The sequence below is a fragment of the Myiozetetes cayanensis genome, unplaced genomic scaffold, assembly GCF_022539395.1.
Source record: "Myiozetetes cayanensis isolate MyiCay16 unplaced genomic scaffold, myiCay2020 scf9, whole genome shotgun sequence".
Classification (NCBI taxonomy): domain Eukaryota; kingdom Metazoa; phylum Chordata; class Aves; order Passeriformes; family Tyrannidae; genus Myiozetetes; species Myiozetetes cayanensis.
In genome coordinates this window covers 27162845-27300254 of record NW_026088185.1, presented here as the reverse complement: position 1 = coordinate 27300254, position 137410 = coordinate 27162845, and the positions used below count along the sequence as shown (strand labels likewise).

The window sequence follows — 137410 nt, the reverse complement described above, 5'->3', positions numbered from 1 at the left end:
ACACTTCCCAGGCACCTCCACTTTCTACACATACAAGAATCACTTTGCCGTTCAAGTGCAGCTTGCAGTGAAGTAAGGAGCAAGACAGGCACAAAGAGATGTGTTCCTAGGACAAAATAACCTTGAGTTCTTTAACTGCCTGAGAAATAAAAGAAGTTTTCACTGTCTTCAGCCTTGCCTTCATAATCTACTGTAAAACTGAAACGTGCTGCTCCTGAGAGTTGGCACAGTGCAGAAGGACAGAGCTTGGCACAGGTGGCTGGCTGGCCATCCACCCAAGCACTCCATGCCCCCATCCCCACAGCACCCAAACACCCCAAAGGCACCAGCAGCTTCCCCCAAGTTCAGGCACAGGGCTCTAGAGAGTGCAATTATTTCAGTCCACATGCTCAGGCTGGCAAACCACCTGCAGCACGTTAGTTGTGAAATAAGAATGATTGATGAGCAGCATACTAATCATTTTAGAGAAGTTAACCAGACCTTCAAGATGCTTGTGACAGAGTAATTCAGAGGTCATGATAAAATGCCATCGCATCCCTTGAGATTAAGAAACCTGATGCTCCTGTCCCCTAGGCTCTGCATTTCCTGTGGAGCCAAACCTGCAGTAAAATGGTTTGATAGGAAGAATCTCCTCTTTGGGTGTTTGCAGGACTGCACCTGGAGTGAGGACACCTGGCTGCCCAGGGAACCCAGCTCATTCCCACAGCGAGGACCCTGTGAATCCTTGGGGTCTGGGGGCTTCCAGGCTCCCTGGCATAGAGGCAGGAGCCTGAAAATCCCAAACCAAGCTTGTCATTTCAATTGCTGCTTCTGGCAGGGAATCACAGAATTCTGGAATCTTCTATTCACTTGGACAGGCCCAAGTCTGCTCCTGCCCTTCAAACTGCAGTAAAGCCACATATGCTGGGTCATGGATATGGAACCCTCCTCAGAGAGAGCAGAGAGAGACAATGAGGGACGTAAAGGCAGCAATTCAGGCACTGATGGCTGCAAGCTCATCAAGGAGAGGAAGGAAGAGAAGAGATACAAGATGAAGGGAGCTCAATCTGCCATAAAAACCACAGACAGTGATATAAAAAGCTTCGTAAAATATTCCTTCTGCCTCAGAGTTCATGCACAGGAAGAAATCTGTCAAGGCAAACAGGCCCCAAGGAAACGCCACCTGGGAAATGTTGAGGCAGTTCTGCCCAGTCCCCTCAGAACATTATAAACCACAGTATTGTCCAGCCCTGTTTTCACTGACCTGATGTATTAAAGAGGTCAAGGCTGTTTTCAACCAGCAGCACTCGGTATGTGGAGCTGCTCCAGCTCATCACATCTGTCTGCCTCTACTGCTCCATCCCTATGGGATTTCAGAATAGCTGCTCAGTAAAAGCAAATAAATCTGTGTTTTGAAAAAGAGCTGTGTAGGAAACTTGCCGTGTGTAACTCCAGAATAAACAGGAGACCACAGGAAAATTGTGCCTGGTGGTTGCCACACTGAAATAAACCCTGGGAATGAAATGGGGCAAGGAAGGAAGGAAGAAATTATCATAACTGAGACTGAAGACAGGAGACCTTGCTGAGACACTGCAGTAGGAATGAGAGTGAGAAGGATCTAGCTATAAGCTTGAGTAGTGCATGTGAGGCCAAGGACACTGCCTCTTGACTTGTTTGGAGGTAGAATCACTACCAGCTCTCATGTCTTTCTGTTGTACCCCAGTGCTACCTGCAGCCAGTGAGACAAGCAAGAACCAGGTCCCCGAGCCTGTCCCCACGTCAGCGAAGAAACAGAGATTGACATCAAGGCACAAACACCTTCCTCAAGCCCCTCACATCGTCAGGGTGGAAGATGGATCATTACTAATAAAAACAGAATGTTTTGCTTTCAAAATGATCTCAGGGAGTCAATGTCTGCTGGAGTAAAAAGCCTATTTCATGAGAATTTAGCAGGGGAATAATTTAATGGAGCTCAGATAAAAGGCAGTCACCTGGAACTCAGATTTAGAAGAAATTGCGCTTTTTTTCTGAATTACTGGTTTGGAGGTTAAATATGGAATATTTATCCAATTCCACTTCTGTCGCACATTTTCCCTGATGGGTGCACTAATGAACTCCAAACTGTATGGAGAAACGCTTTCAGTCCATCCCCCCACTGCCCAAGTTGCAAATTCTTTATTAAAAACTAATTATTCTCTTTTTGAAAATTAGTATCTGCAAATCTGGGGGCAACTTCAACCCTGGAATAAAAAGGAACAATTCCCTTTACACTGCTTAGGAGTTCCTCCTTCTCACAAAAATCCCAAGGGCCTCTTACATTGGCTGTCCTGATTAAAGATGGGTTTAGCTTTAATTGAGTAATTGCTGTGGTTTCTTGTCATTGGTTATGGCAGAGGTTTCCTCTGCTATATCTTGGTCAGGCAGGGTTGCTTCCTTTGCACCTCAGTTCAATCTGAACTGTTTGAACAATTACAGGCATCATTTATCATCAAAATACATATGAATATGTATACATCCAGACAGTTTAATATGCCAGCACAGGAGGAGGCAGGTCACACACCAGGATGACACTGTGGCACAGCATACATAAGAAGAAGCCTGTAGGACCAGATCCACAGGTGTAAGAGTGTAACTCCACTAATTTCAGTGGGTTGTCACCACCAAGACAGTTTTGTGTGTAAGGACACAAAGCTGGAGCAAAGTCTAGTTAAAAAAACTACACATGCTCCAAGGAGTGGAGAGATTTACTGTGGTGCTAAGCTGCTAGGTAGCTCCCACCTTGTGCCTCATGTTAGCAGTCAAGTAGGTAGAAGACCTAGTAGGAGGGGAGACTTAGCTGAGGGTAAAGCCATTTAGAGGAATTTGGAATCAGCTGCCACTGAATCAGAAGTTAATGTCTCTGCTTGCAGTTAGGACTGTAAAACATGGGTATGTGTGTCTCTGCTGTCTCATGATCAAATAATTTCTAGGTGCTTTGTGAGGCCTCTTACTGTGATCTCCTGACTCAAACCAAAGACAGAATTACCAGCATCATTTAAAACTGAGCTAGAAGCTAGGAAAAACTAGTTCTAGGGTTAATTTTATATCAAGTGGTGACCTCTTTGCCATCATTTATCACACAAGAGATAAATTCCTGACTTTGCAGCTCCTCAAAAGCTCTTTCTAATTGAATCAAGTAGATTCACATTATACCAGCTGATTTTTTTTAAAGCAGAAAGTAGGGATTCACCTAAACCAGTGAAAAGCGTAGGCTTGCAGTAAAAAGGAATTGAGAAGATTGTTTTCTCTCTGATTGCTTATACAAAGTTTCACCATTATTCAAACACGTTATTTCAAGAATTTTAGTTGCTGAAGATAAAAAAGATTTGCAAACGCATCATAGAAGCTTACAATTGAAATAAAACATATCAAAAACATTTTGACTGACTCAAACCATGTTTTTCACGTTTTCACTCTTTTTAAAATACAGGCAGCGTTTTCTGTGGAGATCTTTTAAGTCTCAGACATTATGGTGAGGGGGGAAATGTGCCTCCCTGAGTCACATTCCTAGATCTTCTAGAGACAGAGCCAGCTGCAATGCCAGCACACTCTCCTTCTACTTCTCCACCTTGCTAATGGTGCACTGGCCCTGACAAAGCACATGCAGGGAGGCAAGTTACTGCCAGTGAGTGGCAATACGGGTTTGCACTGCCTTGGCTGCCTGCTCAGTGAACATGGCACGTCTACCAGTCAGCCAAGGACAACCTCTGGGTGGTATTGCTGTTAAGAAAGAGCGGTGTGGAAAGCATGGCCACTTGTCACCTGCATAGGCCAAATCTGTCCTACCTATCCACCCCAGCCAGCCCTCCCTTGCTGGGGCAGACTCTCAGATACCTCAGCTCTGTGCTGCCTGCCAAACCCACTAAATCTGAAACCGTGTGCTCCCAAAAAACATCTATGTGACAGAAATGTCTGCTGGACACTGTGGATTCAGGTGATTTTAAATGGGGAAGAAGGCTGACTCATTCTAGCTCAAAGGTAACCACGTCAGGGCAGAGCCATTGCTTACAGTGACTCAGTTCAGTTCTACAATCATGTTACTGGAGCACTCGGTCCCTTGCTCTTTACAAGAGATCCTGGTGGTGCAGAGATTTGCCAGATGCTAGTCAGGCCCATTCATCCAGAACAGATGACTCTGGCCATGCCAATGAAAGCTGTGGCTGCTTTGCAGAGCTGTGGCAGAGGCACTGGGTGGTTGCCTGAGGCATTTGGCTTGGATGTGCAAGCCAGTGAAGGGCAGCAGGTCTGCCCAAATGGCAGGATGCCCAAATGTAGCTTAGACAACACAGCAAGCAGCTCCTCTTCTCCACCAGAGGCTGGACGGATGGCCTGTAGAGAGGCAAGTGTGCATCACTCAATATCTTGCTGTAGGACAAGTCATAAAGGGCTTTTTAGGCAAGAGTCACTGAAAGCAAAAGGCTCCCTCTCTGCTTACAGGCTAAGGAAAGAGCTTTGGGACCACTGGCTTGGACTGGCCAGTGACAGCAGGCTATGCATGTAGTACCTTTTGCTCTACTGTATTTTTGGCCCCTGCCCCATTCTGGTAGGCAGCGACGATGGAAGTAACTTGACATGTGATGAACCAAGGCGAGCCAGAAATGAGAAGGCAAAGAAAGCCAAAACCAAGACAAAAGATGGGCTTACACGGAACACCAGAGTCAAGCACCTGCCCCAAAGGATATGACAGGAAAGGTCACAAGCCAGCACTGGACTGTTCCTGAAATAAATATTATTTGGCTTCAGGACACACAGTAGAACCTCCTGTCAATGAACATGCTTCCAGCATGCAGCTGCAGAGTGCTTGTCATCTGTGAAACCTCAAATCTCAGAACTATGAGCTCACCAAGGGTGTTTTACCTTAAAAACATACAAGGCTCAAACAATATCCACCCTTGGATTATTAGAAGAGCCTTTGGTTCTTCTAACACCTTAAGAAAGAACACAGAGGAGAAAAGTTGCACACACTTTCTCAGAGGGTACCTTTACTGATAAACTCCAGGAAACAAGAGATATTGGCAAAAGTTTAAAGGGTAACATACACCCAAAACAAAGCATTCCACAAAGCACTGACTTAGCACATGCTAACACATACAATGTAGCAAAATCCAACCCATCTGGCTTCAAGTCACCCAAAACGTTAAGAAAGGAGATTAAGAGAAGGAGCAAGGACAGAGAAAAATAAAATGACACAGCTACCACCAGAGAGTCCTGTGAAGTCCCCCTGTCCACGTGGTGGGGCAGAACCAAACATGGCACTCACCTGTGGCTGCTTTTATACCTCTGGGCCCGGTGAGGGGGCGGAGCTCTGCTGTGCCAGCCAATCAGGGGCTGCGTTGGGCTCCAGGGGCCCTTGACTGACAGCTGCTCCGGGGCTGCCCCAGGAGACTGGCAGGGGCTGCCCTGAGGGACAGGACGTCACCTCCCTGGGGTTCACACTGTCCTTCCCCACCCCACACACCCCTGAGCTGGTCCGACACAATAATTAATGTAATAATCCAGTGCCACATCCTCCCAGTCACTCCAGAACCATGGTGAGGGCTATCAGTGTCACCTGACAGATGGATTTGCCTCTGTGTTCAATATCGATCCACAGACTCTTGATCCCTGGTCTTTTTCCCTTTCCATCAGCTGTGCGAGTCTCAGTGCTCATTCTGGCCCTGATGGGTAAGGTAATCAGCCCTGCGTTTCCCTACTGGTAACAAAATACAATTCCACTGCCTCTCAGCAGCAATCCAGCAGCCCACCTAAAATGAGCTACTGATTCCATTTCTGTTCCCGAGGAAAACGCGAGCACACATCAAAGCCATGCCCATCTGTCGGTGACTGCAGAATATACGAGGTAGCAGTCCCTGGAGTCCCAGCTCTCCAGGACAAAGCAAACCAGGCTGCCACAGCCATCCTGCCATTGCTGGAAGAACCGTTTGACTGAGCGACTCACGAAGGTGCAGCCCCTGCCCAGGGAAATGGGTGATTCTGTACACTCGATGAGGCCGCAGAAACCAGGTCATGGCTGAGTCCATCCCTGTTGGTTGCAAAGGAGGCTGTTTCTACCATAGGATCTGAACTTGCACTATTAAGAACTGATTTATGAGGAATTTTCTGGACTGGCAAACATACAAGGCTTAACATTTAAAATGTCTGGGACCCCATCATATAGCCATCTCTTGAAACACTCTCACAGCCCTTCAGGCAAGGAGCAGTCAACCTAAGCTGACTTATTGTCATCTTGCTAGTCATAAAAAAAAGAGAAGACCAGAGATAAAAAGGCCAGCAATAATGTAATGCATGTCACCACCTTCAGTCATATTGCACTGAATCTGGCACCACCATTTCTTTCCTTTTGCTTGAAAATTCGAATGGTAGCACTCTGCAACCAAATTTCACGAGAGTTTACAAAACAGCAGGCAGATAGGAGGGTGGTTTGAAAGGCTGCAGAAGGGAAAACATGGGGCAGTGACTCCTATCTGAGATGGGTCATCCTCAGGACCTCAGCATTTTCCACTGTGCAGCAACGCACATGGAACAGCTGTCCCTAGTCAGGTGGGACCAACACATTGTGTGTAGTATACACACTGTGTATGATTTTAGAGTGGTATTGTTTTAGAAGAGGACAGCAAGGGACAATCCAGACATTAAAGGAGCAGAAAGGATCATAATTAACGTGTCTGTCTAGTTATTCAGCTGAACAGATTCTCTCAGAGCCAACAGGAATTGCACTCCTGATATAAGGAAAGTAGTGGTCCTGAGATCAACCACAAGCATAAATCCATCTAGAGTTTCCAGAGAGAAGCATAATGGGCATCCTGTGACTGACCCAGGTCCTTTGGCTGAACCTAGAAAAGAGGAAAAATGAAAGCTCCACCTTGGAAGCAATACAAGTGTGAGCAGCCACCATGTTGCTTGTCTAAGCTTGGAAACAGAGTCACGTGGAGCAACAAGCATTTCCATGCCATGAGCACTCATGAAATTTTAGTCCAGAAATATCTCAGTGATTTATTTCAACTTTTTTTAAGCAACGTTGTCAAGAAAATGGAAAAATAAAACTGACTGCCCCTACATTTTTGTTACTGCTGGAGAGCATCAAACCCAGAGCTTTCTAGAGTTGCTATTCTGTGCACAGTGTTTGTAACAAAGGTACAAAGCCATTTCCCTGATCTCTCTCACTTCTCCTATACCTGGTCATGACTGAAGGACAAGGCACAGCTGAGGGAGCCTGAGTGTGACACAGGAACAAGTCCTCAACCTCACGCAAGATGAGTCCTTTTCAGACACCATTCAACAACTCGTACAGCAGAAATTATTCCCCAGCATTCTCCCTCCCAAATTCCCTAACACATCCATACAGAAAACACCCTGCCACACTGTGAATACCCCCCAGTCAAGGTTTTCTTTTTCAGCTGCCTGTCAGCCCCAGCAGAGCAGAGTTGCCCATTTGCAGAACTCATCACTCTAATCCACTGACACATTGTACAGGATTGTCTATTTCTTATCCCCATAACCTATTTTAAGTAATCTTCTGGATGTTCAGTTCATTCGTCTGCTTGCCTAAGGAAATATAAAAATTTACACCTATTGTAAAAGCATGAATAAAAGCTGATTGGGGAAAGTAACGACAATAATGTGCCCATAATACTAACAAGCCCGCTTGCACTGCATTTCTCTTTAAAGGACGATTTGTGTGATTATCAACAGGGTGTTGATTTAGATTGCTGCTAAATTTACCACTGTAAAAGTAAACCCACTTTTATTGCATTAGTACAAAGAACAGTTATGTACTGTTTAAACTTTTATGTCTATTGCTGAAGATGATCAATCTCTTAATTATCAAAAGGGTTCTGTGGCAAGAGATAACATATTTAGTGCACTTGGGATATTTTTTGACAATGATGACATTTACAAAATAAAAATCAACAAAACCTTTTTAAAATAGAAATCAGCAAAATTGGTAGCAAAATCAGGTAGAGAATTTGTGCCATTCTTAGATCAGGCTTTTTGAGAAAGCAAAGTGGGGGCAATGCTGTAGGACTAAAAGATTCACATTAACTTTCCAGTTCTGAACAGACTTATGGTGTGACTGCTGCCATCTTTTGGGTTTGGGGATTGGTTTTTTTGCAGTGATGTCGTGCATTTTTTTCTAAATATAACAGTGAAAGGAAGAACTACTTCCCCTACTAAGAGCCTGTCACCACCTTCAGTGGTAGGCATATGCATTTTGGTTACTCTTCACAGTTCTCCTGTGACCTGATACTTAAGATGCAGAACATAAGTTTTCTTTGGCAGCAATGTCACCCTCCTCACACTCCTGCATGTCTGATCTCAATTCTGTAATGGATAATCACTAACAGCAAAGAAGTAGCTCACACGTGGATGTACAGGAGGAAGAAGTTTGTGTGCATTCTGCATGGGGTTTGCTGTGTACGCAATATCCCAAGAAATAGAACTGGAAGAAGACATTTTATATGAGCAAGCAGATAGTTGTTTGGATCTCCCAGTGTCCAGATACCATCATTCTGCTAAATGGAGAACATTAAAACTGTAAATTCATCTAGAGATATTCTCTCTTTGAGTTCAGCACACCCAGTATTGGTTCACTCCTTGCTCAGTGTTCAAACTGCTCCACAAGGAGAGCAAGATCCATCCACTCTGGCCATTGTCAACATGACTGGGGAACTATTTCTCTCTCATTCAGCTAAGATGAGGGTGGCTGGACTCCGGGCTTTTCAGCCCCACACAGCTCACAGTCAGCTCAGCTGCAGCTCCTCTCCAGGGCTATATGCTGTGGTCAGCAAGGGATGGGTGTTGGCAGCAGGGCTACAGCGCAACATGAAAAATACCAGTTGCACTCACTTTTGTGAATCATTAACAGAAAACACATTTACAGATGAAAAGTGCATTTAGCTGAACGAGCATTTAATCAGTCAGAAAGTCACTTGAATGCATGGATGGGGAGGGCTTTCAAGAACACTCAGGATCCAGTTCTTTTCAGTATAGCTTTGTTATGAGATTTGCATAGATTTGCTTTCCATCTGGGTGATGCTGCCATGTGGCAGCATTGGTTTGACTGACTGATGGCCCTGCTGGTGCAGGCTGGGTGGGAAGTCTGCGTGCTTGGAATGGGCAGCCCCTCAGACTGCCATTACAGACCAATTAGATTGTCTCTGAGAGAAACTCATTGGCTAAAACATTTCCAAAAATGTGAGATCATACAGATTGAGTGACCGATCAAAGAGACTTCTAAGATAGCTCCTTCACCAAAGTAACAGAACAGACTATAGAAAAGAGAGAAAATCCTCTAATTCAGCCTACTTCAGTGCATGAGAGATGGAACACAAGAGGAAAATCGTGTTGTTAAGGTATCAAAGCAGCACCTTGGTTTCAGTTCTCAGCTGTGTCTTATCTTCCTGTCATGATCTTGGGCAAGTGACTTGACCTCCCATAACTTTAGTGCCTTAGTTTTGGAATGGGGAAGGTTCTGCTGCCTTGATTACTTGGCTTTTAAACAACTTGAGTGAGCATCTCTTTGTGAGGGTTTGTACAGTACCTAACACATGCTCTCTATGGCTGTTTTGAGGGGGGAAGTTCCATCCTTTGTGTACCATTGTAAACACAACTAACTAATAATCACTGGAAGTTTTTTATTGCTTCTTTATAGTTCAAGAGGGGTTTTCTCATTCCCAGGCCACAGAAATGAGCAGAACAGACTGGATTCCTCATGCCTTCATCAAAAGGCTTCAGATGGGACATTGGCTGGCTGGGGGTTAAAGGTTTTCAGCAATCCTTCGAAGGCACTGGCATTGCCTGTGGAGACTTCAGCCCAAACAAAAGAGCAAAGACCCTCCAGGTCTTTTGGGACTTAGAGTAAAAGAAATCTTCCTTTGAATTGAGGAAATCTTTAAAGACAGGACTTCAGACCTACAGTGATAAAGGAAATAAAAAGCATCTACACTGACAGCTCCAGTTAGGAGCAAACAGGCACAAAGGACTTTGAAAAACAACCAGCCTTTCATCTTCAATAGCAGCTCAACATCTCTGCACCAGCTGCTCTGTAAACAGTATAGCAAGGGAAAGAAAATCATTGGCACCAAATGCATTAAACATGGCAGTGTCTTCAGATGACATATTTTGTAAACTTCCTCCATACAAGTTATACCATTTCTTAAATCTAAAGGATTACCTGCTGTATAGCAGCACAGTCATTTTTCCAGGCAGCTGGGCAGCTTCATTACCCTTGTTTCTTGCTGAGTTTCCCACAAGACAGGTAGGCAGTTTGGCTAGGGTGGGATGTCAAGTGACTTGGGTTCATCTCCTGTCTCTGCTTTACATTTTCTGAGGGACCTTCAGGAAAACACTTCATCTATGTGACAAGTTTTCACCTGGAAAAGGAAAGGAGTTCTTTTGTCTTAAAGCAGTCAGCCCTTTATAACAGTCATTTGCAACCTTTTATTGACTGTGGATCCATAAGAACTTTTTCAGAAGACAGGTAGACATGAATTTGACAACAGAGTGACTTTTCTCAGCTCTGGACCACATAGGAGTAGTCCAGGGGCACCCAGAAACACGCATATCACAGGCTGACCTTATTTTGAAGTCTAAGATCCTAAACATCAAATAAGCAAAGTTTGGTGTGATTTAATTTAATTCAGTCATCTCATGTGAAAAATAAACCATTATAAGCAAGGGGTTAAAAGAAAGAATCACCATATTTAGAATCACCATACAGTATTCTGCTGAAAGAGTTAAATACATTCAGCATCCATGTAGATGTATTGGAGGGATTGCATCCTCTGAATGACTTGATTCTTGTGATATATTAATACTGAAGTGACATTTTCTCTAATTTCCAATTTTGTTTATATTAGAAAAACGATATTAGAAATATAGAAGAAGCACTGTTAAAGAACATCTAATCATCACTTCTAATGCCTCTTGTAAGGCATGACAACACACTCCCCTTTCCCCTTTCTCTTCATGCAGAAATCTATTGGAATTCTCGTCACTTAAACTTCCTGAACCTCATTTTGCTAACAGAAGAATAAGAATGCCAGACATTTCCAGAGTGCACCAAGGCTTAACAGTAACATAATAAACTTAACACATACGTACTGCTCAAAAACCACTACAGGCTCTTTAAGCAGCTGCCTGGATTTGCAGGGAAGTAGCTGAAGATTGTTCCTGCAGGTTCTCGAGGTTCACTCTCTGATGGTAACCCAGAGTCACAATCAACAGTGAACAAATCCCACTAAACACCTGACACCCACAGCCACCGAGCCCTAAAAAGCCCCATTGTGTAGGTCACAGCCCCCTCTCACCTGGCACATGACAGTCCCATGAAAGGCACCTAACACTGCTCAGTAGGGAGTGTTTGGGGCTCACATTTGTCCCTCGATCTTTGCCAAGGTGTCATCCAAAGATTTCCTCAACAGGAAGCCTTAGCCAGCTCCTCTACTTCTGGCTAACTGGCTGTTGCTGGGCCAGATGCTTTCTTCTCCATCAAGCACGGATAGGTGGCTTCTCAGGACTCGCTTGAGAAGAGCACATCTGTGACAGTGTGCTGAAATGGGCACTTTAATTTGTTCTCCCCGCTTTGACCAGTGAAATAACATATGGGCTTCTGCTCTCTTCTTTAATTTGTTGCAAAGCAGCCCCAGCGTTTCAGGAGATAGCATTTGGTGATTACACTTGTAAGAATCCTAAACACTCATCCAGCTGGTATTTCCACTCTCACTAACCATTCCAGTGTGAAGAACAGCAACACTATATCCCACATGTTCTCAGGTCTGCACCTCATGTCTTGCAGCAGGTAGCACTGGTGGCTCAATCCTACATACTGCACTGACAGATTTTGCTGGCAAAATCCTTTAGCATCTTAGTTGCTATTCAATACTTGGGAGGCAGGGGCAGGGTTTGCTGCCACTCAGTTTAGCATTAAAAATCTTATCTTCTTTCCTCAGAGGTGACTCACAAAGCAAGTACAGCCCTCAGAAAGCCAGTATTTTACAAACCTTGCTGTGGTGAGTCCTTACAACTTGAAGAGCTTCCTTTAGCCAGAGGCATGACATCCTAAAATGGGGACCACAGACTGGCTGGTACAGAGGAGCTAAGCTTAAAAAGCCCTTGGTGCTGTTTGGTACCTGGTGGGATCTGCTGTCCTGTTTTAAGGGAACAGCATTAAGAGGTGTCATCATGTGGCCAGAGACAGCCACTAGTTTAATGGCAAAGACAAATATCGTTCTGCCTTAGTCTCAAAACCAACCTCCTTTCACTCTCTGGGAGCAGCAGCCCCTCAGGCAGCGACAGCCAAAATGACACAAACATCCTTCCTCACCTCCTCTCTCCCTTGGTATTCTTATCCCAGTATAAAAAAGGGGAAACTGAGGCACAGAGTAAGGTGGCAACTTGTCCCAGGCTGCTCAGGGCATTGCAGACAGTCAGAAGGCTACATGAACTGCTGGTCTGGGCAGCATCTGTTTGCTGCAGCAGCCTCAGGAAGCCAAGCTCTGTGGCTCAGAGGATGCTTTTTTGGGTATCTACATGAGATCTGAAGACAACCAGGGTGACCAGACCCTGATCTGCAGCAGGATTAAGGATCCCTGTCCGAGCCTGGCTTTCCCAGAGACAGTCAGCAGGAGCAGGTTTGCTCCCCATTGCCTTGAAGGCCCCTTCCCCCAGCCAGGCAGAAGAGGGGGAGGTCTCTTCCCTGCTCCCCCAGCCCAGCCTGCTTCTCACCACGGCACAACTGACCCCAATTCGAGCTGCTGACACTTATGTTCAGGGTGTTTCAGAGCTTCATTATTTGTGAATGCCTTTTTGTGCAGCGCCATTGGCACTAGCACAGCCTGTTCCCAGCCTGTTCCAGCAGCTCCCCAATGACTGAGGTGACAGGCTCAAAACAAGACATGGGCTCTGAACAGGTCCTCAATGGGGTCAGGCAGAGACAGCAAACATCCTGGTGGATCTTGCTCCATTTCCCCCTCCTTGTACACCTCCATGCACACAGCCTTCAGCTGCCGCTCTCCAAGAGCTCAGTGAAGAGCTGCTTGGTTAAAAATACACATAAACATTTTTTAAATCCCCAGCAGCAGGCTGGGGATCGACAAACTGCATGGCCCTGGGAGAAGGGCAGCAGAAATGTCTGGGAGGCTTCTGGGATTGATTTGTGAGGATCAGATTAAAACATACTGAACATCTATATCCTGCCTAAATAGTGGGCCTGCCAGGCTCAGGGCAGGAAACGGGCTGCATTATCAGGGAGCTAAATGCTGTGAGGGACAATGCAGAATATCTGCAGTTACTGTGAGAATCCTATATTTAAGAAAGGGAGGCTTCTCCTGAGGGGTTGCTGCATTAACTCACAGCCAGGGACTGGTACCTGAAACGCTCATTGCCTTCTCCACATCCAGCCCACAGATGCTGCCAGGCTCAAGTTAGGAAAGAGGCCAGGGCATATCCTCAATCAACTTCTCAGCACAGAGATCAGGTGGTAAAATGGTGAGATAGAAGATAAAAACAAAAATAACTCAAAATGAACAGCATTACCAGGATAGATGTGTGTCCACGCCTCCAACTGCAGCCAGAGATGCTCAGAGAAAAATGCAGCAACAGAGCAAGTGGCACAATCCCAAATGCTCCTCCAGCTCTTCCAGCATCTGAGTTTGTAGTTCAGGTGTTGCTGTTCCAGAGGAAATTAATGACAAAGAGAACCTCAGGTGGGAGATCAGAGCAAAGCAAAGTCTCCTGAGAGCTGAAAACCAACAAAAGCATGCCAGGTGAGTGGCAATGCTTTGGAAGAACACTGATCTCCGTAGAAGCAGTGTCATCTGTTCAAAGGAAAACAACTGTGACCTGTGTGACAAGCCTTAGTGAGCATCTCAGCCTCTACAACATGGACAATATACGGTATTTTTCTTAAAGATATTTCACATTTGAAATGATACCAAAGCTATTAGGCATGCTTTTCCCCTCCCATATAATTTGGAGAATTCCCCCTTAATAAGCATGGCTGGGAGTTATGATATATGAGCCATTTTGCACAGTATCTGCTTTCTGCAGGGTCTCATCCAGGGCAGCAGCTCCAACAAGCAGAGTCTGCATTTTGACAGGGCTGTTCTGCTCCTGCACAATGACATGCCCGTAATCCAGCTCTGCTGCCTTTCTGTCAAACCCTGGTTGTATCTGCAGGCACAGCACTGCTCCCAGACCTCTATTTACAAATCACACCTTCTTCACTGCCAGAAGGGGAATTACTTTTTTCCAACAACAATAAACACCATTTATTGAATACTGAATACAGTTATCAATGTTGGCTAGCCTTCGCTGCTCAGGAATAAAGACAAGGAGCTTTCATCTAACCAAGTAGGAGGTTCAGTCCTGACTGGGCTGTTGAGAGGGGACAAAGCTAGAAAGCATCCTCAGAAATATCCACAATCAGCTGAGCTTGTTCTTGTCAATGTCTGAATTTCCCTATTTGTGATGTTCAACATGAATGTCTTATTTTTCTATAGAGTGTGACATTTGAATTTCTCTATTACAATTTTACAGGTAACCTGTGTCAGTCAGTGGAAAGCTATTAAAAAATAACTGCTTCAAAATGAGGCAAAAATAATACCGACCAAAGCCCCAAAAAACAGCCTATATCATTGTTACAATAAAAATCAGACTTGCTTTCCAAATATCCCAGGTTTTTAATTTCCCTCTGAAAGTGTTAACAAATCTATGCAGTTGTCCTGCTGGCAAGGATCTGGAGGGAATTGCAGCTAAGCAATCACTTACCAGTTCTGCTGTCATGGGACGTGGGTGATGAGACACAGAAGTGCCCGAAAGCAGCCCACAGCTTAACATTCTAAAACATCATAAATCCAAAGAAGAAACTGCTGCCTTCATTATCCTCAAATAATTGAAGGAGAAGAGCGTTCAAACAGTACCAGAGAGGCTGCAAAGTTTAGCCTTGAATATCAGCAACAAAGCCTGTCTCATCCTCTCCCGAACGCTAACAGCCCCTCTAACAGATGCTCTCTCCAGTAAGAACTGAAATGACAGACTGGTGTGAAGAGACACATAGGATCAGACACAAACCTGGGGACAACTGGGGTCCCAGGACAGTCCCCCTTTCTTGCCACCACAAGTTCTGGCACAGAGAAACCACATCACCAATACAATGATGGTGAAAAGCAACCTGATGAGTGCCACCCCAGAAAAAACGTGGGAATGAGGGATGTTTCTTCCTGATCCCAAACGGGTCCTGAGTGACCTTCAAAATCAAACCAGATCAGGGTAAAGGAACTGAGCCCCATGACTGGTGCAGGATGGACAAATGGATTCCTGTTGCCAGTGCTGATGCCACACCTCATGCAGTTCACACAATGTCATGAGAAACCCCTTGTTTTTCTTTCCTCATTTTCTGTTGCTTCCCTTTTCTCTCCTCTGCCTGTGGCTATTATGTAGGGTCTAACTACTTCCCAGTTTAGATGCTTTCAACCCACTTCCTTTTCCACTCTAATATCCCCAGCTGTACAATCAGAAGTGAGAAAGGGAAGACCACAAGGAACTGGATTAGTCGTGGCCACATTATTGCTGTGCTGTGACTCTCCATAGGATGACTTTTCAGTGCATTCAAGGCAATTTTGAATTAAAGCTAGAGTTTTAAGACCAAAGACTTCTACATACTCCATTTTATTGATGAAAAAACACAGCCCATAATGCCAAGGGAATGAAATCTGGTCTTTTTTTGTCCATGCTGGCATTTCCTTGTTACTTCTGTTGCTTTTTTTTGTTTGTTTTTCACTTTCTTTACCACTAAACTTGTTCACCCTACACGTGCACTGGACTGAGCAGACCCATCCTGCAGTCAATCACAGTGAGTCACTCAACTCAAAAGGTAAAGGGTTAGGCCCACATTAGATTTGAGGAATGAGTAAATACTACTCTGAAGGAGTTTGTATTTGGGCACAGGTAAGTGTTTGTCTTACCAGAAAGCTGCTATAAGTCATTGTTTTCAGCTGAATAAACTAAAGGGCACAGCAAGGTACGGACATGCTGAAGTGCAGGAAATCTCCAGCACAGAATGAGTAGCCAGCACACAAAATCACAGCAAGTCATTCAAGTGCTTAGACATTGTCATCTGAAAATAACTATATCATTATACTTTATTGTTTAGAGATCTTGAGTGCTCTGTCTGCAAAGAAAACCTGTTTAATCTGATCACTTCTCATGGATAAAGCTCAATGCCCAAGTTCTGGACCAAGATATTCTTCATGAAAAGCAAGGGAAGTGTTTTATACCCTCCTCCACAACACACCACATAGGGCACAGACACAAATGCCTTTCTCTGACACACAAGGTACATGCTGGTGTTGATCAGCCCCATGAAACAAGATGAACAAATTACGCTCAGGCAAATCAGATCTCCTGAATCCAGAAGGCAGATGGCAGAGCCCAATCAAGAGGGAACTAGAGACACCAGAGCTTACCCTGCATTGGAAACTCCTTCCTGCCTTTCTCTCTGAGGCTAAACATCTCAGTTTCTAGGATAAGCATCAGGTGTGGTGTCAGTATCCTGCACCAGTCACCTCTGCCAAGGCATGGTGAGAAATCAGCCATTCAGAAATCACACCCACTCAACAGGGTGTGCAGGGAATACTGAACACAGACAGCCCTCCAAGGGGCAGTGGGCACTGTCTCATGTCTGACAACAGAGCACTGATCAGCCGGAGATCAGTGCTGATCAGGGCTGGCCCCACTAAGGCCAGCAGATTTTATAGTCCTTAATGCATGTGATGGGCTGGACTGAGAAGTAGGGAACAGCCAGCCATGGGTGTTTGACTCTGTCTCTTTTCCCAGCAATGCCAGACACCACCTGCTACACCTCAAAGCTCTGGGTCTTTGTCCTGTCCCTGATGGAGCAATGGGATTGGGTAAGCACTGAGGACCAGGCATCGAAGGACTCTGCTGAGCCTCAACAGTTGTTTCTACACGTGGACCCATCACAAGCTTCTGCACCTCAAATCTCCCTTGTTGGTCACTCCAAACCTCCAGGGAGGTGAAGCACACAGGCTGTGAATCGCTGTCCAGCTTTCCCTCTTCCCATGGGTGCCTGCACGCCTGCAGGAATGAGAGATGGACACACTTAACCTCCCCAAAACTAGGCAGCAAAATTCTGATCTTTCCAATGTGGATGAGTCACTTCCAACTGGGTTATTAAGTTATTACATTGTATTATTATATTAACGTCATTGCCATTTTCAGGAGAAGATAAACCTAATTTTAATCTGCTCTTAATTGAAAGCTTATCAAGAGACTGGCTCCATCCCTACACAGTCAGATGGCTTTTTTTTCTTCTCCTTCCCTTCCTCCTCTTCATACGCTGCACTCTACACTGATGAAAAGAAACATTTCTGTTCATTAGAGAAAAATCAGCTTGGAGTCGATCAGGCCTGTTAACCTACAGCCTGGGCTGTTATAGCAGAGCAGACCTTTCCTAAACCAAAAAGCTGCTGGGGGCTGCGGTTTGGCAGCCTGTTGCAGGGGTTTTGCTAGCTGCTCTTTTTTATGCTTGGGTACTTGACAGCTTCCATTAGAGGACGTGAGAATATTAAAGATATTTAAGCAGCTCTGGAAGAAAGTAAGTATATAATGCAAGTTGACTGTGCAGATTTTAATTACAGATTCCCCAAAAAATCCATAGAAACTCTGATTAAACTCCTAATTACTTTTAAAGAAGTGAATAAGCGGTCAATAAGATGAACAGCAGTCTCTCTCCTTCTCTTCTTCTTTCTTTTTCTTGCAAGCAAGCTCTACATTGATAGCATGCTGCAGATGTATTATCACAGGCAAGTTAACAGAAGGCCAAGGGGGGAGCATTTCTCTAAAGATTCCTTTGAAAGAACTTTTTGCGACATCTTCAATACCAAGGCTGGCCCTGAAATCAATCAGGTCACAGTGATTTACACCACCAAAGGATGTGCCCGTTACCTCCAGCTGTGACTCCAATTTGCAGGATTACACTGGCCTTTCCAGCAGAGCTCTGTCTCCACACACAAGCAGTGCTGGCCTTCAGGGAGCTGTGTAGCGCAGGGAGGTGATTCTCACAGAGATGTAAGTCTTGTCCCAGGGGGCTGGAGCCAGACCTCCTGGTTGTGTTTTACTAACAGCCTTCCCAAACATGTCACATAACCATGCTGAGCAACTTCATTTATGCCCTCTCTGTCAGGTCCTGGAGCTGGCAGCACACCTTCCCTGAGAGCTGTGGTCCAAGGCCATGACTCAGCCACAACTAATATCTCCACAGCTGAAGATGTGGGTGCCTTTTTGCTAAGCAGAGCACCAGCCCCTGGCATAGAGAAACACTCTTATTCCAAGGGGAGCCTTTACTGGATGGGAAGAAACTTCTCAGTCCCAGACCTATGGGCCACGTTTCAGCCCCTCCACCCAGGCTCAGCCCTGCAGTGTGGATGCATCTGATATCCTTGCTTGTCCTGAAAAAGAAAAATGGTTTCCCAGTGAGAAACTTTAGTGCCTCCTCAGAACTTGATCAAACATGCTGAATTTGCAAAGAAACTTCTTTCTTCTGAGCTTAGCTGAGACCCACAGTAAACTACAACCCGTGTTCCTCACTCCCATGAGCATCACCTCTCTCTTCCATGGCAGTCTCCGGCTCTCACTTAGCCAGAGCTTTGCTACAGCTGTGCCAGAGCAGGACAAGCCCCTCTGGCTCTCTCTGAGCACAACAGCGCTAATAACAGTAAAAAGAAATACCTCCCCCAAAGTAATTCAAAGTCTGAAGGTGGAACTCACTCTGAGCTGGTGTACAGCAGCAAGACATGCTGTGCAAGCAGTGACTGTTCCCAAGGCACAGACATGCTTCATCTTCCTGTCTTCTCTCCAAGACATTACTGTTTATTTTGCTGTCTCCAATGCCTGTAACTTTAACCCTAAAAATAGCTTTCATTTCCCCATCTCAGGAAGGAGAATAGGAGTGCTTGGGGCAGGGGGGCATCTGTGCCTGTGTTTGAAGCCTCTCATTCTCCATCTGTAAGTATCACCATGCTCTGCCTCTCACATGATTTTTTTACATTTTCCCCCTAGAGAAAACTCACAGTTACCAAACCTCCTTCCTATATCACTGCCAGCCATGTTCTAGCTAACACAGAGATCTGTGAAGCAGCTCCACAGCTGCTGAGAGACACTAATCACCCATCTCCCCATCCCTGCCCATAGTGACAATGCATTTTATATTCCATGATGTGGCTAGAACTGTCCTCACTGTATCTGACTGCTCAAGTCCCAAGACATTATCTTTCACAAACCTTTCAGACTAATCCCCAGATATGGAGAGACCATAAGCAGAGGATGCAGATTCCCTCTGGTAGAATTTTTGGTTCAAGGTGACTAAAGCCATCCTGTGCACTGGGAACAGGACCTGAGAGTGCAGGGCTCAGTGCTGGCTGGTAGCTCTCAAGGCTTTTGCCATAGAAATAATTTTGGCAGAGGAAACACGGCTAAAATAGTAAGGCCATAGGGCATGGACATTCAAAGTCTGATTTGTTTTGGTTTTTTTAAAAGCTGCAGTGGGGTCTTCAAAGGGAGAACAAAATTGCAATAGCATACATGTATCAGAAAAAGAAGGAGATTTTGGGGTGGATTGGAGAGTTCAGTTAATGTCTAAGCCTTGAGCCAAGTGGATGGGAAGAGAAAGAAAGAAGCTTGGAAAAGGAAGGAGGGAAGGAGTTTGCTCTGCAACCAAATCTGGGTAATAAGGCCTATGTGGCTTCTAGTGACAGTGTGAGAATTTACAGTATAATAAAGATATATATGGCCATTTGGAACAAGCTATTTCTAACATAAAACGACTCTGTATATTGATTGCCCAAGGAATTTGTACAGAACACTATTTCCAGACATATAACTGAGCATATTATTTACTCACCATAAAAGCCAGATAAATGGCCAGGCTCCAGGAGGGTGTGAGGCAGCGGTAGTTGTTCATTGACAGATGAATGGAAGGAGGTTTGACCGTGACAGAACATCAGGATCCCAGGAACTATACCCACAACTTTCACAAGTCACTGCAATGATGAGGTGTATCTGCTTGTTCTTCAAAAAAGGGAGTCTGCTTCAAGGCCCTCTTGAGAAGGCATGAGCCCAACACAGAGGAGAAACATGACTTCTCCTCTGGAGCAGCACTGAGAAATGAGGAGACTGAGGCCAGCAAGTCCAGAAAGCAGAAGGGTCTGAAGCAGAGCAGGCTCCTATACAGCAGCATACAAACGATCGCGTGAGGCCCCCAGCCATGGATCTCCAGCTTAATCCCATATCAGTCACTCAAGGTGGGGGAGAGATAACAGCCGTAGTTCAGCTTCTGTCTTGCTTCTCACAAGCCCACAGACAGCCTGGCCTGAGGCATGTGCCCCTCAGTACTGAGAGTTCCTGGCTCATTTCCAGCTGGATGCAAGTCCCTGAATGGCATTCTATGGAGTTCAGAGAGCCAGATCCCTGTTCCTCATGCCGAGACCCCTAGGTATACTGGTGTTCAAAGCAAAATGGTGTTGAAGGCTTCCTTGTCTCACAAGCAGACTATAAACTTCAAAGCATTTCCCAGGGAAGGTGGTGGGAATTTCCTTCCAAAGCAAACAAGACATGAAGGAAGAGAGTCTGAAAATGGGGGGAGGAATAGAGAAATATCTTTTAGCCTCCCAGAAGCTAAGCAAGAAGTAGGGCCATTCCAGAGATGGGGAATTCTGCAAAGTTTAGCAGCTCTAATGCAACTGTATTTAGCCTACTGATAGTTTTGCCTCAGCTCCTAAAACAGGTGAAGAACAACACAGTCTTGAGCATTCTCCTCCCCATCTCCTTGCCTTTCACACTCCATCACAATGTTATGTGTAGGCAACACTGAGTCCAAACAGATCTCCCAGGCAGGGTCTGCATCCTTTCCGTGTCATTATGTCGTAGCAGTTACACACAGAGAGCCAAATGATGGGCCAGACAGGTGATGGGTCTTGACTCGGGACTTCAGCTCGTCAGCAAGTTGCTCTAATAATGAAAGTAAACCCTCGTGTGTTAGGCTATGAAAGGGTTGTAAAACTGGGTTTACATTCTTCAGCACGAAGCCATGCCATGCAGCAGCCCAGAGGACCATGAAGGCTGAATATTCTTGTACTCCTGCTGCCACCTAAAGGAAATGTTTGAAAAATGTTCTAAAATACTCTGGAATAAACATGTTCTGATATATTCTGACATAATCCAGGCTAGAGTAGGCTTTTAGCTGAAGAAGGATACTTTTGGAAAGTATCCTGCTACAAGCAAGATATTTCTGTCTCCAGGATTCAGATCCAGTGTCCTGGCAGATTTTCAGTACAACCATGATGGCACCTGGATGGGATCAGGGGACTTGTGTCAGTTTGTGAGGACTCCACCTGTGACCACCCTGAAGGCCATGGTCTAAGGCTCCAGATGAGAGAAGGCTTGTATAAGGGAGCGATCTCTCTCATTATGTGAGCCAACCTAAATAGAAAACCAAAACAGCTTTAGGATCATAAAAATATCATCCTCAACTCATTTAGGGCTAAACAAAAATACCACCAGTTCTTGTTCAATGGATCCCTCTGAAAGAGTTTTCTTAAAGGCACCTGATTCCTCTGTTTGAATCCTTCCCATTATTCAAGGGAGACATCAGGTCCTTTGGTGCTTTTGAAGAGATGGTGACCAGGGCAGGCTGGCTTTAGAAATCTGGCACCATTGTCCTCTTTGGGCCAGGTGTTCCTGATGTTGGCTGCTTATGCAACTCACTTGGATTAATCGATTCCTTTTGGATTTGTTTGCTAGAATTGGGTGTGCTCCAATGGTGCTGGTGGTAGCTGGGCAAATGGTAGATTTCTAAAAGGAAATGTTCCCATATTGTGCATAAAATAGCAATAACTTTGTTCAAGCTTCTATGCTGAATAAATGCCCAACACCAGAAGTTCTGTACAGTCAGCACTAGTGAGCCCAGGGAAATATAAAATTGCCTCGTAAACTGGAAGCCAAGTGGAAGTATTACTTAAATGCTCAAAAAGTATAATTTGCTGCTGCAGATCAACAAATTGCCGTATTAAATAGAGAGAACATTGCCACATGACTTATGAAACTGGCTTTACAACTTTAACTGTGGAGTTCACATTTTAATAACCTTCTTTTTAAGGGGTATGAGAATGTAGCCTCTTCCATTTTCCCCATGTATGCACGTGAGGGCATGCATGGAAAAATGTGCATATGGCATTCAGAGTGTTTGAGTGCAGAAATGTCATTGTCATCTGTCAGGGGGCAGGAGCACTCCTCACGAACGGGACAGCACCTCCCACCTCAGGACACTGGCGGAACCTCTCCAATCCAGGATGATTAAGTAGATGCTTCAAGGTATCTCCCTATGAAAGGGTATGTTTGTCAAGAACAGGCAGCAGTGCATAAGCTTCAGTGCACAGCACACTCTGATGTATCATTCCACAACATGAATATCTAGCAAACTTAATACCTTCCCTACGTATTTACTTTTTGGGATGAGCGAGCACTGTGTTGTCCTTATTTCACAGTGAGTTAAGCTGAAATGCATATGCATTAAGCAATTTGCCCCAAACTCTCATATTGTGATGTGTCATTTTATGATAGCTGTTGTTTCCTGGTGTTATTCAGGAAGCCATTTGACTCCCAGCCTGTGACTAATGTCTTGCCTGAGTAGTCTTGTCAGGAGATGTGATTTCTACATATGCTTTCCTTCTCCCTGTGTTCCACAGAAACTGTATCTACCCAATTTGGTCCAATACTTTCTCCATATATCCTCACTAGGGAATTTTAGCTTCTCTTGAAAGTGGAAGAAGAGGCTATCTAGGTCACCAGGCATAGATAGATATGACCTTTTAATTAAGTACTGCTGAGGAATTTGGAAGAATGGAAGACAATATGGATTATTTTTAAAATGAGAATTTAAAAAAATAATCTTTTCAAAAGGATCATCTCCTTGTGATGTCCGTCTTGCTTTCTCTCCCAGACTGCATCTCAGGTTCAGGATTCCTATGAATCCTCAAAACAGAGACAGCACAGGAATGCTGGTGTGCTCTCTGCAGCACTGACTCCACAGCCAGCAGTTCTCATGATTGATGTCAGAATGTGCTTGATAACAGAAGATGGAAACCAACAGGGAAATCTGAATGATGGGATTTTATCTTACCATTTAATTCCTCAAATAGGAAAGCACTTTATTTTTCCTGCAATACTCAGGAGCATGTACTTTCAGCTACTTACAATGGATGACATTGACACCAATCCTCAACTGCCCTCAAGGTGTTTTCTCCAGACTACAAGAATTCCCAGAGTCTTTAGCACAGAGGCAGTCAGGTAACTCTGGCTAAATATCTCTGCAAGTGTGACCACAGGTGTGAGACACCTCTCACTTACCTTCAACTACACAAGGGACACCTGTAGTCTAACCTCCTCATTGAGAAGTTTCCTCTCCTCACTGGAGGGAGATCAGGCAGGCATTTTATCTGTTCATCTCCAACCCTTTTCTTGGAAGGAGAGGAAGTCTTCTTAGCCTTCTTTTAGATGATCTGCAGGGAGGGGAGAGGACCTCTGTCTCAGAAGATTCAGGAGGCTGTGTGCCGAAGTCCTGCTGAAATACAGGCTTGGGAAACTACTTAGAACATTCCTCATTTGTGGTTTTGTCTCTTCCAACAAGACAAAGTAAATATGCACATTACTAATCAAGAATAGAAAATCACACAAATAGCCCCCTCTCTGAGACAGAAGCACACATTTCATATTCTAACCATCCCTGAAGCCTTGGGGTTTACTTCCCACACAACTGAAATTAATTCTACTTGCAACTTCTCATGAAACAGTGTCTCTAATACTTTATTTGACACCCTGTGTTCTTACCTATATCTATTAATTTCTGTAATGCTATCCAGGGAAAAAGACAAGCAGATTTGCATGGCACACATTGGTTCTGAAAACAAAAGAAGCCAGGAGTTGTCAGCACCATTCTCCTCCCCAAAGCCAAAGTTCTCACTGCCTCTTGCTGATATGCCAGAATCATAAATGCTTCACTGCAATGGCTTTAGGTATTACTTGGTCTTGGTCTTCTCAACCTTAATGCAAGATTTTGTGTCTCAAAGTTCCAGCAACAAGGCAGAGCAATACTAGGTACAAGACATGCTATGCACATGCCAAGGCTTGTAAGGCTTTAAGAGCCCATCTGTAGCTTTTGCACAGCAGGAAGATGAAGTCATACTGGTACAGGGGTTTTTGCCATTAAAAAAAAAAAAAAAAAAAAAAAAAAGATGTAGCTGTTCCTTGAGATCTCTGCTTATCTGAATAACCTCACAATATTGCAGCTATCTGGCCTTTCTTGTGTCTTCAATGGAAAGTTGTCGCAGACAATAGGCAAAATGGGAACTTGGGTAACAGATCAGGGACATAGAGAGCACTTCATTTTATCTTGGCAGTTTGAAGGAAGAAGGATTTTTATTTTCACTTTGTTAGCATGTTGCCTGTAGAGATGTTCCCTTTCTGTTAACAGTCCTGAGTCCCTCTGAAGAATTGCACATATAATCAATGACACCAAATACAAAAGATATCTGTGAAGCAGAACAAACTATCATGAGGATTCACAATTGCTTTGAGAGACCCTGATCTACAGAACACCCCAGTATCCATTTCTATCAGTCTTGAGTTTCCTGAGTTCTTCTCAGCTTTAGTGCAATATTGGAATACCCTCAGATTTTTTTCTAACTTTTACACATTTAAGGTTTGAAATGTGTCCTTGTATAGAGATCAATGTTAGTTTTCACATGCTTCAGAGCACGAAGTTAAATCCACCCCTCTGCTTCCACTGAGCTGGCATTGGACTTTCTGCAGATATAAGCCTAAAAATGAGAGAGAACAGCCCTCCTAGTGCTACCAGGGGAGCATCTTTCTTATCTGCCAGCAGGAGACACCTGCCTGGCAAGCTCCACTCTGGTAAATGCCAAACAAGCCTAACAAGAGTCAAAGTCAGTACTTGAAATAACAGCAGAGCACAGAAAAGGAAAGAAACAGCAGGGTCTAAGAGGGGCCTTTGGAACATGAAGGGCGGAGAGTCTGGGGAGCAGAGAAACCCAGGCTCTGCCCCTGGATACTCTCCCACACACAGGTCTATGAGCGGGTCTGTAAAATTACTGTTTCATCTTCTGTGAGCTCAGTGATAATTACAGGATTCTACACTGGGAGCAAAACCCAAGGCATTAGGGGCCAGTGTGTTTAGGCCAGAAGGTAAATAGGAGTACAAGCAATAAAGAGAATTGCATTAAAGATATGAACTACCTGCAAGGGGACTGGAAGACCTATAAAAACAAGGTGAAGTGAGTGAGGAGGATTATTATGGAACTAGAAAGGGATACTGAGTATCAGACTTACAGAGAAGTTCCCAGGAAGCATAATACACTATGGACAAGTCTGTACCAGACAGACGGTAAGCAAGACAATTATTCCAGTAAAAATGCTACAGGTGAACTAGAGTCAGAAGGTGATGAAATGGAGGAATTTATTAAGGGATTGTTTTCTTTCTGTCTCTTTTCAGGGAGGGGAGGATCCAATGCCATGACAGGGACGGTCTCTGGGAGGGAGAGGAATAAATAATGTGCAGATAGCAACAGAAGTGGGTTTGGAAAATATAGGGCATTCAACATTGCCAGGTACATGAAACACATGGTTGAAAGAGAAGATGCACCTAACAGCTGTGTGGGAAATGGAGGTAATCAGGAGAGCATCAGATCTAAGGAAGCTAGCACACTAGCAAGGGAACACAATGGAAGGTGTAGTTTGATTAGTACTGGAATATTGCACGTATTAGGACAGTGCTGAGATATCCAAGCAGGATCAGAGGAACTGGAAGACAAGCAGAAGCCCTGACATTCCCAGAACTGTGAGTCTGCTACAGTTGCCCTGTAAAGCCCCATTTCATCAGTCCCTGCTGAGCTTCTAGATATGGTTGATCCATGTACACACAGGAAGAATGGCAGATCCAGAGCACAGAGGAATTTGGCAATCTGCTTGTAATTTTACTTTGATATAGCCCCAAACAAATAGGTAAAGTTTTCTCATATTTCCAAGCAGGAGTAATATTCAAGTATAAGTGGCAGCCTTATAGCAGGACAGCCAGAAGGCTCATGTCATAGCCTTTAGTTGGGACTCTGAGAACCTGTCATTAGCTCTGCCCATGAGCCAGAGCACACACTGGGGACTCACTGTACTCAGGGCTTTCCAATCACAGCAAGGAACTAGACTGTGAAGGTGGGAGAGGAGAAACTGAGGCATAAAGTATTACAGAGGCTTGGCTTCTTCCTTCACATAAGAAGTCCATGGCCCCAATGGCAATTTCTTCTTGTAGATCAGTAATGACTCCAGTCAAGCCAGTACATTTACTAGAATTAAAAGGGAATCCAATCCATTTAACTAGATCTATTGACTTCCACATTAGCCCTCAAAAATTTGTATTTCAGATGGAAAGGAGATTTGCAAGGAAACAGACAAAGTACACAAAATAGCTATATTTCACCTCTTCCTTAAACTCATGGTGTGGGTGGTAAGCACAAGCATGGGAGAATGATGGTAATAAAATACCAGACTATTTGCAAAAAGAAAGAACAGTCCCTTGCCACACCTGCTCTTACAAATGCTTCTGCATGGGGTGAGTTCTGTGGAACAACACTGCCCTCATTAAAGTGTCCAGAAAGGAAGAAGTGCAAAAATTCTAAGGCCTGATCCTCATACACACACACACTTTGTACCTTATCTTGCATAATGGTTGTGTTCCCACAGGCACACACATAAGATTTTTCTTTAGAAACAAATCAGAATTGTTTTCCAGATAAATTCTAAAGTGTGAGGAGTCCCATGCTTACTAAAAGCAAAGAGTACACTTTCAGGTTTATATGATCAGTTAGGGAATAAATGCCCAATGCTGTCATGCCTATTTGCTAGCTGGTTCACTTCTCATGACCCACAGTTAGCCCTTAATTGGTCCTTAACTAGTTACCAGTGGCAGTGATTAATAAGGTGAATTGCCACTCAGGAGACCTAATTTTCGTCCTGTTTCTTCTGTTGTGTCTATATGGACAGCAAATTCTTTACAGGAAGGATGATGTGGAGTGTGTCCATCTATTTTCAGGTTTTGTACCTATTTCTATGGCAGTGCTGTTCAGGCTCAGTTCTCCAGAACAAATGAATGTTTTAAATTACATTTCCCATAAGCATTAGCTCAAGGGACTGTATATGGCAAATTTACAACTCTTTCCATTTGTCTACAGGAAGATGAGGAACATGACCACTTGTAAATAACAGGTTTGAGGATATAAATCATCCCTCTGCTTCCATCCCTCTGTCCCAGAGACTCTGAAGGTAAAACCATTTAGTTGTTATTTGGCCAGGTTTCAAATAGCATAAATGTGCATATTCATGTGACAGACGAGGCCAATCAGTTCAGCCCTGTGTTGTGCATGGCAGAAGAGGTCATGCTGGCTGCGTGGAGAGCCTTCACAGGTCCTGCATGTGCTCAGGACAACTCAGGAGATCGGCACAGGAGGGGAAGAGACAGTCAGCCTAAACTAAACCCCGTACGGGACTGAGAATGGAGTTATTGTCCTGACTTTTCTTCTGAGCCCTGCAGAGCCAGGACCTTGCCCAAGCGGTAAGATGAAGTCCTTGGACAGAGACCAGTGGCATCACAAGTCTGAGGGATCAAAACCAACCAAATCCACATCCAGCTGTACCACAGGTTTCCATCCAATCCCAAACGCGACCTTCCCCCTCCATTCCTCCCTTTGTGGTGACAGCTGTGCAACTTTTCCCTCCTTCCCAAATGCGTTGAGGCTTAGTGTATTGATTTGTGTTGGGAAGAGGGCAGAGCAGACACCATTCAAAGTGCAAGGCAGCGTCTGGCAGGCACAGGTAACCAGCTGAGTGATGGGCACTACAGGAATGCTTGCAAGTAAATAATAAATCTGTCTAGGTTGTGATATATCTTGCACAGCAACTAATGCCTTGCCCTCTGCAGAGATGCTGCTGAAGTACAGTGCCTGGCTACGTGCTCAGCAACACCTGGGATAGCTACGCAGGGCCTCGCCACACTGTCCTGACTTTGAGGAATATTATAGTAGCTTTAAAGCTCTCAGACATTAAGAGATCATTACTCACTGTCTCCTCGAGCTGATGGAGTCCTTGCCCTACGTGTTCTCCATTTAACAAATGTCACTGTTTTACAACACACTCTGCCGAGGAACAGAGGAATCCTTCAATTCAAACAGAGCTGCGATAGATTTAAACAGCCAGGAGCGCTTCGTGCTTGCTGGGGAGCAAAGAGGTTCCACAGGCTGAGGTCAGGGCAACAAGCCCCGAGAGAAACTGCCCTGAGCAGAAGGGCTTTCTGCTGGCAGACCCTGTCCATCCCTTGCAGCCAGTTACAGGTGACTGCACAGCAGGCCCAGCGGTGAGGCTGAGGTGTGTCTGACATCATGCAGGAAGTCTGTAGCAGATATAGGGCCTGAGCAGCACCATATGGGATGAGCTTTGGATAGATACTGCAGTCGGACCTCCAAGGTGGGAGCAGAGGCCAGCATGGAGCTGAGAAGGATCTTCCCATGAAGGCAGCACTGGCTCAACCATGACATTGTTTCAACCTCCACGCAGTAAGTGACCACCATTTCTAGCAAATATGAATGTTTCCCCTATGCTAACCCAGGAGATAATTTGAAAGTCTACAAATTTAGTCAATGGTAAAGCCTATATCCAAATAACATTGCAAAGGACAACTAATAATTGTACTCCTCATAATACAGAAAAAATGTTTTATCATAGCTAAGTTGGTTTTTTTTAAATATGAACTCAACAAGGATAAAATGGCACAACAAATCTACAGTTTCATAAAAACTTCCATCCTAGTGCACAATGGATTTAATAACATTAACTAAAGATAGTATGTGTCCCTATTCTTCTGAAATCATCCATTTCTCATCTATGGTTAATTACTTTATATGAGACATGCTTGAAAATTATTTCCCCCATGTGGAAAACTTGGATGAAAATGAGAACATTCTGATTTAGAATCAAAATCCTCAGTAGAAAACTTAGGGGTTTTTTTCTTTTTCCTCAGCTGCTCAAAGCACTGTATTGAAAGTTTTGGGGTTTGGTTTTTTTATGGAAAATAGTAGCTCTCCCAGGTGGTTTTTTTTTTTCAAAGAAAGTAAATGCCCTCCATGGTTTGCTATTTGCTATGTCAGAACTAGAATTTTCTAGGCATTAGGTCCAACCACGCACTGCACTGGTCTCAGTGCTACCATAGCTGGCTAATATCCAAAAGAACTCAGAAACACTGACAAACACTTTCGTTTACGTGCTCTGACACCAATAGCCTGGGTTGTGCTCACTGGAACAAACTCTGTGGAGAGGAGATGAATTTGCAGAATCAGACCCAGGGACAAGGGTACACAGTATTTTTGAACACACCTCCTTGTTCCTTCAGGACTGTGCCAGAGGCAGTTTGGCAGGTCTCAGCACTGGTTTCTGGAGGCAGAGTGACTCTGCAACCGCAGCTGGAACAGACTTTTTCGCCTTTTACCCTAGGACTAAACAACCTTCCCCTGGGCCTTGTCAGAGCCATCCATTTGTGAAATGGTTGTGCAAAAGGGCCCCAAAAGGCAGGAGGAACTTGGATGCTGTTCCAGCTCTAATGTAATAACAGAGGTGCTGCTCAGGAGTGATGTACTCTGTGTCCCTCAGTCCCTCCAAGATCCCAATTAATACGATTCCATTAACTTCAAAAGGTGTGCTAAGTAGTAATGCTCTGGGCCATTAATTCCAACAACGTCAGCATGCTCTTGCTGTGACATTTTCCTTAATTAGTATTATAACCCACTACCTGACTGCAAGCTTTGCAGGTAATAATTCATACCCAAGTCCCCCATAAACAGAACTTTGGGTGCTCTCTGCTAGAAACTGCACAAATTGGTACATGGTAAAAAATGGCACAGGGGCAGAGGATTTAAGATGTAAGAGAAAATAAAAGGGTTTTAAAATGTGTTGCCAGAGTTACTGTAACTCTTTGAACCTCAGTTATCTCCTAGGGGTCTGTTAGGCTCCAAAACTGACAGTTTATGATGTTCTTTAGACATCCACCGAAAGCAATAGACTCAAGAAAGTGTCCCTGAACATCTGTGGCAAACTCTAGGCATCTTGTAAAATCTTTGCATGGGTTAGACTGAGCTCACTGGGATTTGGACCCTTGAAAATGAGAAGCAAGGTCTTCATCCACCCTGAAAACAGATCCTGAACTACTCAGGCTGCTGCCAGAAATCCTTATGACATGAGTGACTTTTGTTCTGCCTCAGTGGTAACAAGGTGGTCTCTGGGGAGACAACCCTTAGGGGGTATTTGCAGTTTAGAACAGGGCAAGTACATATGCCATGGGAGGACACATACTTGAGAGCAGAAAAAGAGAAACAATGCTAACTTTCCCATAACTTCTTAGTTTCTGCTGTAATTTAAAACAAATTCTTATAGAAGGGAATTGGGGATAAATGGGACCCAAGAACATCACAGCAATAAGAGATCGGTGAGAACCACTGGTGCACAGGGAAACAAGCAGCAAAGCCTGTCCAGCCACCCACATACACGGCCTTTGCACTCATCTCCTGCAGCAGCAGCACCCAGAATTCCCATCTTACTACCAAAACAAGAACAATTTCCATAGGCCAAAGGATCAGAGTACCTAACTTCATGTTAGGATTCCTTTCAGGTATGACCTTAGTTCACTTTCCCCCACAACTTGTAAAACTTGAGAAGTACTAAGTACTGAAAACAGTCAGCAAAGCAAACGCCAGTCTAGGCAGCATTTTCTGAATGAGCCACCTGCAAGTAACTCAGAAAAGAAAGAGCTGATGTTGCCCTGTAACATCCAAGCTCTTAAAACAGGTATAGTTTGGCCAGAAGTCTGCAAAGGTCAAATCTCCCAGAACATGCAGTGCTGCTAAATGGCTTGATCTTCATCAAGGCAGGCTGGCAAGGTATCAGCACAAGAGGGCAATGGTGACAGCAGATATGGGCCAGACAGTCATGCAGAAAGATGTAGGCTGATGGAAGGACACTGGATACTGAGTAAAGACAGGAAATGTCAACAAAAATGTCATCTCCTTCAAAGACGGTCTGTTTGGGATTGGCTCTAGAAAGTGACAGAGTTTGGGATGTATAGTGTGTCTTCTAATTGTTATCTCATTCTCCACCTAGACACCACAGATGTTCCTGGTAACAATCCCTCTTGTAGCTAAATGAGATAACATGGATGGCTGAGAGATGCCAAAATGTTGTTCCCAGATCACTAATTCCTTGTTTTTCCAGCTGAGACTGCCAAGAAGAGAGGCACTGACTGCCAGTTAGAGTTTCAGAAGGCAACACTACTTCAGAAAGAATTCAGATGAGACCAAACCATTCATTTCCTCCAGAACTTCATTTTCATCACCAGGGAGGAAAACATAATCCAGCTCTGGAGGCCTTTGACACTGAAGTCTGAGAATCTCAGTCTGATCTCTATAATGCTTATGTAAATCAAGGCCTGCTTGTGCCACAGAGTCAGTGACATTTCACTGGTGCAGTATTAATAAGGCCCCAGATATCACCTTTCCTGACATGTATTCTGAAAGGAGATAGAAAATGCCTTGATTATAATTCACTGCCTTTTCCCTTATATGTGTGAATTGGCCAATTGCTAAAAGAAAGGAAGAAAAAGTCTCGATGTCAAAGGGGAGGTCTGTGCTGGTGCAGTAGCTGGAGTATGCCTTCCCCATGCTAGACCCATGAAAATTTACTGGATGAGAGGTTAACAGAGACGAGAAAGGACCTCAGTCCCCATCTCCCACCTCCTTGCCACAGCACTTGGATTTCATGTTACCAGTGCAGCGTCCTTCCTTCCCTCCAGCTTCTTAACATATGAAGGACACAAAGGGAACGTAGCAATGCCTGGAATATGGGTAGCAGCATTCCTGCACTTACCCTTCCACAGCACACAACCCCAACGCACAAGCTCATTGCTCACAGGGTGTTTGGACTGGGGCAGCATCCACCCCACCAAACCAACACCCTCCCCACCCCAGTACCCTTCCTCTTTCCCACCAAGACTCTGAGAGCCTCAGTGATTTTGGTCATTCTCCAGCTTTCTGCCAGAAGCAGACTGAGGAATAGACCACAAAAAAAAAAAAAATACTAGCTTGAACCATACTGTTATGTTTTGATGAAGCATAATGGGTTTTGCAACCACCAAGGGATCAGTCATAAACATCCATTCCCACTAATGCAGTCACAAGCAGTTCCTCTCAGTAGATCTGAAAAGCAATACAAGACAGCAGCCATCAGCAGGTTAAATGAAAAATAAGCAAAAGACATGGGCATAATCCAAATTATTGCTCCAGTCTCAGTGTGTTCATTGCTAGAAATAGCTCTAACTGAAGTTCAAACCACGGGGTTTCCAAACAGCTCCCTGACCTTTCACACTTTAGGAAGGCTAAGACTGGCTTCTGTGGCTTGACTTTTAGTGCCAAAACATTTTTTTCTCAGGGGCTGGTCCCGTGTGGACTAAGCAGCCTGCAGGATCCAAAAATCCACTACAAACCACTCTAAGTCTCCTTCCAAGTGTGAGGCCCATTTTCCCAGTGAGGCAGACTATTTAATGCCACCTATGCTTAAAGTGAAAAAGTTGTACAGTTTTTTTAAAGTTCTCCTTCTACCATCTTCTGCTGGGGAGAGGAGATTTTGGAAGCGTGTGAGGGGCTGTTGGCTTTCCTCATTTAATGTGGGACTAAAAGGCAGACAGGTACCTCAGCACCACCAATGGGTCCGATGTCTCATGGCTGATTAGAAGAACCTGCAGCAAAAATCCATCCAAGCTCAATAACAGCTCCTGTTCAAAACCACCCATAACCATCAGGAGCCTCAGCCTGGATTCTGATGAGGATGGCAATGGCCCAACTATACAATTTTCCACATCACTCTGGAAACACCCTATCTGCTGAGAAGAGAGTCACTAAACAGAAGTGCCACTTGTTTCAGACACACATAGCCAGCTCCGGAAGATGTCAGCTCTCATATAAATTAGTAACTATAAAATGGAGAACCTAGCACTAGGAAAAAAAAAAAAAAAAGGAGGAACTAATATGAGAGGTTTTTCTTGGTTCATGACTGGAACAGCTACTGTCATTTAAATTTTATTATCAAAGATTAAAAGAAGCCTTGGAGTGAAGCTGCTGTGATGAAGTGGTCCCAGGGTCTCTATAACCGTGATTGGCACCATACTGATGTGTCAGCCTGACAAAGTTATGATAGTTATTACACTGGCCCTAAAACATACCCTTCTGCCTGAGGCAAAATAATAAAAAATGGAGAAAAAACCCTTCAGAATACAGGAAAACTCAATCCACCTGGGCACAGAGATAGATATTTAACTCAGCTTTATGAGTTTTTTGGAGGTGACATGAAGTTGACAGTCAGTACTGCCAAATCTGTACATGGATGACTCTTCTCATAGGTATTGTTGTATTCTGGTCTGTAAGCAAGGCTTGGTGTATGGCCTATGAAAGCGAGGCCCCCAGGACACAGAGGGGAGCAGGATGAGGAGCCTCTCATCAGCTCTTGACAGCGCCTGCCTTGCTCCTGCTGGCTGTCTCTGTCCCCACAAAACAGCACTGCAACAGGCTCTGTGAGGCAGGCCTAGCACTCGCTAAGCAGGGCCTCTGGTTTTACACCATCTTCACCCTCAGCCACAGGTAAGGAACAACAGCAAAGGGTCCTTGCACTGGTGCCACCACTCTGAACCACTCTGGAGAGAGCAGTCACCTAGGAATCACAAATGCCTCTCTCCCCGTTGCCAGCCCTCACAGTGGAGCTGTAAATATCTCCATTTCTGCCTTTGAAATCTCTGCCTGCCCTCGAGATGCCTTTTGACGCATGCAACCGAGTCACTGACCGTGTTACACCGCACACTGAGCGTTATCTCTGGTCCCAAGAGACACTGCCTGCACAAGCAGAGCCAACAAACAGAAGCATAATGAGCCCTTCTCACCACCCTGAAGCTGGAGGTGAGATCCCTTTTTAATAATAGGGTATTTGGAAGGATTTATAGGCTCTGGTTGTCTCAATACACAAATGACAGCATCAATCAGATACAGACAGCAGAGGAGGAAAGCAATATACCTGTTAGGTGAGGGGAATGCTGATGTAAGGCACATGCAGCATGGGCTGTGACTGTCAGGAGCTGAAGTTTGTGCCTGCACCTTCCTGCCTGGCAAGAAGCATGGAGCTAGCAGTGAAAGCAAAACTGCATTCTGCATCCCAAGCAGGTTTGGCTTGTATTTTAGAACAGACTAAGCCCCTTTGGTTCCACCCCTTCCTATCTCAGGGGCTCTCTACCTGCTGCTTACATAAAGCCACAGGACCTCACAGGCCAAAGAAGATGCTTCTACCAGGTCTGTTTGCATCCCACAGTGTCTCACTGCTGCACAGGTGGAAAATGCAGAGTGCAGACTTCCAGCTGAAACCCGTATGACTCCTCCATCAATTTAAAGGCCAAACACAACAGGCAAAATCAGTTTCTTGTTCTGGGGTTGGAAAAACAGAGGAAGTCAACTTGCAATAACTGCATTCCTTAAAGACACCTTGAGGAAAGAACAGTACTTTGAGGCAACCAAAGATATGAGCAGATGGTAATCCTGTGTTGCAGTAAGAACGTCCTGAACAGCATTGCATATGAACTCAGATGCTCTGGGGCAGTGGATGATCTGGCAATGAAATCAGCTGGCACTGCACTGCACCACTCTTTCTGTCCCTACACAGGGAGGCGGGTCGCTGTAGCACCAGCGTGGGAGATACCATTAATAACAAGGCAGATGATGCTCTGAAACAGGGCACAAGGTTGGAGAGATTGTTTTCACAGTGTCTGATCTGCAAAACCAAATCAGAAAGGCAGCCTGTACATCCAGTGAGATTATTTTAATTCAGATTCACTCAGAGAGACCTTTTAATTTGAGCAGGTCAGGGGTTCAGTTTGCTCTGTGCTTGCCTAGTTATTTCACAGACAATACCTAATTCAGTTTGAAAGGAAACTTATGCTCATGTATTTTCAAAGATTTCCACTAAGTCTTCTGGGCAATGTTCTCAATGTAGAATTTATCTGTAAACTTGACAAACTTATTGACTTGCAGTTTAATTGTCCTATTCCATTAGGTACTGCATGGATGTGAGCACACTGCACAGTAAATCCTGCATTTCACTCCTGTTGCTTCCCTACTGAAACAAGTACTTTGTAGTAAATGGGTTACCAACCCAACAGAGATTTTTGCAACTTTGAAAAATCCCATTTTAAAATAAAACCAAGGCCTCTCAAACCCTTTCTGAAAGAAACACATGTGTACCTCAGTGGCGAGGAGCTATCAGCTAGGACAGGGTGAGACTCTTCAACTCCAGGCTGACTTCTCAGCAAGTCCCCTGCAAGCGTGCCCCCATCTCTGCTGCTGGAGCTTCTTCTCGTTCCGTAAACATCACTGCTTCAACCAAACAGTGACTTGAACCCACTTTTCTCAGGGTTCAAGTGAATATTTTCCTTCTACAAAGTTGAACAGTTTCAATAGGACGAACTGATAAAAACCTGCCCCAAAATACCCAGCGTGGTACGTGAAGTTGGGATACATTCATCCAAGTTCACATTCAGCATTGTCTCACAGCTCCTGCTGCCCTGATGAGTGCTGTTAACTCCCATGCTATGGACTGTAATAGAGCATGCAATCATTTCTCCGTGTGTCCTCGATCCAAGCAGAGTGTAATCAAAACCACCTCCCTTTTGAGAAGTATATTCTGAACAAAGCTATTTCATCAAAATATTTTCAGCCATTTCAAGTATAACAGCTCAAACCCATTTGTTGCATTGTGCATACTATGCAATTTAGCAGATCAATAGGCAATTTTTGCCTTTGTTACTAGCTACAGTGAGAACCTTTGCCATGCAGACACTCCCTTCTCTTCATGTGCTTTTAACAACACTTCTGCCTCCAGCTTCTCTTTGCTCCCATACACTCTGAGCCAAGTCGGTATCATTCACAGGACAGACAAGGCAGAGTAAAAAGAGGGCTGAAAATACATCTCTCTTGCAGAAGGGAAAGCTGAAGTCTCTGTCATTCTGCAGGGCAAAACAAACAAGCAACAAAGAACCTCACCTTCCTCTGGTAAAACCCCTGTGATATCCAGCCCCAGAAAATCAGCTGGGAGTGCAGAAGCATATTGTGAGCAATTGTGCTAATAGAGCAAACTCCCAAATGGCAGAGGATGGAGAATGTTCCCTGTACTCTGCAAACTGCAGCTTGTATTCCTTTCATATCCCTCCTCCATTCTCACAGCACCTTCCTTGTAGCCAGCACACACCTTGCTAGAGCTGACATGTGGGATTTAGCTTTGCTTTCAGTGCCACTGCATGGCCAGCCCAGGGACTGGCATGTGCTCCACATACCTCCCATCTGCCCACTAAAGCAGTGGTGTTGCAGATGTGCTCTCCAACTTGTAGAGCTTATCCTGAGTCCCTGCTGTATCAGGGACACACAGGACCACAATCCAGCTTGTAGGAGAGACTCGTTCATTGACATCCACATTTGAAGGATAAGCCAGGCTTTGAAAATGATGTTATACATGTTTTCCAGGTATTTTATCATTCCTGACCCTTACTATTCAAGTCCTTGCAGAAGGACACCTCAATTTCCCCATCAGCACGTTCATAACAAACATAAACAACTATAGTCACTATGCCCTGTCCCTCAGTTTCAAGGGAAAAAAAAAAAAAAAGCAGCTTTTCCCAACATAAAGACCTCACAGTCACCAATGGATCTTGGAGAATAGCTGCAGTAGTTTCTCCCTCTTCCTCCAGGGCTTTAGGGCTCATTACCAAACTAACAGAGAGGCAGGGTTTGCCTGTTAGGAGCTTTTTCCCATAAGACAATTTATCTGCAATTCGAACGGTTTAGAACACAGCAGGAACACAAAGCAATTTATCTTAGCTGAAAACAGCTTCAGTCTGGCACTGTTCATCTTAGAAATCAGGGCTCCCTCCCAGCGTCACCGAGCTACACAAAGTTCCATGTCAGAGATATGAAGAGGGTGATGATGAGCACTTCCTACTCGGAAAGGGGGAAAGGGAGGGAGGCAGCTCTTCTGGGGGATCACTCCACATCTGAAAAGCCCATCCGTAGGATACAGTCACCAGTTTCAAGTGGTTCTTTGGAAATGGCTACCCCTCCATTGTGTTCCTCACTGAGGTGTGAGCCAAATTCTTCCTGCGAGAGCAGCAGCAAACTGTAACTCTGAGACAAGAAAAGCATCAGGGAATCTTCTCATCAACCCAGGTATATCATGATGAGGACCTGCAGCTTTGAATGATGGCTGAGAAATTATCATAACCCATACATTAGGCTGACCTCACACAGTTTGAGGCTTTTTCAGACCTTTTCAGTCAACTCTGAGGCCTTCCCTCCTCCAGGTAACAGTAAATGTCTCATTTTCCTGAGTAGAAATTGTAGTGATTTAAATAAACATCAGTTTCAACAAAATGTGTCACATTTTATTCTGAGGCTGTCAGAATAAACCTTCCTTGGAAAAGTTCTCCCTCTTCATTTTTGGCCAAACCACTTCACTAAAGTCAACCCAGATTCACAAACAATTTTATTCCACAAAACTATTTTTCAGTGAATTAAGTATTCCTCAAAAGGCATTTTCCCCTGTGATGATGACCTCTACCATTTTCTTCTTTGATGTGGTGAGTAATAAGAGATAGAGCAAGAACAAAGCACTCTTTTACTTTACCACTACACAAGTGATTTCACACCCAACCACTTTTTCATGTCAGAAACAGCCTTTCAGAGACATGAAGTTCCTGCAGAGAGAGGAAATGACTTGCCTACAGCCACACCAGAGCCAATGGCAAGGCAAAAATGATCCCTTGCATTGCAGCTCTCTGCTTGAACCACAAAACACCCTTGGAAGAGAGTGAGATTTATTTCTACAGTTTCCTGATTTGCAACAGAAGCACCACCACGGGGGTTACTGCGAGGAATAATCATTAGCAGAAACGGTCTCTGGTGCTGAAAAGTACCAGATACAACAATTGCATTATGCAAGATGTCATCCCCACACCCAGTGAGAGACAGACCTTGGAGCAGAGGGCTTGCAGTCTGTGAAGACAGCTGAAGGATGCGCTGGGAAGTGCAAGTCCCTTTCAAATGCAGAGAGAGGAATAGAATGCAGTCTTCCTTTTTTAGTAGCAGGGCAGGTTACTCTTTATCAGCTGTTAGACCTTGCAGATGTTTTTCCTTGTAGCCATGTATAAAATGGCTGATACGGCATGAATCTCCATATGACAAATAACCTTCAAATGCCAGAATCCTATTTTAGGTTCCACTTCAACTCCTAATCTGATACACATCTTCCTGTGATGTGACAATTCAGGGTTACAGAAAAGACTAATTAAAAAAATATTTTAGTCAGGAAAAGGTACAGCATTTTAATAAGGAATGCATTAAAAGTAAGATTGATAGGATAAGAACTGTTGCATTGTAATGCACAAAAAGGGAAAAAGCTGTATAAGGAACTATAAAGGAAGACTTTTTTGGATCTTCATGGTGATACTAGCACCATCAGTATTTGAAAACATAAAATGCAAATTAAACTGATACCATGTGCCAGTGCTACCTGTGCTCCACATTAACAAGAATGGAGTACTTACATTCTTGAAGATGGGTGTGTGCCACCTTCCTTGTTGTCTCAGCTTTGTGACTGTTGCTAAATTCCAAAGCTAGCAGATATTTGATGACACAGGAAAATTATGGGATGTGTGCTTTTTGTTCTAAACTGCATGGACTAGTTGCCTTTAAGAATCTGGTTCTGCTTAAGAGGTCTTTCTGTAACAGCAGTAAGCAAAATTATTTTATATAAATATTGCTGGTTTATAAGTCCAGTATCTTGTCTTTACAACAATGAATTTTCTTTTCTGGTTCCTATAAAGTTATTTTTCCTCTAGGTTCTGTATCCTCATTAGCAGCATAGGTTTCATAGAAGAGTTCCTGGCTTCCTTACGTTCATTAAAGTTGAGCAGATGTGAATCAGAAGAATGAAACAAGGATTAGACTGTTGGGCCCAATAGGATCCAAAGTCAGATTCTCTTCAGTATTCCATTGTCACACTGACTTTCAGAGTTAAAATCAAAAAGAAGCACAGCTCCATCTTAGGCCCAGTGCTCTTCAACATCTTCATAAATGACTGGATGCAGGACTGGAAGGGATACTAAACAAGTTTGCAGATGGCACAAAACTGGGAGGAGCAGTGGACTCCCTCAAAGGCAGTGAGGCCCTGCAGTGAGACCTCGACAAATTAGATGCACTGGGCAATCACCAACCATATAAAGTTCAACAAGGAAAGTGCTGGATTCTGCACCTGGGATGGGGCGACCCCGGATGTACAGACAGACTGGGGAATGAGATGCTGGAGAGCAGTGCCGTGGAAAGGGACCTGGGGAGTTCTGGTCAATGGCAGGTTGAATGTGAGTCAGCAGTGCCCTGGCAGCCAGGAGGCCCAACCCTGTCCTGGGGGGCATCAGGCAAAGCATCACCAGCCGGTCCAGGGAGAGGATTGTCCCGCTCTGCTCCACACTGGGGCGGCCTCACCTGGAGTATTGTGTGTGGTTTTGGTCACTGCAATATAAGGAAGATATTAAGCCATTGGAGGGTGTCCAAAGGAGGGCAACAGAGATGGTGAAGGGCCTTGAGGGGAAGTCTGAATGAGGAGCAGCCGATGTCACTTGGTCTGTTCAGCCTGGAAGAGACCGAGAGGAGACTTCACTGTAGTTACAGCTTCCTCGGAAGGGGAAGAGGAGGGGCAGGCACTGATCTCTTCCCTGTGGTGACCAGTGACAGGACCCAAGAGAATGGCCTGAAGTTGTGTCAGGGGATGTTTGGGTTGGATCTTAGGAAAAGGTTCTTCACCCAGAGGGTGGTTGGGCACTGGAACAGGTTCCCCAGGGTCACAGCACCAAGCCTGACAGAATTCAAGAGGCATTTGGATGATACTCTCAGGCACACGTTGTGACTCTTGGGGATGGTCCTGTGCAGGGCTAAGAGCTGGACTTGATGATCCTTGTGAGTCCCCTCCAGCTCAGCATATCTGTGATTCTGTGATTCTGTGACTCTGTGGAATTCATTCTGCATTCCCACAGCAGCAGACCCACAGCTTAACTAGGCCAGATTTTCTTCGTTGCTGTATATTAGCCAAGAAATGCAATTAATTGGTGCAAATCTCCCATTTCTCACTGGTTACTTTATTGCCTCACTCAATACCTCACTCAATGCCAACTGTCTCCTTCCATGCAGGGTAGCAGCAATCAGGGCAAGGATGTACAAATGTGATTCCTTTTTGATCCATCAGATAAAAACCATGAAAAACTATTGAGGCTGACCCTGCATGAACTGAGGGAACAAGAATGCACTTTGCCTCTTTCTAACTTGTACAGTTCTGTGAAATCTCAGCATGATTGCTAAATCCTGTTCCCCAGAATTCTACCTTCACTCAATGCTTAGCAATGACTGAGCGTTATGCTTGGGAAGCACTGAATTTGGGAGGCTCTTAAGTGCAAATAAGAAGATCTCTATTGAACACCTCCCCAGATTCTGGGCATGCCTGCATAGGCAGGCTCAGGTCCACCAGACCCAAGCTCTGACCTGCTTGAATGCAAGTCAAATCGTGCCTGGAAATAGGTAGCAGAGTTAGAGTAGGTAGCAATGCCTGCTCTCACTCACACTCGGAGAAGTGTCCAGGTACCTGCCCAGCCCTCAGAACGTGTGTCTAACAGGGCACCAGCACAGGTTGGGTCCCACCACCTTTGCCCGGGAAAAACACCCTTGTTGTGGCTTTCTGACACAAATGAGATTGGTCCGTGTCCTTCCCTGTTTCCTCATGAGTAGCACTCTGCTGGACAAGCCCAAAGAGTCCCAAGGCCACAGGCACCACGTGGCACACACTGCCCCGTGCGGGGCCTCGCCTCGCAGCGCCGGCAGCAGCCTGCAGTGCCGGCAAACCATCTGGAAGGGATAAAAGCCCGCATTACCAACTGAGGAAAGGCAGGGCAGCACATATCCAAAACACGGCACACTGAGGGCTTTCCTGAGCGCCCGCCTCTCCTGTGCCAGAACCGGAGGGGTTCCCACACTGAGGGAACCTGGCTGTACCCTTGGCTGCTCCTGAGCCCCGTTTTCCCCGGGGTTCTGCCCGCGACACCGACTCGTGCCCTCGAACGTTCCCTGCCAGCCGCGGAGCGGGTGTTCCCCCGCCCGCCTCTGCCCCTCAGCCGTGCCCAGGAGGTGGCGCCGGCCCCTCGGCCATGGCCGCCCTGCTGCCGGCGGGGCCGGGGCTGAGGGCGCCGCGCTTGAGGGGCACCGAGACACAGTGGAGCAAACAGCCCTGTGCCCGGGGCGGGAACGGCCAACCCGGGGCTCCCCTGCCACGGGCACACAGGGTTCGGGGATGGGAGTGAATGGCGTCACCCCGTGAGGGAACGCCAGGTTTTGTCACGGCAGCCTGCAGCGGGCAGGGTTAAGCAGAGACCTCCGGGGACCTGGATATTTGCTGCCTCAGAACAAGCTTTCCAGCGCCAGCCGGAGCGGCCCGGGGCCCCAGCAGGTGGCCGGACCTGCGGCCAGGAGGACTTTATCTCTGAGCAGTATCGCGCTCTCCCGCCGCTCTCCTCAGCCGTCGCTACGCTCAGATCCTTAAATGGCCGCTGGGCGACCGCCGAACAGCTTCGGTACCAGCCCGGTGCTCTCGGCAGGAATTCTGCCCGGGAAGGTGGGACTGGGTACTTGCGAGAGACCCGAGGGATCGCAGGAGAAATTTGCCACTGACAAGCAACCAAAATGCAGCGTAAAATCACAGCATCAGAATCTAAGTTGGACTCTCAAGATCATTAAGTCCAACTGTTAACCAGGCACCGCTGTGTTCACCACTAAATCATGTCCCAAAGTGCCACATCCACATGCCTTTTAAACACTTCTAGGGATGGTGATTCCACCACTTTCCTGGGCAGCCTTTTCCAGTGCCTGATCACTCTTTCAGTGAAGAAATTTTTCCCAGTCTAAACCTCCCTTAGCACAGCTTAAGGCCATTTCCTCTCGTCCTGTCACTTCTTGCCTCAGGAACAGACCAAAATCTCACCTTACTACAACCTCCCTTCAGGTAGTTTGTAGACAGTGATAAGGTCCCTCCCAAGCCTCCTATTCTCCAGACTAAAGTTGGGGGTTTTGACATGATTGTTGTTTTGGAAATGTTTTTCTTTCAGGGCTGCTGTTGGGAAGGTGATTCTTAGACACATGGCAGTGTTTGGTGGAACTGAGGGAGGAAGTAGTTCCCTTCAGGAGTTACTCTCATCTCACCCATATGTAGACGTACACAAATAAATCAATAGCGAAACCAGATTTCTCAGCAGTGGCAAAGAACATCACAAGGTGATTGAAGCATCAAGAGTCAGAGATCCCAAACACCACATTCTTCAAATACAACGAAAGTTTGGGCAACTCCTGAGTCTGGCACCTGGCCCTGGGTGCCAAGGCACATTATACCCACTGGACGAGCAAAGCAGAGGAAGGTCCTTGAGTAGGGGCTGGGGAGAAGCAGGGTAGCAAAGCTTATGGTCATGGCTTGTGTGGGACCTGGCAGGGAACTCAGCCCACAGGTTATAGGCCACGTGCAGCTGCCACCTGAGTGTTTGTACAACTGTTGTCAGAGTTCCCTTGAGGAAAACATGTTTCAAAAAGCTCCACTCAATTTGTCTTTCTTTTTTCTGTCCCAGCTAGCAATCCTCTTCTAGGTGCCCAATTCTCAGTGTCTTGGTTAGAGGATCTAGTGGAACCCAGGAAATCATTAAGAAATCCATTAGTAAAAGGTCCTAATCTGGACTCTTGCATGGAATAACCGTGAGAAGGCCTCTGAACTCTGTGAGTCTTAATCAATACCAACACCAACTCTCCTGGTGCTGGTTCCTGACTAAAGTCTCAGAGACTCTCTTCAGTCGCAGTCTGAGGTTGTGAAAAAATGGTCTGCCTTCCTTGGCAAACTGTAGTTGCATAAGAAGAAAAGCATTAAGCATGTAAAAATAACCAATTTCAGGATATTGTGGGAAGAGGCCCCAAACCAAATTGCTTCCGTTTTTTTTGCAAACCAGGAGTCCAGGGAATGAAACTATTCCCAAACACAGTACCATCTCCTGTCCCGCATACAAATTCCCCAGTGCTGTGTGCTGAAACACCAGTTCTGAGGAAATTTGTATATACACTTCACCAGTATCCAAATATAGCTCCCTGGGGAAAGACAAGCTCCTGGAAAACAGTGTTTATCTGGAGGAACTGAAACTTAAACAAAGGTTTGCTCAGAGAGGGCACAAACTGGAGTTGGGGTCAGTCTGGTCAAATAGGTTGAACTATTTGGGATGCCAAGTTTAGACTTTTGGAAACCTGCAAGCACATGAAATACAAGCACTTTTACCAGCTGGGTTGTTTAATGGCAGTTAAAACAAAAATCTGACTTAAATTTAAACTTCCTCTTTGCTGGGGAGCAGCTCTAGCCCAGCCCATGTCTATGCACCAAAACCTCTGGAAGAGAGGATGCTCCTGGAGCCTTTACTCTCTTCTCACTGACAGCCTGGTTGTGCTAGTGCACAGGGGTGAATGGTCCTGCTGCTAAGCATTAGAGAGTGAAGTGCAGAAAGACCAATCATTCGAAATAAGCTGAGAACAGGGACTGTGGATGTCATTGTGCATTTATATATTCCTCCTGGAAATTATTTTTCCATGCCCTGAAGAATACCGCTTGGATATTTGTAAATTCAAGCTGTCATTTTAGTCACATGGAAGTCCGTTAGAATTTTACAATTAATTTAAATAATGGTCAGAATTTAAAATCCCTCTTACTATTTGAAGGCATTTAAAGCCATTATAAATGAAAAATGAAATTTATCAACCATTTCTCCCTTGCACTGAACAAGTGCCCTTCACTGAACAATTCCTGCGTAACAGTTGTCTTTATCTTGCTGAAGCTGAGACCAGAATCTACAGCACCAAATGCTCTTTCTTCAGAGCTGGCTGTATCTCAGCACACACACACACACACACACAAAGGAGAGCGAACAGCAGGCCTTGCAAACACAGGGTTTTATCTTAACACAGCTAAAGCATTACCAGCTAATTCCTGGAAATTCAAAGCAGCTGGGTCTCAGACCCTGCTCACACATGTTGCTTGTGATAAGAAGCCACACTTTGGTATTTCTGCATCTGCTTGTCAGCGTGACTGAACAGGTAAGCTGCTTTACTGCTAAAGGCACCCTGACCATCTCGTTTCTGCCCAGCCCAGCATCAGCCAGTTGTAAGCCTGCCTCTCCAAAGAGTTATTTTGGCACTGCTGGTCGCTAGCAAACAGCCATCACACTCTAGTCTGAGGGAGGCTGCACCGTGTCTGGGGATGCATAAATTTTACGCTGTCCATACAGGGCCTCACAATTAAATACTTAATTGTATCATACCCTGGAAGCCCAGATAAAGTCATTTGAGAAAGCAGTGCTCTAATTTCCAGTTGTTTTGTTGTTCAAGAACTAGAAATGTTAAAAGCAGGGACAAGATTCCAGTCAGACAAATGTCTCTCTGCAAATTGCCAGAGATACACAATTAATACTAAACTGTCATTAACCCTGTGTACAGCTTTACAAAGCAGACTGTAAAGTAGTCTGAAATTGTGTCCTTGCCAAATTCATCAGGACGAGCTTTTTCAATACAAAGACACCAATTGTTTGAAACAGCTCCTAATGAGTCATTTTGGGCCACACATAAATTGTTTCTGCCTCAAGGGATTTGACACTCCTTTGTCAGATGCAACAGCAGCAATGATATATTCCTGGTTTGCTTTTTATCATCGATTTTGTGATGTCTCTGTGTAAATCCAGCCAAACCCAGACCTGGAATGCCATTTTGGCAGGGTGGCCCAGGATTAGAGTTAAGATATTTCTGCACCAGCAGTACCTTCCAGCACCAGCTTGAGCTTCAGCATAGCCAGATGCGATTCCTTCAGGACAAATTGGGAGCAATACTTGCCTGTTGCTGGGGTGGGTTAGTCAGCACAGCCTCACCTAATCCTACTCACCCACCCTTTGTTTGTGACTCAAACATTCGCACTTTATGATTTTTCTTTCCTCATGGACTCCAGTGCTGGAGGCTGGGAGACCATGCAGCTGGGGGGGTTATGTCCTGACAGGACTGTGAGCTGGGATGGTGACTAATTCAGACCCAGAGGGAAAAGGGCTACCTGGTGTGGTTCCCAGGGCTTGCCTCCCTTCTGAGATATTCTTTATGCTTTGAAACTGGCACCTTTTTAGGAAGACTGGGCCTCGTTCCTTTGTCAGAAGAGACAACCATGATGTAAAATACTCTTGCATCAACTGGAACAATATAGTGTAGCTGTATGAAGTGTAGAGTGAGAGAGTCATGGCATAAATGCCTTTCTTGCCTAAGAAGAGAGGAGGGAAGCTCATGCTAGCATGGAGGAAAAGAAATTTGTGAGGCCAAGTGACCTGATTTCACTGGAACTGTGTTTGTGGCAGTCTGGGAGCGTTGTAGTAGCACAGCAAGCTGGTTGGGTGTTAATTGTGTGGCTTTGTCACCTGAGCAGAGTCCAGCAGTGAGGGGACCTGCTGCTGAGCCACTGTGCTACCTGGAACAGTCACCTCACCTTATTGTGGGATGACCAAAATATTTTCCTCCCTGATGAGCACCTTGCCAGAAAGGAGTGAGAAGTGCCAAGGCAAGCAAGGTTGAAATTACAGGTTTCCTTTAGCTTAGAAAAAAAGTTACCATTTGTACAGCCCCTCCTCCTTGTCAAAGAAGCAGGAGGTGAAGGAAACACAGCTGTGAGGCAGCCTCTCGCAGCTGAGCGTCTCTATCAGGCAGGAGGTCTCTGTGTGGTGTGAGCTGCTGATAAGACTCAGGAGACTCACAGCTACCACGCAGCAGGGAGCAGTTTGCAGCCTCTGCACTTCCAGCAACAAATGCACCTGCCTGGGTGTTGCTGTTAAGGTCCCAGAAAGCATCAGATCAATCCACCAGCACCTTTGCCACATCCCACGGATGCTGGCTGTTTGCCAATCTCCCATCACAGAGCTGCTCCCAATTAACAGCAGCTGAAGTTACCTGTCAGGAGTCATTCTCCAGTACAGCACAGGCGATCTCACACGTATTTTCGTTAGGTTTAGGGGGATTTGTGCAGCATAAGCACTTACTGTTTCCACAGTGGAGGTCATTTGGATCAAAGGCTCTGATGTAACACGGCAGATTCTTTGGCTTGCTCAGCTCAACTCATCTCTACAGAATTATAAATATAGCCGAGACATTATTAAAATTTTAACAAGTTTCTCTCTTGGGGCCCTCAGTTATTCACCTGTGAGTAGCTGTTGTTTCATCACCAGGAGGGAGTCAAATGGAAAGTACAAAGGCAGGGATGGGTTCTAAGCTTCTAGTAGTCATTTGGTTTTACAAATTAATGGGGATAAAAAGTCCCCACTAAGCTCAGTACGCTCCTTCCAGGTGGTACTTTCTAAAATGTAGTCATTGTGACAAAAACTTCTTAAATAGCTTAACGGTCTTGCATCCTCAGTTAAACACAGCCACAGCCACTGATCATCAGTATCCTTGACAAACACCATGTCCTGGTGAAGGTTACCAGGCAAAGTCCGGTTTGTAAGGGGAGAAGGAGCTCAAATAAAGGGACAAGACAAGCGTAGCTGCTGATCTGCGTGGAGTTTTCCCCATGTACCTTCAGGTCACGTTTGGCAAATATTTTTAATGACCAGCATTTATTAAAAAAAGCATTTATGAAATGTTAGCTAAATGTTTCTACTGGTAACTCTCACAGGTCTTTGTGCAGATGGGAGTGGAAGTTATTCCACACTGTGGTGGGAGAGGATTGTAAAGCACATAAACATTTCCCGCAGAGTTGCTGAAGGACAAGTAATTCCAAAATAGTTTGTCTGATCCTGATGCTCAGATGAACCTTTTACCTTGTGCTGCCTCTGTTGTGCTGTTTTTATTCCAGAAAAATCAGAAACTGGCACAAACATGTTTTTATTTGAAGGGGGAATTTCAATCAGACACTGGCCTTTAAAACAGCCTTAGCTTTTAGGAACACTTAGTAGTGGGAGATTTTTAATACTGCTGTAAAGACTTGGACCAAAACTTTGGTGAAAGAATAGATCTTTTCATAAATTGTCAATGCGTAAGAAGGAAATTGATTAAGGGATGAGTTGGTATTTCAGGTTGCAACAAGCTCCCCTGTCTCTGGGAGCTGCATATGAGGATGTCCCTGAGTATTTATTGCAAAAGTCGTGGCAATGAAAAGGCACAGGAGAAAGTGGGGAGAGCTTATTGGAAACCCAGTACATTGAGGATCTTAGAAAAGGTATATCCAATTAGGTGAGCTCAAGTTTAATTCTGCTGGTTTCTAAAAGGAAGTCATTGTGCAACTGTTTTGCAAGAGCATTGAAACTGGTAGAACAAGACACACAGCATGTGGAAGTGAAACTAAAGATATTAAAGAAGAGTTTGGGTTGCTGTTGGGTCTTCTTTAATTACCTTTTTAAGACACTCCACTTTTCTTTAAACTTTAAATAACAGCATGAAGAAGGCCTCATCTCTTAGATGGAGCAAATAATCCTCTGTCATGCGTAAGCAGTTACGAGAACAAGCCAAGCTGCACAGCACATGGGAGATGAGAGATGGAGAACAGGTTCTGTAACAAGGGCCCCTGTTCAAAGCGAGTCAAGAGAGGTCTCAGCAGCTAACTCACCAGGTATGTGTTGTACATCAACAAAGCCTTCTCTGTTGAATGAAAGGCTCCTTCATCTTTGCCTCTAACCTCCATTCCTTCCTCACCACAGCAGAGGGATTTGCTTTTCAGAGAAGGAAAACCTGAGAACACACTCATTTCTTCTATGGGTTCAGAAAACCGCAAACAACTAGAGCCCGAGCCCTCGCTGTTCCCAGCAGATGTGGCCTTGCCTTTACAAACACCCTGTATGAAGCTGGTATCTCTGCTTAAGAGCTGAGTAGTTCTCCCTGCTGACACAAACCTTAAGCTCCGAGTCTGCCCTTCAGGAGCATTTCTCCGACATGAGAGCCTGCAAGTGGGGAAAGAAACCCCACAGTAACAGATTCTTTAGAGATTTCCAGTACTTCAGCCCACTCCTGTGCATGTAGCTGGTGAGCAGGGAGCTGCTGCCTTGGGATACTGCTGCTAACTGGTTAACAACCAGGAGAAGCTGTTGCCGCAGTTTCATTGAACCAGGCAGAGTAATAGCTGAGACACTTAGGTCTTTCTATCCTCCCTCAGATGTGGATGACTACTTCTATCCTGTTTGAGGTGTAAACCGTGAAAGAAATTATCATTTCACACTTTTTTTTCCACCTCATTTCGGTATATATTCACCTTCTTATTGCATTTCCCCTACCTTCCTCAAAGCAGCAGGAATATATATTTTAACTATATTCAAAACTCTTTATCTTAATTCTTCTTTTTACATGTCCTCAAAAAGCTGGTCTGGACTCCCTATCTACTTAAGACTGTCCTCAGCACTTTATGAGGTTAGCTGAATGACCTCAGAAAGAGGTGAGAGGAGGAATACACCTGTACTGCAGGCATTCAGCCTAGGAACCGCCATGAGCCAAGTTATCTTCTCTTTCTCCTTCTTAGGTTCTTCATTTCTGTCCATCTTAGCCATTCTCATCTCTTCTGTTTAAGGATCATTCAACAATCTGCTTGGCTGTGCTCAGAAACCTTCCTGTAGAAATTCTAAGGAAAACAAAAAGTGTTGGCCAGAAATTATACAATTTTTGTGGACTAAAATCTCGAGTACCAAATCAAACAATTATCTGAGATTATCTGTTCATATTTGGTTCCCCAGAAATCAGTCAAGGAAGACCCAGCAAATAATTCTTCTTAGAAATACCATGACTCTCTTCTCAAGGTGATTCACCGTCTGTTAGCACGGAAGTGACTTACTAAAGTCCTTTAATTTGAAAAAGTTATCTCCTGCCTTCCTCCAAAATGAGGAACAAGGTCCATGCAATAAAGCTGATCATGGTCAGGTGCCTTGACAACGAACTCACAATGAGCTGTGCTCCAGCTGATACCAATATCATGATTTTGATGAGCATCTGTTTTCAGTAATCCAGGCCTAGGCATCAAAATAATTTTGAATGATTACTTGGGAATTAAGATTTTTATTTATTTGGACATTATATCAGGTTTGGTGCTTATAAACTAGACCTTCCTAAACACACATAACAGCATGAGGGGCAAGGATCTCAAGAGGGAATGAGAGATAGAAAGAAAACCCCAAGTAAATGGCAATCCCAGTGTTAATCATGGAATACAGTGGTGCCAGGGCTGCCCTGAAGAGATCACCTCAGCCTCTCCACATGCCCCAGGGCAAGGTTAATGAAAAATAAGAGTAGGGCAGAGTTCTTACAAAAATTGGAAGCTGCCAGGCAAGGTGGGTCCAATCGGTAAGCACAGATACTCATCATTTCAGGATTTAACAGGGGCTAACTACTGCAACTGTGGAGAAAGAGTTACCAAAAAAACTGTCCATATACCAGGTGCCATGCAGAGAGAAGGGCTCTGGTGAGCTGTGGCTGCAATGGTCCTCAGCACCTGCAGTAGTCAGAAGACTAAAAAATTCTGAAGCTTTCAGCTGCATTCGAAAAGTATTTTTGATTTATCAATATAAGTGATAAGCAGCTGTTCCACAAATCCAAAGCATACACAATAGCCTAATTACAATGTCACAGTAAAACTTATAATGTCACAATAAAAAATATTCTTCAAATATATCTGCTGCTTAGAGATACACACACAGATGTTTTAAATCTCTGGATGTAAAGACAAAATAACTGAAAGCAACAAGATAGAGCCAGATAAACTTCAAATTATTTTGGAAGAGGTTGTAGGAACAGTGGCCATGGAACTTATAGCAGTTGCTGATTTTTTTACTTTATAGTTAAATTGATATCACATGAATAAAACTGGTTTTGAGGGAGATTAGAATTTTCAAATCAGGGTCCAAAAAAAGAAAATTCCTTTTAAATCTCAGTGCAACTGCCTTCTCACTCCTGCCATTTGGGAACAACCTGCAGTAGGAGATACGAGGGTTTGGCACTGCTCAGGGCACACAGCTCAAACCTTGGGGGAGGTTTGAGCTGCCCCCAGAAGGTCACAAATGAGACCCTGGCCAACCCCTCTGACAACTGGCCAAGCAAGCTCTTTAGATCACCTGCCAATATTCCACAGGTACATGGATAGGGTGGGCCAGATCACATACACTGGGGCTGGAAATGGCATGCAGAGCTTTTTTCCTTCATGTATTTGTATGTTATCTTTTTCCTCTTATCTCCCCAAGAACCCTGCTACAGAATCTTATCTTCTGTCGTGATATTTAAAGGGAACCTTTCCTGAATTACCACAACAGTGCATTTGACAAAATATATCCACCTAGATCACACAATTATTTATGTTGAGTAGGGCCTGACTGGCCACTAACCACTCGTACTACATACTATACAAAAGCTTAGACAATGCTCTTCCCATCCTAGAAAGCTTTCAACCCAAAGAACAATTCCTAAAGATAGCACAGGCTTAGTTACAGTCCTGAGACCCAGGAACTTGGCAATCTGATTTAGTCCCAGAGCTATATTTAAGCACCTGTATCCATGTGAGTCCAGCTACTCACAGACACAGGTAGATTGCACTCAGCGGTTATATTGCTAAAAGAGTGATTGTAATCCATGTGTACACACACTCTGCATGATTTAGACCCTGGCCTGGCCCTCACTCCACACATCTGCTCACTCCCATACACCCTGAACACAATTATTCAAAAAAAATCAGCATTCTGGCTGGAATTGGAATTTAGCATTTACCTAAGGCAAGGCTTTCATGCAAATGAACCACTGGGGTCAAGGCTAAGGCAAAAAGAGGGCATTTCAGCTCAGGACACTGCATTATCATGCTTCCCTTTATTTAGCACACAGGGCTGCTCCTTAGTGCTAAGGATACCTGCAATATCTGGGCCCCTCACATCACCCTGGCAGACCTTAACAGCAGCACGTGCCAAGAACCAGGTGCTCTGTGGGTGTTCCCACACCAACAGTATGACCCATCAAAAAACTCAAGACACTTTCTCTTACAGGGGTTATTCCACAGCAGCCTTCCTCAAGATTGAGCATTAGGCCTTCTCTCCTCAAAGACCTGTTCACCCATGGCTATTAACTCGAGCTTTTCCTTTGAGCATAAACACAAGGATGTTTTGCTCCTAATGATGCCAACTTCAGGAAGCCAGAAGACCAGCAGGCTGTGACCCGCTGCAGAGCATGGACCAGCACCATAGTCTGGGGTACAGAGCATGAGGTATGAAAGCACTGGAAAGCAGCATTTCCTGTATTTCATTTAATTTCTATATTTCATTGGGCTGATACTCAGAGCACAGTTCAGAGAATATGCTGCTCTAGTACCATCTATTGTATACATTTCCTGAGTGGGCATTTTTTTCATGTCTGCGCATTCAGGCTTACATATGGGATTCAGTCCTCTCAGTTTAGACACAGAGCTGTGACCCAATCACTGCCAGCCAGCAAAGGAGACTTCTGTGCAAGACTGAACAGATTTATCTCTTCAGAACTCACCCTACAGACATTTCCTACTGTTAGTTACAAAACTCTTCAGTAGTAAATTACAGGACGAAACTTGGACTCTGACACACAGTTCTTCAGATCTTGAAGTGTAATTTCAAATCAGGGAAAAATAAGACCTTTTCTTGTCTAATGCAGTATCACTTCCCAGTGGCACTTGGATGTCATCTGTAACAAACATTCATCAGTACACTTACACCACCATAAACTTTTGGTGAGCTCTTACTAAGCTCATCTCACTGCAGCAAAAGCAACAAACACTTGGGTCTCGCAGACAGGGTGGGGAGTCCATATTAGCTACCATTTCACTGCTTTATTTCTTTGCCTGACCTCTTCACTGGCATGACTACTTTAGGTAGAAAGTGGAGTTCTTAACCAGTAAAAACATTCTGACACATGAAAATGATAAATATTTGCTTTATTAAATTACTTTTATACTTTTACAAAGAAATTTTCTGATTTCCGTTACAGAATCAAATGAAGGAAATTCTTTGCTGTCTCTGCAGTTACCTAAATTTAGATACAAAAAGGTTGTAAAAAGACCAGCCTATTCAAGTTACGTAAAAAAGGCAGAGAATAGACAAGTTCCTTTAGGAATCTTGAGGCTCAGAAATATAAAGTCCCATAATACAATGAAATTAAGAATTCAGCAATGTGTTGAACAATTGTAAACTGTAACTGCACCAGTGGACCACATTATTCAGCAGTTTCCTTAAAGGTATGAACTGTGAACTGAACAAAAAGTGTAGCTGACACAGCAGACCTCATTTAGTTGTTCTCCCTTTCACTCCGTCCAAATCAAAGTTGTCAGATCAGCATTTAAATGATAGGAAGGAAACTTCCCTCCATAAATATCAGAAATTTCTCCATTCCATAGCTATTTATATAAAGTAACTAGCTGTTACAAATCAGTTTCAAGTAAAACAGGTGGCTGAGGCAAAAATAATCAAAATCAGATCATACACAATTTTACTGTAAATACAGTAATTTGAAAGATAAACACATAACCATAGCACTGACAGGATATCAATGCTGCTCTATCATAGACATGATGTATCAGTAGAAAATTAGGATGTCTATTATCAAAATTGAGGACATTCATTCCAGTCTCTGGTAATCTAATCTTAGTGCAAAACAGATGCTAAGACATATTTAGCAAAAAAAGGTGATACATTTAAGGCCAGAAAGTTGTTCAGTCATCACTATCGCTTCCAGATTCACTCAGCTGCAAGTCATTTCCTAGAAGAGAGAGTCATCGAATTAGTCATTTTCAAGGAAATAATTTTCTTCTTTCAAGATATTCCCTTTCCCAATTAAAAAAGCTTACAAAAGCTAATACTAAACAAGTCAGGGAGACTGGACCAGACAATCTTTAAAGGTTCCTTCTAACCCAAACTATTCCATGATGAGATAATAAATAGACGTAGAACCAAATTCCCCAGTGACAGAACTTCAGAGAGATCCCTTTTCTACAATTTTAAAATCTTGACAAGGAAGCCATTAGCTTATTTGCACAAGTGCATTTATTTAATATCACCAGATCACAAAAGACAACACCTAGCTATCTCTGCCACCCACATTTTCATGCTTCATAAGTGGGAAAACTGCTGGTGAATGCAGTTTTGTGAAAAACAAGTTGTTGGGTTTTTTTGAAACACATCTGAATGCTACTCGGCTGTGCTTGAAAACAGAGTGGTGTCTCAATCAAGAAGCTCTTTGACATACCATTTAAAGATGTATCAGTGACCTACTATTTCAAACTGGTTTTGGAACAAGTGAAGAAACAAAACATCAAAAGAATTTTACACAGCACTTTAATTTGGTGACTATATATATGTACTTTTCAAAATGAGGAAGTAAGAAGAAAGACTATGTTGTGCTTGCCATGGATGTCCATAAGCTCGGGGGTGGAAAAGAGGGAATCTTCCCAGGATGACAGATAACTCACAAAAAATACAGCAGCATGCTATACACAATCTACATCGTATCTAGCAACTTCCCACACGTTTTTAAGAGTCTGTGCCAACAAGTATGCTTTTACTCACACCTCCCTTGCCAAACAACCATTACAAAAGAAGAAAAGAGAGAGAAAAAAAAAAAAAAAGGAATTCATCTCAGGTTGTGCAGAAATGGCCTAAAAAACAAAGCAAAAATCACTGAAAGTGAGAAGACTGAGTTGGCACACTCTTTGCACTTGCCCTTTCCTCAGCTGCAGCACCCTCCACAGATCCCTTTTGCAGATGGGTGAAAAAGTAACCTCAAGGGGGTAAACCCCACAAGACACTCAGATTGGATCTTTTGTTCTCAGGCATATAATTTCTGCCAGAACACTGGAGTCTTTAACATGGCTGCATTCAGCCTTCCTTTGTTTTCCACTATGTCATCACTAAAGCTTAGAAAGTGGTACATGTTTCTCTGCAACAAAACAAAAACACTTTATATAAGAAAAGAATAGTGAAGATGGCTCTTTCCAGCAATCTTTAAAGTACTACTGCAGACAATTATTTTGTTTCCATCTCTCTATAGAGACAAAATTTACAGCTGTATAATTTTAAGATAAATTTAAAAAATCAATTTAGAAAGAACAAAATCAAGTTATTTGTCAATAACTATTCAGAACAATATAATATCCTAGAAAATAGTACTTCAAGATAGAGAATGGTACTGGTAAATTAAACTCATGCATATATCACTCAGAGGAGAATTACAGTGTATTCTTAGAAATCCCAGCCCTGTTATGCACTACCTACTTTAGGAGAGGACAGGGAGTGTGAACAAGAAGATAACTTTCCAAATAGTGTTTCTGCAGCCTTCAAAAGTTATTTCAACATAGTTAATAGAAATTACATAAACCTTGTAACACCAGCCAAAAATATCAGTGCTTGTGAAAACCAGCAGATGGGAAAGCAAGAACTCCAAGTTCCAGAGGCAGAAATAATATGTTAGGATTTACTTCAGGGTAAACTTTCTGCCCCATTTTTATAACCCTACCTCGAAAAAACACCTTCAGAGAGATGGCAAAATAAAAGAGTCTAGAGCTGACAAATTTCAGATGGATTTGGTGCAAAGGTAGAAAGCTCATTTAATGAGGACTCCGAAGAAACTCTGTTGTGCTTATGGCAGTGAAAAGGGGAAAAACAGTTGAATTCAGTTTGCATAGTGCCAGTTGCTTATTAGCAATATTAATTGGGGAAATAGATTGCACTGAAAATTACAATATTTCCTATGCTTTTAAATTGGAATATAATATATTCAAGTGAATTCTTACTAGTTGTAGGGGACAGGGAAACTCATAGGAGTGATCCGTGTGTCACTGATCTTAGTGGTCACACCAATACCAAACTAACACAAGGGAAAATTATTTATTGTACCAGCACCAAGGATAAAAAGAGGTGAAGTTGTGCTGAATACTTCTGTACATAACTCAAGGCCCCAAAATAGGCCATCTATGCTGGGTTTTCTTTGGAAAGTTACTTTGTTTAACATAACCCTTGTTTAAACAAAAAGTAGACATAAAGCAACATATGATCAAATATTCATGAAGAACAGATTCATTAGTGCCACCATTTACAAACTTTGTTATGAGGCAAGTCCTGAGCCTCCACAACCAGCTTCTGAAGGTAGACAGGGGAAGGAGCAGTATTTTGGGGGTGAGGGGCAGTCTCGATCCCCAGATTCCTGAAGAGGTAGATTTGTGTATCAGACAGAAGTATTCGGTTACCATGCTCTAGACACCACCTCCTCCGTTTTCCAAGTTCCACAAAGCCTCAGCTGTATAATTTCTACATGCCAGATGAAACTCTGCTCTCTAAGCCTTCCCCCAGCCTTCTGCCTGTGCACAGCAAGTCAGAGGAAAACTTCACTAATTACCCAGTATGGCCCTGACTCTACAGAGGTGCACAAAGACTAGTCACAGACATAAGCAGGCAAACCTTAAAACAAGATTAGACAGGCAAACAGCTTATGCTGACATTTGTTGATTCAATATTTTACTTCTGCAGAACATTATTTGAGATGGAAGAAATGACTGTACAGAACCCCAGCTGAGAACTCTTGCCACTCAAACCAGAACAATGTGATATCCATTTAGTTTCTCCAGGTTTCGCTCTCCTGCCAAATTCCCTCAGCAAGGGAGCTAGAGAAAAGCATTCTCCTTGGAAGTATCTATTTTGATCTTTACCTAGTTGAAGTGTCTTGTAAGTGTTAACTGCACTGGAAGCTGGGGGTGGAATTGTGTTAAGCCCTACCAGATCTGTAGCCATAACAAAGGAAATGGCATTAAGCTCAAGAGCTGGGTGAGCTCAGAGGCTTGAGGTGACAGCCAGAGAGGTTCTACCTCTCAACGTGGTTCTCAAGCACCACCAAGCCACCAACTTCCCCTGTAACAGTTTTGATGTTGTCATGTTTCAAGCAGCATTTTCTCACTTATGACTGCTGGAACTGGTGGACTTGGCCACCTGTACTTGTAAATGTATTTCTCACTGGAAGCTTTGCCAGCTGGGATTCTATCACTGGGGACAGAGTTTTCATAACAGTTTTATTTAAAGCATGGAGAATGGGAAATGGCATTTGTGAATAAGGGTTGAAATAAATGGCACCCTAAAGTTGTGCAAATTGTAAACATGAAGATATTGTTCTCTGCAGTGACAGCAAAATGAAAGCAGCATTTAGTCCTTTGCACATGAAGTCACAGGACTTTTCAGTCTGATCTTATCTGGTAATGCAGTACATAATTAAATATCTATGCAGGTTATTTAAGTATTTAAATACTAACCAAAAAAAAAAAGGAAAAAAAACCAAAACAAAACACACACACAAAACCCAACAAACAAACAAAACCAAACAACCCTGTTCATGTTATCCATTCAGGGCTGAAATAAAAGTAGATCTGCCAGAGTCTAAAATTTCAATATAACAAGTTTACATATAAATGATAAACCTTAAAGGTCTTAGGCTGCAAACCAGGGTTGATGGGAATCTCTTCAAACCAAGAGCCAGCAGCTAAGCACCTAATTAAAAGTGTAATCATTTCAGAAGAGTCACCATAGGTGAATACTCCCTTCTGTGTCTGAATATTTCTGCCATTTAGGTAGTGAACTTAAGATTCTCTACCTAGTAGGATTTTTTTATGTGAGAGTTTTCCAAACTCTCCTTTTTGGAATATGCTGACCACTCAATTCCAGGCTGTGCAGCAACCACTCTGGAACATCAGAGCTACTCTTCAAATTAAATCTGTAGTTGCCTGAATGGGTGGAATAAGATAATATCTCCTGAAAGAAAACTGCCTCTGTCCTTCCATGCAAAGGACAGTTTTACCGTGCTGTCCAGTGGAACACAGCCGTGAATAATAGTAACTGACATATGTAAGAATACACCATCTCTTCTGTAATTCACAGTATTGTGGCCATAGTATCTTTCTGATAGTTCTACCCAAGAAATTATAAGCATATGTTTTGGGAGTGCCTTGTTAGTTCAAGTATTTTCAACACAAAATTACTGTTCTCCAGTCATAACGTATACAACTGGAGGGGAGCCAGAAGAGTTTAGGAAATATTTTCAACTGCATCAGCTTTAATTTAATATCTCTGGGGACCACGAACCTTCCAGCCCACTGTCTAATTCAGCCTGCTGCTGAACAATCAAACCCTAGCATCACTTCCCACAGTTTTAATTATAACAGAGACATACTTAAAAACAATATGGTTTCCTTTCAGAATCTTGATGTCTGGAATTGTGCACTAAGAAAAGAACAGCCTTTGTACTTACGTAGTGTATTCATCATATGACCACTGCTCTCTTGGGATCTGTTATGACTGGCATCTTTGTCAGGAACAGCCTGTTGTGGTATGGCAGACACAGTAGGCTGGGGCTGCAAATACGGCATTGACATAGGAAGAGAGGGCTTCATTTCCTCATCTTCAGAATCACTAGAACTATTTTCACTACTTGATGAAGAGGATGAAGAACTTTTAGAGTCAGATGAACTGTCAGAGCTACTCAGCTGGTCCATGATACTGGCTTCTGCTTTTAGCTCTGCAAACAATATGATTTGTTTCTCAGTTAACAGTCATCAAAATTGAAATATAAGGAGGAAAGAAAAAAATAAAGGAAAAAAAAAAAATCAACAGACATCAGGTAAACACACTGCAGTGACTTGAGCAAAACCCAAACCAAACCCACCAAAACTCTCCAGAACAAAGAAAAGGGCACAGGCAACATCCAGCCTCTCATGTGGTTTTCTTCTCTCATAGCTCGGGCATTTTCTCCCTTTCAATCTAAGCACTAGAACAAGGGTGACTGTGAACCCAAATGCTTAACCCCACATTCCACGGGGTACTGCATTCCCACATAGCCTTTAATTTCCGCAACTAGCAAGTCTTCCACATTTTCTTTAGCAACCCCAAAGATGCCTTTCACCAACTAAAAACTGCAGTTACAATCACGCAGATAGTTAGCTGCAAGATGTCAGCAGCTGCACCCAAAATGCCTCCCAGCAGTTGAGCATTACAGTCAATACATTTGTTTGGACCATGTGACATTTTGCTCAGAATCAAGTTAAGCATGAAGAACGTCCAAAAGAACCATCCATGGTTTATGTTAGGAAGATTGAGGCAAATCCTTGTTCTCCTTATAGATGTGGAGGTGTGGATCATGCTGCACAGTATGCATTTTTGATATATAGTAGCTAAGTCCAGCATACAGAGGGCATTAATCTTTGCAGAAGGGTATATGTAATAATTGAGCAAAATATGAGTGCTGAGAGAAGCCTGAAACAGAGCACTGAATCCTGGTAGATGGAGGACTTGAGGAGTTATGCAGTGTACAGAAGTTCATCACTATACAAGATTTGTAACTATCCAGGCAATTGTTCAGATGGTCTTACAAGCACTTGGAATACTCCAGGAACAGCTTTGATAGAGTAGATACAAAAAGCAAGTAGGAGTGGCTCATCTCACTTCAAATTTACCCAGTCCAGGACAGGTTGAAGACAAAAGTCACCAAGACATAAGACAGCGAAGAGCTTAATCAAGAGAAGAAGGGAGAGGAAAACAAAAAAGTTTCATCTTCAACACGAACTTCCATGAAGCCTTCCAACTCTGAGTTATCAATCGCTGGTCAAAAAGAAAGATACTTAGGCCAGTCTTATCAAAGGCCAGTCTAAAGAAAATGGAGTTCTGGAAAAATGGCACCTGAAATAGTGTAGCTATGGCTACGGGGATAAACTAACCCAATGCCAAGGAAGAACAGAAACAACAGAAGACCACACTGGCTGCCTCAAACACAAGGAGGGGAACAGAAAGAAAACAAATATGGAAGCACCTAAACCCCCTTCTGTTACTAAGAATATGTATAAGAGAACATGATCTACCACCCATCTGGAGCTGTAACCTAACTGAAAGAGACCACCCAAGTCCTAAGTGTTTAATTCCACTTTCTCCTCAGCACTGTCTAATATGTAAAAAAGTTTCAAGTGAATGGCTAATACCAAAGGCTGAGGAATAAGACCTCTGCCTTGAATTTTGATGTAATTTAAGCAGACAGAATTTAAAGTAAGTATTTTTAACCAGTGAAGGAAGGACTGTACTTGTACTAGAGGATAACAGAGGATAAAGGCAGAGTGATCTTTCCCCCACCCCAGAAAACAAAGTTAGTAACAAGTTCCAGGTAGCATACTTAAGCAGGAACAGTCAGTTACACAACCATGGGATGAAGAATGATTAAGTAGACAGCACTTTTGAAGAGTCTGTGAGTTACAGTGATCTCTACGCACTGCTCTACCAGGCTGTGCTGTTGCGGAAAGGACTTGATACTATTTGGTCTTGTGACACTTTGGACATGATACTATTTGGTCTTTGTGTATAAAGATGAACAGTGCCTGTAAAACAGCCTCCTTGCTCAACTCAGCACTGCTAGAACCTCAGCTGAAATAGAAAATGTGTTAGGCACTACACCTCAGCAGGCTTTTTGAATCCTTATTAAAAAGCTAAAGGAAAGTGACAACAAATCAGAGATCTAGAAAACACAACTTCTAAGGAAAGATTGAAACATCATTTTGGATAAAGAATGGGAAAGACAGAGCAGCTTCTGAGCTCCTGAGTTCCATGGAGGACTGCTCAAAAGCAGATGTTCTGTACCTGCATGATAAATATGGAAGTAGTAATGGGCTTGCTGTCACACTATTTATGGGGAAAAACCTGAGCAGTAACAAGAGCAAAGCCCTGGAATGGCTTGCCAGAGACTACACAGGATCTATCAGTAGAAGGCTTTAAGAACAGGTTGAAAATTACATCAGAAATCTGATTTTAGGACAGAAGGATGGACTAGATGACTTGAAAAGGTCCCTATCACCCCAAGTTGTCTATTTTTCTGCATTTTTAGTAGTACTCAAAATTGGACTGGCACTACACAAGAGTTTGATACATGTTGGCAGCCACTTTGCTGACCTGCATGGCTTTGCCACCACCACTCCCCCCAAAGCAACAGACCACCAAGAAAAAGCATAATTTCATTCCATGAGCTTAAATACTCCTTCCCCTTTGCAGCCACAGATGTATTCTGGTACTGTTCTGCAATATAGATTTCTGGTCAGAGCTTAAGACCAAAATGGAAACAAAAACCATCTTCATAATGATATATCTAAAAAAAAATCTGTTTAAAGGAATTCAAAACAACTTGGGAGGCAGATGTCAGTTCCAGTCAATGAAACTGCCACCTGTCAGCATTTCTGTAGCAAGTAATTACCACCTGCCATCATCCTTGTCCTCCAAAAGGAAATAAGGCCTCCTATTAAGTGAAATATGAGTGTCACACCAAACCAGAGTCTCTCAAGAAAACAGCACATAGAACTGCTCAAGGGTTGATTTATGCAGGGTTTTAGCTGTCTTTTTCATTGGAGCCTCATCTTTCACAAGGTTCTATCTGGTAATTTAAAGTGTATTTTGAGTTGTAAAGCACTGTAACCTGTGTTTGCTGAGTGCACAGAAAGAAAAAGGAGCAGCAGCAAACTGGAAGTGACTCAGTTGGTTCCAGTGCCACGATACAACCACATACTTGATTAAAGTGGCAGTGGAAGATAGAGACAAGGAGGGAGCAGTGGGACCCTTGGCATTATTAACCCTAATGGTTCACTGGTTTTTTGCCTTAGCAAGTTACAAATGCTGCTTTGTTATGCACTTGAAACAGAGTGGTCATTTCCATATCAGAGTAAAGCGCTTACATGATCAATTTCTAATGTATTTAACCTCAAATTAAAAAACAAATGAACAAAACCCAAACCAAACCAAAACCAAACAAACAAGCAAAACCCCAGGCTCTTAAATACTAATTGCTCATGAAGAGCAAAGTTTCTGAAACTCATGTGCCAGTGGAGCTTACCTCGTTCAATATCATCCATAGGAGAAGATGGAAACATTTTTTCTTTTGATGGAGAGTTTTTAACGTTGTTTGGAACCTTGGTTGCATTTCGCATTTGCTGCTGTTGCTGCTCAATGCGAGACTGGACTTTACTGCTTCCTTCAGCTCTGTGTGTAAAAGGAAAAGATTTCTAATTGCTAGAAGACAAGATGCAAGGAAAAAGGCAGAATACAGGGGATATGGTACAAGGGAAATATTTCTCATTCCTTTCTAAATACTATAATTGGATTCTTAGGTAAGTTATTATACTGGCATAATATTGTTTATAAATGTGTTAAAATTTGGTTTACCCCAACATTTTTTGATACAGTGCTAATAACTTTATAACACTTTATCAGTTGATTTGTTTTTATACCTGGCTGCCCAGGATCACTTAATAATATTCTGCTGGAAGTTATTTATATGGACTCAGCAGCAGGAAAAAAAAAAAAAAAAATCTTGGTATGAGAAAAACAAGCCATTGAAATTACTGAAGCCTGTCACAGAATTTATCTTTTTTTATTATTTCCTAATTTACAAGTCAGAAGACAGCAGGCAAACTACTGATTTTATTTCTCCCTCCAAACTCATCAGAAAACAGTTACTATTTCTCTCAATAATGTAACAGGTTTTGGTTAACAAAAAAACAAATTCCCATTTCTTTTGCAGTCAAGATTCGAAAGCTGTGAAGTCAGTGTGCTGAGAGAGCAGGCTTTTCACTCCTTTGAACAAGGCCAGGTACTTTCTAAAATTATGTTTTGCTAAAAATAGTAATGGGTAGTTCTCTCAATTTAGGCCCATTAACAAATCGATTTTCACAGTGATTAAAGCACAATTGTTTCTCTTGTAAATCACCCACCTGGTTTTTTTCACAGTGATGTTGCTACTAAGTTTCTCTAGGCGACATTCTCCAGTGTCATGGTTGATAATTAAGATACATTCTTTTAGGTAAGGCTTCTTTGAGCCCTTGAATACAGTCACTGGTGGAGTTGAGCCCTATTAAATCAGAAGTCCAGTAAGTCTTTCTTCTTAGAAACAGCAATCCATCAGTCATGGTAAGTTCACTACAAGAGATCATTTCTAGCCTATAAAACTGTTACTGGTTCATTTAAATTAGATTCACAGTAGCCACGTCCAAAAGCAGGCGGTATTTGACTGGAATGGGATTTCACTCGGCTTAGTTTGAAACTGATTAAATGCTTATTTCCCAAGGAGAGCAGGCTCCCTGTAGGACTCCTTTCACCAAAAGGGGTTTCAGTTCCCATATCAGCAGAGCAGTAAAGCATGGCAGGTAGTAAATTTTCCCTTTCCAGTCTTTCCTGCTTTAGAACTGCACTAGAGCAATAAATACCAAGGGGAAACTTGCACTGCCAACACACACACGAAGCTTTTCTGAGTACGCAACGCTTTGGGTCATCCGACAGCATATTTCCAATGTGGCCAATACACTTAAAGTTACAGTGCAGCTGCTTAACCTTTGGGTCTTCTGTAGTCTTACATTCCCAGAGCAATTGTTTTTCTACTCTGAAAATCACACAGGCAGCTCTGAAACGGCACTGAAACTTTATACCCTTCCATTTTCAGGATATATACTTATGACAACAAAATAAATCACTCCCTTAGGCCCACCATTCCTCAGCCACCCCACTCACCTCAATATTTGGCAGCGTTATTGTCACCTGTTCACCTTTGCCAACTTCAAGGTCTCCTTCACAGGACATATCGATAGATGCAGGCTTAAAGTCATCTAAATATAAAAACAAGATGGGATTATTTACAGGCTTCTCAGGCATCTTATAAATGTAGACACCATTTAATTGCAGTTGGAGTTAAAGCCTTTTAAGTTAAAGCCTTTTTTTGCTGGTGTATCACCTACTATTCCCCTGAGCCTCCTCCCCTGAGCAGATTGTTCCATAAGTCAGTACAATTCAAAGTCAAGCTGCTTTTCTCAAGATTCAGTATAAGTGTTAAAACCTTTTGGTTAAAATTAGGCAAATGATATTATGTTTTAATGGATAAAGAAGCTGAACAAGCTGTGACATATTTCAAAGGATAAATCCTCACATAATTATTTTCAGAAGAATCAATAAATAGTTCTTGAAAATGTTGATCCCAAACATGGGAGATGTAGAAAAGTGACTGACAATGCAAAGAACAATATCAATCCTCAATATCCATTTCTGACTTTATTACAACATGTATGTCAGAAGCTGGCCAAAACTTGGAGTTTCAGTATAGTTATTTTTGTCACAAGTGAAATTACTTCCTAATTTAACATTAGCTTCCCTTTGTCTTTTTCAACATCTAAAGTATTGGTTAAAGTAAGTTTTAAAGAGAAGAAGGTATCCATTTCCGATCCTTTTCAAAAACGTGAGACATGGAAAACAAGCAGCTCTGCCTCAGCACGGCAGCTCTGTTACATACCATTATCTACAAAGTATTATTTCCACCACAAATGAATTGGGAAGGGCTACAGTCAAAAGGCTGCCTGCGCTGATCTAGGGAGACGGGGTGGCAACAAGAAGCTCTACGAGGCGTGTGGTAACATCTGTGGGGTTGAACCCGCGGCTCCAGGCACCGCAGGGCCGGTGTCGCACCCCGGGATGCCGGTGCCCTGCCCCGCACACGGACCGAGGCGAGGAGGGCCCCCGCCAGCCGGCTCCCCGCTCCCCGCCCGTGGCTCGGCACACGCTCCTCGCCTCGCAACCTGCCCCGTCTGGCGCTGCTGGTCACCGGCGGCGGCACTCCCGCGGCTGGGGAGCTTCCCAGTTCCACAGCTCGGCCTGCAGCCACGGGCCAGGCGGCACAGACCGCAGCTGGGAAGCGCGGCTCCAGCCTGCACACCAGCCGGGCAGGAAAACCAGGCTGCAGGAGCTGGCGGGCAGGACCCTGCGCGCAGCAGGAGGCTCGGAGCTGGCACGCAGGTAACAGCCCCTGCTAACCTTCTGCAGGGCAAACCCCCACGTGTCGCCTCACAGGGACAATCGCTAAGCAGTTGCAAAGTTTCTCATCAAATCAGAGGATGTTTGCTTTATTTAGTACACGGCCACTGGACTGTTAATACCTGAGAAAATTAAGGTACTGATACTTCCGATCTTAACTTCTAACCAGCTGTTGTCCTCCCTTTTTTTTTGTTAACATAAAAGTCAGGTGTCCAAGGATATTTCTGCATGTGCTTTTGATAGAACTGGTGAACGTGCCAGTTTCTATGTCTCATTTGTTGGAAAGGAAGAGAGATTTCAAAACAGATTTCAGAACAAATCATCAAATTACAAGAGTCAGCAAGAAACTGTAGGGGTAGGAGGTACCAGATGTGGTGGTTAGTCCTCTTTAAAATTAGGGCAAATTTCAAGCTGCAGCATTTGTTTAAATCCATTTATAGCTTTCCCCCCCCTCACCTCCACTTCCACAGTCACAGACAATCCTCCCTAAATGCCGTTCCCTTTGCTCACAAGGAGCACATTGCCCCTCTCTCACACAGGACACTCTCCAGAGAACACACGCGGGACTGAATCTTGGGGATCAGTCTATAAATAACCAGACAACAAAACCAGAAGCAGCAGTCCTAAATTACCAGGACTATAATCCTGAGAGCATTTGTTTCCTAGCTACCCTCAGAATCTTTGAGCACACACCTCTCTAGATAGTAATTATGTACTCAGGGAGGGTGCACTGGCTCCGTGATTAACGCTGCCTGCCTGTAACCTTTGATTGCTGAATTGTACGGAACTTCTGAAAACTCGGCGCAAGGGAAGAGGGCTGAGCCAGAGCTTCAGCTCAGCTCGGCTTCCAGCAGAACCGCAGGGAGACACTATGGACAAGGCATGGAAAGCGAAGTCAGTGCCCAGAGGGTGGCGAGGGGCAGCTCAGCCATACAATGGCCGTTCGTGCTCCAGCACCGACTAAAAACTGCACCGCACCGATCCCGAAACCTCGGAGCAGCACCGCATGGCGCTCAGCTCCCGGCTGCACCCCAGAACCAAGGGATGAGGGCAGCCACCGGGCCGGCAAGGCCAGGCCAGGCCGCGGCCACCCCTGCCCCTCAGGGCACTGCGGGGACAAACAGCCGGGCCCCCTCCCCGGTCCCCTGAGGGGCTGCCCCAGCACTCACAGCGAACGGTGTGGAAGGCGCAGCGCGGCTGCTTCTCGAAGCTCTCTCCCAGGTTCAGCACCCGCGCCTTGGGGTCGTAGAGCGACGGGACCGCTCCGTTCATCGCGGCAGCGCCTCACACCATGGCGGGCCCCGGGGCCGCCGCCGCCGCCCGCACCGAGCATCCCTCACACCGCCGGGCCCGCAGGCCCCGCCCACCCCGCCTCCCATAGGCCGCCGCCGCCACAGCCCCGCCCTACCCGAGCTCGGATTGGACAGCGGGCGCGCCCCTCTGTAGATCTCCACCAATGGCGCTGCCGGCCGCACCGGCCCGCACGCGGATATGCAAATGACCCCCTCCTCCCTCAGCGGGGAGCGCTGGTTGGCGGAGAGTGGCCGCGACCACGCAGCTGTGCGCGGAGGGGGGCGCGGGGGAGCGGTTGCGTTGGAAACGGCGGCTCCGGCGTTCCGACTCCCCCCTTTCTCCCCCGCAGTGAGGGAGCCCCCGCGCGGCGGTGAGAGGGGCCGGGGGCGCGCGGGGGTCCCCTCAGAGCGCCCGAGGGGGCCCCGCGGTGCGGGCGCTTCGCGGCACCGGCGCCGCCGCTCCCGGGGGCCGGGGGGGCTCCCGGGGGGCGCCGGTGGGAGAGGGCATCTGTCCCTCGCTCTCTCGCCCCCTCCCTCTGCCGAGGCTGAGGTGCGGCCGCGCTCGGGGCCGCCCGGCCGGAGCCCCGGGCTGCCGGCAGAGCCGGTCCGGCCGCCCGCGGCCTGGGGAAGCAGCGCGGTCGGGTCTCCCTCCATGTTTGTTTCCTTCCCCAGGGGCAGACGGGCGGCCCGAGGCTTCCAGCCGGTGGTGCAGGAGCTGGAGGTGGGATGGAGGTAGTGGCGTGAGGACCCCGCGCCAGCACCGACACAATTAGGGAGAAAAGAGGCTGGAATCGCGGGTGGTGCGCGCCTGTGGTCGCTCCCCATGGCAGCTGCGGACCCCCAGGTCCTGGCCTTGGCTGCTCAGGTCACTGAGAGCGGGGAACAGGACATCCCCCTGCTGCTGCTGAAGTTAAAGGGTAATTAATGCCTTTCCTAAAATAAAAGGATGGTCTGCTGAGCTATGGACAGTCCTTCTCTCTTCTGCCTCCTTGAATACTGAAGGTTTTTCTGAACACTTCTGGCGTGGCTGGAGACTCTGTAAGGTTGACAATGCAGCTTTTCCTGAGAGTGGCATTGAGTGGCGTTTGACTTGGCAACAATAAAGAGGAGGAGCTGGGGAGAAAATGGACAGGAGTTTTTCCTGCCTCTCAGCTGTCACCTCGATGATGTGGGCCCTTGTCCTGCTGATACGGGCAGGGGTCAAATCATTTCTCCCAGTGCTTTTGGGCAGAGAGCCAGAGCGGTCCTCAGCATTCAGTGTTTAAGTCTTAAGACAGAAGCATAATCATGAGCTCCTGTGTGACTCCCCTGCCTTCTCTCCTGCCACACAGCCACTGCTCTTAGGAATGGCTGGAACAAGTCAGGTCCTGTTCTAAATTGGGATGTAATTATAAGGAAGCTATATGTTTCCCAGCGGTTGTGGTTTTATGTGGCCCAGGAAATTCATACAAATGGGCCATATCCCAGGTAATGTATGTTTTGCTACTAAATGTGTAGAGAGAAAATGGAAACCTAAGTTTAGCTATCCTTCCCAATTGTCATATAATCTTACAAATGGATTGTAGCTGTAGGAGCAAAAAATGCTGACAAAATACTTTATGAAGTTGCACTCTTACAATTACTTTAATCTGTGTGCATATACTCTCCATATGTTTTAGTAAAAGAAAAAAAAAAATCTTGTGCATCAGAATCTTATGCTTCTCTTTGTCTCTCTCCTGCTTTCTTCCCACAGGAATTTTAAGTAGCCCTTCCTTGGGATGTGAAGAATCAAAAAAAATTAAGCAAGATATATATGATTATGGTCTCACTCAGTACTGCTTGCTGGTCCTTAGGCAAGACCACTCTCGACTGCGGGGAGGCTGGGCCACTGCTGCCCAGCTAGCAGAGATACTAAGGTAAAAAAAAAAAAAAAAAAAGAGCTAAGAAGTTTTCCTCTAGTTTTCTTTCGGTCCTTTCATCTTGCTCTTTTTCTTTTCAAGCTGCAGTCATTGGCTCTCATCCAGAACAAGGCTCGTTGTTCAGAAAAGGCCAGGGTTAAAGTGCAGGGAGCAGTCAAGAGCGGAGGGGTCAGGCATAGCCTAATTAGTCCTGTTTAATTCATTTGCACTGTGTGTCATTGAGCTGGGTAAACTGTGTGGTGGGAACAGGGTTTGTGTTGGCTTTACCTTTTTTTTTTTTTTCTGTGGACAGTACTCATCAGTGCAACAGTTCTTATGCAGTAATTGCTGATTTTGAATTGTACTTATTTAAAAAGGTTTCTTTGCTTTGATTTCATCTTGAAAAAATCTTCAACCTGATTGACTCACAGCTTAGCTTGACTATATTGAAATGTCTATTTAATATAGCTATTTTAAGTACCTATTTACATTTTTAAATATAATGGATGACAGGGTTCATGTAAACTAGATAACCCCGTGTAGTGATGTTGTGAGGATGGTGCTCTTAAATTTAATTCATAGTTAGTAAATAAGAAAACTTTAAACTCAAATCCGCAGTGATCCAATCTCAATTTTAAATACCAGGAAAAATAATACATTTTCAATTTTTCCCAAGTTGTATGTGGTTCTGGCTTAACTAGGGAGCAAAATTCTAAGGCATGAAGTAATTAAGCAACCATCTCTTATTTATGCATATCTGCAGTATGAATTTTTAACGCGAGGAATTTCAGTAAGAGAATGCAAGATTTATCACCAGAGTAGTGTGATACTTAAATCATCCCCTGTAAACTATTTCAGTTTGCAGACAATACCAAAATTTATTCTAGCTGTAAAAATGTCCTTTTGTAACTGGATGAATCTTAGCTTCATGACTAGAATTTGCTTTCCAAGGGCCTTGGTAAACCAAGCTTTATATGTGTGCTTTCCTAAAAAACTGAGAAAACCTAGATAAAATGTCAGAAAGCAAAATTCATAAAAAATAAGGGAGACTCTTTTGTTGCACTGGTATCTGTGCCAAGTGCAGAATTGAAAACCTTCCCAGTTGTAAAACATGCAGTTTCTTGTAAAAAGTCTTCCAGAAACAACCAACGTGTTTGCGGTGAGTAAAATAAGAGCTGAGATCTGAGGAACTGATTTCTAGCCCACATGTCTTCCTCAGCTAGAAAAAAAGTTGTAGTCAGGCTTGCTGAAGGTTTTGTGATAAGTAATAGGGGGTTTTATATATATTTTCATTGCCTGATGTGTACCCCCTTCAGATCAGTCTTCCTTTATCAATTTTTTGTTTGTCTATCTGCTTTGCCTTTTTTTTTTTTTCTTTTTCTTCTTCATGACCATCAGAGCCCTTCCCTAGCATACAGAACAAGCCTGAACAGATCCTTTGAAGCCAAAGGAGAAAGTGCCTTGGTTATGTTTTAAACTGAGAAACACCATAATAAGTAGTAGGATGGTCTCCAGCCTGCCAGTGATTCCTCTTCCTTTGGAGGCAGCCACCTTGGAGCCAGTCACAGCAGTGAGCTGTTGTTCCGTGGTGAATTGTCCCATGCCAGTGAAGCATTTCTTCTCTGATGACGTGACATTCATTCAAAGCTGTTCAAACAGGCCTTTGACTATGCAGGTTGATGGTTTTTCTTTTTTTTTTTTTTTCCATTTCAGTCATTGTTGTGTAGGGCTAGAGATGAAAGAAGATCCTGAAGAATTTTACAAGAATTTTCTTCCTTCAGCTGTAGACAACCTGCTGGTCTTGGGAAAACGCTTGCAAGTGCGATTTGTCCGAGCAATCAAGGTATTTAAATTTCACAGTTAAAAGAGCAGAGAACCTCTGTAAACTTTCCAAGGTCACATATTGGATAAGCAGGATATTATTCTAGGGACACTGTATTATAAAAATATATTTTCCAGAAATCACAGTAGTTATTCTTATGTTTTGGACCTTTGAAACTGAAATCTGTCATGGGGTAGCATTTGGTCCGTGACTTGTGCAAAGCCTATGGTAACAAAGCCAAACTTTGTTACCATAGGACTGTTTAGAAAGTTCGGCTACTACTTTTCAGAAGTTTTAAAGGTAGAGGGAAGGATTGCAATTATAAACAGGATCGAAGAATGAGAGCAGTAGAAGAGGGGGAAAAAAAGCCTTACAAAGGCAGCATCCCAGTCACGGTAGTGTCTTAACTTTGCATATCGTTAGGTCAGCCTTTGTAACAACTCAGTTCCCACTGCTTTTATTCAGCTTTACAAAAAATGGTATAGGAAGTCTTAAGATTTTAAATCAGATTTGTTGAAGTTTGTTTTACGATACAATTTCTGCTGTAAAATTGGCAGAAAAATTCCAAGTATGCCCACTGCTTCTGATCTTACACATTGGGGATCCTAAAGGCAGACTTTGTGAATTTATAAATTTAAACACTCTCACATTTCTCTCCCCTCTTTGAAGAGAAGAAGGGTTTTGTCCAGTTAGGTTCCCTCATGCTTCTGAAGCATTCTGAGTTCTAGAATTAGAAGGAAAAAGCTCAACAAATGAAACCCATGAGTAATTTAAATAACCAACCTCATGGATTCTGACAGTTTCTTTTAATATCCCTGTTTCCCCATATTATCTCATTTTTTAGCCCATGGGCTCTTCTTGGACTTAGTCAAAGTTTTCCTACAAAGTATTCTGATAGACACCACAAACAATCAATTCTCAGAAAGCATCAGTAACATCTTTTCTGTTAGCCCAATACTTGAGAAGTGCATTTAGTGCTTAAGAAGGAAGCTTCCTGAAAGACATCCCAGGAGACTCAAGTCTTATCCGCAATATGTAATTTCCCCCACACTTTCTTATTATGTCTCAGCCTACATGCTACTTGAGTCATGCTTGTGGGCAAAGATTTCTTTTGAATGCAAATGCAGTCTTCATTATAATTAGTACTTTGTCTTTTAAACTTTGTGGTCTCAGAGGTGACTGGGCACCCAGACTTGGTGCTTGCTCAGTGGAATTTTGGAAATCCCACTGTACCAGTGGGGATTCGTAGTTTGTTCTGCCCTCATTTGCTTTTTGTACAAGTCTTTGAAGTCAAGGGAAGTACTGACATAGCTTTCAGAAACTGTCATGTTGCCAAAACACAGAACAGATAATATTACAGCTTAACTTATCACTGTTATTTTGTAGCTCTCGTTGTCAGTAACAAAGTTAAACCTTGACTGACGGCTGGGATTTACAGCACAGATCTAGGGACTAGGCTTTCCATGGTTTGATTTGTGGAGGCTCAAGTAACGTGGGAGATATCAGGCCATCTATTTCATAACAATATTTGTCAGCAATGTAGTACTATCAAAAGCTCCTTTGCTGTCCCCCCTGCCCCAAGATTCTAGATTTCCAGTGGCCTGTGGCTCACACCTGGAATACAGACTCTGGACTGTGCATCTGTATGTGCATTCACATGTTAAAACCTGAATTCCTTCTGGTCATGGCAGAGTGCTGGAGCACCTCTTCTGTGAAGAGAGGCTGAGAGAGATGGGAGGTTGTTCAGCGTGAAAAAGTCCCCGAGGAGACCTTATATCACCTCCCAGTACCTACAGGGGCTACAGGAAAGCTCGAGAGGGACTTTTTACAGGGGCATGTAGTGACAGGACAAGGGGTGATGGCTGTGACACAGGATGAGGGAGATTTGCATTAGATATTGGGAAGAAATTACGTACTGTCAGGGTGGTAAAACACTGGAACAAGTTGCCCAGAGAATCTGTGGATGCCAATCCCTGGGAGTGTTCAGGGCTGGGTTGGATGGGGCTCTGAGCAATCTGGTTTAGTGGAAGGTGTCCCAGCCCATGGCAAGGGAGTTGGAACTAGATGATCTTTAAGGTCCCTTCCATCCCAACCACTCTGTGATCGATTCTGTGTTTTTTTCCAGTCCAGTCCAGGCAGGCACATAATGTCTCTCTCTGTTTGGCAAAGGGATCAGATTTCAATTTAATAATGGTTTGGTGTTTGCTCCCAGATCTCCAACTATGAGGTGCTTCTGAAGCTTCACCAAACCAGTTTTTTGGGAACCTTTTCCATTTTAACTGAGTCCTTGGCCACTCTGTACCTTTTTTTCCCCTCTTCTTTAATCTTAAATGATGTATTTCCCATTTTGTGCGTTAAATCTGTGATGTAATTTTACTGAGCTATTGTTTGTCTTCTTATCCCTCCTATGCTATCAAATATTTTTGAAGAAGTAAACAAGACTTCTCTCTCTGTGTTATGAATTTTTCACAAATGGATGCTTTTACTTTTTTAGTAGTTAAGGTCTTATTGATTGATCTCTGACCTCAAAGAACTCACAACTTGGGTTTTTTTATGACTCATTCCTACAATTTCACTGTCCTCATTTGGGAATTTGGTGGAGTTTTGGTCTCCAGATTCCTGAGGCATACAAAGCTTCCCACTACATCAAACTGAAGTCCTTAGTGAAGATACATACACATGTTTTTACCTACTTCTCTTTTGTTTAGGATAAAGAAAAACAAGATTTTTTACACTGGTTCCAGACAGTAACCGATGCCATCTGCTGGCTGTTTGGTGGGCACATTCAACTAGCAGCGTGTGGTAAGGGAAATGTCAACCTATAAAACACCTGAACATTTATTTATGGCAACTACAGGTATCCAGAATCACTCTTAAGCTAATCTCCACCTAGTCTTCTAAATTGGAGCAGATGGTAGATTGATCCCTTAAAGTATTCAGCTCAACAGCAATATCTAAAATGGAAAAGATCCAGTAAAGGGAAATATTGAAGAGTTCCTCTTCTAGTCTTCCAGAGACAAACATGAGAAGTGTCTTCCTGTAATTTCCTATTGTAATTCTATACCCTTAAAATTATTTTTTTTCCCAATAAGAGACAGTTGATCTTTTACTGTGTGTGATGAAAATATGCAGAAATTTGACCAGAATACATTGCTAGCCCTGAGGAGTGGTTAGAGTTGGAAACAGATTTCAGAAGTTGTTGCCATGCCAGGAAACTTTACAAATACCTAGCAAACTATACATGTCTGACGAAAATAAGCTTTCAATTAAACCAGTGTTAATCATGCTGATGTTAAAAAGCAGAATTTGGTTTTATTTCTACTGTAGAACAAAAACATAAGGATCATAAGATGTATAACTAACAACACACAAGGTCAGAAAAATTACTGAATATGTAGATAGTGATACACTGGGATAAAAAAGATGGTGCTTTAATGACATCAGTGAACTTGGATTAAATAACCTGTTGTAACAAACTGTCAAGGTTGAAGTCCTTATCTTTTTTGGATATTGTTGCTCCAGTGATAATTCTGCTGTTGTAATAAGAAACTGGTACTAGTGTAACATAAAAGGCTTTGAAGCTTTTATTCCATTGCAACATCAGGGCCTGAGGGATATCCAAAGGCAGAAAAAACAGGGTTCACCATGTTTTTTGATTCTTGAAGTAGTTTACTTGTTTCAGTAAGTTTCAGTGTAAAAATTATAAACGAGGGAGTTTGTTCCAGAAACAGTATCTGGTTTTACTTGCTATGGCTTGTGTTCCATAATGAAGTTTATTTGTTTAATGGTATTTCCATGTCTGGTTCTGATTGCTTAATTTCTTGTTTGCTTGGTTTTGGTTTTTTGCAGTACTGCAAAATGATCGCTTCCTGCAGCTGTTAATAACAGATGATGTTGAAACAGCAGTTATAATGATGGCTGTTTTACACAATATTTTGAGGATCAATAGGTCAGTTGTTTTTCATATAATTATTTTTCCGAATTATGAATTTTAAACTCAGTTCATTACCACTGGGTAAAATAAAACTTCTTAATGTACAAGAATTGTTGTGTTTTGTTGTTTTGGATTTTTCCCCCTAGCCTTTGTTGTAGAAATAAAAAAAATAAAATAAAATAAAAAATCTGGCTTTTTTAACTGGTTAAATTGAGGGAATGGGAATTAGTTGATTGAAACAGTAGCACTGCCTGGATCAAGTTGCTGGCCCAGCTAGCTGGGCATATTGGCTTGCTATGTGGCCTGACATATCTAAAAATAATCACTGTTAAAAAGCTCATGCTTTTTAATTAACACTTCTGTCCCCCTCCCCCTTTTTTTCTCCTTTCTTCTTTTTCAAGTTCTGTCTTCCTTCAAGTTGATAAAGTGACCCTTCACTCTATTTTGGATGAGCTTGTTTATAAGCTTTCAGCTACCACCAATCCTGCTGTTGGAAGTGCTGCCACAAAACTGCTGTTGGTGGTGGCAAAATTGAGCAAACAGCTTGTGCAGTTACTCACAGCTCGCTACAAAGGTTTGTAAACATACATGGGACCCATTGCTCAGCCTCCTGCAAGGAGTTAAGTCACTGTAAGAATACAAAGATGGAGGTTTCCCATCTTGGTTCAATAACTATCTAGTACAGGTGGAAACTGCAGTGCTGTGTTGCTTTGGGGGCTTTTTTCCCCTTCTCTTCTGTTCATTTTTGTTGTAGTTTAAGACACTGTGCCTCTTTCTGTTTCCGAGATTTATTTTATTCTGTGGACTCTGCGTGTGGTAACTTGTCTTTTAAAGCTGTTGTTTGTCACTTCCAACTTGATGGGCTTTACTTCTTCCCATTTCCCTGTGCAGGTTGGTTGCTGAGGGATCCCAGTAGCAGGGTGTCTGTACTGCCACAGTCGGAGCCTTGGGTCAGACATCTGCCACTGTGCTTAAGTTTTACTCAAAGGGAATTCTGACCCTGGGTGTTACAGGTCTGCTCATCTGATAGAGGCTGTTCTGTTATTGAGGAACTGACTGCCTTTTGATATCCAAGTAATTGGAATGAATTCTTTCCAAGAATTCACGAAATGAGTTTATCATTTTGTTTAGATGAGGAGGCTGCATATGTGTATAATCTACTCTGTTATTCATTCTTTAATAAGGTGTCCCATTCAGTATTTCTGTCTCTAGCCTGGCAGGGACTTCCAGGAAGCCCTTTTGTCCTCTGTCATGCCTATGGTGACTAAGGAAGAGGCTTTGATGTTTTCCAGGTCTTTTATGTTATTGATCAAAACTACTCACAAGCAACCTCAGTCCTTTGGGGACAAGGACAATAACAAATGGGAATAATAGACAAAAATGTTCAATTCCAGTTTTTTACACTTGTGCTGACTACTTATTAGGCAGTACCAGCCAGGTAGAGTTCTGGACCAGATGGGCAGCTTTGCCACCCTTTTGCTTGAAAGGGGAGGGCTTCCTTTTGGTTTGAAATTAGGTATAGTGAGCCTAAGGCTGGTATCATGTTGTGGGTCCTCGTGAGGCTGTTGTGATGGTCTGGTCATCCCAGCTCTAGAATGCTGGCTTGTCTGAAGAGGTGCAAGCCTTCATCAAAAGATTATGCTTTGTTTTGCTCTAGAATCACAATGTGTCACAGTCATTTAGAAACTCTTCATGTCTCTTCTGTACGTTTCCTCTTTTCACTAAGAAAAAAAAATTGCTTTTTTCCTCTACTTTTTTTAGAAGTTAAAATCCTTATGTTAGTTTTCACTCAAGTTTGGAATCCTTTAGATAGCTTGAGGAATAACAGCAACAAGGAAAGCATCACAGCATTTCCACCATCTGGCCGTCTCGCTGAAGTCACTTGGCTTCACAGTGGCTTGGAGCCATTGCCAATGTGAGGTGCTTCAGTGTAAGCTTTGCCAGTGGAAGCAGCCTGCCCAAGGTGAGGGCATCACCTGAACCCAAGACTAGCACAGTCTTTACATCAGGTTTCCAGGAGGGCCTGGTCTGTTTGTCTGCACAGGTTGACATGTCCGAGAGGCAAACCCCGGGTACTCCCTGTCAGTGGCTGAAAGGTGCATTGACTGTGCAGTCTGTACAGAGACTGGCAAATGGTTGTGTCAGATCCACAGCACTTCTGTGAGGGAGCTGCCTTGTGAAGCCACACTACCTGCTTTTGTAGGGCTCTGACAGCCTTAGGGCACCCACTGACTCCATGTAGAATCTCCCCTGTGTCTCTCCTGAAGTGTTTAACTGTCATCATCTTTCGAAAATCATGCATGGGGTGCCACAGAGGTGCCATTTCTGTTTGCATGGAGGACTTGGTGCTCCATATCCAGATCCTGTAAGTATATATGAGCACTGGAGTTGCCTAGTGTATGAATATGCTTACACTGATTTGAAGATAGAAAAGTTACTTGAATCTGCAGTTCTTCAGGAGGCTATCCAAACATGTGCCTACTTCCTACCCTCCTTCCTCTTCCCTGCAACTCCCCGCAGAGCTCTTAGGCTCTGAGATTTGTCTGATACAAAGCTTTTAGCATGTGTTACTGTCTACTTGCACAGGGAGTGTGTGTGTGTATGTTGTGTGGGGAGCATAAGTGTGATTTTTAGCTACTGCAAACCGAAAAAGCTACTCTGTCTCATAGACTGGATGCACATGTGCTCACAGTTAGACTGTGTTATGCAGATAAGACATCAAACAATTCCAGTTATAAATAAATAAATTTTATCATGAAAAATATGAAAATAGTGCTAATAACACCCTGCACTTTTGTGGTGCTTTACATTCTTTTAGTACCTTACAATGACTTACTGTTAAGACACTAAAAGTACACTGATAATTTAACTGCCTGTTATGTAGACACAATACTTATTCAGACATACAAAATCACTGGATAATACTTCTCTGTGATGGTTGGAGCACCAGATATTCTTTGATGTTATTCTGTGTTGAAACTCAAAGGTGGCTGATGGTGTTCAGCTCTAGTGTTCCTTTGCACATAGAATCAGATTTTGTTTGTTGACTCCAGTTCATTCCTCTGAAATCCTGAAAAGAAAAATTCACCTGCTGGTATCACATGCTGTTTCACTTTCCCTTAGGATTAAAAGGGCTTTTAAATAAACAGTGGACTGGCAAAGGATTTGACAGGGAGCTCAATCAGCTCTTGGACGTGCTGTATTTGGAACAATCCAATGGAAAAGGAGAAATGCAGGTGACAAAGTTTGATTAGATTTTTGTATGTGAAATCCTAGTTTTAAGGGATTTGTATATGTTTAGAATGGATTTGCTTTATCATGTCCACGACACTTTGCAAAGCCTATGTTATTTTTTCACTATGGATTTTTAAATTTCATATTTATTTTTTCTTCCTTTTTTTGAAAATATCAAGAAATTGCTCATTAATAAGATATGGGACTGTAACTCTAGAGACTGACTTTCTGTGTGGATTCACCATAGATTTCAATACAACCGTATGGGAAAAAGAATTAATTCTTTTGCTAATCATAAAATAAAAATAACCGTGTCTGCTTTTCTCACATCAGTGTTACAAATTTAGGTCTCTGAATTCTAGGCAGCATTCACAGAGAATTAAGTCATATAGAGAAAATATGCAGTAAGAGCACCACCTGGGCTGTGTTCCCAATAAAAGGGACGACGCGTGTTTTATGAGCTTCTTAAAAAAACTTTACATGCGGGTTTCTCAGAGACAATACTTTAAAGAAATCAGAGTTGTGTTTGTAGAGATCTGCTTTCATCTTCAACAGAGCAAGGTGTTTTGTGTTTGGGTTAGTTTGTGCGGTTTTTTTTAAAATCCATTTAAGAATAGAATTGATTATTTTTTTTATGTTTGCATTTCAGTGGCTTCTGATTATACTGCAAATGTAACATTTTTCCTGCTGCTAATTCTCTAGACTTGTCTTTCTGTCCTCTCTAGAGCAGGTGTTTTGATTGAATCACCATTTGAAATACCAAGTGCTTCAGGTGTTTTAAAGACAAATTTCTGACATTGATTATATATGTATTTGTGCTGTAGATCCATTTGTTCACCACAGAAAGCGTCGATACAGGTGATCAGATGAGCTGCCTTTGGGGCAAATATGGAGTTCATGATAATAACTGTCTTACAAGACCTTGAATTCCCCAAGCTGTACAAATACTGAATTTGATGCATTTGAAAACTGATGGGGTTTAGCCAAATGTTGAGATTGTCCAATTATGCAAGCAGTAATTAAGTGGTTTTATATGCATAGAAAATATTCTACCAACTGTTTTATTTCAGAAGCAGCATCAAGCAGCTTGTATAATCCAGGCTACGTGGAGGGGATTTCAGACAAGGAAAAGGCTGAAAAAGCTACCCCAAGCAGTGACCACGTTACAGAGAAGCTTCAGGTAAACGCTATGGCTTTGTGAAAAACAGTAAGGAGTAGAGTCTAGTGAAGGTTTGGGTTGGGTTTTCTCAGGTCACAGAGTGACAGGAAAAATTTGGGTCATCTAATCCAATGTCCTGTTTGAAATAGGCCCAGCCTCAAAATCGAATCTCTCTGCTCAGGGCCATATCCAGTTCTGGAGGTCTCCAAGGATGGAGATCCCACCATCTCACTTGGCTGCTCTCCTGGTGCTGGATAATTTGCCTTGTGAAGAATTCTTCCCAGTACAGCCGGTGGGAATTTTCTTGTTGCACTCCTTACCGCTGCCTCTTGCCCTGTTTCTGACCACCTCCATGATCTGGCTGTGTCTGTTCTATAACACTTAGATAGTGGAAGACAGAAATTAGATTTGCCTTCCTTTTGGCTAAATAAACCTCACCTGTCCTTGTATATCCTACCTTCCGTAGCCCTGACTGTCTCTGTCTGGACAGTCTCTATCCCTCCCTTCTGTCAGTATCGTGTCTTCCACTGGGGGTCCCAGTAGAGTGTGACCAGTATTGCAGATATGCCCTCAAGGGTGTTGAGTAAAGCCAAATCATCATCTTTGACCTGCTGCTCTGCTTGTGCTACTGCAGCCCACTATGCCCTGCAAGGGTCTGCTCCTGGCTCGTGTTCAGTCTGTAATCCCACCAGGAACCCCAGGTGCTTTTCATTGGAGCTGCTGCCCAGGTAGTCAGTGCCCAGCCTGTACTGATTCAAGAGGTTACTTTGTACCAGGTGTAGAACTTTCCATTTGAACTTCACGTGGTTTCTGTTGACCCATTTTATGTGTCTGTGGAGGTTTCTCTGAGTGCCAGCCCTGCCCTGCATGGGAGATTGTGATGGCAGCTTTGATAAAGTCAAGGACAATGACATCCAGTGCTCTCCCCTCATCCACAGAGCCAGTCATCTCATCACAGAATGCGATCTAGCTGGTCAAACATGATCTGCCTGTGATAAATCTGTGCTGGCTGTTCTCATTTACCTTCCCCTCCTTTCTGGAAATAGCTTCCTTGAGAGTTTGTTTCCATATCCCAGGCCCTCAGTTTGGGCTGACCAAGTATTCCCTCATCTTGAAGGTGCCTTTTTCCAGTCAGCTGTTATTTCTAAAACATAAATGTAATGTAATGCCAATATGAGCTGTTTCACTACAGATTCTTTTAGCAGAAACATCCAAACAATGTGCTTCTCCAGCAGTACCGAACTCCCACTTCTGGTGCCAAAATCTCCAACTGTCCCTTTCCCAGCTGCCAGACTTCTCCATGAAAAACTTGGTTCTGTGATGCTTTTATGTTTTCTATGTAAAAATTTGTGGCATATGGAAAACTGAAAGTGTGGCACACTGTAGCATGGGATTGCACTAAATAGCACTAGAAATGATGTACTGGTGTAGAACAGTTAACTGATTCACGGTTAACTTGACACAAAATTGCACTGTAAATTATATGTGAAGCTGTCCTGGAATTTCCACATGCCAGAGTGCTACAGAAACAAAAGCCCATAGTGCTTGCTCAGTATGGTGATTGCAAGACCTTGTTCTTCATTAATTTTTGAAATCTTTGACTCTCGGAAGTGGAGTAGCTTCAGTGACCTAGATAGTATCCCCTGCCTTGGAGCAGCACAGAAGAATGAAGCTATGTAAATACTGCTTGTCTCACTTGAAGTAAGATTTCAGCAGTAATGTTAGCACATGTTAGGCTAACTCTTTTGAGAAATTTAGCGTGAATTTAATATAGGTAATGGATCTAAATCAACTTCAGACTCCACAGCAGGGGTTTTTTCAAACTATTTTTGCACTCATTGAGCATTACCATGTCAAAACTATACCTAGAGATGAATGTCAAATTACATTGCATTGTGACCAAGGTGATAGAAAGCAAACATGATTTGTTGTTGTCTAGACTGGCATTAAGAAGATATTGTATTATCTAAGGTGTACTCTTTAACTTCTGGAGGATTTGCAGGGGCACATAGTGTGTTTGTTGAGGGCCACTAGTCACTGCAGCTTTCATACTAAAGAATGACACCTTGTCACTCCCTTTTGCTTCACCATACGCTTCAAGCCAACATTCCTGCTCTCATCAGACACCTTGCAAGCCTGCAAGCCAAACTTGTAGGCCAGGAAATTTGGATGTTGGGCCAAGACATAACATGCTAAAGCAGAAGGGAGAGTGTGACGAGGCTATCAAGCAATCAACAAGTTGCTTGACTCCCTTGTGTCGTATTTTCAATATTGCAAGCGTTAGTGTGTGCCTCTGAAGTAGTTCTTGAATCATTTAAATGGACTTTTGGAAGTGTTTGTTTAATATTGAGAGGAATGGAAACTTATTAATATCCTTAAAGTTGTGTGTTCGTGGCTCAGTCAGTCCCAGTGTACTGAGCAAATACAGTAACTGTGCAGCTCCAGTGTTGGTTTTCTTCTGTCTGGGTCCAAACTGCTGCTAGCATTATGCTGAAAAATAGTGTTTGGAATACTGTAAGCATGACTTGGGAAGAACCTTCAAGAGGACTTTTTAACAGTCAAGGTCTGGTTATATTCACAGATTTATTTTAGAACAAGTGTGGTTAAATACTGCAGAGGCTGAAACTCCAAACTTGGCTCACCTGCAGCTGCAGTGGAAGATCTTAAACTCTGCAAGTTATAAACTTCTGAAACTGTGGTTTCAGAAATGTCTCCCCAGTGAATATTAAAGACTGTAATCTGCCCTTGAAGTTAGTTCATTGTTATATAGCTAATTGGAAGACTCTTAAAATGGCAAGAACTTGTGTTAATTATGCAGGAAAAATTAAACCATTTTATATATAGAGAGAGATGATCTGAGTGAGGCTGATCTGTGCCATGAACTGCTGAAAGAAGCTTGGATCTTATTCTATGTATGTTTTACTTCTGTTCAGAGGCATTTCTCTGTCACAGTGTGGTCTTGTGCAACCAAATGCATCTTTTCAGTAGGAGGAACAGAGAATAAAGAAGCACATGTGTTTTGCAGACTACATGGGGAAGAATCAGTATCAAAGAAACATTTAAATACCTGTCAGACACTATTGGTAGTTTCACAAATGTGCATCTGAAAAGTTCATTAAATATTCGTGTAGTTTTCAACCTACTGAAGCTGGCAAAAATCTATGGGGAAAATAATAATAGTTTTATCAAGAAAATGCCATCAAAAGTTCTATTTGATGCTGTGACTTTATTCACCTTAGAAATGTAATATTTGGATTAAATTGTCACAGTTTTGTGTCTGGGAAAGGAATGGACCAGCTAGGGGTTCATGACTAGTCTGCAGGTGTAGGTTAAAGGCAGCTGTCACCAGCTAAGTCAAAGCCCACTCGCCCTGAGCCCCAAAGGAATGAGACACAGAGACAGTGTGAACTCAGAAACAGCCAAGGCTGATCTAACTTCATTAACAAAATGGAGGGTTTTCATAGGGTAGGTGAAGGAAGGATCTGGAAGATGGGTGGAGTATGAGAGGAGCGTGCAAATCCTGTACATACTATTGGTTAGGTGTAGGGATGAGGTAGACTAGGGGTGTGAACAAGCCATGAGGCAACTGTAGAGGAACTTGATTGGTGGGTACCTCATGGTACAGCAGCCAGTGGGATACTGTTGTTATGCATATCAGGCAATGTCCATAAGAAACTCAAAGGAACATAAGATGGGGCTTTAACCTAATATTAGGTTTACACCTCATGTGATATAACAAAAAGTCTCTTAGGTCGTTGGCTGAGATGTGGCAGACACCTCTCCCTCGCTGACAAAACGATCCCTCCACTCAGTAAACGTTGTTTCTTCTTCAAGCTCATCTCCAACATTAAATCATTCATTTCCTGGATTAAAATGCAAAGATTTACAGCTCTAATTTGCAGAAACGTGTGGGCTGAAAACCTCTAGTTTCCTTGAAACCATTCTGATATAATCACATGTATCATGATCTGTCTCTGTAGGTTGGTGTGTGGGCACTCTTCAAGTCTGTGTTACTGTTGTAGAGAGATTATGGTGTGTCAGGTTGTGGTGGAGGCTTTTCAGTTAGGGTCAGATCTTTAAATCCAGAGCATCCCTTTTACACAACAGCTTCCATCCCATCTTTCCCCACCCAGTTACAGAGACTGAGAGAAGGTATGGTTGGAGAGAAAAATTGCAACTCAGTTTACACTAGTAGTGGGAAACACACAAATACCTCAACAGTAGTGTGAGTCTAAAGACATGACATACAGCAATACCCAAATTGCTGGACATTAATTCTAGTCTACTCACTTTTTTTCTCCTTTCAGGTATCCCTTGTTCCTGGGCTCTATGCATTGGTTTTCTTTCCTAACACTTAAAACGATTCTTTCAATGTCCCTGGAAAAGTGCTCAAGGAGAGCAGAACTCGGGGCTATGGGCCCAGTTGGGGTACTCAGGTCCTGAGTGGGGAAGTGATTTTGCTGCAGCAGGAACAGAGAAGTCACATTATTACCTCGTTCTGGGGTAAACTCTTAAAGTCTTAGGCATTAAGCTGCTGATGAGGTCGGATCCATTGGGATGAGAAGGGGCAGGGAAGGGAGGGGAGTCCTAGCTCACACCTCCTCTTTAATACTTCACTGAGATCCTGTTGAAGTGGTCTCAGTAATTGTTAGTATTGATACATGAATATATCCAGTATTTATATATTAGTCTCTGTTTTGATATGTTAGTATATATATAATTGATGTACATGCTATTTTTAGCTTGAACACTCCAGGGTGAGTTGCAGAGTTTTCAGTTGTCTCATCTGTGAAACATCTGCTGAGGCTTTTGCAGTGCCAGGCACAGCAGGGCAACATCCTAACATCAAATCTAGTACAGATCAGGAAGAATTTGCAAGAAAATTCTTTCCTAGTGTTCTGTTAACAAAGTTGATGGAGAAAATGTCAGTCTGTATTCAGATTTAAGAAGTGAGGCTTGGCAGCCAACATTCTGATCTACTCTTGCAGTCAGTAGAAAAATAATAGTATATATTATGGGAAGCAGGTGCCTTGCATGGTGATGGATGGACTGGAAAAGGTGCATACTGGAGCAGATTGCTAATGTTGCTTTACTTCTTCCCCAGATGAGGGAAACAAAATTGTGTTTCCAGTTTGTGCTGGCTGTGAATGTCCCACATGGAGCATTCTTCCCTTCAGGATCCTTAGAACTTTATCCTAAGTAAAAATTTATCCTTTGATTTCATAGACTGGCTCAGAGTTTTTTGTGGGTGTAAGAGAGTGTGATAATTTGCAGGTGACTTTTTGCTGCTTTATGTGGTTCTGCAGCCAACAGCTGGGGTAGCAGATTATTTTGTGGATTTCCTTTCTCTCTGCTGGACCATTTAACGCAAAGAGAAAGAGAGGTACTTTAAAGAAATGTACAACTTAAGGTAATTGTTAATGTACTTATGTATTGCAGAGCTAAACGGGAACAGGAGCTGCAACACTTAGCAAAACAGAAGGAAGATGAGGCTCTAAAACTGCAAATGCAACTTCAGAGACAGAGGGCCATGAGACTCTTCCATGAACGACAGCTGGCCTTGCTGGAAAGAGTCCATGCCAGTATGATTTATATTAAACTATAGCAGAAGATTAAACTGTCTGGTACTCCTTGGGAACAGTTTCCCCAAATATGTGTCCTAATCTTGCACGTCTGTTTGCGCTGTAGTCTTACTGTCTCTTCTCCTGACCCAATTATCTGAAAGAGAACATGCTAATTCCCCCAGGGCTCAGTAACCACTGATCAAGATCTGCTGCCTTCAGAATGGTGCAGGAGAAAGGGGAGCCTGTTTTCTTGTGTTACAAATCACCATTGCAGTTAGAAGCCTGTGAGACACAGCCCTCACCTAACGGACCTTGGGGAAGAGGGGTTTTTAACTGGGAGCACCCAAGCTGCTTTGGTACTATCTAGCTTGAGGATTAACAATGTAAATTGTTAAGAGATCCTAACCCACAGTCTTGTAACTGGGTTTTTGTTACATTTGTAGGTCAGGTAAATAAATACATGGAGGAAATGGAGGATAAATCAGCATTAACTATCCAGAGATTCTGGCGAGGGTATAGAGCAAGAAGAATTTTTCATCAACAGAAACAATCTCTTAAGGAGTATAAAGCAGCTGTCATCATTCAGAGAACAGTAAGTACATATACTTTGTTCTAGCATTAGATAGGACTGAGTGGATTATTGTGATGCCTCAAAAAACTGTTTATTGTCTTACTGCCAATGTAGCCATAATTTATCAAAAAACTACTCAGGGGATGATGGTCTAGAGCCACAAGTTGCTTAGAAGGGTTAAACCTTGCATAGGTTACAAAGCCTAATACAGTTTGGTAACTTAAAAATAAGAGCTGCTACTTCGAAACCAAAGATTGGAATGTCACCAGGCTACAGATGAGTCAGTGACTTATTATGAGTGTTGTTACTTACTATTTAGTGCTCATGCTGACCTTGTATGTTGTCTTTCCAGCATCATAGCTGCATTTAGGTTGTAACAATGCAGTATGGAAATATTTTTCTTTCACTGATTGATTACCAACAAAGCGAGAAGACAAACTTCTTGTCTGTGATTGTCATATTCTCATATGTTCTTTACAAAGGCTTGTAAATTCTTGGAAAAACGAAGAAGGAGGAGACCCCTCTCTCCTTGGAAAGAACCCAAGGGACTGACTGATGAGCAGAGACTAGCTTTGCAGCAGAAGGTGGATGACTACATCAAATTGCATCCGGTCTGTTTCTTAGTCATTTCATAATTTGGATTAATGATGCAACATAAAATACTCTAGGGATGAAATAAATTCAGCATCATAAATTCTGATCAAGATAATCCATGTGAGGTATGTGTGTGTTAACCCTGCTTGTTTGACTGCAAGGCAGCAGGATATTGGGGATTTTAACCATTAATCTAATAAAAAGTGCCAAAGCGAACTGTAATTGGAAAATTTATACACTTGATGATGGATAACTTTGGAGATAGTTGCAGAGGAAGCAAAATTATTAAGTTAACAATTAAGAACAGCATTTGCATTCCTTGTTTAGGCATTATTCTACCCTCGGAAGACTTAAAATAACCCGCTCCTAATGGTAACAAACTGTTATTTTCCTCCAGGCTTCCCAAATGTCAGAAGAAATGAGTAAAGAATTACACATGCAGGCTCAGGAAAAGCTGGCACAGTTCCTGTTGAGGAGCAGGCTGGATCAGAGAGCAGCGCAGAGGAGAGAGACATTACTGGCTCAGGTCAACACCGATGTGGAGCTGCTAATGAGTACGTGACTGCCTGGGATCATAGTTTTGATTACCATTTGGATTAAACCAATTTAGATAGAAAATTAGAGTGAGCAGTGGTAAAGCCTCATTTCAAAACTGAAATGTCTTTCTTCCTTTGCCATATACCTTATCTTGAGATTCAGGCTTTGTTAAAGATTATCCAAGTGTTGCTGTAGGTTAAGTACACCTGCTTTTCAAGGATCATCTCATTCTTCTACAAGCAGTGGGCCTGTAAAAGGCATTACAATTTCTAAAAAGGGGATCTCACACAACCTATTTCTCCACATGTGTTTTGCTTTGTTCTGTTTTCTTGTGTTGTAAGTAAGCTGCTGGTTGAAGCCCTCTAACCCTTTCCAGATAAAGAGGGAAATCTTTGAGCTATGAATTCTAAATCATGTTTTCATTTTCTCTGGCCTGGCTTTATGTGAAACAGAATTCACTGTCATGATATCTTAATTCCAGATGAGTGGCCCAGAGTGAAGGAGCAAGAGTAGCAAACTGCAGCCACCAGAGAGCACCCAAGCCGGGCAGAATTCAGCAAGTTACTGAATTCCATTATTTAGTCTGTCACATGCTGTGTCACTGCAGCTCATTGCTCTCTGAGCAGGCAAATCAGCAACACACTCTTACACTGTGCTGGTCCCCCAGGCAGGGGATTCTCAGTGCTGCTGTGCCAGAGCAGTGGAAACACTCTGTTGATGTCACCCTGTGCCAGGAGCACTGATCCAGCGGATCCTCTTAGGTCATACTTACGCAAGAAGTCATTTTGGTGGATGCCACCACCGCATCTGAAAGAAGTAGTCCTGCTTTCCCCCTTCTTTCTATCCCATTGTGTATTTATTTTTTCAGATTAGCCTTTATTTGGATTGCCTCTCCAATTACATTTATCACACAGTCATAAAATTGCAATGCCAGCATGGGGAAAGGGACAACCTAGGACAGTGGGAAGTGGGAGGGTAGTGCTCCTTTTTTTGTTTGAAATACTCATAAAGCCACAAACAAAATACAGAAAACTCTTCTTCTTGTTTTTACAGATGCTCCGGGATTAGCAGAGACCACAGAAAAAGATATTGGTGTCTTTGTGAGTCGGTCAGTCCCTGTAGCTACCAAGGCAAGACAATCCCACAACACTATGCTGAAATACACTCACTGGCCATGGTGGAAGAAGCTTGGAGATGAGTTTATGGAGGATGATACACTTCCTGATGAGGCCCTAAATACAGAACTGGAAACTCTCTTTATTGGTGGAAGAAAATCCTTAAAGTAAAAAGCAGAAGAATTCCATATTCAGCCAGACTCATACCTTGCACTATGCACTTACTTTTTTGTATTTTTAAGGAAGGAAAACATTTGAAAAAGACTAAAAAATACCAAAGCCTCATTTTAGTATATTTTACTTGGATTCTTGGAAAGAATCCCTTCCTGTACATCAACAGTTGGATCCTATTGATCTGGTTGCAAATAGGATTTAAATACTGTAGTTGTAAATGAGGATATTTTGTGATTTGTATCACTTTAAAGGTAAGTTCATAACCTTTGTCTTTTCAATTCTTATTCACACTGGGATGCATAAAAAATCAAACCTGGGCTTTTATAGCAAAATATTTTTATCAGGTGATGTGCTTTGAAATAAAGATGGGTTCAGAACAAAACAAGAAAGCAATACAAAATCAAACAAACAATAAACAGTCTGGGTGCTTTCTCTGTATTCCTCCCAGGCTACCTCTCCTTGCTTCCACCTTCTTGTAAGCTCCCTCTTGTTTGAGTTTGTGCAGAAGTTTCATTTTCATCCATGAAGGCCTCATGGTGTTTTTATCTGACTTGCTTTTTGTTGGGATGTATTGCCCCTGAGCTTGGAGAAGAAGGTGATCCTTTAATATTAACCAGCTTTCTTGGGCCCATCTTCCCTCCAGGGCTTTATTCCATGGTACTCTACCAAGCAGGTCCCTCCAGAGGTCAGTCTGCTCTCCTGAAGTCCAGGGTAGTGAGCTTGCTGTGCACCCCATTGCCAGCCTTAGGGTCTTGAACTCCACCATTTCATGGTCACTGCAGCCAAGGCAGCCCTTGAGCTTCACATTCCTCACCAGCTCCTCCCTGGTGGTGAGAACAAGCTACAGAACTGCACCTCTCCTTGTTGTCTCCTCTGTCTCTTGGAGAAGGAAGTTATCATCAGTGCATTTGGGAACCTCCTGGATTGCTTGTTCCTTGCTGTGTTGTCCCTCTAACAGGTATCGGGGTGGTTTAAGTACCCCATGAGGACCAGGGCTTGTGAATGTGAGACTGTTCCTTTCTGTCTGTAGAGGGCTTCACCAGCTTGGTTTTCCTGTTGGGGCAGCCTATAGCAGACCACCACTATAATGTCACCACTCCCTGCACTCCCTTTAATCCTGACCCGTAAACTCTGTCAGCTCCTCATCCATCTCCAGAGCAAGCTCCATGTACTCCAGTTGGTCACTGACATAGAAGGCAACAACCTCACCTCATCTCCCCTGCCTGTCCTTCCTAGAGAGCCTTTGTCCTTCCATTCCAAGAGCCCAGTCAGAGAAGCCATCCCTCTCTTCTCTGTGATGTCAATAAGGTCACAGCCCTACAGGTGTGTATATCTCTCTAACTCCTCTTGTTTATTCCCCATGCTGTGTGCATTTGCACAGGGACATTGAAGTTGGGTCCCTGGTGAGACTTGACTCACTGGCTGGAGTGGCTGCAATTCCTTTGTGCTGCTCTTCAGGTGCTCTTCTGCACACTTGTGCTCCCTATCCAGACTCTAGGCTTCTCTTGCTGGCTCTGGCATCAAACTGGAACAAGTGGGATGGATGGAGGTTCCTCTCCCCTGGCAACTGTAGTTTAAAGCCCTCTTCACCAGCTGGGCAAGCCTGTGACTGAAGATGCTCTGCCCGATGGACCCATGAGCCCCCAGCAGCCCAGGTTCCTTGAGACTAATAGGTCATCAGTGCTCCCTTGGGCTGCTTTTCTCCTTTAAAAGCCTGCAGTTCTTCCCACAGCCAGTGCAGTGCACGGGAGCATGGGCACAGTCCAAACTCCTACGTGGGATTGTAGCCTCAGTGTGACCATCTGGACCATCAGCTCTGTCTTCTTAAACCATGCAGAAGTTGTTTAATCCAGAAAGGTCTCCAGCCCAGGGCCTCTGCAGTCACTGTGGCCCAGAAGACAGTAAACACCTCCAGTCAGGGGCTGAAGGATCCTGCCCAGAACAAGAACTTGAGACTGCACTAGTGCCACAGGTACCTGTGCTATTTTTTAGGTGAAAGGCCCAGAGAGCCTTAAAAATTAGATCTTACCTCACTGCAGAGGAGGAAAAAGTGCAGTGATTTCTGCTGGTTGTATGTGGGCAGCAATATTGTTTCAGCATGTTTGTTTTCCATTCTCTCCAGAAGGCTTTGAGTTTTAGTTTTAGTGGAGATGAATGGAAAACAAATAAATAGAAATAGTGGGAGGAAGCCCAAGCCCATTCAGTTGCAGCTGATACGTTGAAATTAATAACTGGATAGCTGCCAGGAGGAAGAGCTGGGCTCTGTTAATTATTTTAAAAGAACTGTGATTTGGAATGCATTTGAATTGGCTCACAATTCCTTTTTTGGAGAGTTAACTGGTGGAACAATCCATTAGGTATTTGCTAGGGCACTTGCATGTGTCTGTTGAGTTATATTTTGTTCTGCACAGCTCTGCTGTTAGTTTTAAGCTGTGCCTATGACAGGTCAGGTGCCCCATAACCACCAGAGCAGAGGGTCTGCAGGCAGTCACCGAGCGCTCCAGGGGATGGAAACTGTCCCCCAGCAGCTGCCAAGCTCTGGCACTGGAAAAGGCCCAGCATCTCTGGATGGATGCACTGCAGCAGGCCAGCTGTTCCATCCTAAATACCTCAGTCCTCTGTATACATCATCATGCCCTCTGCCCCAAACTATTTTGACAGCAGCCTCTGCTGTTATCTTTATTCCTAATCACCTCATTCTAACAGCTCCTTAGAGCAGGGAGATGGTCACAAAGGGGCATCGCTGAATGTATCTTACAAAAAGAGCTGACCCCCCCTCCTCCATGGCCAGTGTTAGATACCAAGTGAATTAGAGAGCCATCTTACCAAAAAGCCATTTATTGTAATGGCCTCTGCCACTCACTGCCACTGGAGAGGATAATGAAGTCCCCCTTTGGAATATGGAGTTTGCTAGAAAATTGAGGGTTTTAAGCAAACAGAGAGCCTAGTAGAAGGTGCTGTCTTGCTGGAGGAAATAAAGTTGCTGGTCCAGTAACATGAATTCCTCTGCCCTACCACTGCCCTGACAAAAATGCCTTATTTTACTTTGTGCTTGTCACCAGGATATTGCAGTCACCTCCACTTTACAGACCAGGGAAACTGAGGCACGAGAGCCATGAGGGAACGTTCCTATGGCCGTATGTAACTGTATAACCTGTCACTTGTTCCTGTTACTGTTCCAGGCAGAGCAAGCCAGAAAGGAGCCACTAAATGCCGAGGCAGAGCTGGGAGATGTTCTCAAATGCCAGTTGCTGTGGCCAGCTTGGAGCCTGGGCCCAGAAAAAGAGACCTCCAGGCTCCCTTGCGGGGAGGGATTTGGCATAGCTTAACTCATCGTCTTTTCGAGTCCTGCACTGTGTGCACCAGGACATGTTGCTGGCATTTTATTTCACTGCAGCTCTTTCTGGAATAAAGTACGCCTGAATAATAGGAACAGCTGAACAGAAGCCATCTCCAGCTTGCTACCAGGTGAACAATCCTCTCTGAGTTATACAGTCACCCAAAAAAAAGACTGTAGGAGAGGCTGTGAGCTGAGATGGGACCAGTCCTGCTCCCACTTCCCTGTGTGCCACAGGCATGCCCAGAAAGCTTGGAGCTGTTACTTGGGCATAAACATGCAGCATGGGTGGTCAAGCCAGGTAGGAGAAAGGGGCAGAGTTTGGTTGTGCCCAGCAGCTCTGGGCTGTGTCCCGTTGGGAAGTGAGCAGGCCTTACCCAGCAGGCTGAAGACAGACCCTGGTCACCCAGGGGAAGGGTGGGGGTGCCCTCCACACCAGTGGAGTGACACACCTGAGGGCACCTGTGACAAGGGGAGGGGCAGAGGTGGAGCTGGAGCTGCTCAGGCAGTGGTCACTCTGGTCCTTAAATATTGATGCCATCTCAGCTGGCCTGTGAGGGCGATTCAGCTGAATTGTGGGTTTCTGTTGCTGTGACAAATTGGACCAATTTGTCATATGGCTTTGTTTCTTCCCTCAAGTAAAGCTATACAGGAGTGTTATTGCTTCAGCTTCAGCAGCAGCAGACAATCTGGAAAACAAAATCCTCTGGTGGATATGGATAAAATGGAAGGGACGGTGACTGTTCTTCTGCCAAAGGTGCCACCAAAGTCATGGAGCTGGAAGAAGGCAGCAAAGGAACAAAATAAACAAACAAAGAATTACTCAGCCCTTTCAGAGACAGAGACAAGGCAGTGTCCTCTGCTGGCTCCTGAAATTGAGGAAAATTCCTGTTTATGCAGACAGATTTTTTTTTCAGCTGTAGCTGTAACTGGACTCTGAAAACAACAGGATGCTCATCTCCAGCAGAGACACAGGCATGCGCTCAAGACTGTGCTGCTGAGTCCAAGGGCGTCTCCTGGCCTTTCAGACTGGCTGTAACAGGAGCTCTGAGCTGAGGACAGGAGATAACCCTGATGCTATTTCACCCTTTGCCTCTGATCCTTCTATGGCCGATTTCCATGGGAGCAGAATCTGGTACAAGCATCTGCTCTCCACTGCAGAGTATCACGTATATCGAGTACAGGGAGAAATGAAAGCTTTCTCCTAGTAGCAGAATCGGGGCTATTTATAAATTATCCTTCATCATAAAAGGAGGCAGCTCTTTGCAGGGGGAGCTGCAAAGACCATTGCAAAACAGGCCTCCAAGTTCTTCTTATCCTTCTTTACAGCACAATAGCACCAGGTCATCCTCCAGGCATCCTTGTGTACAGTGAAGAACCCTTTAATAAAGAGATTGTTTACTACATGAGTGATATAAGGGCCAGACTGACCAAGGGGAACTGAAGGACAGTTGCCTCCCATCCCTTCTCCGCTGCTCTCCCTGAAGGTAGGGCTGGGTTTACTCCAGATGCTGTCTTGGGACAGAATGACAAAGTCTGGCAGGTGAGGACCAAGGTCAGGACATCGCAGCTCTGGCAATTTTTCCCAGTTGTGCTGGAGAACTCCTCTGTGACCTTGAGCACACATTGTTTCTCTCTTTTCCTCTCGCAGATGAGGCTTATTGTTGCATTTGTAATTTAAGAGCCTTCAGTGGAGGATGCTGTGAGACCAGTACCACTGAAATCTCTGAATGGGAGGTACTAAGCTGAAATGGGAGTTTGACAGGCCCTGGAAAGAAAAAATACTTGTATAATCAGATGTTGAGCACATAGAAAGAGCTCAAGGTTGCCATGCTATTTATTTCTCTCCACATTCAACTTTTCTCTGCAGAATTTAGTTCTTCTCCACTTACATCCTCAAACAGAAGCAATGTCTTTACCTGGGCTGGATCTCTTAATAAAACCTATGAACACAAGCAATTCTGATCTCCTTTTAACATGTCTCACCAAAGCAGAACCTGCCTGTTCAGAATGACATGAACACACACACACATATGTACAAGCTGGATAACAAGACCCAGCTCACTCTAGCATCACGAGATAGAGCCAGTGAACTGCAGCACTTAATCCTAGAAACAGTCAAAGCAACCATTAATTTGCTGAGTCCTTACTGACTGAAAGGGAGGAGGCGTTGAAGCTGTCACTGTCACCCGTATAATGAATGGTCAATTAAAATAGTTGCAAATGCAGGGTACAACTCATTCCTGTGCCCAGGAACAGGGATAAACGGAGGCATTACCACTGCCTTGGCTTTATTCTCAGAGCAGCTCCCCTGTTTCCTGCGAGACTGCCCGTCACGTGTGAGAGCCTGTGGAGGCTGATGCAGAAAGATAGCCAGGAAAGTCACCAGAGCCGTGCGCGCTGCAGGACAAAAGAACGCGCGATCTGTGACCGGAGATAGGGACTCCCGAGGTGGCCAGTCTAAGGAAAAGCTACGGGACATGGAAAATGAGGGATCTCAAGCACTGTAAGAAGAAGCCGGGGGCTCACCCAAGCCCAGCTCGGAACTGCCCGGCACGCTGGGGAAGGAGGGGCGCAGGGCTGGGGAGGAGGGCGGGCGCCCAGAGCCGAGCGCCCTAAAGCCGAGCCTGCGGGGCCGCCTCCTCCCGGCACCGCGGGAACCCCCAGCCCCGTCCCCTCAGCACCACCCGCACCCGGGGACCCCCGCTCGGTCCCCTCAGCACCGCCCGCCCCCGGCACCCGGGGACCCCCGCTCGGTCCCCTCAGCCCCTTCTCGGGGCGGGGCCCGGGCCGGTGCCTCTCGCGAGCCGCGCCCGCCGTTGCCGTGGCGACGGGCTAAGCCGGGCCCGGGCGCGGAGGGGCCGGGCCGGAGCCGACCCGCGGCTCGGCGCTGCCGGGGCGGGCATGCACAACAAAGGCGGCAGGCGACGCGTCCCGGGCGGGCTCCGCAGGTAGGTGGGTGCGGGCGGGCAGGTCCCTCTCGGCAGCCGCTCTCGCAGGACGTGTCCCCACCGCCGCGCTGTGAGGGGAGAGCGAGCGCGGGGCGAGGTCCATCCTCAGCCCCGGCCCCGCCGCACCTTGCGGGCGCGGGGGCTGCAACAAAGGCAAATGGCTGCGGTGCGGGAGGGCTGCGGGGCCGGCGGGGGCCTCCTGCCCCCCGCCCGGGGCGGCTCACGGGGGGCTTTATGGTTCATCTGTGCGCTGGGTCTCATTCCCCGGGGCCGGCGGGGCCGCTCGGGTCGCACCGGCAGCTCCGCGCCCAGCGCGGGCAGCAGGAGCGGGGAGGACAGAGGCGCTTCCCCGACCCTTTCACCCTCCCCAGGCGGACACCTGCTCGACTGGGGGGTCCCGCACGCTGCCCCCGCACCCCGCAGTCCTCGCTCCTCGCCCACAGCGGCGGCTCCGCCGGCTCAGAGACAGCCCTAGCGCTGGGTCCGGGCGAGCCCGAGCACTCTTCCCGCGTCCTAAAACTGCACCCGCAGGCACAGACAGCTTTGCAACCGGCAGGATAGAGCCTTTGAGGTGCCTGGGGGTTTTTATTTTGCTGTGCAAGGTGGGGTATCGTGTGCTGGGCACGATACTAGCCTGAGTCCAGTCGCTGTGAGGGGTGGCTGGGCAGCACCAAGCTCTTTACATCTGCAGGGTCCGAGTGAGTCATTTCTTAATTCGTTTCCATGTGATTCATTAGGCTTTCAACTCCAGGATGGATTTTCCTGAATTCGTAATAGGTTTTGATACCTGAGGTGTTAGCAAGGGCATCTGTTTGAATCCGTAGAGGTAGAAGTTTTACTGCATTATTGAAAACAGAATTCCCTGGAGGAAAATCTATAAAACCTACTCCTACCATTTTCATTTACACTGCAGCACAGCAGTGCTGGGCGCATCTACACTTTTGCCTTCCCTCATTTTCCAGTCATTGTGGCACTGAAAAGCATTTTAAGCAACTCTGTGTTGTTTGTTGGTATTATAGTAAGGCCTGAGGGCTTGGTAATGGTTTTTTTCACTCTCAAAATGCTTCACAGACATCAATTAAGACTGGGAGCACTGGTGCAAGTCAGGAAGGTTTTATTGATCCCATTTTACAGATGACAGAGCAGATCACAGACCTAGAAAGATTTAAATCAAATCCAGAGCCTAAGCCATCATCTCACAGATCCTCTGTTTAAGGTGCTCTTCTCCGCCTCCTTTAACAAAATTCTCTCCTAATTTTACTGGCTGTTCCAGGAGCTGTCTTGGGCACTGTCAGGACATATGCTCTGGCATTTTGAGATACTGCTCTTGCATATTGCTGAAAATTATGTGTCTTTGGTGCCATACTGTTGAGGAAGAATGGTTTCTGGTTAAAACAGGTCTCTCTTCTTTGGTTTGTACTGAGGTAGAACCCAAGAGCTCCATCATGGACAAGTTTGCATCAGGCAAGGCACTCTGCAGCCAGTCAGCAAAGCGTGCACAGAGCTGATGAGCCAAATACAGAAAGCCTGGGTGTCTGCTGTGATTTCTTTGATAGCCTCCCTCAGAAAGAGAGATGGTCTCTCCTCACTAAGACTCTCGAAAGAGCATATTTCCAAAAGCAAAATAAGTGGTTCCCGTTGTGACTGTAACTGTGAAGACTCCCCATCCTAGCCTGTTAGCCTGGTTTTGAGTTTGTCCACTTGCTTTCATGGCCCAGACAGGAGGTGGGCTGTGTTTAAGATGTGGTTCACATCCTTAGGCATTGCTTATGTTGATCTCCTTTAAGGCCTTTAACCAGAGAACCCCAGCTGCAGTCTCAGATTTAAGGCTTGCCCTTAAGAGAGCGCTGCACAAGACAGCATTAGCTCCAAAGCATTTATAAAGTTTTAAGCTTCTTAAACTTCCTCTGTGTAAGAAAAGCCTACTGCAGACTAGGTGATGATGTATAGCCCCCGGTAGCTGCAGAGGAAAGGGGCAGATGGAATGCTTTTAGGGCTTTTCTGAGTTTAATATTCATTTGTTGCTTGCTGAGTCTGACTTAGTCTAAAAAGGTGATCTGGAAATCCTGGCTTCTAAATATTTAAGTTTCAAGGAGATCAAGTTCCACTTTTATTACACACACCCCCCCCCCCAACCATACAACTACCCCCAACCTCAAACACCTGGTGCTGCAGGTGCAAGAAGCATTGTTGATTACTGGCAGGCAAAATACTGTATTGCAGTTTGTTTCCTTTGCAGTGTTTCAGAGGACAGTTCTTTTAGAGAGGCAGCAAGTGTAGCTCCAGGGCCTCCATGGCTGGGCATCAGCCAATTACTGTCATATCAGATTAGCTCTATGGCACATCAGCACTCATTTATGTTAATGCAAATGCAACATGACTGTTCCATAGTATTGATGGAATTATTGTGTTTACAGCCATAAAACATGACTAATTGAAAGGGAGGTTCTGATTATAAAACCATGGACTTCCAAGGTGATTCCTGCTACAGCTTCTGAATGGACCAGTTTGGAATCACGAAGAATAAATGAACTGCTAAAAGACATAATCCAGTTTTTATTTTCCATTGATGCAGTTATCCTTTCAGCAAGCTCTAGGGGAAAAAAAAATCCTAAAAAAAGAAACAGGAAGAACTTAATAGGTTTTTTCCCACCTTGCCATGATCCTGATGCAATACAGCCCGTGCTACTGTAGCTGCTTCCTGGCCCACGAGAAGAGCTCTAACCTGCCTGTGCCCTGCAGGAATCCAGCCCTTGAAACCAGCATGGAGATTTCCTCAGCTGCCACTGCAGTGCAGGAGCACATTCTCCTTGTCCAGAGCAGCTTGGCAGCAGCAGCCGTGGGTGTTTGTGAGATGAGGAGGCATCACATGCAGCACTCCATAGCCAGGATTGGAAACTGTACACAGTTTGATGACTTTCCTGCTCCCATGTCACCCACTGACATTCAAAGGATACACCCATTTATCTCTGGGAATAAACTAGGCACCTCTAGCCAAGAAACCTCAAGTTCTGCAGTCCCTGCTTCGTAATTATCCCAGCCTCAGCTTCCATCTGCCTTGCAGTTTGCAGTGGCCCTAACAGCTGGTTCCTGGCAGCCATTATCGCCTTCCAGCACAGGAACAGCTTTAGCTCCGAGTCCTGGGAGGATGGACACGGCTGGCAGGATCAGTGATATCAGGAAAAATAACAGAGGAGGTAGAAAACTGGTGCATGGGCACAGAGAGGGAAGGTAGACTGAGAACATATGTGACAGTGAGGGGAAAATGAAGTGACAGGTGGGAGGCCCTGCAAATCCCGAGACTTTGTGGGAGTCGCGGATGAGGAGGGAGGCAGGGAGCTCTGCAGCTTGTAGGAGCAGGGCGAGGGATCTCCTCAGCTGCTGGGGGTGGATTGCATTACTGCTGCCAGCCTGCAGCCCACTGCCCAGGCTTCAGAGCTGTTCAGCCAGCCCGAGCAATGCACAGGGCCATGCAGCATTTGTTATTTTCCAAACATCCCACTGTAAATTACAGCAACAAAGCGTGAGTACTCCGGGAACAGCACAGGAGTGCTGGGCTCAGTAGCCTTGTCCAGAGTGCCATCCCTGCTAGGGGAGGGCCCTGGGAAAACCCGTGGCACCACAGCAGGCACCAGCATCAGTTATATGAGGAGGAGCGGTTTGCTGCTCAAGGACAGCAAGGACAGTGGAAAGTCTGTGATTTCAGGAATTAGTTATGGAAAGCTGGGACCCTCAGGCTGAGGTAATAAGAATAGCTGAAGAATTAGGCAATTCCCATATTCATGAGCTGACAGACTGCAGTCCCTTTGCCAAGGCTGTGTTAAATACACTGAGGGGCAAAGGAGTTTTCTGGCTTTGCTAACAGCTGCTTCAAGGTGAAGCACAAGGGGAAAATGTAGAAAAAAATCTCCACTGTCTGCTGATATTCATTTTGCCATGAAACATCTCAGGACCTGGAACAACCCAGGGTCCTCTACAGACCTTTGGAACTTGTGTTTGAGACAGTTTCCTCACATTGTAGAAATAACCTCATCAGGAATTAAACAGTACTTGTCCTAAGGATTTCTCTCCAGGAAGTAAAGAAAGGTTCTAAAGCTTTTGAAATCCTTCTCCGTCTCCTGTCCTAGATGGGAATTCAAGGAGTGGCAGTAATTTTTTTCTTATAAAGAAAAAACCATGTCTTTGTGTTTTTAGCCAGGCAGAGTGTCTACGCCCTTGCCTTCTCTGCTGCTGAAATGCTTAAAGATACGTGTAAGCAAAAATCCATTTTTCCTTTGGGATATGAAGCTTCAGCAGATGGTAGTGGGAGTTTACAGGCTTGGTTCTTTGTCAGTGCTTGCAGAAGCAGCCTGACACTGCACTAGCTGTGGATGCAGCGCTAGAGCTGCTCCAGTCAGACACTGGGCAGCCCATCTTGTGGCTTCCCCGGCGTCTGGGAGCAGTGCTGGCAGTACCCTGTCAGAAGTAATTTGTTTACCACACAGCAATCTGACTGTTTCTGTAGGCATGTTTAGGAAGCCAGTTAGCAACTGAAAGATGACAGTGGCTTTGACCATAAGTGAGTGATTCACAAGACTCAGTGTACACTTTCTATGGAAGGTTCTTGCCCCAGGAAAAAGGGAATTAAAGACCCTCAGACACTGAGCAGAGACAGCTCTGTTCAGACCCAACACAGAAGTGTACACATTAGTTTCTAGTGTCACAGCCCATTGGAGCTGCTGTGACAGATTTAACTACTGGTTTTGTAGCTTATTGCAAGGACAACTTGCCTACTATTCCCTCTAATCAAGTCCTTGCTTATCTTAAGGATCTTTGCATCTTGGGCATCTTGCTCCATAAACTCTGCAGAGAGGTCTAGGGGCAAAGCAGTGGTTTAGAGTTTGACCAGAGCAGAATTAGCACCAGCCTAATACCATCCAGTACCAGGCTGGTACTGGATTGAAGCTGAGGCCCCTGGACTAGCAGAACACTGGTGCCTCGGGATATCAGCTCTGTGATGAAATACTCCTGTCATTCATGGTGATGTGACTGATCCTTCCAACACGCTTCTAGGAGCGGTCCGAAGCAACCTCTTTCCAGAGGAGGTCCCTCCTGAAAGGCCATTTTAAAAGAAGTGCCTCGTAAGAGCCAGAAAGGTAACTGCTTCTCATAAAGGATCAATACAGCTTCACTCCTAATCTGTGCTGTGGCAGTCTAGCCTGAAAAAAACACTCGGGTCTGAACTGAGACCTCTCATTTACAAGAAGATGAGAGCATTCCCTCAGGAGTCCTGGTTTGCGGTACTTAACTGTTTTGCTCTGATGTGCCCCATTTTTTACCACAGCTGTTTCAACACCTCTGTTCTCTGTGGACAATCAGGGCTCAGGTTTCCACAACACAAGATAAGCTGTCCGTAAGCCCCAGTGCAGCACTTCTCTTCCTACTTTAGGGGCTAGGTACAGTTTTGTAAGTTGGTGCTTTGTGCTTGCAGAAGCCATACCTTCAGTAGGGAGACCTCACGAGTCAGTAGTTCAGCTTCCCTGAAAGCTCAGTATCATTGAGAACAAATATCAGGCAAAGTCACAGGAGAAAAAAGGAAAGAAAAGGAACATCTGTTTTTGTAAGAGCAGGCCATGGAAGCCTTTATACAGATAAGCAGCCCCTGAGCTGATCACCTTCTTAAGATTAAAGTGCATAGCTTTCTTGTTAGATCTGCCACTGGAATCTTGGAACACCTTCCAGCAGGTATAGGAAGAGCTGACATCTCATTCCTGGCTCTGAAAACCAGGTCTAGTAACTCCACAGCCAGTCCTGTCTTTCAGTGAGAATCTTCTGCCCTTTTCTCCAGGTTCTGTCCTTAGCTGGGTGCCTTACAGCCACGTCCCCAAGGGACACAAGACTCTGCTTGTCTACACAGTGCTGCACTGTTTCTGGTCACATGCAGGCAGTAGAGCAATAACTCTGCAACACTTCTAATTCTGGCTCTCAACACACTCCTCAGGCTTTTCTTCATTACAGCAGTAGCATGAAGTAAATCCATAAAACAGAACTAACACAGCCAGAAGAAACTGCAGGCACCAGCACAGCTCACAGCCACATGAGCCATCCCCTCCGTGCTTAGGGCAGTGCAGCGTGCATTACTGCATAGCTTGGATTTTTTTTTTAATAGGATGGCTTTTGACCTCCATGGGAAGAAGCTTCCTACTCCCTCTGGCGTGTCCAGAGGGATGAGAGTTGGCCACTTTGTTTCCTTATTGCTTAAGAGCCATGCTTTTACCTGTATCTCACCTTATATAAAGACTGTATGAGAACACGGTCCTTTTTGAGTGAAGTAATATTCAGGTCAAAACTCCGGTTGTGCCTCAAGCTAATACTACAATAAAGAGTAGTCCCTTTGAAGAATGTATAACATTATACATTTGTATAATATTATACAAATCAACTCAAAGTTGTTGTAATAGGAAAGGCAGATGATACACACACATATATATGTATATGATAAATAGCACAGCATTGCAAGTTATGTTCCTACCCCACTATAAAGAGCAAAATACTTTCCATTCTTAGGATCTGTGGCATTTGGGACCAAGAGAGATGATCTGCTATTTTCAGATGGAAATTAGAGAAATTAAGGATGCTGGCTCATAGATAGGTGCTTATTTAAGGGGCAGACTTCCAGAAGGTCTCTGCTTTCTTTCCTTGTTGAATTATTTTGAAAGATGTGAGCATTTATTTTTGGTGAAATAATGAAGCGCATTCTGTGATAACTGGGCTGTGAGTATGAGCACTGAAGACTTGTGAGAATGGGGCTTTTGTGCTGTTCATTGGTGAATCTGAATGCAGTGACAGAGGTGGATATGTGTTAGTAAAGTGACTGAACTTTTGAAAGGCATACTGAGGTAAGGCCAGGTCAAGTGAGATGTCCACCTTTGCAGACAGTGAACAAGATCATGGTATATCTGGAAATACAACTCTTAGTTCATGGTTCCACCTGCGGGACCACAGTACCTCAATTTGTAAAATAGCATTAGCAACCCACTTTGAATTATCTCTGTGGATTACCATAATTACTGTGTGGTAAACATGTCCATGTGTAAAAGTCCTCAGCAGCAATGTAGTTGTGCAGGCTGGAGTTTGCCACACATAGTGTTTAGTAGCTGCGTAATCCTGCTGACAGTGGCACAGCTTCCACAGGTGGAAGCCACGCACAGGGTGTGGTCACAGGAGATAGGAGGTTCATAGAGGTGAAAGCTGGACAAGCGTGCTGACATCTGATCTTTTGCTCCACACGGGCTATAAGACTTCCCCAAATAGATTTGTTCTATCCATTGCCTCCCTCCTTTAATGGCAGTTTCCAGCCCTGAGCCCTGTGAATCCAACTTTGCATTCACATCCCCAGTCCCGCTGGCTGTCACCATCACTTGCCTCGGTGGGTGCCGGTGTGGTGGCTGTGTCCCCACCTCACGCTGGTTATTTGGACACAGTGATAATTATGTGTGGTGATGAGGGATGTGCATCCTGTGCTTCACACATTCTCCTTCCACTGAACAAGAATAAGGTGCTGGGCTGAGCTCACAGAGCCTTGGCTGTGGGGCAGTGGGGGCCTCTGGAGGGACAAGGTACCAAGGTTTAGGCAGCAGGTGCTGCCTAAAATTGAATTCCTGCTTTATAGCACAGCTCCAGCTCATAATTAACACAGGGCTGGAGCAGAGCTGTAATGGGACTGCAAGTGGCTGTGGTTCTGGGGCAGGTGATAGTTGACAGCCTTCCTTCAGCTTCTTCATCAGGGATATGTGTATTGGGTCAAAGATGAGGAGTTTATAGGAAAGCACAGAAAGATGAGTTAAGAGCCTTGTCAGGCAACAGGATAGCAGAAGGTGCTCTGTGGTAGGAAAGGGGTTTCTGTAGGAACTAAGAGAGCATGTAGGAGGGGTGGCTGCACTTACAAGTGGGGAGGAGAGAGGAGTTCCCTCATACAAATGCCTGAAGCTTTTGAGATTCAGTGCATCAAACACCAAAGCAGCAGGCATGCAGCATGACTCCAGATGAGGAACAGCAAGGAGCTGAATGCCTGGCTCCCAAATAGATTCTACTCTAACCCTGCCCTATCCTATGTGCCCATTTTGCCATTCCTGGTGCTGTTTGAAACACAAAGCATCTGGAAAAAGCAATGCCCTTGTATGGTGCCTTTGGCTTCAGGAGAGATCTTCCAGCGTTGAATTTGGCCCATGGATTTTAATTACTCTCCACTGTGATAGTAATGGGAGCCAGTGGAATTGTACTGATTTTATTTCCTTTTAATTTGTTATGATGCTCTGGATGCAGATTAACTTTCCCAGCTCGATACATATTATTGATTCATCCTGCCTCGTGATGCAGTAAATGGTTTGAAGAGGTGGCTGATTTCATTGTAGCTTCTTCTGGTAGCTCTGTACCCCATGCAGTGTCCTCCTCACTCCAGCAGTAGCCAAAATCAGGTACCTTTGCTTGCTTCTGAGCAGGTTGTGTACATGCATGTAAATGAGGATAAACTCAAGCCTGTGGTACTGCTTCTCCCTGGGCAATAGTCCAGGTCTCCCGGCTTCCTTTCTGCGGTGATGGGTTTGTGATCATTGGATGCTGATGAACCCACTTCTGTGCCCAGCACAGGGGATGGTCCTCACGGAGGGGAGTTGTCCTGCAACAGAGGAGAGCTGCAGTCAGAGGTGTCTCCCAGCAGTGCTCCTCTGAGCACTCACCTACCCAGGAAGCCTTTCTAAGGCAGTGGCAGCCTCTTGCCCTTGTCTTCACGTACCTGCAGAGCATGGGTGATCAGCACAAGGTAGCTGGGGGGGGGGCAGCAGGAGGAGGAGCAGCATGGAGACTTATCCTCACATTCTCCCTCCCAGTGAGGGAACATGACAGCAAAGCTTGTTGTGTGGGACTACACCCTACTGAGGGATCCTCCTCCACTTTCTTTGGAGAAAGACCCAGTACTCCTTGATGCAGAGTATTTAATGTCTTTTTTCCTCTGCTTTTATGTCGTTGAAGCTGTAATGGGGATGAGGAACTGAGCCTGAGTTCTCTCAGTACAAAGACCTACCAGAGGCTGAGATTAGGAGGCTGAGACAGTGTTCTAACAGGGGCGACTGTTAGACAATCTGCAGCCCCTTTAGCAAGAATTTGCTCCACAAACTCAGAGACACCCCTGGAGCCAGGCTGGGTGTACCAGTGAACTGGTGCAAGTGCACAGCCAGCCCTAGCCTGGAACCTCGTGCTGACTCTGCCCCACACAGCCTGCTGCTCCTGCCTCTGGTGGCTCTCTGGGCCTGGCTGCAGACCTGGTGCTTCACCTAACCAAGTCAGCTCATGGGGCAGGGCAGTGCTCAGAAGCAGCAGGGGAGTTTTCTGTCCCCAGTGGTGTTCTTATGCTACATTATCTTGGATAGGAAAGAACCAAAGGAGAAAAACAAAAGTTAAACTCAGCAGCACTGCATCTCTCCACATTCCAGCCTGATGGCATGGACTGCAGCAGGAAGCCTGGTGTTTCAAGACTCATCTTAGAAAACTTCCTTGTCCTCAGCCATGGTGAAAACACTGCTTTGTGATAACTAAATACTCCAGCTCCACATATCTTTACAGCATGAGGCTGCTGTGCCCCTCAGCAAGTCCAGAGGGACACTGACTGCATTTGTGTGAGTGATGGAGGTGTCACATCATCAATCAGAGGCCATTGGGTATCTAAGTGCAGTCATTGCACTGCCACTGAGTAGCCCAGCAGCTCAGTAATTATCTGTTTTTGCTGCTGATGGTTATCAGAGCCTTGGAGGCGTTCCTTGGAGCAGAAACTGAACCTAGGCCAGAGTAGCTTTGCTTAAAATTGGAGTCTGAACAGTTCCTTCAGATGTAAAATGTTACTTAACTTCAATTGCAAAAAAATCCGTCAGCTCTGTGGACAGTTCTAATACAGGAGAACATGTGTACTGACCCTGCAGCTTTGGGCAAGCCAAGATAAAGCAGTGAAGAGGTAAATATCAGTTTGTCTTGTCACACAGCTGACTTAGGACTTAGAAGGCTATATCCAATTAAAGCAGCCAGGCAATTAACATCAAAACACTTGAGCCTTGTCTTAATCTAGTACATGTCAGTGTGGTTGCTGTAGCTGCAAGGAAGCCTCAGATATATCTGAGTGGGTTTGCCCCTGCCCTCTTTATCTCCATCTTGCAGAAGTTTAATTTCCAAACCTTGCTGTGCATGACTTGTCCATAGCATCATGGTGGCAACAATCTTCTCTCTTCCTTTGCCTACAGAGCTATCCTGTGCACCTACCTGCCAACATCCTGCTCATGTTGGCTCCTGAACAGTGAGGGACTTTTCTAACCAGCTTCCTGAAACATACTGGTCGAAATATTAGGAAAAGCCTCTATGTAAGACTAAAAAACAGCACTCAGCAGAAAAACTGAGGTAAATTGGGACACTGTGAAAAGTCAGATACTGAGGATTAGATCCCAAATCTCATCATCCTAGGGAGCTTGGGGCAGAATCCTGCAGACCCTAAGCCTTGGACACCTATCATGCATTAGCCCAGCAGTGTCACAGTGCCCTTGTACCTGGCAGCATTTCCTCAGGATTCTTGGCATTCATTTAGGAGGAGCAAAAGCTTTGGGGACCTAATGATTCACCAGAGAAGATGCTTATGTTGCCTTAGACAAAGCAGTACAAATACACACTTCTGGCTTAGTTCCACTATATCCTTAGAGAAAATAAAAAAGCATTTAACTTTTTTTGTTGATTCTTTTTGCTGTGTAGACAAAGCCAGGTTTCACACTTGGCTGGGCACTGAGCGTTCCTTCAGCAAAACACCACCGAGGGCAGAACTGGGAGAAAGATCCTTGCCTCCCTCACAGGTACCCAGGGTAACAAATGTCTCTTCATTTGCCTTCCTTTCCACCTGGAATAAGAATTAGGCTGCTTGGTGCCCTTCTCTAACATTTTTTCACTGTTTAAGTGGAGAAATTAACTCTATCCCAGCTGAAACCATGTGAATGTTTAAACAGGCTTCAGCCTCCACCCTTCCCCAAAATGGTTTGCATTGACATGGACTTTTAATATCTTCCTGGAAAAAATGGGATTGTATTGGAACTGGTAAAACTCCTGCTTCCCTCCTTCTCTTACAGTCCCTGCCTCACAGAATCACTTGAAAGGAAACAGCATGTCCTCCAGGATTTGGGGTTTTGTGGTTTTGGTACTGTGGTGTTTTGTGGTTGGGGTTTTTTTTAGTTATAGAATTTTTTACTCTCTCCTCCCAGCTGGAATTCCCTGAAGCACTCTCACCTGAATGTATCTCAGGGATGATGCCTTGCTTAGGGAAAATGCTGTAAATACCAGCTGGTCTCCTGAAGGACCAAAGCAAAGGAAGCCACGTAGCAACTGCTGTTGTCTGGCAGGTCAGAGGGGCACTGTGCCTCCTAAACCAGCTCCCAGAGCAACTGTGCATCATCACTAGTCAGATGCCCTTTCCAGAGGATAACAGATGTCTGTTTAAAATTTAAAAAAAAAAAAAAAAGAAAAAAAAAGAAAGAAAGAAGGAAAAGGAGAAGAAAACAATGATGAAGGCCAAAAGCAGCTGCAAAGACACAGCCACACACAGAGTGATGCTGGTGGTGTGTAAAAAGAGGCACATATGGGTCACGGACTGGTCTTCTGATACCACAGTCCTGTCCTTGCCCACATACCTGCATTTCCTTACTGCTTCAGAGGGGAAGGCACCATGTCCCTTGAGGTAGCTGGAGTCTTTCCAGCTTGTGCTTAGGCAGTGGCTTGAAGCTGTGATGCTGTGACACAGGTCTCAGAGTTTAGTTAATTCCAAGTAATTATACTTCGGTTTTACAAAACCTTACCTGACTTTTCCTGGTGCTCAGAGAATGCAAGGAGAGTTCTTGCAGATGCTGGAAGTTAGTTTTATTTTCTCCTCTTACAGATAGCAGACATGAAACACAGGAGTTGAAGTGTCTTGTCTGGTGAGATAGAGGACCAGACGTCAGTCTCATATGTTACCAGGTTACTGTCTGTTCACAGCATCTCCCACTCCACAGCTCTGAGAGTTGCAGAATTTGCTTCATTCACACACTCAGGGGTGAAAAGTCACAACTTCAGTTTGTGGCTTCTCCAAATTAAGCTATGTCCACAAAAAGCTCAAGAGTGTAAATCAGTGTCCTGTGACCTCCAGCAGAGAGGCTATTAACAGGCATCAAGAGGAGAAAGTGCTGCCTGCATTTCAAGGCAAGGGGAGTTGCCTTTAATTTTTAAAACACTCTCACAAGTGATTGATGAAGCAGTATTTTTGGAGAGGGGAGGAAACTGGCAGTCTTCTGTGGCTAGGTCAAACATCTCATGATGCCAGTGGTACTGCAGAGTGCTTCTACCAGAATACTTCAGACATTGAGGCCTGGCTAAAATCATCTGCTCGAGCTGCGGCAGAAATGGCATCTGGAAATAAAATCTGGCTGGAAGAAATCAACAAGGCATCAGGATCTCTCTATATTCATCAGGATCTTGAGTCAAAGGCTGTCTTGTCCAGCTGTCTTAATGATCCAGAGGTGCTGTGCTATCAGCACCTCACAAATTCCCAGGTGCCTGGTGGGGGACTAAGGATGGCAGTGCAAACCAGAGCTGGAGCTGAGAACAGTACTGGCCTGCGGGCCAGTTTCCATCATCACCAGCTGGGAAGAGAGGAAGGGATGGACTTCAGGGAGGGTCTTAAGCTGTGGATAGTGGAGAGTGTTGTGACTGCATTAGGAGACCCCGTATCAGCAGCTGGGAGGCAGGACCACATTCATTCCATTTATCTGTTTTTCCTCTTTATTAATTACAATTCCTCTGACCTCTGCAGGAGGACGTACAGGAAGAGCAGTATCAGCCATCTAATTACAGTGCCTGATTTTGCTGCTGCTTTTACACATTTATCAAAGGTTTTACCATTGACTTCAGCAGAGTTGAAAAACAGCCCTGGTTTCATCAAGTGGCACCAGATTAAGTTAGCAGGATTCTGTTCCAGGGCTTCTGACATGCTTCCAAAATCCAGCCCTGACACTGCCCAGTCTGTGTGTGGGTAATTCGATTCTGCTGGTGCTGACAAAAGCCCTGAGCAGCAGCAGAGGTTGGACCTTAAGATCTGCATATTCAGATGGTAGTGCCTACTTCTTTGCCTTTCTGGCTGATTTATTTTCATACATAATGATCAGAAAAGCAAGCCAACACCCGTAGACATCGCTAGCTTATGGAAAATATCTAAAACTAAACCTGATTTCAGTAAGAATTGTGAGGAATTGAGCCATTATGTTGTGCAGAAGTTGATGGCTGAGGCAGAATGCTTCATGCCCTGGCAAATATCAGTGATGTTAGCAGGCTGGCTTCCACTTGAGAGACCTTGGTGATTTTCGCAGCTGGACCTCAGCAACAGGAATCAGGGCCTCACTTCACATGGAGAAAACCCTTCAATCTTTAACTAGAGAATCTTTGACTTCATCTTGTTTAAAGACTTTAGGCACTGTGCAGTGCTAAAGAGGATCTTGCTGAGCTCCTATTACCTCAGCAGCAGCTGATACAAAATGAATTATTCAAGACTAGCCAGTTCCTTCATCAATTTTAATAAATCAAGTTTTCCACCATGATCTCAGCAGTGCTGCCAGCTGGGATATGATGAGGTAAGCCCCTTATTTCCTGTGGCCTTTTCCATTTGGTCCAGGTTTACATACCTGAGGGCCTTGATAGTAAACAAGAGATTAGTAGCAGACAGTGATAATTTGGGGTGGATCTACAGTGGGCAGAAGAGGCAACAGAACTCCCCCATCTCTCAGGAGGTCCCAGAGCTCTGTCTTTACACTGGGAAGATGGCTTTGCATCTACAGAAATGAACTCAGCTGCTGCATGCTGACCCCCAGTGCAGAGTGTAACCCTTCAGACAGATGGGCTGGACGCCACAGCAGCTGAGAGAGGCACTTCCCATCTTTTACACAGACTCACTCTCATGAAATTGTTCCTGTGCCTCTAACAGTTTCTAATATTTCTCCAGAGCAGGCAGATTGTGGTGTTTATGAACCAGTCCCATTTAGAAAGCACCTACATGGATCAGATATCTGTGCATGTGACACATGCGCACCTGTTAATGCACACACAAGCAGCATCTCTCAGAACTGCAGACATCCTGTCCGGGCTGCTGATAAACTTCTTCACAGTTCAAGAGCTCCCACAGCAAACACTGAGCTGGTCTGGTGACTGCTGGAACCTGTCTTTCCCTCAGCTTCTATTCAAACTCAACAACAGAAAATACTTTCTGGCACTGAAGCACTTGTAGCATTTTCTGTACGTCTCTTGCATAGGCATGAACACGCTTCTCTCTGTTCGTTATCAATGTCAAAACTGCTTATTCTGTTTTTTGCTTCTGCTTTTCTGGGTAAATAGAAACCAATCTCATAAGGGAGTCAAAGGCAGAAAGGTGCTATATGCCTCCTATAGAATTTATTTTTATTATGTTGCGCTGCATTGCATAAAGAGGTGAGAAGGACCTACTTCCTCCTTTCTCTTCTCTGTAAACTGCAGGTTACTCAGGACAGAGGGTATTTCTCCAGCACAGATCTTTTAGAAGGTTTAGCACTTATAGTCCTTATCCCTCCTGTACACAGGACATTCAGTTTTTACTGGAGAGAAGCAGACCCTTCAGCCCAAACCCGTTTCTACCATGGCTACATCCAGCTCTGATTATTCCTGTATTCAGAGGACTTACATTGGCATGAGGACATGATCAGATATAGCAGAGCTGCACTTTACAGCACATGCAAGGAAAGCAGAAATCTCTGTAGCTGCTTTTGCTATTGTGTATTTCAGCAGTGGGAAGATGAACTGCTGAGGAGGAAAGAGGCTGGACACAAGCAATGCTAAGAATGAATTGTTTACAGCCACGGTGATAAATTCAGTGCACGGGTAGCCCATAGTATCTAACCTGTCAGCACCTCTGTGGTGCACACTCTCATGAATGTGCTGCTGGTGAGGCATCCAAGCTCAGCACTTTATCCACAGATCTGGCACCGAGGCTCAGTTTGATTGATTAACGAAAGACTGACCTTGATAAAGGAAGGTCACACTTGCGGGAGGTTTAATGATTTGATCTTTGGGGATGGAGCATGAGAGAATAGCACCTAATTGTGAGAAATAGGAGTGTCCTTCCCACAGTGTATTAAACAGCAATATCCATATATCTGTGTTTCAAGAAGTGGGAGGCGAATTCGCAGATCCCTGCAACCATTGTAACTGCCGGCTCTTCAAGTCAGCCTCACATAGACATAAGGCTGTTTCCCATGCCCAAGCCATTCCCACTAATCATCACAGCCCCCATTTCATTTTTGGAATGACACCATGCTGTTTTTAGGACCTAACATATTTCAGTTCCTTATTGCCATCATTAATCCTGAAGCTCTTTAATTCTCCCTATGTCTTTTTTCCACCTTATCAGTTTTGGTCAATTCTTAGCTTGTCATTTTTATTTACTACTTTTTATTTTCCCAGTGTTTACAGACGTAACATGCTTGCTTTCACTTTCCCAAAAATAAGAATCCTATTCTTTTTCAAAACTATATATTTACTTAGCCACAGGGTTGTGGCTATTTGAACATTTAGGGGAAAAAAAAGCTCCCAATTACCATTTTTATTTTTCTACTCAAATTTCCCTTTATTACCTGGCTCACAGTTGTTTTCAGCTCTCTGAAGTTGACATTTTAGAGTTCTAATGATGGATAATTGGTTTGCACTGGGTTCTGTTTGCACACATCAAATGTAACTGTGTACTGATCATTGGTAACTAAGCAACGGGTTATGTTTTATTCCTGTGATCAATTCCTTGCTATCTGTCAAGATTAAGTCTAACACAGCATGTGCCCACAAGGGATACAACAATTTTGGAGTTAAGAACCCATCATCTGGGAGTAACAGCATCATGAAGCCCCTGATTTACTTCTCTGACTGTGGTCTCTTACAGGCATGTAGCCTTCTTCTTTCAGTGGATATGAAAGTTTAATGGTCTTGCAAGTCTTGATGGTTAAAGTAGAAGTAGTTATTGCCTGCCATGTTTTATTCCTGTGATTCGGGCAGTGTCAACAAACACATATTTACCCTTCATCTGTTGAAGCAAATTGTTAACATTCAAAGGCTCTAAGTTGGTTTGCTAGTCAGGAGGCCACGCGTGACAGGCTTGAGTTGCTTTGACTCTACATCTTGGAAGGTCTCCCAGCAGTGGTTGTTGCATGAGACCTTTGAAAACTCTTCATTTTCTACTCTTATTGTTCCATGCGAACATTTCTTTCTTCTGTTTAGCTGAGGAAAGTAATACTTACCAACCACAAGGGCTTGGAGAATTCCTTGTCAGGAAGCGAGTTAGGATGGCCATCTCTGGGAAGGGAGGTGAGGTAGAAGCCACAGCAGGGCAGGTTGAGACAGGAACCTTGAACAAGGGGCACAGTCCCACTGCATCTAAACTGGGAGAGCAGAGAGGGCCCTGTGAATGTGTCTTTGTTCAGCCAACAGGCCCCAGAGAAATCTGTAGCTCCAGCACAGCTCCGATAACCCAAGAAGTCAGGCTGAGCAGGTCAAAACCAGCACACACACAGCCTAACCCAAGGAAGGGCCAGGGCAAGAGCTTAAATGCAGCTCCTAGGCCAGTGGGTGGCAGGAGCAAGGGTGGAAGTTCCAGACGAGGCTGATCAAAGTAATTAGAGCCTCTGGTATTCCACAGCCTAGGCTTGAATCTGCTCTGCTACCCAAGTTCTGTTCCAGAGGGATCACTAGTAGACATTTCACATAAAAGAAATCTATTTTAGCTTCATGCAGAAAAGAAAAAAAAAAACCTGTGGTCCATCTGGTGGAGGTTGTAACAACTTCCATCACTGTCTATCTGCAACAAATGTTGCATGGTGCTCAGAAAGAAATCTTCAGAAGCTCCGTCTCCAGACTCAGTTTGCAACTTATCCTTCTTGCAGTTGCTGGTTGCTGAAAGGAGCCATATGGATTTTGTACTGAAAGTTGCATAAATGCTAATAAGCAAGTATATTTAGGGGTGGCATATGGACAATAGTAAATGGAACTAAGTGGTTTTTTGGTTCAGATTACACAGGCAAGTTCAGTGAAGCAGATGCTGCAGTGGGTTAGTCAGGAAGCTTCATTTGCCTGGAGTCCCAGGTTTAGATCTTGATGGGGTTATTTCTGCTCATGGCTGTGCTGGGTGACTTTATCAGTGGTACCGATGCCAGCAAATGCAGAAAATCCAGAAGACTTCAACCATTGTGAAAAAAACCCTCAACATACAGTCTGATCTGGGTGATACTGTAGATTAGTCAGACTGCAGTCTTTGTTCTTTGGGTACTGTAGGCACAAAGGTACATATTAGAGTTATTTGTAGAATAGAAATTTAGAAATTATTTAGAAAAATATATCTAAATATTTCTAAAAAAATAGAAAATTCATCTAGTCTAGTAGCTGACAGTACAGCCTGCTACAGCTAGTAGATGTAGGAGATTATTTTACTTTTTTTTTTAATCCTTGCTGAATGCCAGAAAGTCCTGGTTGTGTGGTGTCTGTGGGCTTCAGTGCCCTCTCCATCCGGGAGGGTGACTTGATTCATACTGGCACAGGATATCACAGCTCCTGTTGGGCCCTCCCCAGTCAGGGAGCAGGAGCATCCTCTGTGCTCAGGCAACAGGTATTTGAGCTGGATCTGAAAGCTCTGGCCTGAGTCCCATCTGGCATCAGGCGAGCTGATATCTGCACAACTGGCTGTGTTGAGAAATTTCCTACTTTACTCTTTTCTGTTTTTCAGTGCTTGGGAAATTTACTCATAGAGCCTCGAGCAAAAAAAAAAAAAAATCCAAGTTGAGCAGAGATGGAAATTTTTCATGTAACTGTAGATAAAACATCCCCTTTGATGATAAAACCACAATTTTATCTGCTCTGATTAAAAGGTTAATTAGATTTAGAGCATTTATGCACAAAGGAAAAATGACAGCATTTGTGCAACTTGCTCAGAGGTTGGCTTACAGCTAATCCACTGTGGTCACTCCAGTCCCCACTCCTGTCACAGCCTGGTGCCTCTTTTTTACAGCCTTGCCTGCAACATCAAACAGCAACCATAAAGCATTTGGCCACTGGTCCTGCCAGCTGATGAGCCCTATTTAAAGCCTGCTCATTGCATCGTGTGCATTTCTCTCTGCATAGGGAAGTAGTTAGCTTTGAATGTCACCCAGTCCTACGGAGGCAAGTGGGAAGATGGATTGTGTTGGCAGCAATCCATCCATCTGTTCATCTGCCAACACTAATGTTTAGCTTTCCAGGCTCCCAGTTGTCTTAAATAATGCTGACCTACAGGATCTGGGGTGGGAAAGGTCGCATAGCTCATTTAGTCTTCCATTTCTTAAGTGGTAATTAAACTTTCTGAGGTGTTATGGCTACATGCAGGAATTGTTGATGGACAGTACTTATGAGGTTGAGATTAAAGCCTTTCCTGAGATGCTGTGTTGCGTGAGGTTCTTACCATCATGTTGGCTGCAGCATCCCCACCTTATCTTCTCAGAGCACTCCTTAAAAAATGTGTTTATAAAGGATTAATGTTTCCTATAAGAGATTGGGTGTTTGCATGGACAATATTTCCTCTTTTTTGATTGGTAGTATAAAGTTGTATCTATAGAGTGGTTTTGTCTCTTGCTGTGGAGTGTTCAGCTTTGAGTAGGCGTGGGTAGTTTGTGACAATCACAAGGGCTACACACTTTTGGTGCTATGCAGGAGCCAACTTAGGAAAAAAGATGGTTGTTTGCCTACAGCTCTGCTGTGATGCTCTTATTTCAGCTTTTAGCACTGCTTTGGTAAAATAAATGTGCATGCAGTGGCTCTCTTCACCTGTTATGATCTGTACCTTATTTTTTCTCAGTTACAAAAAAAAAAAAAAAGGTTAACAAGAATGTAGAGACCTTCATGAGACACTTGGAATGTTTTGCAAAGTGGTGTGGAAGTAATGATACCTAAACTACCAACTGCAGACCCTACAGCAACAGAGTGGCATATGAAGGGACATGGAGTGTCCTGTGACTCTGGATCCAGGGTGAGCCTTCATCACACTTAATATCATGTGATGTAGTAGCACATGGAGAGAGGATCTGATTTACTGTCCTTCTCCCTCAATTGCTTAGAAAGAGCTGCAGAACTCTGCATTTATTCTTAAATTTTCTTCCCAGTGTTACGTGTGCAGTGGCTAACCTGCACTGCAAGATGATGCAGCTTGCACAAGGGATCCAGCGCGTTTGAGCAAACAAAACCATTTTCTTACAGCTGGCTCTGAACAAAGGGGCATGTCCTGCCTCCTCCTCCATCACCTTTCACTATAGCATAGGATCTGGCAGAGAACCAAAAAGATAGAGTCCCTTGGCAATACTGGTAAGTTAAAATACGTGGTTGTGGTTAGGAACATCCCAAGAGCACACGTGTTGGTATTAATCAGTCTTAGAATTTGTTTCTTAATGGTGGCTTTAAAAACATCTCCAGTAAACGATGCATGACATGATGCGTCTGGGGGACACTTGCGTGTGGTGAGAAATCCCACGGATCTCTATTGCCTCCAGTATGATCTCTCCAAATCCTGTCCCTCTGGGGTCACCTGGCAGTTAATGCCCAGCTGGTGTCAAAGACAGTCCAGATTGATTCTCCTATCTTGAATGCATCTGGTGCATTTTTAAGTTTTGATATAGTGATCTGAGAAACCTTTGGTGACCAGCTGTTTAAGGCAAATCACACCTGGCAAGTAGCCCTCTGGAATGTGTGCTCCTCTCAAAGTTCTGGGATTGGTGCCTGAAGGCCTTTATCCTGTTGTCTCCAAATGGAGGAACTCAGAGCTCCAGCCCAGTCCAAATCCCATTTCCGCTCAGCCCTGAGCTGCTGTGGGCAGTTCACCACCTGCCATGTCTCTGCAGTCACAGAGTTGTTAGCAGAAAAATAATAGCTGCAAACGCAGCACAACAGCAGTTCCCCACAGGCAGAGATCCTATTTCAAGAAGCTTTTACTTTCCTATTGCCACCTCTACCTCCCATGCAATAAACTAGTTCCTGCCCTCATCCATCCCTACCTGTTTGTGGTGGTACCTCCTTTCTTCCACTGGTAGCACTCACAGCTCCCCCATCCCCTCACTCCTGGCTGGGGGAAAGGCAGGATGCTGCAGCTCAGCCTGTGCTCTCCATCCTGGCAAGCAGCAGGTCAAGCAGAGCAGTTAGACTTGCTAATTGCAAGTCACAACATTTCCTGCAGGGAAGACATCAACTGAAGTCTCCTCCAGCCATCAGTGTTCCTAAAGCTTCTAATACAGACAGGCAGGCAAGAGGAGATAGAAAAAAAATCCAAATAATTTCCATAGCTAATTGAAATGGAGGGAAAGGGAAGAGCTGCAAATCCAACTTGAAAGAGCAGCCTTTGCCTCTGATAGTCAACTGGGAATTTACTGGAGCATTCAAGAGTATGAAACACAAGCAAAGAAATGATGCTGACGTCTGATCAAAGGGTTGCTATACAAGAGAGGGCCTCTGTCAGTGCTGGTCCAGCCTCCATGTGCTTAGGAACCTTGCCCAATAAATTTGATCAACAGCTACATGTAACATAAAGAAACTAACTGAATTTTTCTCTTGGGATCTGTTCCTGATGTAAAGTGTTTTCAGACTCTGTAGTCCATTAGAACTACGTTTATCAAAAGATGCAAAAGAGAGGAGCAGGGTAATTTTCTTTCCAGTTCTTGATTTCACATGGAGGCAAAGGATCTGAACACACAAATAGATGGAAAAGCTGACACATCCATTGGATCTGATCTACACTGGGGCATTTACTGGCAAAACTGTCTGTGTAACAGTACTGCTGTAGATACTGCTCCCTTGTGGATACACTTCTTCCTTAATAACAGATCCAAACCAATAAAAACTTTCTGGATTAAGAGTGCCCATTGTGCCTGGAGCAATACCACTGTTGGGAATAAAAGGATCTCTAGTAAGTTTGTATCTGTGTAAGACGACTCCTAGACGTAAAACACAGCAGAAAAGAGTCTCTGCTAGGGCAAAAAGCATATTCTGAAATTTGATGATAATACTAAAATCTTCCCCAAAACAGGGCATCTTACAGTTTGTGTACTCGTGCGTGAGCTTAGATAAATAGCATGTGCGGAGGAAGACAGAGTCCCAGTGGGGCATTGTCACTTCTTCATTAATGTGTCACCAACACGAATTGGGGATGCTTTCCCAGAGAAAGCAAGGTCAAAGAGAGGACTGGTGTTTTATAGGAAGATGGTTCCTGTGCCCCAAATCCTAAGAACACTTGTGCAAAGTGAAGGGGCCCAAAAGTGACTGGAGCGCAGCCTGTCCTTGCCAGCGGTCACCCAGCTCGGGGGAAGGGTGGAAGATTATTCTAAACTGCACACTGCAGGGTAGGAAGCTGTGAGAGAAGAGTGCACAGCGCTGAGCCTCAGGGAAATAGAGCAAAAGACTGTGCAAGAGGCTTTTCCACGCTTGAAACAGCTCTGGAGAGGCAGGGGGTTCCCAGTGGCTATCGTGGCAGCTGAATGAAATTGTCACTTGCGATAAGGCATCCTGAGAGCTGGGGGAAATCCTGGCTCTGTGCCCACTGGCACAGGTCCAGGTGATTTCACTGGAGCCAAGATTTTTACTCTGTATGTGAATTGAATTGCCAGGGTGAGTGAAGCTGCAAAACTATCTGCTGGTGATGAAATCCACTTGCAGCAGTGCACCTCTGCACCAGAGCCCTGCTGCGAGCAGGAGTGTTTGCAGGGGCTCTGGAGAACACCTTGTTGTTCTTGTGAGAGGCTGGAGGAGTCAGGAAGTGTGAAGTGCCACTGAATTCGTCAAGGATGTCACATAAATGGCCATTTTTAGGCAAATTCATGTTTTCCTGGGGGATTTTTTGACCCACTTTATTTTTTTTTATTATTTTCTCCCTATCTTTCCCAGGATTCCCACCAATGCCAGGGACTATCCATCAATATCACCATAGCAACAAGAAGTCATTAATGGTATTGTGCCTATTGACAGGATCTGCAGGGTGCTGAGCTGGGTGGTGAGCCATCACCTTCAGCTTTAGTGAGAAAGGCGAGAGCTCGGGATCTCTGCAGGATCAGGGAGATCTTTCATTCTCCATCCCCTGCATCTCCCCAGAGAAGTCCTGCGTTGTGTAGTGGCCATAAGGACATATTTCTTCCCTTAGCAAGTTATATGCAGCATATCCTGGCAGCATATTCTTAGGGGACTGCTGCCAGGAAAAGATGGGGCTGCATTTGCTGCACGAGTAAGGATAAATGTGCTTCTCTTGGATTTGTTTGCACGGGGCTGTGGCTCTGAGAGACACTTTACATTGCAAATAAGCAACTTATCCTGCAAACCTCCAGGGAGTTCAGAGCAAAGCAGGAGGCTCAGGGGCCAGGAAAGGGGAATGGCAGGCTAAACTGCAAGGAAAGATAAAAGACATGTCATATAATTCTGCTAAATGGTGAAGGAAGGGAAATTCTCAGCGGGTGTAAATTAGCATTGACAAGCAATACTGATTTACACCCAGCTCGTGGTCTGGCCCACAGTTTAATCAGCTGAAAAGCATCAGCATCTGAAAAGGAGCGTGTTGTTTAGAGAGGCCTGTGGGAGGAGTTGGAAATCTGCAAAAAAGAAGAAAATAAATTCTCCTTGGTAGGTAGGGAAAAGCTTGTGATGTTCCCTGGGACTGATGCAGAGGCAGAGCCTGGCCAGCTGCACCAGTTCCCTGTCAGGACTCCCACTGAGTGGTAGCAGGCAACATGCTGCACTGGACCTTCTGAGGACACATCCCTCAGCTGAGACAGCTGGCAGGTACAGTCCTCCCAGCTTTTCTGCAGAAGATAAGTATGCCCACACTCAGAGGAAAGGGAGGTGTGCCTGCCTGTGGCCACCCCTGCCTGGCCAGGACCGCTGATGCTACTGTCACCCACATTTCCTCACACCAGTCCTGCCTCTGCCAGCAGTATGCCAAAGCGCCTGACAGCTTTGGGATGTGACCAAACAAGGCATAGAATGAGATCATCCATCTCCCTCACCCTCCCGAACGCCTCCTTCCTCACCCAGGCCTCTTTCTGATCTCACAGATGAGTTGTGACATTGCTGGCATGGAAGAACTCTGCTCATCCACCTACCATTGGCTTTGGGGAGTGCTGGAGTGGGTTCCACTGCAAAGTTAATAAACTGAGATCAATAGGATTAGGTTGGGGGATTTTTTTGTCTCTAATGAGATGAGAGCCAGGGTTTATTGCCTTATTGGAAAGACCAATACAGTAAGCCACTAGTGCACTCAAAGTTTGAGGCTTGTGGCTGTGCTGCAAAATAATGTCTTCCTGGTACAAGGAAGGGAGCAGAAACTTTTGACATACAACTTACTCCTAGAATTAAGGTGTGAATTATTTCCTATGCCTTATGCATTTTAAGGATTAGGCTGAGACTCTTGGGGCAATCTTAGAACAAGGAATTAGGAATACCTTCAGCAACCATGAAGGATCCAACTGTATAGGACTGGCTTTCTGTTCTGTTCCTGGGACTGGTGGAAGCAATGTAACAGGACAGGGGAAATGCTGTGGTGCCTGTTGGTCATGTATTGCTAGTTCAGCTAGGATTATTTCCACCATGAAAAAAATTCAGCAGTATGACTCAGACCCTGCAGATCACAAGATTAAGCCATGAGTTAAATGATGATGGTAAAAAACAGATTTGTTTTTTCCCATTAAGTGTGACTTGGCTTTTTACGTGCACAGCAGCTAACTCAAGCCTCAGCATTGGCTCTGCTTGGTTATAATCCTGTGGGCTGTTCCTCCAGCTGTGAGAGGGGAGCAGAGTGGTTCACAGTGTTACAGACAAGGGCAGGACCTATCAATCAGATGTCACCTGCAGGTTCGCAGGTGCCACGGGTGATCTGGCCCTCGAGAGGACTTCATTGCAAATGGGACCTTCTTCTTCCTGAGAAGGAATCATTCAAAGCAGCTTTGTGGTCAACCAGGGTGTTGAAAAAAGGTGATGGCAGTTGGTGGGTACTGCCATGTCCTGAGATGCTTCACATCTGATTATGCCAAGCAGGTCCAACTTGGACACTTGATGAGGGTGTCAGCACTGGGTCTCCAGGAACATTTGCACAGAACCACCATACTCAGCCTTCCTTAGCTGCAAAATGAATGCTAATCCTCTCAAGCTCCGGTCCCGCTGCTTCATTGTCAGCAGGGCTGTTGGAGCAGTATTTTCCAAGAGATTGAGTGGTAAAAGGGGGTACAAACAAGGAATCAAGAGGGAACACAGGTCACCTTGAAAGTATGCTGCCTGAAATTAGTGCGCTGGAGTGCCTGCCCTTGGACGTAGGCTGGAAGCATCATGTCATCACAGCCTTTCTGAAGGAGGAACACAAGAAGAAAACCATGCTGTGACACAAGAAGGAGAAGCTGCTCAGACTAAGAGAGCAGCCAGAAAAAAATCATCAAAGGCACTGCTACCAAGTGCACAGGTGTGTGGAGCACTGTGGTTTCTCAGGTGAAACCTTTCAGGTCAATAAACTGCAGCTCCCAAATAGCTTAAAAATCCCACAGAGAGACAAGAACGCTTAAGGCCTTAAGTGAGTCCATAAAATTTTGTGAATAGCTTTCCCACTGCCATGACACTATTTTGAATCCAGTATAACCAAAATAGAAGTTCACATGAAGTTCTGGTGATTCCTACACTCTCCCTGGTGGAACTGTGCTAGCAGGATGTTCCTATGGTGACCAACAGATAACTGCGGACAGATTCTTCTCTGGTACATCTGGCTGGCACATGTGGACATTTGGGCTGCTCTGACCAGCCAGCCCTGACACTGGCCACGGCCAGGTGTTTTTCTGGAGGCAGTGGTGATGCTGGTGAAGCTGCAGAATGATGTGTGTCAAGCAGCAGCCATGGATGGGTTGTGTTAGCTTGTGTTCAGTGCAGTGGAATGGAGGAAGAGTTGGGGAAGCAGGAAAAAAATCCTGAGAAGAGAATGAGAAGAGACAGTATCGTGTGACAAGGCAAGCAGCTTTAACACAGCAGAATTTAATGCCACTGCCTGTGCTCTCAGCAACCCCTCGACCCTGGGATGCACTGGGTCTTCAGAGGTTCCCCATGCCAAGCTGTCTCTGAGATTTCAGGGACAATAAATACAGTGAGCAGACTGAAAAGGTTATTGTTTTCTCTTTATTACCTGTTTTTGGAATCAATATGGCAATTGTTCCTCTTATTAGCAATCCTGATTTGTACTGTGGAGCAGACAATGAAAGCAGTGCTAATACTGTAAACTCAAGGAAAGCTACATTCAGCTATTTACTCTAGGAAGGAAAAGAAACCCAGGAAATGGTACTGGCTTAGAGAACTACTGTGGCTGTACCTCTTCTGCTGCAATTAACAGGCACTATATAAGCCCTGTTCCTGTTTCAGCTGCTATAGCAGACAAAAAAACCTCCAAACTCCCAAGAAATAGAACTGCAGTCACCTTATCATCCTGCTGCATCAACCAGTTTCTACAGCACAGCTGTGGTTAAGAGAACAGATAGAAAAGAAAATACAGCCAAGGCACCTTTATTTTTCTTGTTAACCTTTAACTTGAAAAAAATAAATGTATCTGGCATTCTATCCCTTGAGACTGCTGGTGTTCTGCTAAGCAGCTGAAGTGATGTGCATGACGTGGCAGTAGACAGATCATGCTGCGTCCATGAGGTTTGCTGTATCAGATAGCAAAAAACTCACAGCAGTATTGTAGCTTGCTAAAATCCTTTGTACAGCTCTTTGAAATGTGCTGTTTGCATCCATCTGGCTGGTTAGATCTCTGAAATAAAAGGGAGATTGTACTCCAGAATAAACTAACCTCTGTTCAGTGGTGCATTTTGCAAAACCTGATGCAGAGAAATTAGAATAAAACCTGAAGGTTATTTTGATCTCATATTTCAAGATGGAGTAAGGTATCTCCCGTTACTCCCTTCCCCTCGAAGCAGGAGTTTGGTGTGATGGCTGTGAATCAGAAGTTAATTTGCTTGTGACTGAGATGGTGTGAAAGTGGAAAGTGGAAAATGTACCAGTCTCATTTGATGCCTCTGATCAAGGCAGGAGAGGCCAGACAATAGCAAGCTGCTCTCCACCATTTCATGGAACAGATTTCCCTCTTTGGTAAGTCTGTTGAGCAAATCTTGCTACAGTGAACTTTGCAAAGCAGCAACAGTAAACCTACTCAGCCCTGCCAGATTTGGTGGCCTCTTTTCCTGAGGCCTTGTGAAGCTCTGTGATCCCCTGTCCTGATGTCCCTGGAGTCCTTGAACATTACTGGTCTTCTCCACAGTGCTTTTCGTCAGCAGTGAGCTACTTATCCTGTGCCTGCCTGCTTCATCCTCCTGACACTTTATCTGGTGCTTTGCTGGGAAGGTCAGCCAGGCAGAACGGTCCTGATGTGTTTGGGAGGGAATAATTTATCCGTCAGCTTTAATCCTTGAGAAATAAGTTCTTGGGGGGATTTTGCAGGAAAATTGAGGTTAGTGGCAAGTGTCCAAGCAGGCACTTATCAGAGTAGTGGAGAAGATGATTAAACAGAATCACATGGTAGAAAATAAGCTGAGCACACATTGCTTTAGTCTTATGCTCACTTAAGGCGTGAGGTTCGTAACTGCTAGGAGCTTTTCCGTCCCTGAGCCAGGGAACAGGCAAGTGCTGCACAGACAATGTGACTGAGGAGCAATGATGTGCCACAGTAGCAGCCAACACTAAGCTCTGTTTTACTATTTGGCCTGGAGGATTGCTGAACTAGAATAAAGCCTGAGCTTTGGGGAAGCATGGACAGGATTGCCTGGAAGTACCCAGCTGGGTAAATGAAGGTGTGTAGCCTCAACCCACAGTGCTCACATACACTGTGGAGCAACAAAGAACTGGCAATTCACTGCTTGGTCTAACTGGAAGAGAGCAAAGGATGCCTTAGGACTGTTGTGTACCTTCAGGAGACAGTGAATTAGGACCCAGAGCTGGGTTACCATGTGAGAAATCAGCATTTACTTCTCAGCATTCCCTCACACTTCTGTGACATTTGCTGGTTTCCATACCTGGCATCACCTGCTGTAGCTATAGACTGTACTTACGGCTCTGAGGTGGTGGGAGGGCAAACTCTTTCATGTTGCTGGAGTTCCCAGTGTTTCTTTGTTGGTGACTTTGTTGGTAAGACCGCGGCTAAATAGTCTGTATATGCAGTGGGTCTTCAAGTATGTGCTGGAAGGTGATCTTAAGGGTATCAACCATAAGCATATTAACTGAGATTTTTTTCTTCTGTCTCCATCTGGTGCTCTCCTCCAGCAGACTGCTTAGAACATGCTTGTGGCTGTGTTACTTGGGAGCTGACATCCCTTATATTATGGGGGTGTCAATGGCCTGACAAACGCAGGCATGTGAGCTGAAACTATGACGCTGTTGCTTGTGTGCCATGAGGAATGGAGCACAAGAACAGGGAAAAGGAGGGAGAAACAGTGTTTCCTGGTTACAGGCCAGGTACAAATTATCTGGTGTTTTAGAGAGACCACTACTTTTTTTCCTGCTTCAAGCATCCCTGAGCAGCGGGAAGCAGGCTGTGCCTCAGCACAGCCAGTGCCCCTTCACAGGTCATGACTCGGGCAGCAGCTGGCCAGGGTGCTCAGGGAAATTAGGCTTTAGCTACCTGACGTGCTGTGTACAAGCCTCAGGGTAGTGACGTGGGGGGAACGGGCAAGTTCAGAAGAGTTCATTAGGAAAGAGGAGGTCCTTCCAAGAATGGAGTGACAGGGAGGAAAGGTGCTGCTGCCCCAGATAGCTGTTATGAGATTGCTACAGCTGCCCTGCAGGCGTGAGGTGAAATGGAAATCGCTGATTTCTGAGGCTCCCTCTCACCCCAGCCAAGGCACCACACCCCATTGCAAACCCCCCTGGGCATCAGCTGCATCTGTGTGCACCTTTACTCTGAGCTCTCCTGGAAGTATCAAGGGGACTTCCTGTGTCTAAAGTGTTCTCTTAGACCAAAAAATCACATTTTAGAGAAAGAAAAGTCAGCTCTGTTGGGTGACAAATATTAAAATTAATTATTTGGAAACAAAATTCCCATCTTCCTCCACTTAATCCAGTAAATTTGCCTATGTGTCAGCAAACTCTGTGCAGCCTCTGAAAAGTCTCTGTCTCCTTCTGTCTCACAGCCTGCTCTGGCTGTTCTCTGTCTTCTCTGGCTTCTCCACTCTGCAAACCTGCCTCTAGCTACTGCTCTCTGTCCCTCACTCTGCCTGTCCCACTGTGCCCACAGGAGGTTTCTCCCAGATGGTCCTTCCCTGAAAGTGACTTTTGCCATCCCACACACATCTTCTGGAAAATCCTGCCCTGGCAGAGTAGCAGCAGGTCCCTGCTGCCTGGCAGTGCTCCTGAGCACTGGCACCTTCCACACCCGCTGGGGAAATGGGCCTCAGTTCTCCTGCAGGCAGAGGGGTGCCCTCACCTGCTGGTTGGTTTGAGGCATCCCCCTGATTAACAGAGGGATGCAACCCCCCCTTGTGTGGTCTGTGCTGTCACTTGAGCAGGCAGGGGCAGAGTGGCCACTGACAACCCATGCCTGGCATCACTATAGCTGACCTGCTACAGTGGGGGTCAGCACTATGAGCCCTGGCAGTGAACGTCCACCTGAAAAGAATCATGAAGACTAAAAGTCAATTGCCTTCTCAGTGCTGACCCATCTCTTGATGAAGGAAGCAGCCACAGACAGATCCTCCCCTGTCATTTCTGTTCCTCTGCTTTCTTGCTCTTCTCCTGACTGCTTCTGCCCCTGCCTCTGTGCTTTCTTCTCTACCCCCTTGCTCTCACGCTCATACATGTAGAGCCTCCCTCACATGGGCCTCGCTTTCTCTTCAGGCCTTGCTGTATGCAGCTCCCTGCCTTGGGCAAGGGCAGCTTTATTCTCAGCTCTCACTACAGCAAGAGCTGTTTTCTCTTTATACCTACTCTGAAAGCACAGTACCAAAAGTACATGGTGGTTTTTAGTCCCATGGCTGTGACCTGATCACAGACCAACCTGACAGGCCATGGCATCTTTTATTAACAGCACTTTCTCACAGGAGCCCTTTGGCACTACCAGGAGCCGTGTTACCTACTCAGTGACTGGCTCTCACATCATATAATTCTCTCTTTCTTGACAGATTATGTTATAACCTATGATCACAGAAAATCCTGATCCTCACGTTTCTCTGCTGTCACCTGTGGGCTCCTCCAGAGCCGTGGAGAAGGGGAACTCCAGCCCCACCATGACAAGACCGGGTGAGAAGTGCCTGTGAACAGCCACACTTTGAGAACTAGTTTTAATTTTTATTTTTAGCAGTTATGAAGGATGGAAATAATGATGTTCTCCATTCAGCAGTGAACCACAGGAGCAGCTCTGCCTTCCCTCTCTGGGATTAGATTAAAGATAGTTTCATTAATGCGGGGAAAGTATGCTAATTTGAGCCACTCTAAGCAAGGGATGAACCGAGCTCCCAGCACGTTTCCAAGATTGGCTTCCAGGCAACACACTACCTCAGTCTACCCCTCAGATGGAAGATGTCTGTTGGTGTGTCACGTGGTGAGATGCCTGAGGTGTCTTAACCTTCAGGGAATAACAAACCTCTTCATTCCTGTCCCGATCAAGGTGGCTGTGCTGCCTGAATGGTTTGCCACATGTGGGGAATCCAGATGCACTACGGAGCAGACAGTCTGGGCTGTAACTTATATGGTTCTATCTTGCTTTACCAAGACCTCTTCCTATGTGTTCAGCCTGTTTGGTTCCTGCCTGGCTTATTACTAAAGACTGATGCCCCACCATCCCAGCTCTATCTTGCCCTTATGAATCTCAGGCTAACCCCATATCCCCTGCCCAATCTTGCTGTCCTTTAGGTATGGCACTCACTCCTTGCCTTTGCCAAGGAAGGGAGTGGACTGAGCTCTAGCAGACACTCGTGCCTGGCAAGTCTAGGAGTCCTTGTGAGAAATGTAGAGTCTCTCCATTCAGCATAAGGGGGCTCCATCCACTTCCAGAGATCACTTAGATACTTAGCTTTCATCCTACTGGCCCAAACTAGAGTTTGGGGATTTAATTCTCTGTTTTGAACATGAGATTTAGTCACTTGGATTCTCTGGTCTTTACAAATGCTAAACACAGCTGATAGGAGCAGCCTTGGAAAGAACACCTTTCTCTTTCTGGGTCTCATGGAGGGTGATCATTTGGGCTTGTGTCTAAGGAGTCAGGATGGTACCTGTGTGAAAGTCTGTGAGGTACCTTCGTCTCTGCACCAGGAAGGCCTTTGGCAATGCTTGGCTACCATATGCAGTGTATACCCCATATGCATCTTCCCTGTGAAGGGTGAATCAGAGCAGTAAGGGGCTGCAGGGTGACTGTTAGTCACAAAACCACCACCTTTATTCTTCCTTCTTGCTGCTTGGGACTTCCAGGAGAACGCAGTGTTATGTGATCCTCTCACACCCCCAGCCTCCCCCTTAACCCACACACACTTGTCTGCACCCCTTTTGAGGGCAAGAACCTCACTATCTCTTGTAAACCTGCTGTCTCCTGAAGTGCTGCAGTGAGAGTAAGCTGGGCCTGCAGCAAGCACTTCTAAGCATTTGTCACTGGAGTTAAACCACATTATTGTGAGGGAGTTGCTGAGGTTAGGTAGGATAAACTTCTCCAAATTCAGATGGGTAGTGTAAGGCCACTGCTGGCTTGGCTAGAGGAAAAAAAGATTCCCTGCCCCAAGCCCTATGGCTCATCTCCTAGTTATGCTGCTCTGTTCCTACGCAAGCTGTTGGTGTTGGCTTCTGCATTCCCTGGAAGCAGACCTGCTGTTGCATCCTGCGAGTCACCACCAGGCTGCTTCAGTAACTCATCTTTCCTTCCATTCACAGGTCTTCTGCGCATGGCGACTCCACCCATGTGAGAGCTCTCTTAAGTGAGTCCCCAGCAGCACACTGTGCTGTCTGTGGTCTGTGGACACTGACTGCCATCTAAGCGACACCCCAGCTCCCTCCTGTCCCCCTAGACGCCACTGTCTTAGAGCCTCCATGTGCATTTGCTATGACATACATCAGTGTTGATGAGAGACAGGAACACTGCCGGGTGATCTCGAGCTGCCAAAGTAATCAGCTCTGTGCACAACATGGCTTAAAGGATTTTTCGGTTAGCAGGATGCATCCACTAAAGAACCTAGACACTCACATTTTTTCTGGGGACTTCCACACTCTAGACTACTGCCACAAGGGCAAGGCACCTTTGGCTGGTCCTGTGGAAAACCGGATGTATCGGAGCGTGGAGAACCTTCACTGGGCAACAGTTGCCGACTCTGGGCTGTATTCTCACTGCCGGAGCCTGGATAACGAGATCATCTTTCGCTATAGAGGCACCAGTCAGTGGACAGAAGGCTGTGTGGAAGTGGCCCCGGTACAGAGCACATCGGACTCTCTGAGAAACCTTTCTCTCCATGCTAAACAGACGTCTGGATCTGCACACAACGTGCTCCTCCCTCCCTTTGCCAAAGTGCCTCAGTGGCTCTTCCCTTCTGCAGAGGAAAGAACCCTACGTGGGGATGCCAAAAAAGAGCTGAAGGAGAAGCTGAGGCTGCACAGCAGTAAGGTGGCAGAGCCCTGTAAGCCAGTGCGTCCCCAGGTGGCCCTGCCTGACCTGATGGCCCGGGAATTCTTTGAGTGCCAGGTGTGCCGGCAGTGCAAGAACGGTTGTGCTGTCAACTACTGCACGGTGCTGGTGGAACACACTGCCCTCAGGCACAGCCTCACGGGGAGACAGGGACTGTGCTTTGCACACAGGATCATCAGTCCAGAAGACATCAAGCAGGAGGCTCAGAGGAGGCTTCAGCTCCGAAGGCAGAATAGCTCCCCCAATTTGCCCCTTCAGCACACTGGGGAAAGCCATGAGATGGGCAAATCCAGAACAGCAGAAACCCTAGAACAATACAGTGGGGAAACAGATGACAAAGTTACATTGGGACAGAGCAAGAAAGGTCGCTGTAAAGGGAGGCTCTACATACCCACCTTTGAGGAATTTAAGCAGATGAGAAGAAAGGAAGGGAATTCATCTACCAGCAGCAGTGAGACAACAGATTGCTTGAATAAGGGTCTGCCTGCAAACCCGACGCTAGAGGAGGAAAAGAATGTCTGTTCAGAAGCTCTGGGGACCAAAGCTGTGAATGAATCTGCTGTCACAGCAGAGGATGATGATGATGTATTCCATGAAAACCACACCTCTACTGGCTTTTCCCAGTATCCGGCCACATGGGATGGTTTCAGAATGAGCAGTCCTGAGGTGAAGGACAAAACCTTCCAGACCTCCAGCCCAGATACATCGTCAGTCCCTATTTGCTCCAGTCCAATTCCACGATCACCTTTACAGGCAGTAGCAATACACAGAGCTGGGCAGGAGATCTTGAGTGATGAGCAGCAGAAAGGAGAGACAAGAAAATTAAATGATGTCCTCCACCTTGCAGGGCAGTCCCTGGCTTCTGAAGCCCAGTCCTCTTGCTGTTCATCGCTGCTGTTAGAAGCCACAGACTTATCCAGTTATGGAGCTAAGCTACAAAAAATGAAGGATGAATTCATAGGTTCAGCCTTGGAACTTATTAAGAAAAGGTAACATGCTCCATGGGGTCACTTGAAAGCAGTTCCCTTGTTAATGATCTGGTCTTTCTCCTGATATGTACATTTAAGTCCTGTAGCATAAATGCGTTGTTGGCAGAGTCTTTGATCTTAGAGTCTCTGATAGCCACATGGACATGTCTTTAAGCTGTTGAGCTTAAACTACATCTTTGCGTAGGATTAAACATCAAAAAGCATTTTCATCTAGACTTCGCCTTTTTGTGCACCTTAATCCTGTAAAGACAGCAGCCATTAGTAGTTCTGACACCCAAATTCCCACCCATTTTATTTCTGCATTAAATTGTTGAAATGTCTCTTTTTTTTTTTTTTTTAATCGTCTGTTAAAAGTAGAAGACAGACAAGGGATACAAAGTGCTAATATGATTGCTTTGAAGAAAGATGTAGAGTCTGTCCTACCACTGCAGGACATGAGTTTAGATAGTGTGACACGCAGCAACAAGTCCTTTCACTCACTGCCTGTATGTAGTGAACCAGCAGACAAGCAAGGTGGCTGCTATGAGTCTTTAACCACCTTTTGCAGACCCACACAGCAGTGAGTGAAAACACTTGCAAATACTGCTCACCTGCCAACTCAGTGTAGGCAGAGAGAGAAAATGGTTGTGTAAAGTCTTCCTTCGTCTTCTCCAACCATGGTTTTCCCCTTCTCTGGGAAAGACGTCCACAAGGACTGCTTTTTCTCTATCCTAGTTTTGGACACTGCAGTCCTGTTACCTCTCTCCTGCCAAAGAGAAGTGGATCCCTTACAATGCAGGGCAGCTTAATAGGAATCAGCAAAGTTCTAGAAGCTAAGGATTTGGGGCAGTTATCACTGTCTTGTCATGAGATAAGGCTGATGGGAAAAGGAGGAATAAGTGTTGGTGGAATGGGTTTTTTCCATGCACTTGGCTTTCATGGCTGGCTTTGCCAGGAATTGCATTTGACTTGGTTCCTGGCTGCTTCTGCAATCCACAGATCAGCGTGTGAAATGCCAGGGTATCGACCTTGTACGCTGTTGTGGTATTTCTGGAGTGCATGGGCTCTGAGACTGGACTCAGGTTTTAGAGGAGACAATAGTGATTTCTGCAAAGTCATCTGAAAGAAATTCTGTGGAGCTGAAGCAGAGTGACAAGCAGAAATACTTCTGCAGCTTTACATTCCAAAGGGAAGTAGGTGGTGTCAGAGCCCCAAACTCTTCCCTCATCTGTCCAGCCCAGCCTTTGTGCTTTTTTTCTAGAGTGTGAAAACCCAATGAAGAAGCAGATGAGAAGGCTGTAGTATGCAGCCATTTTCACTGAGTGGGTTATTTTTGTCATGGATGTGAAATGAATACACAGCCTGGCACAAGCCGTGAGTGAGAGTGTAGGAACAGCTGCCTCCATGCAGATCCAAGGTTTGACTGGTATCTGGAGCCCAAGGTGAATGCATAGCAAAGTACAGGAAATGTGCAGTGCATATGATCTTTCTTCCCACTACTCTCCTGGCCTCCAAACACTTCCTGCCCAGGGCCTCTATGGTTTCAGTGTGGGTTTTTTTGCTTTTAATATCTACAGTGGTTTTTGTTTCTGTGAATGTGTTCAGTCTCCCTAGTTGGATTTGTTAAAATCTATGAAGTGATTTTATTAACATCAAAATGATAGTTGTTCTAAAAATGAGAATGACAGTGGTTCCAGGATGAGAGAGGTTGTTTCATGTGAAGGAACCAGCCTGGCCTGTTTATTTTCTGTAATAATAACATCAATTAATGGTAATTGTTATTGCCAAAGCACTGGTTAGTGGGAAACTCGAGTTTCCTTTTTATGAACATTTTTCATTTTTCCATCATTTTCACCTGAGACTGTAATGTGCCTGAATATTCACTACTCAAGCTGATTCTCACTGCAGAGGTGAGAGACTATTTGTCTGGATGTTTTGGGTCCTAAATGGTACCCTAATGGGTCCTAAATGGACCTGAATTGACATCCAGGCCACATTCTTTCTAACTTCTAAATGAAATGAACTGAAAACTGAGGATTCAGTCCCATTTCCACTGATACTGAGCCCAGCAAGCCCTTGGTAGAGATGTTGTGATGGAGTGTCATAGAATAGAATAGCTAAAATTGTCTTCTCTTTTTAGTGGTTCTGTGTAAGTGTTACAGTTTTACAAAGCATTTCTGTCTGTAATTTAACTGTCTCCCTAGTAATTCATAGTTAATTAGTTAAGACTCATTCAATTGACTTAATATTTCATCAGTGAAGATTTGATTTTCAGTCTTGAAATTATGGCAGCTTTAGGCCCCTTGTCAGTCACTGGATACCTTTAATTTAGACTGTAGTCCTGGCTGGGAAGGGGTGTTGAGATCTAGGTGGAAATCCTGTAAGCATTTCAATATATAGTCCACATTCTGGAATGGTTAAATGGCAAATTGTTCTGGGTAAGGGTATGCAAGGACCAGGGGGTTGTGTCTGTGAAATGGGGGATATGGTGACAATAGAAACCTGCACAAAGAAGCAAAAGACGTGACTAAGAAAGAAGACTTCCTGAAAAGAGTGTTGGTCTGTATTTGGGATGACACCAGGATGGTGGGTAGAATACCAACTTCCCACAGCAGAGGACTCCAAGTCAGAAAGGCAAGTGACAGCAGGGAAGGTGTGCAGAAAAATGTTTCCATGAGTCAGAAGGAGTCAGGAACATGTGAAAAGGGCTGGCCTGGACAATGATACAAGCATGAAGAGTCCCATAGAGACCGTGAAGGAAAGCAGGTGCATTTCCAGTTGTACACCACACCCCCAGTGCTTCTGCTTCCGTGAGATTCAGAGAGGATGACCCAGAGGTTTAAAAAGACATTCAAAGATAACATATCCTCCCTGTGCTGGCCCGAGTGTATCACTTGTCTTGGGGGGGAACAAGAAAAACTGGTATCAATCCCAGGCATAAACTCCTGTCCCAGCACGTGGTTTGATCAGGAGGAAATATGCCAGAGTCCCACCTTCTGCAGCTCTACATGAGGGCAGAGGGGACTGCTTGAGCAGGCAGTGGTGCAGACCTGTTGGCAGCACAGATCTCTGTCAGGAGGAGGGGAGTGGAGAAAGAGGCAATATCCTGTTTTCTTGGCAATGTCCCCTCTTCCTCCTAGCCAGAGGCAAAGGTTGAAGGAGTACCCGAAGCTGTGGTTCTACAAAACTGCTTGTATCCTCCCTGTTTTGCCCACATCCCTCTGGTCACACTCCTGGTGAGCGAAGCAGCACTTGCCCCAGCACCACATGGCCAGTACGTCATGCAAGAGAATTCTAATCCCAATTAGAAGCAGAGCAGTCAAAGCAGGGATGAAGAAATCTCCTTTCACACAAGGTGGGCTCTGCATCATTGCCTTTTTCACCTCTCGCTGACCAGCCATGGGGTGGATTGACTTTCTCAGTCTCCAGTAGTGTTTCCGTAGCTCAGCTCTCTGGGTAGTATTGGCTCTTATTCCCACTGCAGGTCATGGCTGGAGATTTTTTTTAAATATCCCTATTGGGTTATGGAAACCACAGTAAATGGTGGCATCTGGTCTGCAGAGAGCTGCTGTCAGCTTCACTTAACGGAGCAGTAATATCCTGGAGTACTTCCCATATTTAAGTGGATGATTTTGAAGCACTGTAAAAATGATAAATGAAAGCTCAGCATCTCTCTGAGAGTCTGGTCTGTGTGGTGATAGGTGGTGTGATCAAGAAGGTAATATTTCAGTTATGAGCTCTGCTGCTGACCTTGGACACATCCCGTTGCCTCTCTGTGCCTCTTTCTGTGTGTTTCAACCAGGAACTGTTTGAGCAGGAGCAGCTTTTGGAATGGGTGGTTTTCTAACAGTAGCACATCATCCTCAAGAGTCTTCTTGCTCCTTAACCTGTGCTTCCCCTCCCGTGAGTGTGCCCAGCTGAACTGTTCATACTTTACCCAACTCAGTGAAACGTTGGTGAAACGATCTGGCTGGGAGTACGTGAGGTCAGGTGTATTTTTTAAACCCGTATAATTTCAAGACTGATTTTAGATCATAGCCACACAGGCAGTTACACAGGGCTGAAGGAGTGGCACCCCAAGTGAGGCCAGGCCAGGCCAGTACCAGGATGTGACCAGAGCCTTGCTGTGTTCCTGCGCTGCTCTTACTGCAGCCCTGTAAGAGGCTGACACAGTCCCTACTACAGACTGCTTCATGACAGTGCTGATGTTGGTATCCCCTTTCTGCAGGCTGGGCAGTAGAGACCTGGAGGGTGACAACAAAAAGTGAAAGCCGTGAGCCTGCTGTTGGCACTGTTGGCGTTGCTGCGCAAGCCACGTCTAAACTCTTTTAAACTGGTAGTGTCAGCAGGGACCTGGAAGCATAAATGGAGGAAGATGAAAAAGCATCAGCTGGAAAGATGCAAACCAACTTTTCTGGCCTGACAACAGAGACAGTTTGTGTCCTGGGAAATTTGTTCCCTCTTCAGCAATTTCAGTATTGGCTGATGGTTTGTTATCAGAGCCAACTGTCACTCACTGTAAGGAGAATGCCCATCTGTCTCATGTGTTTGCTTGTAGCTGACACTGTTGGAATTGCATATTAGCAGTATGACCTATCAGCATAAGTTCACAAGTGAAGCCTTTAAGAAGAAGCAGATTTTTCTCATAGGAGATTTTTGTTAAGCACAAAATATGTGCATAACCTGAAATGTGTTCCAGACTTTGGCTTCCTGTATATGCAAGCATCCGTATCCAGTCCTCACAGCCTTTCTTTGTAAAGGGATCCAAGTCCATAAAAATAAAGGAAATCCAAAATGAAAAAAAAATAATATTCTTCCAAGCAGGCTTCATTATGCATGGAAATAAGGTGTCTTAGAGAGTCTGTTAAAAAAAAAGTATCACAAGTAGTATCACAAACAACAGCCTGTCAACTACTCTGTCAAGTCAGTGGTTTTGCACCAGACTGTGTCTGTCTGGAGAGGTGGTGGTGTCTGCAGAGAGGGGAACATGGGGTTGGAACAGGCTGCCTGTATCAGCCAGACCAGGCCCATGTTAGCACCAGACAGCCGTGAATAAGGGCATCCCAGAATTGCCAAGTGAGAGCAACAGACTCTGCCAATCTTTTCAGGTCTCTTAAGTGCACCAAAAGGCCTGATCCTGAGATCACTGAAAGCAGGGGATATCTTTCCAGTGGTTTCAGTGGGCTTGGGATCATAAGAAATGAAAAACAGAGGGAAAGCTCCTTTAATCCTCTAATCCCTTCAAAGTATTTTGGTTTTTAGCAGGTTTTCTTCCAGATGAGCAATATGGTTTCTGTGTTGACAACACCTCTTTAAATAGCTGCAAATATGGATATGGCCTAACTTAGAAAGAAGTTTTTCTGGTCCCTGGGGAGAACCTCATGTTTTATGGACACAAAAATGCCCTGTGAACACCCAAGACTTGATAACCCAGAGTGATGTTGGCAAGAGTGCAGTTACCCAATTTGCACTACCTTAACTGAGCTGTGCTTAGAGCCCCTAAAATGCATGGACAGCCATCCATGCTGGACCAGTCATGATTCTTGCCTGCACTTTCCCTGAACTGTTGTGGATGGTTGTTCGAACTGGGGCTTGGTGCTCAGTCTCATCTGTGTCAGGAACAGCAGGACAACTGCATCCATGATGTTCATCAGAATCTGCTTCTTCCCTTGCAGCTGCAATGCTGAGACTGCTGCCAAATCCCCCTCCAAGGAACAGTGTGATCTGAGGGAAGCTGATCTCCCACCTCCGGAGGACAGCCAGCAGCCCACAGCGATGTCCATGGCAACAGAGACCTGGGAGGACAAGCCAAGCAATGAGACATCCAGCGACACTCCACCTGCAGGGAATGTAAGGGAGAGGAATTCACCTCATGTGTTCAGGACTTTTTCCTCATTAGAAGCTCTGAAGGATCCCTTAGTTGTAGGATCTGGGCAGGCTGGGAGCCTTCGATCTGAAGTCACACCAACTTCCATGAGTGATTAAACTCTGTTAGAAGCATTTCCAGTGCCTTTTTTATACAGTTAATGAAACAAGAGTTGGTTTTGTGCCCCTGCCTACGTGCCACTGCATTTCTTTCAGGGAGTTCAACAATAATGCCTTCATGGCTTCCAGAGTGTCTGGGAGATCAGACTCCCTCCTAGTCCCCTCTTGGTCAAACTGCTGATGTAGGTAGGGCAGGGAGGACGGAGTTGCTGCACCAAAATGTTCACAGAGCAGAGGCAAGATAGCTCAGATTCCCGGGAACAGGCCCCTGGCCTGGGCTGTGCTGTTGACTCCTTCATGTGTATTTGACAGCCATGATCCCACCCCCTGTGTGCTCAGAGCTACACAACAGCAAAGGGAAAGGGGTTCTTGCTCTTAGGACTGAGCATGACAGAAGGACCAGAGGGAACAGGTTCCTTAATGATCATGTAGAGGAGCTGCATTTACAAACCCACTGCTGATGAACTGCCTTTCCTCTGCCTTGTCAACTAAAGTCCAGTGGCTCCAGACCAGGTGCCACTTTGACCACAGCCTTGCTCCAAACCCTTTCCTGCCTTTGTTGCAGACCCCCAGTCCCGGCTGTCGCCGATCCAGCTCCGACATCGTCCACGAGAGCACGGATGGTGCGAAGGCCCAGCGGGAGTGCCGGCTGCGGCCACACTTCAGTGACCCTATGCCAACAGACTCGGTGAAGAGGAAGCAGCTGGAGCTGAAGATCGCGGCTGCAGCGCGGCAGCACGCGCAGAAACGCCGGCAGGAGCGGGACTATGGTACACACTCGGAGGGGCTGAGGGGCCGGATGCTGAGCCTGCTGTGCTGCTGTAAATATGGAGTAACTCTGTGACCTGGGGAAGGGAACCATTCTGGGTTGTACCCAGGCATGCAAGAAATCAGGATCTACTCTGCTGCATCTCTGTCCCTGCCTGGCGGGTGGCAGGGGAAGAGGTAGCCCAAATGAGTTCACAGGTATGGGCAGTGCAGGGATGACAGGCTCCAGGCTTCACCTGGGAGCCATTTGCTTCTCTCACCAGTCTGAGCAGCAAAACAGGGAGGGGAGGCAGCTCAGAGCCCTGCTTCACCAGATCTAGCATGTCCCTCCAGGATTCCTCATGGCAAGAGATCCTCAGGTGAGCTCTGTGCAGCTGGCAGTGCCTGTAATGATTTGTGTCTGTTCTCAGGTCCAGTGGTAGCAAAAGCCAACCTCGGCCATGGTGGCAGCTTTGATGAGACCCGCCGTGCCCCGCGTGGCTCCCTCCGCTCCAGACACCACTGGAGCAATGTCAGCAGCCTGAGCACGGACAGTGGGATTGTTGGTGTGAATGATGCCCGGGATGACCTGGATCCCAGCGAGGGCACCCGGACCAAGTCAGCGGATGTGGAGAGGGCAGATAGTGGCATTGGCCAGATGCCGGCCAGGAAGTGGAGGAACAGAGCATCTGAAACGCTGAGCTCCTTGCAGGCCTGGGAAGCCCACCGTCCCTGCACTGACTGCGGAGAAAGGGACCTGCCGGTGGAGACAGATGTTCAGAACTGCAACCAGAGGCGGGCTGACCTCTGCGAGAAGTGCCGCAAGCGCAGGACGGAGCGCAAGGAGTCTGTGCTGGAGTTTGTCAACACAGAGGCCAGCTACGGAGAGGACCTGCGCATCATTAAAGAGGAGTTCTACCTCCCCATGCAGGCAGCCGGGCTGCTGAGCCAGGAGCAGCTCCAGGGCATCTTCAGCAACATCCAGGAGCTCATCGACCTCAATGAGAACTTCCTGGAGATACTTCAGGAAGAGATTGATCAGGCCTTTGACCAGGTACGATGCTGTGTGCTCTGAAGGGGCCAGACCGGGTAGGCAGGAATAGGTTTTGTATCACTGGGGCAGCATAGCTGGAGCAGAGGAGCAGGAGGGAGGACTCCTTGGTTATGGTCATCTATCTAGTCCCTTGCTCCCTCAGCTATCGTAAACTAGTGATTTCAGAAGCTGTGTGCTAGGCCTCATAGCTGCTTGCCTCACTCTCTGCTGTGGTAATGCCACTGGCCTCACAGGCCACCAGTAGTCCTGCTCATTTATCCCATTTACAGGACCTAATGGTCCCATTACCAAAGTTAGCTCTAAACTGCTTAGCCTGGATGCTGGTAAGAGTGTGACCATGGGGGCACAGAGCTCAGCTTGGTCTGTCTCTCTAGCAGTGCTCTTGTAGCCCTGAGCTGGCTTGCTTCATGCTGGCTTGTCTGTGCTTGCCTTGGCTTGCAGTTTTCTGCAGCTTGGCTCTAGGCTGGCTGCAGGGTCAGGCAGCACAGGCTGCTCCCTGCTCTACAGCTCTGTGTACTGGCTGTGTACCACCCTATGCACCTGCCTCACAAAAGGAGCTTTCCTGCCCTACCAGTATGGTGGTCAAAGGGCAGAGAAATAAAAATAAGACTAGAGCAGCAGACAGTCACTGCAAAGGACATTTAAACAACTCCACATCCTCTTTTCTTTAAGAAACCAAACCCCATTTGTTGCTGTGTCAGTTTCTCCAGGATATTTTGCTCTCTAGGAGACACATCCCTCCTCTCTCTGAAACTCTGCATGTCAGACTGAGTGACACGTGCCTCAAAAGCTGGCAATTTGGACAACGTGGCACAGTGAAGACAGATGTGCACTGTCCATTTGATGTTCCCTGTGAAAAATTTATTGAGGCAATGGCTTGTACAAACAGCCGTGGGTTTCCCCATCTCCTCCATCTTGCCTTGGCAGTCAGAGCTCAGTACTGTACCGAAAAGCTGCCAGCAGCCAAAGAACTGCTCCCTCTCCTGCTGCTGAAATTAGTGATTGCAGAGCATGTCAGCAGCATACACCTTGACAGAGTTTAAAGCATTATGTGGCACCAAATTATTGCTATTCCCATAACTTATTACAGAAATCAGAGGACAATTTACCATGGTATTTATTTTTCCCTCTAGTCATCAAAGTAGCCAGTAACACAATTGAAGGAGACTGCTTCCCAGCCAGACCAGTTGCTGGGAGCAACTGAAGTAAGGTGCCATTGGTGTTACTGAGTTACAAGCCTCCCCTGCACAATTGCTCCTAAATTCTCTCTGTTAATTTATGCACTGCTGCCCCAGTAAACCCTTCTGAAATAGGACACTCACTCCGTCCTTTGAGCCCCTGCTCTGGTGAGCTGGCTGAGTGCACAGGAGGAGAAAAGACAGCTCTTTGTGTGTGGAAGAGCAAGCAGTTAGACCAGCTTTCCTTCCCCTCCCCATGCACTGCTTCTCCCCGACCTGCAGGGACTGCCTTTCCACTAGGAAGGGTGAGCCCAGCTCTCCCTTTGCTCTGGTGCTCAACAGGTCCTGCACAGGGTCATGCTGCCAGGAATGAATGCAGGCTCTGTGGCTGTGCCTCTCCTGAGCTAACCAAGCAGGGGATCTATTGCATCCTTGCAGGGGGATGATGACCTGATGACCGTGTGCATTGGAGAAATATTCCTAGAGTTTGTCAACATGCTGCCGGCCTTCCAGACCTACTGCCTCCAGCAGTCCTCCTCCGTGAACATGCTCAATGCACTGGAAAAGGAAAAAGAGTTGCTCAGGTGAGAACGTGGCTGAGTGTGTTCATCCAGGCTTTGGGGACAGAAGGACACCAGGCTGAGTGTGAAGCCCTTGTCAGCCCAACTAGATCAAAGTTTGATGCTAACTTCCTTCAGTTATCACTGCTCTCTGTTGGGGTGAGGACAGTAATGTGTTCTCCAAACAATACTGAGTCCTTGGTATCTCCACTGAGGCCACCAGTTGGTCCCCAGCCATGTTTTGTGGTAGCAGTGTCTGCCCACTGACCACTGCACTGAACTATCACCAAATAGTGCTCAGCTGAGAACAGCTCTCAGTCCCTGTACCGGAGCCCAGGTTGGATTTCCAGTGGGAAAAGCCACTGTGAGGCAGACATGGTTTGAATTTGTTTCCCATTCCTAGCCCCAGCTTACTGGAATGTCAGGCGAATAATTTCTCTTTCCATTGCTCAGCTTAAAATGATGACAGTATCAAATTCGTGTTTAGAGTGCTGCGTAATCTAATGATGAAAGGTGCTACAAATTAATACAATCAGATATAAGCTGATGTATCTGCCTCGTGTCTATGTCGGGGGTACCAGGGAAAGATCACACCCTTGCTATTTTATGATTTGATAGAAGACTCTTAGGATGCTGTGTGCTGGTGTCCCAGGCACCTCATCACAGTTCTGCAGCTGAGCACAGGGGCAGAAATTGTTGTTGGTCTCTAAGAAGAAAGAATTCACGAGGTTGCAAAACCTGGGGGGCTGCAGTGCCCAGCAGCACCATGTTGTTCATTTGCTTTTGGGATTGCAGCATCTGCCAGCAGAACAGCTGCCATTTCATTCTCTCTTCTTAAATCCCTGCAGAATATTCCTCAATGTCTCCCAGAATGACAACACCGCACTGCGGCGCATGAACCTGAGGTCCTTCCTGATGGCCCCCCTGCAAAGAGTCACCAAGTACCCACTGCTGCTCAGCAGAATCATCAAGGCCACCACCGAGTACCACCCCGATCACGGCAGCCTGCGGGAGGCCAAGAGCCGCATCGAGTCCCACCTGGAGCACATCAACATGAAAACCAAGCAGGAGGGGAACACGTGGACCCTCCGATCCTTTCGCCAGGACAGCAAGAAGAAGAGGGAAGTCATTAATATTGAGATGAGAGAAACTGCGCTCAAAACTGTTGGTTGGCTGCGCGAGGAAACGCGATTTGTGATGGAGGGGTCTCTGCAGCTGGCCCAGCCCCCCGATGGCCAGTGGGTGAAGAAAGGCAGCAAGACTCTGAAGTTCCAGAACATGCAGGTCCTCCTCCTGGTGAACATGAAGCGTGTGTCCGAGTCCAGCCTGGAATCAGCTGAGCCAGGGCCTGTGAAGGATGCCGTGCTGGTACTCATCAGGGACAAAAATAACGGGAAGTTCCATTTGCTCAGGGAGCCCTTGAGGCTGAGTAATTGCATTGTCTCCACTGATCCCGACTGTGACGACACTTTTGAACTCATTGAGATCAGGAGGGAGGCGTTTGTGTTCCGGGACAGCGACCGGGCACGGACTCACCACTGGTTCAGGCAGATCAGGCGGTACTCCAGGGAGCTGGGCTCCTGGAAGAAGCGGCGGAACGCGCTGCCCAACATCATGATCAGCACTCCTCACACCAGGCCCTGAGTCCTGCACAGGCAGACTTGGCTTGGCCAATGTCACGTGCAGAGACCATCAGGAACCTCAGTGGCTTGAACTTGCTGTGCTCCATGGACAACACAGGGAGGAGTCTGGCTCCCAAAGACTCTTAACAGCACTGGAAGCACCACAGCCTAATGCTGGTCTCCAGCCTCAGGACTCACAACCAGTTTGTGACTCGTATATACAGAGATGGTCTCCCCTTGAGGAGCAGATCACTGGAGGAAAATACTGTTTAACTTGTTAATATTGCACTGCAGGAGAATGATGTATGATGCTTGCCATTGCATGGATTGTGTTGAAAGCCAGTCTTGATGAGAGAGGTTTCCACTATTGACTGTATTTCATCAGCATTAGGTAAAGTCAGGGTCAAAATTAGGTGCAGTATTATGCAACAGAGGATGAAAGTTGGAGAGAAATATGTTTTCCACCAATACTCCTAAGGACTGTATTTCATTATTCACCTCTGTATATTCAGTCAAAATACTTGTTTAAAAAGAAAGGCCTTTCATCTTTAATCCACATCAAGTAGATGTCAATTTGCTCAAATTTAGCTGCATGCACACAGCAAAAAAAAAAAAAAAGAAAAAAAAAGAAAAAAAGGCAAAAAAAAGGGCAAACATGAACAAAAGGAGTTTTTGCTCTCTGACACATACACCCCACATATGTGTAGAACCTGTGGAAGAGCAGCATACCCAAATGAAAGTCTGTTATTTAACTGACTTAGGGACTGGAACATAATGCTGCATCTGAAGTATCTCAGAAGTATATGTAAATACAGCTCTGCTACCACTGATAGTGAACTTCAGAGTTTGCGATTATTTAAATGATGTAATCTAGTGTATTTCAAAATTTAATTGAAAGGAACAATTTACATTGTACTGTAGAGTAACATAAAAGGTTTTAATAATTATGTTTCAATTACTTTAGGTGGGTGTTTTTTTTAAATATTTGTACTCTGGAGTATATATTTCACTTAGTGTGGGTGGCATTCAGGTGAACAATGTGCCTACGTCTACTCTATGGAGGGGCTACTCCTAATGAGACTGGCAGAACAGTACAAACCTGCTACTCTGATTCTCACTAGACAACAACAGACCGGCACAAAATCTTTTGCTCTGGCTGCAGTCCTGCCTGGGCAGGTCAGGCCCCAGCGCACCAGATGTGAGGGCCAAAACTG

General features: G+C 45.0%; 3 protein-coding genes across 8 annotated transcripts; 2 read left to right on the top strand and 1 right to left on the bottom strand.

The window, feature by feature from the left end:
* Positions 1 to 52267: 52267 nt before the first annotated feature.
* On the bottom strand, positions 52268 to 65550 carry EAF2 (ELL associated factor 2). The gene is made up of 6 exons (XM_050340238.1): positions 65371 to 65550; positions 62912 to 63006; positions 62119 to 62255; positions 61242 to 61387; positions 57633 to 57899; positions 52268 to 53105 (listed from the first exon to the last, which is right to left on the bottom strand). Exons 1-6 carry the CDS (start codon positions 65471 to 65473, stop codon positions 53059 to 53061), a joined length of 795 nt encoding a protein of 264 aa, XP_050196195.1. The 5' UTR covers positions 65474 to 65550; the 3' UTR covers positions 52268 to 53058.
* Positions 65551 to 65726: 176 nt separating this feature from the next.
* Positions 65727 to 91336, top strand: IQCB1 (IQ motif containing B1). 4 transcript variants are annotated; one of them, XR_007632052.1, is made up of 16 exons: positions 65727 to 65864; positions 66166 to 66410; positions 67226 to 67388; positions 69084 to 69213; positions 71901 to 71994; positions 73042 to 73141; positions 73528 to 73700; positions 76250 to 76362; positions 77431 to 77540; positions 82959 to 83101; positions 83527 to 83675; positions 84137 to 84265; positions 84646 to 84802; positions 85839 to 88046; positions 89257 to 89542; positions 90051 to 91336. XR_007632052.1 is itself a non-coding variant. In XM_050339920.1 (13 exons), exons 1-13 carry the CDS (start codon positions 66317 to 66319, stop codon positions 86069 to 86071), a joined length of 1788 nt encoding a protein of 595 aa, XP_050195877.1. In that variant the 5' UTR covers positions 65901 to 66316; the 3' UTR covers positions 86072 to 89247. The 4 variants fall into 4 exon arrangements, 1 of the variants encoding a protein (XP_050195877.1); XR_007632054.1 differs by lacking the exon at positions 65727 to 65864 and having other exon boundaries at positions 65901 to 66410; positions 85839 to 86325; XR_007632053.1 differs by lacking the exon at positions 65727 to 65864 and having other exon boundaries at positions 65901 to 66410; positions 90056 to 91336.
* Positions 91337 to 91734: 398 nt separating this feature from the next.
* On the top strand, positions 91735 to 137154 carry LOC126652701 (uncharacterized). Of its 3 annotated transcripts, none has more exons than XM_050339747.1 (8): positions 91735 to 91917; positions 121600 to 121717; positions 123338 to 125071; positions 130726 to 130900; positions 131601 to 131805; positions 132214 to 132836; positions 134453 to 134598; positions 135423 to 137154. In XM_050339747.1, exons 3-8 carry the CDS (start codon positions 123507 to 123509, stop codon positions 136216 to 136218), a joined length of 3510 nt encoding a protein of 1169 aa, XP_050195704.1. In that variant the 5' UTR covers positions 91735 to 91917; positions 121600 to 121717; positions 123338 to 123506; the 3' UTR covers positions 136219 to 137154. The 3 variants fall into 3 exon arrangements, with proteins under 3 accessions (XP_050195704.1, XP_050195707.1, XP_050195703.1); XM_050339746.1 differs by lacking the exon at positions 91735 to 91917 and adding an exon at positions 92228 to 92362; XM_050339750.1 differs by lacking the exons at positions 91735 to 91917; positions 121600 to 121717 and adding an exon at positions 92220 to 92362.
* The last annotated feature ends 256 nt before the right edge of the window (positions 137155 to 137410 follow it).

Excerpts from the sequence above, each read along its gene's own strand:
- IQCB1 (XM_050339920.1), top strand. The coding sequence starts at position 66,317 with ATGGCAGCTGCGGACCCCCAGGTCCTGGCCTTGGCTGCTCAGGTCACT. Across the intron at positions 69,214-71,900 it reads GATTTGTCCGAGCAATCAAG|GATAAAGAAAAACAAGATTT; the intron begins GTATTTAAATTT and ends TCTTTTGTTTAG. Across the intron at positions 71,995-73,041 it reads CATTCAACTAGCAGCGTGTG|TACTGCAAAATGATCGCTTC; the intron begins GTAAGGGAAATG and ends GGTTTTTTGCAG.
- LOC126652701 (XM_050339747.1), top strand. The coding sequence starts at position 123,507 with ATGACATACATCAGTGTTGATGAGAGACAGGAACACTGCCGGGTGATC. Across the intron at positions 125,072-130,725 it reads TTGGAACTTATTAAGAAAAG|CTGCAATGCTGAGACTGCTG; the intron begins GTAACATGCTCC and ends CTTCCCTTGCAG. Across the intron at positions 134,599-135,422 it reads AAGGAAAAAGAGTTGCTCAG|AATATTCCTCAATGTCTCCC; the intron begins GTGAGAACGTGG and ends AAATCCCTGCAG.
- EAF2 (XM_050340238.1), bottom strand. The coding sequence starts at position 65,473 with ATGAACGGAGCGGTCCCGTCGCTCTACGACCCCAAGGCGCGGGTGCTG. Across the intron at positions 62,256-62,911 it reads TAACGCTGCCAAATATTGAG|GGCTCAACTCCACCAGTGAC; the intron begins GTGAGTGGGGTG and ends CTGATTTAATAG. Across the intron at positions 53,106-57,632 it reads TCATATGATGAATACACTAC|GAAATGACTTGCAGCTGAGT; the intron begins GTAAGTACAAAG and ends TCTCTCTTCTAG.